Source organism: Balaenoptera acutorostrata, chromosome X, assembly GCF_949987535.1.
Source record: "Balaenoptera acutorostrata chromosome X, mBalAcu1.1, whole genome shotgun sequence".
NCBI classification, from domain to species: domain Eukaryota; kingdom Metazoa; phylum Chordata; class Mammalia; order Artiodactyla; family Balaenopteridae; genus Balaenoptera; species Balaenoptera acutorostrata.
In genome coordinates this window covers 49,179,851-49,322,852 of record NC_080085.1, presented here as the reverse complement: position 1 = coordinate 49,322,852, position 143,002 = coordinate 49,179,851, and the positions used below count along the sequence as shown (strand labels likewise).

At 48.0% G+C, this 143,002-nt stretch overlaps 2 protein-coding genes and 1 pseudogene across 16 annotated transcripts in view; 1 reads left to right on the top strand and 2 right to left on the bottom strand.

Annotated features, from left to right (window-relative positions):
- Nucleotides 1–31,336, bottom strand: part of KDM5C (lysine demethylase 5C) — a 31,721-nt gene extending 385 nt beyond the window's left edge. The window contains exons 1-26 of one of the 11 annotated variants that reach the window (XM_057537990.1): nt 30,735–31,336; nt 26,349–26,426; nt 23,971–24,093; nt 23,507–23,677; nt 22,994–23,125; nt 22,116–22,239; nt 21,825–22,006; nt 20,622–20,780; nt 18,729–18,848; nt 18,444–18,602; nt 17,628–17,809; nt 17,369–17,531; nt 10,930–11,049; nt 10,626–10,820; nt 6,401–6,582; nt 6,186–6,310; nt 5,910–6,057; nt 5,181–5,286; nt 4,108–4,466; nt 3,357–3,495; nt 2,689–2,868; nt 2,389–2,526; nt 1,607–2,205; nt 1,248–1,330; nt 920–1,119; nt 1–811 (exon numbers count right to left, since the gene is read on the bottom strand). The exon at nt 1–811 is cut by the window's left edge and continues 385 nt beyond it. In XM_057537990.1, the coding sequence (XP_057393973.1) occupies nt 452–811; nt 920–1,119; nt 1,248–1,330; nt 1,607–2,205; nt 2,389–2,526; nt 2,689–2,868; nt 3,357–3,495; nt 4,108–4,466; nt 5,181–5,286; nt 5,910–6,057; nt 6,186–6,310; nt 6,401–6,582; nt 10,626–10,820; nt 10,930–11,049; nt 17,369–17,531; nt 17,628–17,809; nt 18,444–18,602; nt 18,729–18,848; nt 20,622–20,780; nt 21,825–22,006; nt 22,116–22,239; nt 22,994–23,125; nt 23,507–23,677; nt 23,971–24,093; nt 26,349–26,426; nt 30,735–30,884 (4,677 nt within the window). In that variant the 5' untranslated portion in view covers nt 30,885–31,336 and the 3' untranslated portion in view covers nt 1–451. Of the gene's footprint in view, nt 812–919; nt 1,120–1,247; nt 1,331–1,605; nt 2,206–2,388; nt 2,527–2,688; nt 2,869–3,356; nt 3,496–4,107; nt 4,467–5,180; nt 5,287–5,909; nt 6,058–6,185; nt 6,311–6,400; nt 6,583–10,625; nt 10,821–10,929; nt 11,050–17,368; nt 17,532–17,627; nt 17,810–18,443; nt 18,603–18,728; nt 18,849–20,621; nt 20,781–21,824; nt 22,007–22,115; nt 22,240–22,993; nt 23,129–23,506; nt 23,678–23,970; nt 24,094–26,348; nt 26,427–30,734 lie in introns of all 11 variants that reach the window. The other 10 variants (XM_057537993.1, XM_057537988.1, XM_057537991.1 and 7 more) reach the window with 10 other exon arrangements.
- Nucleotides 31,337–38,368: 7,032 nt separating this feature from the next.
- On the bottom strand, nt 38,369–114,051 carry IQSEC2 (IQ motif and Sec7 domain ArfGEF 2). Of its 5 annotated transcripts, XM_057538643.1 has the most exons (16): nt 113,096–114,051; nt 90,107–90,136; nt 77,607–77,702; nt 57,548–57,809; nt 56,188–56,589; nt 52,844–53,739; nt 51,325–51,486; nt 50,746–50,868; nt 49,591–49,757; nt 47,162–47,301; nt 46,258–46,383; nt 44,299–44,398; nt 43,585–43,746; nt 41,787–41,960; nt 41,250–41,299; nt 38,369–40,642 (listed from the first exon to the last, which is right to left on the bottom strand). In XM_057538643.1, exons 1-16 carry the CDS (start codon nt 113,800–113,802, stop codon nt 39,677–39,679), a joined length of 4,563 nt encoding a protein of 1,520 aa, XP_057394626.1. In that variant the 5' UTR covers nt 113,803–114,051; the 3' UTR covers nt 38,369–39,676. The 5 variants fall into 5 exon arrangements, with proteins under 5 accessions (XP_057394626.1, XP_057394625.1, XP_057394627.1 ...); XM_057538642.1 differs by lacking the exon at nt 77,607–77,702 and having other exon boundaries at nt 113,096–113,937; XM_057538644.1 differs by lacking the exons at nt 90,107–90,136; nt 113,096–114,051 and adding an exon at nt 79,502–79,605 and having other exon boundaries at nt 38,370–40,642.
- Nucleotides 114,052–115,276: 1,225 nt separating this feature from the next.
- Nucleotides 115,277–116,125, top strand: LOC103012239 (40S ribosomal protein SA-like; annotated as a pseudogene).
- The last annotated feature ends 26,877 nt before the right edge of the window (nt 116,126–143,002 follow it).

Sequence of the window (143,002 nt, the reverse complement as noted above, 5' to 3'; positions counted from 1 at the left end):
GAGGCAGGAGAAGGGGGGAAGGAGGAGAAAGAGTGAGAGGGGGAGGTGAGGTTAGTGTAGCATGGCCTGGCGAGGGCCACAACTGGGGAGAGAAGGGAGAGGAGATTCCCCCAGTTTGCATATGCACTGGCCGTGTCTCTGGAATGGTGCCGGCCCAGCCCCAGCCACCCCCCTGCCCACCTGCCCATCTGTCTATCTGCCTCAGGTGTCTGGGAATGCTGGTTAGAGGCTACCAGGGAGGGGGACTCCAGGGGCCGGCCCCCAGGAGCTGAGGTCTGAACAATACCTTGGAGTCAGAATATAAAAGTCAAGGGACTCGGGGATGGGCTGGGGTGGGGGGGTGGCCATCCCCCCTACTCGCCCACCTCCCAAGAAGCAGGCCTGATGGTCAGAAAGAGGATCCTTGAGGCCAAGGGGTCTCTGTTGGGGTCTGTGCTAGGCTCAGCCACTGTCACAATTGTTGCTGAGGCGGCTGCTGCGGACAGGGCACGTGCAGCCGGGGAGTCAAAGTGGAGAAAGGGGCCGAGGAGCCTGAACTGGCCCCTAGCGCCGGCTCCAAGCCATTCTGGTTCTCCTGGGTGCCGGGGCTGTCAGTGGTGGGCAGGGGTGGGCCCTCACCCCCAGTCTCCTCCTCCAGCTCCTCCTCCTCCTGGGCCTCCTCGGCCTCTGGCCCTGAGCTCCGTACCCTCTTTGGCTCTAGCTCCTCTCGGGCTGGGTCATCGCCCTCCCCACCCCGATCCACCTTCCGCCGCCGCCGCCTCTCCAGCGCCCGGCCCCGTGCTCGGCTCCCATGGCGCTCTGCCTTCTCCAGCTGTGATCACCAACGGGCAAAAAGAGGTGCGAGACAGTGGTCAGGCCTGGGCTCCCTGCCTGCTTGGCCTGACCTCCCACCCCTGCCCATGATCCCTCCTCTCCTCACCTCCAGAAGTGTGCGGATCCGCTCCAGGTTTGGAGGCTGCCCAGCCTGCAGCAGCTGCCAGATGCTGTGGTTCTCATCCAGGGTCACCTCAAGCAGATCCCCCTCCAACATGAGCTCCTCCAGGGGGGCCCGGGTTGCCTCAGGCAGCTCCAACACAGGGCCAGTCAACTGTGGCAACAGCGAGGACAGCAGCTCCAGGTCTGAGGGGTTGCGGGGACAAGCTGGGTTAGAGGCTGCTCCCGGTCGTACCCCCACCACGACAGAGACGAGGACCACGTGGGTCACTCTGGTGAGATCCAATAAACAGCCTACCCACACCTAAACCTACCTCTCTTACCTGAGCCCTCCCCCGGGGCTACCTTCTCAGGACTGGTCATGCTGTCTCCATTCTCCAGCAACCCCTGCACCTGCCGAAGAGAGCAAGGACAGGTAGCAGTAACTGAAGAACCAGGCCCGATTGCTCCCCCACAACCTCAGACTTGGGACCCTCCACCTCCGGGAGGAGGACAGACACAGGCTGCCGGCATGGAGCATTGCAGGGATCTGGAGAGGAGGCAGAACGGGGCAGGGAGGCCAGGCCAAAGGAGACCAAAAGTCAGAGAGCAGGGACAGGGCTGGAGCCTAAGTAAGGGCAAGGGCTAGGAGACAGGAATTTGAGGGCGAAAGAGCTGGGCTGTGCAGCTCACCTTAGGCATATCCTTGCCACTGCCTTCTCTGAGAGGGTCAGAGGCAGGGGCTGAAGGGTAGGTAGGGGGCTCCTCGGGCCTGGGTTCAGCCTGCAGCCGCTGGCGAAGCTCGGCCAGCCGTCCCAACAGAGCAGTCACATCCTCAGAGGCCAGAGCCTGCCTGGCACGGCCTTGCCAGCTGATGGCCCTCTCTGTGAGGCACTGCAGGGCCTCACCCTCAGGCAGCCGCACAGGCAGTCTCTGCAGCGCTACCAGCAGTGCCAGGATGGTCTCCAGGCGTGGGCGCCGTGAGCGCATGCACAGCGGACACAAGAATTTGGTGTCCCACTCCCACCAGGCCAGCAGTGGGGATGAGGTGGGACTGGGCCTTGGGGAACTGAGGAGGCGGGGTACCGACACACATCGCCCATGGAACCAGTCCTGACACAGGTCACACTGTAGAGCTCCCACCCCGGATGGCACCTGCCCACACACACAGATGGAGAATGCAGAGGAAGCTGTGGTCGATGATGCCAGTGGACTGGGCTTGGCGGAGTTGGTGCGACGCAGCTGCAGAATTCCCTCCTTCTCCTTCTGTTCCCCCTCCTTGAAGGCCACGATCTGCCGTGCCCAGGACAGGGGAGGAGAGGTCAGCACCCCAACCCTCCTTCTCTGGCACCATGAATACCCCACTCCCAAACCAGGAGAACTGAGGCCCAGGGAGCAAGTGGTCTGCTCATGGCCACCTGGCTCAGACACTATCGTCACCGGGCTCTTCTCCCCATCTGGGCCCAAGCTCCTTACCACAGAGCCTGGGTCCCTGAGGTCCTGCGCAGACAGTCCCAGCAACTCTGTGTCAGATTTGTACAACCCCAGCTCCTTCTCCATCCACCGGCTGCGCTTGGTGCTGTCTGAGCCGGCGTCTGCACACGGGCAGAGCACCTGAGGCAAGCAGACAGAGGAGGAATGTCCAGGCTTCCCCCTCAATCCCACCCCCTCCCTCCCCTGCCCAGCACCCCCAAAACCCCACTCATATGAGCTGTCTCACAACAGCTGGGCCAGAGGCAGGAGAGGCTGTGGGTCAGGATCCTAGGCCTCACTCACCTCCAGCAGAGTGTAGCAAGAATTCTTCTTGAGAAAGGTCTTGGAAGCCTTCTCCCTCCAGGAGTGCGCCGTCAGTACCTGCAGCTCTAGCTGTCTCAGCTCCTCCAACCCCACAGGTAGGTCCCGGCCAACAGCCACCAGGCCCTCCAAGTCATCCAGGCAGGGGTAGTGATCACCATTCTGGGACAGGGGCAAGAGAAAGCTCAGTTCAACTTGCCAACATCTAAGATGCTACTCTGTGCCTGGCCCTGAGCTGGGAAGACAGACTGGAATCACAGTCTTGAGGCAGAAAAAACAGGGATCATCCTAAGGCAGGCACACCCACCTGGCTCTCTCTTACAACTCGTACATCCATTGGCTCAGCCTCTGGATATCCAGTCAGTCCCCAGGACCAGCAGACTAGTTATTTTGTTGTGGTTTGCCTCTTCTATCCTCCCTGCCCCCCACCATTCTCATCCTAACCAACATCCTATCTTCCCTCAGGCCAGCCTTGCAACCCTTCTTCACACTGCTCACCAAGCACGTTTTGCCTCCTCACGATGTGCTGTGACCCCTTCCTCTCTCTAGCCAACCCAACTCAACCCAGCACAACGCAATGTATGCCATCTCTCCCAGCTGGACTGAAGGTGTCGGGTGAAGCGGGGGTAGGAGGGCAACAGGGTCCTCACTTGGATCTCGTCCACATCAGCAATCCAGGCCCGGGCCTTAGCAAGAGCCTCCTTGAGAGCCTGGATGTTGGGCAGGTGAACAGGGATGTTTTCTGCCTCATGAATTATGGCCTCAAGCGTGGCTGGTGGATGCTTCTGCCTAAAGGTAGGGAAAAGAGAGGCCTCAGTGTGGGGTGGTCTGCCTGACCAGAAGCCCAGACTGACTTCCAGATACAGCGGTATGAGCCCCTGGGGCTGCCGCTTGGGCCTATTTGCTTGTATTTCGCCTACGCGTGGCTGTCAGTCCCTGCTTGCTCCAGATTGCAAGCACCCAACTTCTCCCATACCTCCATGCCTCTGCTTGTCCACCAGTCTGTCAGCCTGTTGGCAGTGCCTACACACACAACCTGCAGTATTAACCTGGTGCTGCAGTTTGTCAGATTGTCCCATGCATGGTGTCTTTCTACTGACACCTGTCCATCTGCCTTTTGGTACTTGTGCTTGTGAGTGTGTGCACACGTCAGCCTGTGGAGCTAGTCCTCTATATAGCTCTGTATCTGTCCATCTCTGCTTCTCCGTAATACTATCTCTGCCTCTACGTGTAATATGGAGTTTAAAAAAAAAAAAAAGATAGGAAACAAAAAAGGCAAGGATAGTCAATACACCAACACAGGAGTCTGGTGCCGAAGGCCACCCATGGGAATCATCTTCAGCTTCTCTGCTAAACTTTGAAGGTTGCGGTAGAGCAGGGAGGGGAAGAAGCTAGACCCACCTGGCTTCCAGGCAGAGATGGGCCTTCTCCTCCCAGCGTTCAGCAATGGTCAGTAGCTCCTGCAGTTCAGCTCGGGCCTTGTCCACAGCAGGGCTAGGGGCTACACTGGCACCCGCGACCAACAGTCCCCGCATGACAGCCAGGGTGCCTCTTCGGGCTGAGGGGGCCAGTGTGCGTTTCATCTCATCCAGCCATTGCGCCTGTTCCACCTGCCGCTGGAGCTGCTGGGCCTCAGGTACCTCCACCCCCAGCTGCCGCCCTCTCTCCAGCAGGGACTGCAGGAGCCCCGGACTGGAGGGCAATGAGGCCAGGGCCTCACGGGCTTCAACCTGGTAGGCTTCCACCTGTTCCAGAATACCCTACCAGGACACAGATAAAGAACAAACTCCTCAGCAGGGCTCACACAGAAGTCCCACCACCACATACCCCTGCCCTACCTACCTTCTTACCCCCCAGTATTTGCGAGGAGAGCCTAGCACGGGCTGGGCTCTCTTCCTTTGCCAGGCCCTAAGCAGTGGTTCCCAACACTCACTGCCCGATAGAATACCCTGTGGCATCTGTTAAAATGCAGATCTCTGGGTCCACTCCTTGAGATTCTTAATAGGGGTTGGTCAGGAGCCTGTGCTTTATTTAAGTCCCCAGAGGATTTTGATATATAGCATCAGGAGACCCTCTGTCCTAAAAATGCTCTGCTATGCTTGGCCTTCTCACAATCTCTACACTCATACTGGTGTCCACTGCCCTCTCCATCCCACTTCTCTACCTTCCTGAACTTAGCTTTCCAGGCCCACAAACATCCTTCTTACTTCCTTTCTCCTCTTCCACCTCCACCAGGAAACCTTCCCTTGACTATGCATCCTGGACCTGTACCCTTGTCACCTGTCCCTCAAATCCCATTTCTAAGAGGCAATTTGCTAAAAACCTGTTGCCTCCTACCTCCCGTTATTCTCACACGTGCATCCTGTCTTGCCCAAATACTTGCAACTTCTGAAAGAAGCCAAGAATGGCCTGCTGCTCAGGTCCCCCAATCCCCCCCGATCCCTCAGCAGCACTTCAAGTCCACCCTTCCTCACCTTGACATCCCCAATCTGGTGCATGGCACAAGGCAGGTTGTTCATCTGGTCCAGAAAGGCCCGGAGCTCAGCCAGGGTCATCTGTAGACCAGCCACCCTGTAGGGGCTATGGAGTTTCACATGTAGGGTTTCAAGTCCAAACCCAGTCCCCTCCCTCCATCTCTGTGCTAAGGCCCAACACCTTTCCTCATCCCTGCCCACCTTGACCTCTCATACTTCACAGTTCCCCACAAATGCCCAGGTTAGAGGGAGGGTTTTAAGATACATGCAAGTTCATATGATGGGGCGAAAGAATGAGAAGAGAGGAATATAGTATATATTTGGTGGGGGAAGCTTAGAAATTGATGGTAACAGAAGCTGGACAATTTTAATCCATCTTCTACTGTGAACTCTATGATAAGTTTATGCTTCTGTGTCCTTTTCTTGTCCCTAAACCTCCCACAACACCTCCCTGCCCACAAAATCCCTCGGCCTGTCTGAAATCAGTACCTTCAGGTACTGACAAAAAGAAACATTCCTAGTTTTCTTAGCACTGAGGCGCTCCCCTCCACTCTAGTTGCCTGGCCTCCTTGCCCTCCCCAACGCCTCCAACTGCAGTGCTTGTCAGCTTCCTGCTGATGTCATCTGCCTAATGGTACTCAGAGTCCACCCCTCCCCCCGCCATAGTCCTTCTCCTAGGTGCTGGCTCCTCAGCAGGCTACCTGTGCCCAACGCCTCAAGCTGCCATACCCAGCTTCCTGGCCGCTGACCAGCCCCAGAGCCCGGGACACGCAAGCCTCTGCCTCGCTCAGGCAGTTCTTTAGTCGCTGCAGCAGCTCACTGTTAGGAAATCTCCGCTCACGGGCCTCAGACTCTAGTGCCCTCAGCTCTTCAAGGCCTGGAGAGAGAATGAGAGCAGCAAGGAGTAGGCAGTATTGAGTAAAGGCAGAGGAAGGGGGTGGGGGAGTACAGAAGAAAAGGGAATAGAACTTGCCTGTGGAGTCCCTCCGTCCCCCCATCACTCACTGCGCTTCCGCCCATCCTCCACCTCCAGGGCCACTCGCACTTTGTTGGCCCAGGTGTCAAAGGACTCAGCCCGGACCTTCAGCTTATGGAGCATGGCAGGGAGCTCATCCAAGGTGTACCGATATCTGGAGGAAGAGGTCACGGAAGAGCACATCTGGCCCAGTTCTGCATCCCCCTCCTCAGCCCACTTCCTCCAGGTAGGCCCCCCTGCTCACCGCAGGTACTGCCGGCTACTGGAGCACTTGCAGAGGTCATTGATGTGGGAAAGGCAGACAAGGCCGTCTGGGCAGTCATAGCAGGCTAGGGCTGATAGAAAGCACGTGGTCTTGCACTTGATGCACTGGCGCTCATCATCCGGGAGCAGCTCAAAAGCCTCTCGCTCAGCTTCCGTGATGCCCTGGGGGTGTTCATTACATAGAACAAGAAGAGGGCTGCAGAAACCCCTAACTCAGCCACCACTGAGCCCCACAGTAGACTCACTGAGCCCCACATTAGACTCAAATCTGTGCTAAGAGCTGTGGGGGAGACAAAACTCCACAGAGCACACTGCCTTTGTGAAGTCCAAACTCTCAAAGCTGGGGGAATCACATGAAGCAGGCTAAGATCAGTGTGGGTTGAGAGGGAGAAAAATCAGGTAAGATTCAGATCAGCAGAAAGGACCTTCGGGGTGAGAGAAGGTGAGGAAAGTGGTGGACCAAGGCACCAGAGAGATGGCAATACGTGGAAGTGGCCAAGAGAAGTGCCATGTACTGGGGACACGGGCAGAGCACCTGAGGCAAGCAGACATGTAGTGGGCACTCAGTGCCCACTGTGTTCCAGGCACTGTGCTGGCTGCTTTATCAGCACACTGCACACACATCTATAACTTAGAGAAATAAACTCTACGTGCTTGTGTTCAGTGTTTAAAGATACAATTTTTCCCCCCCAAAAAAAACATGGCCTCCAAACCTAAGCCAATGACTTTATCTGTTGATTAGATGAAGAAAAAGCAATCCCTTCCAAAAATGGAGGAAAAGCCAGCTATCTTGGAGTAACTGAAAGACAATATAATGCTATACATTATGGGCAATTTTAGGGATTTTAGAGGGAAATTTTGATTCTAACGTTTTTGTCTTCTATACCAACCTAACTTCTGCATAAGTCCATTGTACATTACAAATCCTGCTCTGCCACAAATGCGCTCTGCACATTACAAATCCTGCTCATAAGATGAGTCCACTGCACATTACAAACCTAGCTGCATTGATATTGAGTAAATTATTTAAACCTCTCTGTGTTTCAGTTTCTCTACTTTGTAAAATGGAGACAACAGTACTATCCTCATTGGGTTGTTATGAGGATTAACAAAGGTAAAGTGACTAAGGACTTAGAAAAGTATCTTAGCACTTAGAATAGTGGAACTACAAAAGGCCCTGAAGAGCCAAAGTAATCTTGAGAAAGAAAAACAAAGTTGGAGGTATGAAGTTTCCTGATTTCAAAGCTATAGTAATCAAAACAGTATGGTAATGGTATAAAAACAGACCAATGGAACAGAATTAAGCCCAAAAATAAACTCTCGTATATACAGTTAACTAATATTTGACAAGGAAGCCAAGAATACTCAATGGAGAAAGGATAGTCTCTTTGATAACTGGTCCTGGGAAAACTGGATAATCATATGTGGAAGAATGAAACTGGACCTTTATCTTATATCACTCACAAAAATTAACTTGAAATGGATTAAAGACTTAAACATAAGACCTGAAACCATAAAACTCCTAGAAGGAAATATAGGGAAAATGCTCCTGGACATTGGTCTTAGCAATGATTTCTTGTACATGATACCTAAAAAGCACAAGCAACAAAAGCAAAAATAAGTAAGTGGGACTACATCAAACTAAAAAGCATCTGCACAGCAAAAGAAACTATCAACAAAATGAAAAGGCAACCCATGGAATGGGAGAAAATATCCGCAAACCATCTATCTGCTAAACAGTTAATATCCAAAATATATAAAGGAATCATACAACTCAACAGCAAAAAACCAAACAACCCGGATAAAAATTGGGCAAAGGACCTGAATAGATGTTTTTCCAAAGAAGACATACAAATGGCCAATAGGTACATGAAAAGATGTGCAACATCATTAATCATCAGGGAATGCAAATCAAAACCATAACTATCACCTCACACCTGTCAGAATGGCTTATTATCAAAAAGACAAGAGATAACAAGTGTTGGAGAGAATGTGGAGACAAAGGAACCTTTGTGCACTGTGGTGAGAATGCGAATTGGTGCAGCCGCTTTGGAAAACAGTATGAACGCTCCTCAAAAAATTAAAAATAGAACTACCATATGATCCAGCAATCCCTCTTCTGGGTATTTATCCAAAGGAGATGAAACTAGGATCTCAAGGAGATATCTGCACTCCCATGTTGACTGCAGCATTATTCACAATAGCCAAAATATGGAAATAACCTAAGAGTCCATTAGTGGATGAATGGATAAAGATGTGGGGGGTGTCTGTGTGTGTATACATACATACACATATAAATGGAATATTATTCAGCCATAAGACATAAATCCTGCCATTGTGACAACATGGATGGACCTTGAGGACATTATACTAAGTCAAACAAATCAGACAAAAAAAGACAAGTATTATAGGATATCACTTATATATGGAATCTAAAAAAGCCAAACTCATAGAAACAGAGTAGTGGGAGTTCCCTGGTGGCCTAGTGGTTAGGATTCCGGGCTTTCACTGCCGAGGCCTGGGTTCAATCCCTGGTCAGGGAACAGATCCTGCAAGCCGGCTTGCAATGCAGCCAGAAAGAAAAAAAAAAAGAAAGAAACAGTAGCATGGTGGTGGCCAAGGGCTAGGGAGGTAGGGAAAATATGGAGACGCTGCTCAAAGGATACAAACTTCCAGTGAGAAGATAAATAAGTTTGGGGGATCCAATGTACAACATGACTATAGGAGGGGAAATAAGAATAGGTGCTCAACAAATATTTACTGATATTGGCTCTAATCTTCAGATAAGGATACCTATTTCACAGGCCTGTCTCATTGTGCTAAGGAGGAAACTAAGTCTCAGAGAGAGTAACTTGCCCAAAGTGAGAATCTGACTGCAGCTTATTTTGATTCTGAAGCCAGAGAATGCTGCTCAAAGGATGAAGCCCCTAGGTATTCTTGGATCATGGACTCCTTTGAGAACTGGATGCAAGCTATGAGCCCTCTCCCCAGAAAAGGACTCAAACACACACACACAATCTTTTACAGAATTTACGGGGTCCAGAACCCTTCTCCTTAGGTAAGGGCCAAGCGTAGAGAATTCTGAGTGTTAGGATGGAAACATCTTTTCCCACCTTGCTTTGACTCCTTCTGTAGTGTAGCACAGCCCCAGAGTGATCATTCAACAACAGCACTGAACAGAGAGAGCAAATGATGCCTAGAAAAGCCCAGGGGCTCACCAACTAATACCACAGACTGACAGGCCCCAGACTTCCAACACTTACCATAGCTGCAATTCTCCTTACAACCCATGCTCATAGGAAAGTTATAAATGAGCTTTAAAATAAGAAAGTATTACCCTAAATTTTCTCATTTTAAGAAAAGGGATCCAGCAAGGGATTCCTCAGGACCAGCATTCCTTTGTAATCCTATGGCGGACTCTCACTAAGTCAACTCCCTAACTGGGCAAGTTTGGAGCTTTAAGAAGGCAGCTGAACTACATGAACAGCGGTCCCACTCATCTACAAACAAAACTGGCATGCTATGAGAAATCTATTAAAGGAAGACCGCCTTCTACCCAGTAATATTAACCTAGTTTGAGCTACTGAACTATATGAGTGTAATAAAATGGCATTTCTTAAGAAATGTTCCATATTTCTATCATTTTCTTCATGTACTAATATTACAATAGCAACTGCTACACTGCAAGTGGAGCAATAGATGCTTTGACATAAATCACCTTACGCAAGCTTTACAACCACCCTGCAAGTTAGGTATTTATTCCCATTTTACAGAGTGGGAAAGTGAGACTATGAGAGGTTAAGTAACTTGAAAAGGTTATCCAGCTTACCAGCAAGTGGGGGTTTCATATGTCAGTTGGTCCTGGGTTATTTAAATAATGATGCAATAACATCATTAGCAATAACAGCACCTGCTATGGGTCACTTACTTAACAAACATCTTAAATCCACTCAACTATCCCAAAAGATAAGCACTATTACCATCCCCATTTTTTTTCAGATGGGGATACTGATGCTCAGTGAAGTAAATTAACTTACTAACAGTTATTAGTAAATGGTAGAGAATGGAATTGTAGTTTCCAATCCAGATGTGTCTAGTTCTTTTCACTACTCCCCAAGAGGAGAGGCTACATCTTCTATTTCTTCCTCCCCCCCACCTCTGCCACAATAGGGTACCCAATCCAGGGCACTCTCCCCAGCACCCACCTTCTCTAGGAGGGCCTTTCGTAGACGCCGCTCCTCCTGCACCATGATGAACATCTCCTTATGCACAGCTGCTGCCAGGTTCAGGTCCAGCTTCTCTGGACAGGCAGCCATCTTGCAGATGAGTTCCTCATGGGAGAAGACACAATATCTTCGGAGCCGGCGGTAGTGCTCAATGCACTGGCGCCCAGCCGGCAGCTGTGGACAGGTTCAAGGTTGAGTATGGCCAAGTCTGGAGGCGATGGTGCCTCAGCCTCCCCACAACCCTCCTGCTTCTCCCTGCCATCCCATCACACTCCAGACTCACCCAGTCAGCAGTGCAAAAGTTGACAGCCTCAGCAAAGTTGTAGCCTTGGTTAAAGCCACTGTGGTAAGCACGAGGGAAGGTAATGACAAATTCTCCTGCACACTGGTTTGTGCGGACAACCTGAGGAAGAAAAGCCAAGGTCATTGAGACAGAGATCTAAGTGCAGGGTCCTTAAGGAGAGGAAGGAAAGTCTCAGGGAACAGAGTCTGACAACAGATTCCCAGACCCTCCAACTCCGAAAGAAAGGACCATTGGTCTGTGCTCTCAAGGTTTTGATTTGTGATGACAGGAAAATCTGAGTCAAAAGCAGGAAATGTACATACCAAAATATTTTAACTTCCCTAATAATTTTTAAGAAATTCAAAACATCACTTTTCATTAAGCTGGACATGTTTTTTCATTAATTTTTGTTACCAGTCATGTAAGCAGTTTCAAGAGCCAAGTGGTTCTACAAGATTTGTTACAAAATCAGCAGACCCTGCCATTCTCCATTCCCCAGAGCCATTCATTTTCACCTCTTCTGATTATTTTGGCATTCACCTTAACAATCCTAAATAACATGCCTCTAGACTATATTAAAAATAGCCTCCTATGTCTCAATTTGCTTAGTTTTCTGTGCATGTATTAGTAATTTAATCCCAACCTTTTGGACAAGTGTCCAACTCTCCTCTCTCCTATCACTTTTCACCTTTCTGTAGCAGTCTCTCATGGAGCCTTATGATCTGTTTCAATTGGGACCAGCTGCCCTCCCTGGATTGTCACTCTCCCATGACAGATCTCCTGTTTCCTAGATCCCATGTCTTCCTCTTTCTTGGTTTGTTCCTTTGCTGTGCTTAAGCACATCATCCAACAGCTTCCTGAGAAACGGTGGGAAGAACTTTAAAAAAAAATGCCTCTATTCTACTTTCAACCTTGATAATCTGACTGCACATAAAATTCTAAGTTGAAAATCATTTTGAAAAAAAAAAAGAAAGAAAAAATAATTTTGAAGGCACGGCTCTAGTCTTCTAGATTCCAGTGTTGCTTTTGAAAAGTCTAAAGCTGTTCTGATTCCTAATGTTTTGAATGAAACCTGTTTTCTCTCTCAGAAAGCTTGTAGTTTTCTGGTCCCACTGTTTGATATGAAAATTCACCAGATATACCTTGGCGTGGATCTATTTGCATTCATGTACTGGGTAGGCCCTCTGATTCTGGAAACTGTCGTTCAGTTCAGGGAAATTTTTTTGAACAATTTCTTAACAATTTGATCCTTTCAGTTTTCATTTATTCTCTTTTCAGAGAGAATTATTTGAATATTGAACCCCCAGAACAAATTCTCTAACTTTCTCTACCTTTTTCCATCTTTATCTTTCTATTCTATTTTCTGGGAGATTTCCTTAACTGTTTATCTTCTAAGCTTTTTATTTTCTTTTTCGTCTTCCACTTTTGCTATCTTAATTTTAATTTTCGTTCTCAGCATGTTCTTTTAAAATAGCATCCTGTTCTTATTTTATGTTTGCAATATATGCTCATCTCTGAAGGTATTAACAAGGTTTCTTTTCTTTTTGAAGTTTACTTCTTCCTGCCTAGGCTCTGTTTGTCCAAGCTGCTTTTTTACCATTTGGCTCTACTTTGTTTATTCTAGAGTTTTCTCAGTTGTCTGTTAATCTGTGGCTATCTAGTTATATTCAAGAAATGAAAAGGCTGAATGGAAGTTCTGAGTACAGAGGTGAAGTTTGTCAACTGTGAGCCACTGTAGAGTGAAGCCACTTAGTTTGGGAAACTCTAGGTCTTTCCTTTTGGGCCAGTCAGATTCCCCAGAGAAAACTCTCCTATTTTTTTGCCTGAAGGAAAAAGGTCTGGCTGCTATTGTTCTAAGAGTCAAGTGGAGGAAGATGGCTGGGAACCTCAGCATTCAGTAAGTATACAATGAATCCTACTAGTTTCACTATACTTCTGCTCTCAACTGTACCTAGAAGACCTCAATCCAGAGATCTATTTCAACCTCTTTGAAAGTAAATCTCACAGTGTTTTGCTAGAGTGAGGGAGGGTCACATTTCCAGATGCCCAGTGTGGGTGGGGATCCCATAGCTGCTGCTTTTTTTTTTTTTTTAATTTATTTATTTATTTTTGGCTGCTTTGGGTCTTCGTTGCTGCACGTGGGCTTTCTCCAGTCGCAGCAAGCGGGGGCTGCTCTTTGTTGCGGTGCTTGGGCTTCTTATTGTGGTGGCTTCTCTTGTTGCGGAGCACAGGCTTTAGGCGCGTGGGCTTCAGTAGTTGTGGCACACGGGCTTAGCTGCTCTGCAGCATGTGGGATCTTCCCGGACCAGGGCTCGAACCCATGTCTCCTGCACTGGCAGGTGGATTCTTAACCACTGTGCCACCAGGGAAGTCCCTCCCATAGCTTCTGATATAAATATGAACCAATCTTTATTTTTACCCCATTCGTCTTTACTCCCAGAATGTCTGCTGCAACCAACTACTGAACCTTTAGGGGGTACTGAAGTATAAATCAGATTGGTTCTCAGATTGGTTCTCAGATGTTCCAGAACTGGCTTAAGATTGTTTTCTTATTTGTTTCCTAGTTTCAAGAATTTTGTTTATCATTGTCTCTTTTCTTGTTTTCCCCATCTCTGTGATTTTTTTTTTACCTTAAAAAAAAAATCACTTTGTGCCATTTTGTGAAGTTTCAGTAAGGAATGGAAGTAGCCATGTGTATGTTTAATTAGCTGTCTTTACCAAGAAGTCTTGCAAAGTTTTTTAAAATGAACATTCCATGCTGATGAAGGCACAGTGAAATAAGTACAGTGCTGGTATGGGGACCAATAACTCCTCTCTGGAAAGCAAAATTGCTGATTCATAACCAAGAACCTAAGATGTTTATAGCTTTCAACCCAACAATTCATCTGCTAGGGTTCTAGACTAATGAGGAGAGAACTAGCATCCTAACAATACTGAATCTCCACATTTATTCAGGTCATGTATCAGTTCCCACCTCCAGTACATTTTCTTCTCAAATCTATCCCTACTTAGAGGCAACATCAGTATTTACTGCTTGTACTACTGCACTGGCCCCCATTACCAACCACTAGAATTGTCTTCCCCAACCAAAATGCAAACCTGATTATGTAATGTCCCTGTTGAGAACCCCTCACTTGAATCCCCGTATCTACATGATAAAGCCACGGCCCCAACAGGCAAACTCTTACTCTTCCTTCAAGTGTCGCCACTTCTACAAATGCTTTCCTGACCTCCCCCCCCCCCCCGCCCCCACTTCCTAATGACCCAGTCTGCTGTTCTTTTGTAGCACCTCTAATATTTTATTCCAGTTGTTTACTCACCTTTGTCCTCTACTCAACTGCACATGACTAAAGGCAGGGATTAGTTTATTTGCTTTAAGGGTGCTGACCAGAGGCCTTGCACACAGAGGGAGTTCTAGCAGTATTTGCTGAATGATCTAGTCCCAGCCTTAATTTTAGAGATGTGAACACTGAGTCCCACAGAAGCCTCAAGTAGCAGAGCCAGAAATAGAACCTAATGCACCCTCATTTTGGCAATGTCACTTTACTGTTTCCTATGCAGTTTTTTTTAGAAAGCTCTCCTCACATTCTGCAGCTATTAAAAAATGACCCAAAAGTCCATCAGCTGGTGAATGGACAAACAAAATGTAGTATATCCATACAACATAATATTATTCCACCACAAAAAGGAATGAAGTTCTGAAGCAAGCTATAACATAGATGAACCTCAAAAATATTATGCTAAGTGAAAAGCCAGACACAAAAGACCACATATTATTCCATTTATATGAACTGTCTAGAAAAAGCAAATTTTTAGTTAGCAGATCAGTGGTTGCCTGGGACTAGGGGCTGGAATGGAGAGTGACTGCAAAAGTGCACAAGGGATCCTTTTGGGGTGATGGAAATGTTCTAAAACTGGATTGTGGTGATGGTAGCACAACTCTGTAAATTCACTGAATGGTGCATTTAAAATGCGTGATTTTTATGGTATGTAAATTATACTGCAATAAAGCCATTTTTCAAAAAAGATGGTTATAAATAGTTCATGGTGAGGAAGTAAAAAATCATTCTAGACCAGCACTGTCCAATAGTAATATAATGCCAGCCACATATGTACTTTTTAAATTCTCTAGTAGCCACCACATTAAAAAAGTAAAAAGAAACAGGTGAAATTAACTTCAATGTATTTTATTTAATATATGCACAATATTATCATTTTAATGTGTAATTGGTATACAAAAGTATTAGTGAGATATTTCACATTCTGTTTTTCATACAATGTCTTGAAATCCAACATATGTTTTATACTTTCAGTACATTTCAGTTGGGACTAGTCTTGTTTCAAGTGCTCAATAGCCACATGTGGCTAGTGGCTACCAAATTGGACAATGCCATTCTAGATGACCAAACTTAACAAAAGAGATTATAAAATCCATACACTGATTATTGTCATGTCAAAACTTACATAAAAAACAGATGGAAACGTAACAAAATGTGGAGGAAATAGAGATGACCTCTCTACTGCCATTTTTTGGAAAGGGGGGATGTTTCTTTTATAATGAAAATACTTATACTATATATCTCTATCTATAAAAAGAAATGGCCTTCTCTCACCAAAGAGGAAGATGGGTGAGGTGGTGGTGGGGGGGGGGGGGCGCGGCCAAAGATAGCTCTGAGGGACCTCCAGCTGGCTAAACTGCAGCCTGCCAACATGTGAATATGAAAATCAGATGTCCTGGATGGAGGGGATACTGCCAAGTCCAAAGAGCCTGGAGATGCTGGGAACTACCTATAGGAAGGGCCTGGCAGACAGAGGGTGGGGTGGTGAAGCAGCAGCTGGCCAGAGAAGCTGGGGAGCCATGAGCAGGAGAAATGCTGTGGAGGTGGTAGCAAAAAAGTCTGTGATGAAAGTTTTTTTAAAAAGAGATTAGAATTGAATGAATATATATATATATATGTATGTATGTATGTATGTATGTATGTACATATGAATCTTAGCTGTCTGAATCCTTAAGGAGAATCCTCTTCTACTCTTACAATTCTCCTTGACACTGTGGGAAAGAACTGATGCTGTGGGTCAGGAAGAAAGGAGTCTGAGGAAAGGTCAGACCCAATGTCTACTTGTGAAGAGCATAACTTCAAGGGCCCTTGGTCATTTCTATATCTTGAGCCCAGTAATTCTTAAACGGGGTGATGCAGAGAGGGAAAAGGAATGTGTTTCCTCTAATTCCCTAGATATCTCAAACCTTGGTTAAGTATCACTAAAATGCATAATAAAAAGTATTACTCATAGGTTATATAGTATAGCAAAACAAGCTGAAGGCAAGAAGAAATTCAGGTGAGAACCACTGACCTACTGTACAGATGACCAGGGATTTCAAGGAGATATTAATTCAATATGTACTGACTGCCTACCATGTCCCACGCACTAGACTAAGCAGCAGGGTAGCCAAGGATGGTTTTGGGGGGACGGGGTTGAAGGGAGTGGGGAGGAGTAGCAGCACAGAATGAATAAGACTCAAAGCAGAGGTGTAAGATGTACTCATTCCTGTTTCTACAGGACTGTTGATCAGGTTATTTTAAGATCCACACCAGAAAACTGGCCGATACTAATCAACGTTAGAAATTCCCAGGAATATAAAGCCCCTTATAGGTAAGCCAGGATGTATACCCAGGGTGGGAGAGAAGTCCACAGAGAAGGAGAATAGGACAAGTCAGGACTCTGGGTTCAGCTTTTTTTTTTTAAATGCTGAAAGATATTGGCACTTCTTTTTTTTTAGGTTACTTCCCCCCACCCCGTCCCAGCTTTATTGAGATATAGTTGACATATAACATGTTGGTGTACAACATGTGGATTTGGTACACTTATATATTGCTAACTAATTACCACCATAGAACTCTGACCTGTTAAATAAGTAAACAGACCTACCCACTGCTCCAAGAAGGGTCACAATATGGAAAGTATAGCAGAGACTGCTAGTTGTCCCCCTATATTCATTCTCACCCTCTTTCTTAATAACATGACCTCCAATTTGTAGCTGGTACATGACCATCCTCAATAAAAATCAGATTTTCCAGTTTTCCTCACAGCTAGATGTGGCCATGTGACTAAGCTGTGACTAACCGGAGGTGAATGGAAATGATGTGTGCCCTTAAGAGTAAGGAGACTTGTCTTGCCCAGTCCTTCCTCTATTTCCCTTTTCCACTGGTGGAAGCCATCCCTAAGGTGTTGCCCTCAAACATCAGGCCCAGAGGGCTCACCATCACACTGTATCTCTAACCACTATTATTTGTCAAACCTATAGCCTGATTAAGATAGAATAGGAATGAGAAAGGGGCAGGGGTAGATTCCAGACAATCACCACCACCACCACCACCACCACCACAAAGGACACCACTAACTCATTCCTACACCTTGCCCCTATTTCCTGGACACTCACCGGCACACCATGGGACATGAGGGTGTTGGGATTCATGAGGGTGACAAGTTGGTGCAGAAGGTCAGGCTGGCTATCAAAGAGCTCAGGTGTCAGCTTCTTCATCACCTCTTCCAAATGTTCTGCTGCAAGTGAGGGTACCCCATACCAGGTCTTCGGCTCACCCCTGGCCAAGCAGAAAGGAGACATGTAGAGTGGACACACCTATGGTACCGAAGGAGCCCACCCTGACCGCTTCCCTGGCTCTCCAGGACCCACTCACCAGTGGAGGTAGTTAATGGAGTAACTCCAGTGATCCTCAATATGCCAGCAAAAGGCTGAGAAGACCATGCCCACATAGAGCCAGGGCACCTTCATGCCGGAGATATCTGCATTGATGTGGCACAGTACGGACTGCTCCAACACCGGCATCACATTCAGGTTCCAACCACTAGTAGCATACTCCTGTCAGGTCAGGTATTTGTGGAAAAGGGATGAGAGTTTTGCTAAGGAGCGGAGATCTTTAGCCCAGGGAACCTTAATTTTGAGGTCACAGACCTTTCTGAAACATCTAAGAAATAATATAGGTGTTCTTCCCCCTGCCTCTGTCAAATGCATACACACAAAATTTCAATTCACTTCACTTTACTTCAATTTTAGGGAGGTTTATAGATGTGCCCACCCACCAAAATATCTGCAAGTTAAAAGCCCCTGCTCTGGACCAAAATGCACCCTTCCCTTGATACAGGCCTAGGGCCTCATTATTTCCTGCACTTACAATCCCAGTCCCTGAACACTTCTTATGAATGAGCCAGGCACCCTGCCAGGTACTTCATATACCTTCTCACTTAATTCTTATAAAATTTGTAAAATGGATACTATCCCCATTCTACAGACAAAAAAACAGCCAATCTCATGACTGGAGATGCCATGCCAGATACTAGGCTGTGTTCTTTACACATATCATCCCATCTACATCTCACAGCAACCATATAAGGTAGGCATACTAGTCCCCATCCTATAGAGATACTGAGTCTTTCAGATACTAAATGACTCGCTTAAGTCACACAGCTGACATAACCATGAATCACCTACTCACCTCCTCCTCAGGGGTTAGGTGCCGCTTACTGTCACTGACGGGGAAACCGCTACCAAATTCTTTGGAATGGATGTCAGCCCCATACTCAACAGTCACATCTTCCTCGATGCTATTCACCAGCCGCCAGAATTCCTTCTCCACGAGTTCTGTGGGCACCATCTAAGGAACAGGGGTAGCAGATGACCGTGGCCCATCATATCCTGGCCCCACTGACCCAGGAGAGCTACAGACCATCAGGCACCTATGACCCTAGCCCTGACACTACCCCAGCCCTCCATCACCTACGTGTACGGGCATGTTGAAGTAATCGGCTTTAAAGGAGTCAGCCATCTCGCCAAAGCTCTGCAGAGTGTATTCCCGGGTAGCCTGCTCAAAGCCAAAGGCTTCGGGGGGGCGCTTACACTCCTGAAACCCAAAGGAGAACATGTCACCAAGGCAGAGGCAAAGAGGTGGAGAATCCTCAAAAGCGGAGCTGGAATATGGGGTAGGAGTCAGGAGGGAGAACAGCCCTAGGTCTGTACTGAAGGCCCCTGAGGCAGGTCTCACATCACAGCTCTACCTTTTCCTCCTAGCACTTGAGCACAGTTAGTCTCTTCATTCCCCACATGCACTTCTACCATGCTCTTGCTCTTCTCTTCCTTTAGGACTTTACTATCTAAACCATGGGCTCTGCCTTAAATATGCTACCCCATGCTCTTCTGCCACTATTTTTTCTCTCAAGATAAAATGTGAGTTTATACAGGATGCTTAGAGAAGTTTTAGGCCCAGACTGGAACTACAGACCTGGGAAAATGACACTGAATATTCTAGTAGCTTGGAGGATGGGAAACGAAGGCACCAACTCCTAGTGTCAAACCCCACACTATTCCTGTTCTTTACACTGTCTCCGAAGACAGGACGTGTGTCTAACTCACTTTGTATCTATGTTCGTGGTTTTAGATGAGAGATGTATGTACCCCAGTCAGACACACCTTCTGCTCATGTCTGAAAACTAAATGTCAATCTGGTCCACTGGCCCACAACCACTTAGAGAAGAGAGCCAAGTAGACCTGACAGTCTTTGTCTATGATACTTTTGGTATCCAAACTCCTCCCTAAAGGAATCCCCACCACTACCAAGGCCATTATGCACTGCCCTGGTCTCTTTCCTCATTTGTGTGTGTCTAGTGTGTGTGCATGTGCACACCTGGTCTCTATGACCACAGTTGACAGGGCAAGAAACTGTCAGTGTCTACTCTCCAGAAACCCAAGGAGAGATGTAGACAAGCACCCAGAATTTGGATCAAGGTAGGAGGCTCATGAAATGGAACTGGAAGACTTCCCAGGCCTCTTAGCCCTCACTGCTGCTTCAGCTGCTCTCCTCACTGCCTCTCTTGCACTAGGTACATTATCCCCATGTATCCTTACTCCTGCACTCCTCCATCCCCCAGTCTAGAAAGCCTGCCCACCTCTTGTAGTTAAAATCTACAACACTGCAAACCAATCTAATTATCACAACAGAAGGAAAATACCTAAATAAATATTATACCCACATGATGGACCCCCTACAAGGAAAAAAAAAATCATACCCATGAATAAATTGAATAATACAGAAAAATGATTATAAAGCAACAAATGAAAATATACAGTAAGATCCCAAACTTGTTAAAGATAGTTATATATACGCAACAACGAAAAGATGAGAAGAAAATATACCAGACTATTAACAATGGTTGTCTCTAGGTGGTGAGATGATAGGTAATTTGTCTATTTTCCAAGCTTTCTAAAAGAAACAAAGAATAAAAAACTTGGAAATCAAAAGAACATTTTTTTTCATATTCCTGTCCTCCAAATCTCATTGCTGACACCTTCCCTGATTACTACCCTTAGTCACTTTCCTGTCCTCTGAACTTCTACATCTGAATTTCTAACACACAATTTAACATTTGATTATATGTCATCACATATGATCTGTCTAATCATGACTCTCACCTCCCCAGGTGGTCTGAGAGCTCCCAGAGAACACAGGTTGAGTGTCCTCCTTTTCTTTCTCCCAAAGTTCTGCCCAACCTAGCCCCACCCCAGGTACCCAAAACACAAGACTGTGGCTGAACTAGGAGGCTGCTTTCAGTAAGACCGGATGAAGGAAGGCAAGAATAGCCTATGAGGCAGACATAGACTGGGGCTGGGAAGTCCTTACCGCCATGACACACTTTGGGCACCGCCAGACACCCTTGGGAATCTCAGGCAAAGGAGGCAGCAAGCAGAAGATGTGGTAGTTGTCATCACAGCCATCACACAGCAGGAGCTTGTCATCCTCATCCCCTCGGGAACACATTCGGCATACATATGACTCAATCTGCCAGGGGAGGGAGGCAACAGTTCATTAACCTAAGCCCTGTCCAGCCTTTCAAACATCAGACTCCTCCAGACAGCACCCTAGTCCACAAAGATCTCCATTAGAAACCCACCTTGCCTGCTGGCTGGATCATTCACGGCCCTGTACAGGTTAGTCATGCTAGGCCTGGAATTTAACTGCATGCACGTACCACCTCCCCAAATAAACTAACTGTAGAGCTGTGACAGCAGAGTCTTTATCATTCAGTCCTGAATCCCCCGTTTTCATTCATTCAATAAATACTTACTGAACACTTATGTGTTCAACATTATGCTGCACTCTTCAGTACAGCGATAAATAAGACATGGCATCTGCCTTCTAAAGGCATACAGTACTCCAGAGGCACAAGTTCATAAAAATTAAAGGGCAGTGTAGAAACTGCCAATAGCAGCCCGTAAAAGGGTACTATGGAAACCTAAAGGAGGAAGCACTCGAATCAGCTGGAGATAAGGAGGGACAGCCTTGAGAAGAACTTCACTGAAACGGTGACACTTGAAAGTGACTGAGACCTGAAGGCAAACTGGAATTTGGCAATGGGGCAGAGCACAGGGGAAAACTCTTCCAGGCAGAAGAAACAGCATGTACAAAGGACGGGGAAAGAAAGCATGGCACATCTCGGGAAAAAAGCAAACATACCTACAAGTAGTTCAGTGTGGCTATAGCAGAAGGAGTAAGGTGGGCAGTGCTGGGGAATGAGGCTAGAGGTCTGCAGGGACTGGATCATGCATGATAATGAGGAGCTTAGCCTTTATCCTGAAGCAATGGAGAGGGAGTCTCCTCCTCTGCACCCTTCCAGCACTTCATGTTGACAGCACTTGATCACCCTTTCTTGTTCTTTGTTCCATGTGAGTTGGCCTTGTTTCCCCAATTAAGTGAGCTACCTGAGGGCAGGGCCCACCAGGCCCACTTTTCTGCTTAATGCCACCTGGTCCAGTGCCATGCTGGGGAAATGCTCGTTGAAGGGATGAGAAGCAGAGCATTAGGAAGTCAGGGCTAGGTCCTTACAAACTGGGCATTGCTGTGGTTCCTCCGCAGCCTCATGGTCATCTTGGTGCAGGGCTCTGGGCTGTGACTCAGCTCCTCCTTGCCCTCCAGGAAGGTCTTGGGTGAGGGTGACTCCACCTTCACGTCCCCACCTGACTCCTCCTTCACCACTATGGTCGGGGGGCACTCGGGCCCTTCCTTATCTGGGAGAGAGAAGAACGGCTCTAAGGTACAAGTCTGAACAGTCGCAGCCCAGGCTCCTCTCCCCTGGTGAGGCCATTCTTCACACTGCCCCAGCCTGTCAGGCCTCACCTTTTTTCCGCAGAGTCTTATCCTTGGCCATGAGGCCCAGGCCCATCATCTTGGGGCCTGCCCCATAGATCTGAAGCTTCTTCAGCTCAGGATTCTTTTCAATGTCTTCCTCTGTGGGTTCCGGCTGGGAGGAAAGAAGGAAATGAATCAAGACTGCTATCTTGGGCAGACTGCCCCATCCTAAAAGAACGACAGCTTGGACTCTATCACGTGAGTTCATGCCAGGGTGGAGGCATAGGTGGGCCCAGGCAAGAATTCAGATTGCTTTTTGGAGACTGAGGGTAAGTGAACTCCCTCCTCATTCCTCTCTTGGAATGGAATTAAGATGGGATCTCAGTTTTTCCAACTGTAAAATGAGAATATTAACTCCTACCTCACAGTTACAAGGGGGTTTGAGGAAAACATATATAAAGAAATCTAAGTATTTGCATCTACCAATAAATGGCAGTGACTAATATGATCTGGTAAATTACATGCTTTGGTGAGCCCAGGGACAGTGTCTATCTTGTTCTCTGCTGTATCCCCCATGCCCAGAAGAATGCCGGCACATAAGCTTCTTCCTGAGGCTAAGATATAGTTATAAGGAGAAAAAGAAGAGTTCTTCCCCTATGAGCAGAGTGAGTCAGGAAAGGAACAAGGCAGGCAAGAACACCAGACATAGGAAAGATATTATACAAACAGATCAAAACCCAGCTCAGAAGCTCAGCTGAGAGTAGAGGAAGAGCAAGAGTGAAGCCAGAAAGAGGCACACTACTGCTCAGAACTCAAGAGAACCAAGAGAAGGGAGAGTGGAACAGGGAAGAGAACCTTGGTCAGAGGGAAGGGAGAGGACTCTCTTCACCACCAAAGCTCCAAGTTAGAAGAAGGGAAGTACTCACATCAGGCTGCAGTCTCTTGGCTCGCCGGCCATAGCTGTTGAACTTGGAGGGCTGCACAGACTGTCGAAGGGGGATACTGTGGGGTTTGTATTCCTTGTCCTTCTCCTCATTATCAAATGGACGTGTGTTGCACTGCTGGGGACAGGTGAGGGGTAAGGGTCAGGGCATGGGGCCCCAGCTCCCAACAGCAAGGACTTCCCTTTACCCTCACCCAATGGCAACCAAAGCCGTGGTTTCATGTACCACGCCCCCCGCCACCCACCCAATAGGCCCTGCTCAACTGGCCACTGACACCAGCACACACTTTGGGAATTCTTCTCATGCCTCTGCTTATGCCATCCCTCCTTCCAACCACCTCCCCGCAACCATCTCCCCAACTAAACCAAACTCCATCTCTTCCCAGACCTCTCCAGGTCTCCAGTCCACTCCACTGAACCAGTTCCATTAAGAGCAAGTGTGGAAATCTGCATCTGGCAAGGGAAAGCCTACTCCACCCCGGCTCGGCATCCTTACCACCAGGTTGGCTCCAGACTGGTACATCTCATAGGGGTAAACGATGCGTTCATAGTGGGAGCGTAGCAAGGAGCCAATGTTTTTGCCTGGTGGGTAGTTGAGGCGCTGGGCCACCCGAGCCCATCGACGGTCCTTGCAGATGGCTTCATAGCCACCTTCCTCCACCACGATCTGTAAGGACAAGCAGGAAGGGACGTGGATGTGCTGTGTGTATGTACAGAAAGGACAACGAGGACAACTCCAGCCCCTCACTTCACTGGAGGCTACCCCCTCCTACCTCCACCACTCAGACTCAAATTGCAGCCAAGAGATGCTGAGAAGTTCTGATGACAGCTTGTGTGCTACCAGGCTGTGCCCCTTCCACTGTAGCCTAGAGATCCAATATCCAAACCAAGGTGGCCCCCAGAGTACCAAGGATATTAAGGTGTGGGGTGGGGAGGGGTTTGAGAAAAACCTGTTCTTACTTTGCTGAGGCTGTAGAGGTCCAAGATCCGCCGTTCTACATTGGGAATCTTTAAGGAGGAGCCCTGGATTTCCCAGAATTTGGCAATCTGATCCAAGTAGTTCAGTTTCACTCTCGTCTGGGCCTGGAGAAAAAATGGCTCAGAGAGGCTGGCCTCCCCCTCTACCTGACCCCTATCTTCTGGCCTAATCTTAGGGGAGGAGAAGGGATGCAGAGCAGCCCACTACCCAGGGCCTCTCCCAGTGAACTGGATCCCCAACTCTAGGTAGCACCTCGCCCACCTCTCTTATCTTTGCCACCTTCCAGGCAACAGGAGAAGCCCAAGGTCCCAAAACAGAGCAGGTCGAGTCATAACAGCCAAAGCTTTACATATACTCTTTCTCAATCGCCCTGACAGGGCTGCAGAAGTATTGTCATCTCTTTTACAGAGAGTCCCTGCTTCCTCAAGTCACACAGCAGGTACCAAGAGATTTGAGTGTCAAATAACGTAAGTTTTTGCTTTTCCTCTGCTAATAATTTGCTGTATAGTCTTGAGTAAATCAGTTCTATTCTCTGGACCCGTTTTCTGATTATGAGGGAAATAAAAAACTGCCCAGTCCACTCACCCCAGAAGGGTAGACTTATGAGAGGAACAGTGAATGCCCTCTGGAACTTTGGAATTAAATCTAAGCTCTAGGCATGTTTCAGAGAATGAAGGCTCCAAAAGAAAACATTCACCTCTTCACATGCACCATGAAATTTGTTCCATGGTGGCTGAAGGGTGAGAGTGCATGCTAAAGATAGAACGGCCTAAAGAACTGAGATGGTGTACCAAAGCAGCACTGGCACCTGGCCCACCCAGGAACCAATGTGGGCCAAAGATTCTAGGAACAAGGCATGTACCATGCTTTCCTGAAATCTCAGTGACCCAAGAAGGGCTCCCCAAGGCCCCAAGTCTATAACCACCTCACCCTAATCAGAAGGCCTAGTTCTAGGGAGAACTGGGTAAGTCATTATCATTCATTACCTTGCTCTGATCCCATTAGGGGGAAACAGGGACAGTTCTTTCACAGATGAGGAAAAGTAAGGTCTATTTGTGGGAAGGAACATCCTATGGCTCCTTTGCTATGAGAATCCCTAAGGGGCCAGGAACCCTACTCCCTCCACCTCAACGCCTTAGCTTTCCAACCTTGGCCCATCCCTGCCCCTCCCCCTCATTAGCCAGCACTCTCTCTCTAGAAAACCTGTCCCTGTCCCATGGTAGGCTACACCTTGTCCTAGCTATACCCCAGCAGACCTGGTCAGATCCATTTCTCTAAGGACCTTGTACCCCATACAAGAGATGATTTTTGCCCTGACCAGAACAGCACCTAGACCGACTCTAGAACAGTGATTCTCAATGAGGGGCAATTTTGCCCTCCAGGGGACATTTAAGTAATGCCTAGAGACATTTTTGGTTGCCATAACCGGGAGAGGGTACTATGTGGGTAGAGGCCAGGGATGCTGACAGACATCCTACAATGCACAGGACAGCCCTCCACGACAAAAAATTACCTGGCCCAAAATGTCAACAGTGCCAAGGTTGAGGAACTGTGGTCTAGAAGACAAGTACGCTTTTAGGTTATGGGTATTCGGTTGGGCCTAATAGTCACCCCCACACCCCCAGACATCTAGTAAGGCTTGAGGATACCTAATAATGAGGGAGAGGAGTGGTAGCATACCTCTACCCTACACCTTCCATGGGAAACTCCAGAACTTTACCTGGAACTGGCTTGAGGGCATCTACTCTCATTGCCCTGGGGCATTCTCAAGTCCTTAGTGGAGAACCTCACCTTACCCATGCAAAGGGCCTAGATTTCCTGTATGGAATATAAAGGAGAGGGAAAAGCCTACCTGCCTGACCCTCTGTCCAAGTCTGTAACCATTCCAGCTTCCTCACAGACCAGTTCTTGCATTGTTCCTGCCCATCCACCTCACCTCCCACCTTACCAAGCACCATGGAAGAAAGGTAGGAAGCACAGGGCTGTAGATGAATTGGATAGATGAGGACACATTCAGCTGGCCAAGCAAGAAAGGGTCTCAACCAGCCCCATATTTCTCTTTTGTTGACCCAAGCAGGGTGGGTTAGTTGACAGGGGAGCTTCAGAAGTAGCAAACCTTTGTGGAAAAGGGCCATCCCCAGCCTTGGGGCTATCAGATTTGGGATGCTAAATGCTCCTGCTCTTGGTTATATTATTCAGAGCTCAAAAGCTTCCTCCATGCCCTCCAGGCGATTTCACAGAAGACAGAATAAAGGCCTAGTTAGGTAAAGTACCTTAGACAGAGAAGGTAGGAGGGAAGTGGGATCAGAGCTCAGGTATCCATTCTCCCAACCCCACCACCAGTTGCTAGTCATCTTACCTCTAGTTCATTCAGCCTCTGGATTCGGGGAGTAAACCTGAAGTTGTCCACTTCTACAGCAAAGGGTGGCTGCCAGTCCTGAGTGGGTACAGAGGAGAAAAGGGAGTTGGGTTATTCCAGCATAGTGCAAGACCAGAGGTGCACCAAAAGCAGCTCAGCACCCCATTCATGCCTTCCCAGACCTCTAGCCACGTCAGACCTTTTAACCTGGCAAACACCCAACCCATACACACACAACTCACTACAGGGCTTTAGAAGCCCCTCAAGTCCACACCCAACACCCCATGCACATACCCTGGGAAATGTCTTCAGAGTCCCTGCAACAGTACAGTGTTAGGATTTTAAGAAATAGAGAGATGGGGCCCAAAACAGCTGACTGCACTCTCCCTATGCCCATATTAACTCCTCATCCCCTAGGCATAGGACACACAGTCTGGAAGTACTGGAAAGCACACAGGATCTGGAGTCAGAAAACCTGGGTTCATGTTTTAGCTCCACTACTTACTAGCTAAGGGATTTTACCTTTCTGAACCTGTTTTCTCAACTGTAAGGTGGGAATATGAACTTCTGCCCTGGCTTCCTCATAAGACTGATATGAAAATTAAACTGGTTTTCAAATGAAAATGTTATTCAAAGGAATCATCATTAAGATTTGAAATCTAAGGCTGACCTCACTACCCAATACATATGCAGAGTAGCTCATCTCCAATTTGGGCAGGATTTAAAGGTTTGGGCCTTTAGTGTCTGTTCTCTCAGTTTAAAAGGCCTGAGATAGACACTGCAGGGAAGAGCAAGGAACAAGGAGCAAGAATTTGCAATACTCACCTGGTCAGAAAGGCTTCCTGTGGGTCCTCTCTCAAACACCTGCCCAGTACAGGAAGAGGCAGGGGAGGAAGTGGGGAGGGGTGTCCTAAGTGCTGGGATGCACCACTGACTGTGGTAGCAAAGATTGGGAGGATTTGGGGAGAAGGAGGGAAGTCAGGGAAAGATAATGAAAGTGGGGGAGACTCTGTCCTGCCAAGTCGGAGCTTGTTGTGTCCTGCCCAAAGGGCAGCTGTGAAGAGCCTCCTCCCCAATGCCCGCCTGCCCCCCCCCCGCCCCCCATGCAGTCCTTTCCTCCTCAGAACCCTGGCTCCTGCTTGAGTGGTGAGAAGAACCTCGAGTAACCTAGACCAGTGCCCTCATTTAATGATGGAGAAAGTGAGGCCCAGAGAAGAAATATGATTTCTCCAGAATCACATGCTGAGTTAGTGGTAGAGCCAAGACTAGAACCCCTGTCTTCTGACCTCCGGTCCAAGGCTCTTTGCACTACACCAGACTACGACTGTTCACGCACACGTGCATACATGTGGAAGCAGGGGAGGAGAACAGTAAAAGAGAAGAAAAAGCTGTTGGCCTCTTCTGTACACACACTTTGAGAAAAGGGGCCAGGGACTTCCCTGATGGCGCAGTGGTTAAGAATCCACCTGTCAATGCAGGGGAATGGTTCGAGCCCTGGTCCGGGAAAATCCCACATGCCGTGGCGCAACTAAGCCTGTGCACCGCAGCTACTGAGCCTGTGCTCTACAGCCCACGAGCCACAACTACTGAGCCTGCGTGCCACAACTACTGAGCCCGCGTGCCACAACTACTGAAGCCCGCGTGCCCTAGAGCCCATGCTCCGCAACAAGAGAAGCCACTGCAATGAGAAGCCCGTGCACTGGAATGAAGAGTAGCCCCTGCTGCCACAACTAGAGAAAGCCCGTGAGTAGCAACGAAGAGCCAATGCAGCCAAAAATAAAATAATTTTTTTAAAAAAAGAAAAATACAGACAGGAGCCAGAGGACTCATACTTGCATGCACACATATTCCCCCCGCCAAAGCAGGTAGCAAACACATGGGACTCAGTGAAGCAGGGGCAAAAACAAACAAACAAACCCAACAACGACAAAAAAAAACCTCAAACTAAAATGATATGGCTCAAGCCCAGACAAGCTCCCCATGCCCTCTTGCTTCCCATCAGTAGGGCACTCCCCTCAGCGCAGGTAACCCAGGCAGAAAGGTGCTCAAACCCCAAACTCCAGGCACCTTTCTTTCCTGCTGAATCAAGTTCTAGATAAGAATAAGTGCAACATCAAGCAACCTGACAGGAAATGGCAGAACTGAAATCCTAGAGCAGGAGCTGTGCATGCAACAGATAGCTGGGAAAGGTTCAGCAAATCTGCCTGCCTGGCTCTCCCTGGGACCTACAAGCTCCCTCATCCTGCCTTCAGTCCCATACTCCCATGTGCCAAATACTCACTACGTCATGATGGTGATAAAAAGGTGGGCTACCTGATGCAGGAAGCAAGGCCTTTCCAAGCTCCCCTGCGTCTACTCCAGTATACCAACACTCTCCTCACACCCATCTTCCCCAAGAGTAGCAGTCATCTGCCTAGCAATTCAGAATCCAAATGGCCCTTCAGGCAAACCTTCAACTTCCAAGCACCCACCCATACAAAGGTTCCCACTCTGGGTCCAAGCACCACTTGGGTGAGTGCTTTAAATTCCAGCCAGAAGTCCAGGCTGCCTAAAGGAGGCCTAGGAGCAGCCCTACCGGAAGGGAAAACACAACAAAAACCAGAGAGAGCCAGGTCTCCTGGATTACAGGGAAGTACAGTGTTGGGGTAGAGAAGAGAAGCATAACAAAGGACGGCCCCCTGCAGGACAGACACACACACACACACCCCAGGGTCATGTCACCTATCCCACCCCTGGTCCCCCAAAGAAGGGTAACAATACCTGCACAAGGCCAGGCTGCCCCAAGAAGTCCAAGATAGAAATATGGGATAGAAAATTCAAGCCTCAACTACCCCTTTTGTCAGATATGCCTCTTTCCCACAGGCCTGCCGGGCCACTTCAGGGAGTGCCTCCTTGATGCTACCCAGGACTCCAGCCTCTCCTTTCTGCTGGCCTTCCCGACCTCTCACTACCCACTGCCACTTCCTCACCATGGACAAGGATACCTCAGAGATCTGTGGCCAAGCTCCAACAAGGAAGAAATTAGCTTACCCAACACCTCCCAGAGGATCCATCTGAAACCAGCCTAGATGTATGGCTGAACACCAGAAAGCACCAAGTTGAATAAGGAGGCCTATGGTGCCCTCCTCAGGTGGCAGCAGGGTTTCCCATTTGGTTTCAGCCAGGAGACACCTACTCAAAAATACCCTGTTCCAGACAAACTCAATTCCTGCCCTTGGAATCCCAAGTGGTGACTGAACAACACATATCATCATTTCCCCTCCATGCTAGCAAGGTGGCAGCCTATCCTAGCCCTTGGGGGACTTCTCCTGGCCTGAAGCCAGGCCTAGGAGCAAAGATATGCCCTTTGTTGCTGACATCTGGGAATCAAGGGTTCCAAAGGAGGCAGACTTCCATCCGTCCATTCTGTTTCTGGGAGTCCAAGAATATCCTATCCTCTGGGACCTCTGACATCCTGGGACAGGTCAGAGTAGAAATCTTCTGGGAAGGACTCATATACCCCACCCCAAACTGACTGGTCCAAGACTCTCCACAGAAGTCAAGCCTGGGCGGTGATGTGCAGGAAAGGCCCAGATATTGCCTTCGACTAGGAAAAGAAGGGAACAATTCCCTGAACCCATCTCAGGGGAGCCAGATAGAGCCTGTGAGACTGATTTCCTGACTGGTTTACCAGCCCAGAATATTATCATAAATGGACTGGCCTGGCAGGGTGTGAGTAAATATGAGTCAACCCACATAGGAGCAAACCAATGACCACATCAAACACCTTTGCAGTCACAATAATTACCACTTATCTAGTGCCTACTACACACAGACGCTACCTAGTTTAATCCAATTCTCGAAATAACCATTCAAGGGACCCATTTCACAGGCTCAGAGAGATTACGTTACTTGTCCAAGGTCACACAGCTGGTAAGCTGCAGAGTGGAGTTTTGAACTAAGGTCTATCTCCCTTCAGAGCTGTGATCTTTCCATTACACCACACTGCCTGCCTGAAGAGAAGTGATGCCAGTAAATGGGAAAAAAGCCTTATTTAGGGCAGCCTTGACCTAGGTGGTTTGGGGTAACCAAGAGATGTGCGGGGTGCCTCTCCGTGAACTCTCCCCGGGGCCACTAGGCATCCCTGTCTTGAACCTTACTAGGAGTAGTTCTGAAGGGCGGGGTGGGAGTTGGGGGGTGGGGGTGGGTCTCCGACTTAGGGCCCTCACACCACGAAAGGACCCCTGGCCCCAGCACCCTTTCTCCGACCCACGTCGCATCCACAACAGTCCCAGCCACTCCATCTCCCCACACCTCGAGCTGCCCTCCGCTCCAGACTTCTCCGCCCGCTACCCTAGTCCATCATCCCCGGCCTGGTCGCCGGCGACCACCAGCCCAGGGCCTTACCGCGGGTGGGCGGATCTTGCAAATGCCCGACTTCTCGGCGATGGGCCTGATTTTCGCAATGTAGCCGAGAGGGTCTCGGAACTCCGCCCAGCTAGGCTCGAACACCGGGCACTCCGGCGGCGGTAGGAAGTCGTCAGACCCCGGCTCCATGGTGGGCCCTAGGACTGGAGGGCTCGGACGGCCCTTAAGGACTCATGGCGGACGCCGCTGTATGAAGCCGAGGCACTGCTCGGGGACTAGGCCGTAAGCAGGGCGGCCGCCGCCCGCCGAGGGCCCAGGGGGCGTGTAGCTGCCGCGCTCTGAGAGGCTCAGGCTGACGTTACTGCTACCACCTCTTCGTCCTGCTCCGTTCCTTCCAAACTCTGCCGCTGCCTCCCAACTACCGCAGCCTTCAACACCACAGTTACCTCCCAACCACCGCGGCCTTCATCGCCGCCGCCGCCATCTTGGTTTGTCAGCGTCTCCCCCCTCCCTTCACCACAACAAACCAGATCCCTCCGCAGGGTGTCCCTCCGAGCCTCGTGTAACGTGCGTGAGGCCAAGCCCTAGGGAGCCTTCATCCCGTGGAGACTGAGCTGAATCGGCAGGCGTGGGTTTCCTATCAGGAAGCAGGAACTCAAAAGTGCTTCCCAGACTGAGAGCAAATAGTCCGCCTCAGCGGCGGAGGAACAAAGTTGTAATTAACTGCCGGATCCTCTTTCCGGATGGACCGGCGGTGCACGTTTAAAGGCCAGTGCTGCGCATGCGCATTATGGAGACAGACCGGAAGAGGAGTTGGCGTTGGTGGGTGGTGGGTCCGAACTGGCACCCCCCTCGATGACCTCAGTCCTGGCGCGAGCCCCGCCCCAACACGCTCTCTTTCTCCCGGGTCTTTCCGGTGTGGGCTACAGAAGGCGGCTTCGGGTGCCTGATTGCAAGGGACCCTTATGCAGGCCCGCAGATTAAGAGAGGCGTACACAGCTCCCAGCTCTAGGCGCCGATACCTCTGGGGCTTTGAACGAAGGAAGTCGGGATGCTGCTCCCTCCCCGGGGATTGCGGATTTTTTGAATCCTGGGTCCCGAGGAGAGGAAGAAAATATTTATTTTGTCCAAGTTTGCGTGTAGAGGCCTCTCAGAGATGGGGCTTCCATTCTTAACCCCAAAGAGTCACTGTCAGTCAGCATTTTAATGAACACTTTCAACTGTTATGTTTGCACTTTTATCGTGTCCACATTTGTGGCATGTACACCTACAAAATAAGGCTGAGTGTATCCTACCAGTGCCCACCGTTTGAAGCACCTACTGTTTGCCCATTTGTGAGCCTACAGTGTACTTATCAAATATTTGTGTTCATGAATTGTATGTATTGTGTATAGCCTCTGTCTTGCATTTGAGTACCTACTATGTGTACATCTGCTCCTATTGTGTGCATGTTTGTGAGCAGTTTCTGAATAGGTTTATTGCATCTACTTTGAGTATCAAACCAGTACTTTGCCCATATGTCAGACATCTACTGCATTTGAGGAGCTCTAAGTTATTCATCAGTTGTGGGCCTACCACATGTAGTTCGAACACCTACTGTACACATATTAGTTACGTATGTGCTGATTAAGTGCTTATTTTATGTTCCCCCATCAGATTGTGAATTCTTTAAGGGCAGGGACCTTGTGACCTTATACATCCTTAGCACTTGGCATGGTAAGCGGTACATTAATGTTGAGTAAACAAAAGAAAGATGAATATTTTTGAGCAGCCTTAGTATATATTGACTAAAAATAATATATACTCTTTGCAAACATTTCCTGGATATATTAAGCATCTGCTGTAAGCTTGAATATGTTTGAAGGTGATGGAGAGTGTCATTCCTTCATTCAGTTAACTGTTTCTAATCACATACCATGTCCCAGTTAGGTATATCATTCTGCCTACTTCAGGACTGAGCTAAGGGCATCCGCTCTGAGGGAGTGGGGAACACTGGTAGGAGCTCACACCCTGGAGTCAGAGAGGCCTGATTTCTAGTCCCACCAGCTCTGCTGTTTTCTAGTTATGTACCCTTGGGTAAGTCCCAACTTATGAAACTGAATGATGTTGTGCGGAGATGATAATCCCTACCTTGCAGGATTGTTGTACAGTACCTGGCATATAGAAGGCCCTCAGTATCTGTTAACTGTTATTTTTACTTCTGAGAGTCAACAACAATGTGTCAAAACTCATTAAGAATCTCCTTTGTGTCAGGCATTGTGCCTAGTGATTTCAGATTTTTTTTTATCACCTGAACCCTTAGATTGCCTTGAATGTTTGGAATCTTTATCCCTACTTGTCTTGTGAGGAAACTTGTCCCAAGTAATACATATAGTAAGTGACAACTCCTTTCTAGTTTTCTAGGTGTCAGGGGAAACCTCAACCCTTCTCCACCTGAAACACAGGTGAATGACCCAACTGAACAACTGTCTGGACAGGAAACAGAAAGCTAGATGAGGTGATGCTAATAACAGTAAAAAAAAAAAAAAAAAAAAAATCACTAGCCTCTCACATGTGTAAGCATTTAACAGCCCACATAGCTCTTTCATACCAATTATTTCCCTTAATCTTTGCAACAGTCTTGGGAAAGATGTAGGTCAATTTACCCATTCTGTAGATGAGGAACCAAGTTCCAGACAGATTAAACAACTTGCCCACTGTTACACGGGAAGTTGCTGACTCGGGGTCAAATGCTCTTCCTGTCATTTGCTCCTACCAGTGATAGAACTAGGCAGGAGAAGGGTGAGGAGAACAAAGAAGATAAAAGAATATGCCAAATCCTAGGTTGAAGGAAGTTTGACCTTTCCATCTTGAGGCAGCTGAGTGAAGGGCAAAGAGCATGAATTAGGAGTCAGGAGACCAGGTTTGGGGTCTCAGCTCAGCCTAGCCTTCCCAAAGCCTTCTCTGAGGTCCTTAGCTGGGACACCACCCCCACCATCCTGGAAGGACAAATGGAAATTGCATAGAGTCTTTGAAGCCAGTCAGATCCAATTCATTCATTCATAAACATTTATCAAATTCCTACTATGCACCAGGCACTCTTCTGGGCCCTGGGAATATAATGGTGACCAAGACAGACATGGTCCCTGCTTTCTTGCAGCTGACATTCACCCACTGAGATCTACCAAGTACCTCACCTGCATGAACCTTGATTTTCTCATTTATCCAATGAGACTATGTAAACCCTTCCTCACAGGGTAGTTATGAAGATTAAAGATCATGATAACTACCATTCATCAAAGGCCAGGTGCTATGAAATAGGTATTGTTATCCCTGTTTTACAGATGAGGAGACTGAAGTTCAGAGAAGTATAAACTTAACCAAGTCACATGGCTAGTAAGTGGCAGAGTTCAAACCCAGGTCTGTCTGACTGCTGTACAATTCTGCCTGTAAAAATCTCAGATGGTGCCCCCTCCCCGCTCCAAACCACAGGTGCTCAGGAAATGGAATCCTTTCTCAATCCTTGGATCTTGCTGGAGACCTGCCTGAGTCTGGGCACTGCAGGGTTAAAAACTGGGAAGCAGCAGGGAGCTCACCCTGGACTGGGGGTTCAGTTGGCCTCACCCACCCACCTGGAAGAGAGGGTCTGGCATGGAACTGGTACGGAGCAGTGATTGGAACCCTCAGCTGTGCTCTCGACCACACTCACTCCATCCATGTTTTCTGGATGAACTGTATAGTGACTTTGTGCCTCACTTCTTGATTTATAAAATAGGGTCCCTTCCAATTCTGAAGTAGGTATGAGCTGTGAGTTCTAACTCCTAAATAGCTCTGAAATTTACCCCCTCCTCCCCATGCCTTTTTCTAATCTTCTGCTCCCCATGAGAGCCATTTACTATCTCTAGCCTAGATTATTAAAAGAGCCTCCTCAAGATATCAAGGGCTCTATGTGAATTTATGGAGAGAGATATATATATATATATATATAGAGAGAGAGAGAGAGAGAGAGGGAGAAAGAGAAATATAGATGCATATTATGTGCTTAATACATATGCATAACAATAAAATGATATATTCAAAATAATGATAATTCCAAATGAATTATGATAGTAGTGGATTATAACTCATTGAGTAAAATAAAAATCCATGACTCCACACTGATAGAAATAAATAAAATGAGGGAAAAGGGAAAGCTCTTCCTTCAAAGAATGATGGAGTTAGAAAACCATCAATAGATGCTCAAACTTTTTCCAAATAAAAAAGCAAACCCCGAAAACGTAGCTATAACACTTGGTGCCCAAATCTTGGTTCCTAGATGCCATCGTCAACCAGGCATTTCCAGGTCTCCTTGGAAAAAATGGTTGACTCCAGGGCTGGGGCAGGGAAAGTACAAGATGAGCCTGGAGCATCTTGTGGTGCCAGAAAACAAGGAAGTGCTCAAGGAAAGATGGAGACCTGCCAAAAGGACACAGGAGCCAGCTTGGAGGGCCTCTTGCTGGCCAAATCTGGGACATTTTGAACATCGAAATAAAGAATGACATTAATGTGTTATAACTCACTGAAAATGATAGACAAGCATGGTCCATGAGAATATAAATACATAAACATAGGAGAAGGGAAAGCTCTCCTTTACACTGGAGAGCCAACTAATCCATGTCAAAAGAATGATGGCATTGGACAGTCACCATTTGGCAACCTCAAGAATCATCAGCAAATGCTAAAACTGGTGAGTGAAAGTTTGAGGAGTAACAAGACAGTTACATAATGTCAATGCATCTCCCCTCAAGATACTCATTAATTACAGAGGGAAAAATAATAGCTTTACAACAGAGACACTACGTAGCCCAATGTGTCACCTGGTCTTTCTTTAGCTTCTACGGAGACCCCGGAGGCCTGAGGCCTGGGTGAGAAAACCTGTTGGCAACAGAGGAATGAGCCTATGGGGACTGCTCACCTCTGCCTTGGGATGTGCCATGCCCACCACCTGGGCTGCCCCCTCGCATTCCTTTCTCGTAATTCCGCTAACATTGCATACTCGCACACCTCCAGGCTTTTGCACATGCTGCTCCCTCTGACAAATGCCCTCCTTTACTGGGCTAATTCCTACTCACCGTTCAAGACTCAGCTAAAGGAGCGGTTCCAGAAACGCTTACCTGACCCCTGCCCCAAGTTGGGTTTTCCCTTTCTTTGTGCTCCCACACATGCTGTGCTTCCTTCTGGGCCTGCACTTATTACTATATTGTATTGACATCATCCCCCCAGGCTGTCTACTTCTGAAAGTCTTGTTCTGCATTGTCCAATATGGTAGCCAGTACCCACATGTGGCTATTTAAATTTAAAGTTTAAAATTCAGTTCCTCAGTTGCAACCAGCCACATTTCAAGTGCTCAATAGCCACATATGGCTAGGGGTTACCATATTGGACAGCACAGGTATAGGACATTTCCATCATCACAGAAAGACTTATAATAGGACAGCACTGGTCTAGATAAAGATAAGAACTCCGTGAGATTCTAGGACCTTTGTCGTTTGTTGTGTGTCATCCCTCCTCATCCACGTTGCCAAAGAGATTGGCAGTAGAACCAATCTACTTGAGGACAGCCAGCGAACTCCTTGTCTTCAGGTCCTCAGGGAAATGGGGAGGTGAGGAGCCGAACACCCCTCCACAGTCTGGATGGTGAGCCTCCAGGGAGAGGGGGAGGGTGGAGCAGGGATGGCCCAGTGCTGGGACTGCAGTGAGGAAGGGAGGAGGAGGAGAAGGTAGGAGAGAGCTGAGAGAAGCATGAGGAGGTTCCAGAGGGGCCTGAAAGCTTGCAGTTTGCATCAATCAATAAATCAACCAATGCCAAGATACTTTAAGATTTAGCTTAGAAAGAACTATTCATTCATTCAAATCAACAAACATTTTAGTGTCATCTGTGCTGTGCCAAGCACTGTGCTGGGCAATACTCTGGACAGAGGTGATTCAGACCAGTGTCATGCCTGTGCCAGCTATGGCCTAGTGGGGAAGATAGATAATGATGTGAGGGATCTCAGACCATGTGATCAAGGGCACTTTGTGAGGGATGGGTCCTTTAAGGCCAGCTCATAAGAGTGAGAAAACCTTCATCAGGGATGTTAGGGGAGTACATCTGGCAGCGGGGAAGGCACAGGTAAAATACTGAGTTTGGAAATTACACACAGATCTTTTCAGGGAGTGGTGAGTGGATGGCCAAAGTGTAGGCGAGAAATGAGAGGATTACAGAGGTCGGCCGGGGCCACGTGGTGGAGGACTTCCAACGTCAAGGCAAAGGAGTTTGTACTTGTTTCTGTAGGTGGCCGAGAACAGCTGACTGTGTGTCTGGCAGGAGGTAGGCATTTTACATGCATCTATTAACAACTGCCCTGCAAGACTATTATCCCTATGTTACAGGTGAAAGACCAGGCTCTGAGGGACAAGGTGACTTGCCAAAGGCAACAGTCAAGTCTGACTGAGTACTAAAAGCTGAGCTTTGGGAAGACAAAATGAGCATCAAGCTGAAGGTGGGAGAAGTGGGAACAACCAAAGGCAGTCCAGCTTGGTCCACCAGGGAAGAAACAAAAAAACTGCTGACTGGACTTGATTCTGGACCAAATGCTTAGATGGCCCCAACTGCTGCTTTTGCTTAAATGTGCGTAAGAGGAAGAAAACAAAGACATTGATCCCAGCTGCTTAAGAGTGGGGCCATCCAAACTGCTCCCTCTTAGAGGCCATTCCACACTCTAAGAAGGCCCTCCAAATATTTACTGACTGCTGCTTCTGGGGACCCTGCTGACCCTAACCAAGAACCAGTGTCCCCCATTCCTCCTAGGCTCTGCCGAGACCCAGGACATGATTAGTGGTGCTGGAAACATGTCCATTTTATAGGGAGGCAGTTTTGGGCACTGGAAAAGGGCCTGGACTAGAAGTCAGGAACGCCCCATCCTGACTTGCTGTGTGACCTTGGGAAAGACCCTTCCATTCTCTGGGCCTGACCCCTCCTCTGTAAACTAAAGGGAGCTCAGCTATTTGTTATCTAACATCCCAAGTACATACACAGAGCTCTTAAAACGGATGTATCTAGCCCCCACTTCCTGGCCCAGGTCACCATCCCCCCCCCCACACACACACCCTTAAGGACACAAATGTGGCCAGCTGTGGGGAAGGAGAGAGGGCTCCAGGGCAAAGCCTGGCCAGTCACAGGAAGGGTGAGAATAGATGCCACAAGAGTAGAGGAAGTATCCAAACTGTGAAAGGAAGAGAAGGGAACTAACTTGCTGAGCACCTACTCCACGCTGGCTGCTGGACATTCGTTACCTCATGCCTTCATCACAATCCACGTGGCAATGGCTTATCACCCCAAGTTTTCAACTGAGGAAACAGAGACTCAGTTTCCCGAGGGCACTAGGAAGGGAAAACCCCAGGATTTGAACTGGATCAACTCCAAAGCCCAGACCCTTGCCGCTCTGCTCTGTCATGCAGATCATTAATGAAACGAGACAGGAAAACCTCCCTCACCCCCACCTCCCACCCAACCAAAGCATCTCACCCACCCAGTTGCCTGAGCTTCTACCATCAGCGCCTCACCTCCCTGGGCTAAGGCCTCTCTCCCGGGGCTCCACTGTGGGAGAGGGGGCACAAGTAGGAGGCAGAGGCGGGAGGTGAGCACAAGGTCTTTTATGAGGCATCAAATATACATTCTTATATACAAGGAGGAAAAAAGACAATGCCTAAACCCCAGCTCCTCTCCATACAGCCCCTCCCACTGCTGCCCTTCCCCACCCCCAAGCCCTGGGGTCCCTGGCCCTTCATACAGCCAGGGTCTATCTGTCTGTCTGTACTGCAGCCCATGGTGGAGAGGGGAGAGGGAGGCAGGAGCTGAGAAAGGAGCTGGATATGCGGGGCAAGAAGAGGAGCTGGGGCTTGTAAAAAATATATTTATAATAAATAAACAGGGCTGTAAAAGGGCTGGAGAGGCAGCGGAGAGTTTGACGGACAGAAGGACTCAGGCATCCTGGCTCCCAGCCCCCACTTTGATGGCTCCAATCTCTGCCTCAGGAAGGACATCTCAGGCTCACGGTGGCTCTCTGGGAGCCCCTCTCCCCAGGGCTGATGCTGGGTGCCCTGCCCCAGCAAGGTGTGTGTGGGCAATATCTATAAAGTGCATTGTCTTCAGCTGTAGGTGGGGTAGGTGTGAGGGAATGGGGGGCATGCAATATGGGTGAGGGAGGGCAGCGCCCTTCTCATCCCAGACCTGAGCCCCCCCGCCCCAAACCTGTCTGGACTTTGATCAGGATAAGAACGTTGCAAGGAGAGGCAAGGTCCTGAAGCTGAAGAGGTCTGGGCTGGGGCCCACTGGAGAGAGGGCAGAGATTGGCTCCAAAGAGGAAGCACTGCCCCACCTGGGGACCAGCATAAGTGGGGGCCCACCCACCGCGTGCACTGACACTCCATGTCCTCCAGCAGGTAGATAGACACATGGAGGTGCGTGGCCAGGCCCTGAGGTCAGAGAGAGGGCCGAGCCAGCTGAGGTTTGGCCACAACTCTACAGAGCTCCCTCCTGGCCCTACGTGGCCAGAGGTGCCCTGGGGAAGCCTTCACCCTCATTGTTCCCGACACCTGCCCTTCCCTACCAGCCAGAGCTGACAGGGAGCTCACACTGGCCCGGAGGTCTGAGGCCACCCAACTAGACCTCCAGGGAAAGGGAGGGGGGAGGGTGAAGAGAAGAAAGAGGACGAGGATCTCTGAAAGGTCTTCACCACTCCCCAGAGCTTGAGAGCCTTGCGTATAGGCTTCAAGTGGCAAGGAGTCTCGAATCTGGAAGGAAATCCCATGGAGACTGTTGGGGGTTAGAGGAGGGGTCCCAAGGCAGGGAGGCAGTGGGGAGGAGGACATGTCTATGTGTATATATGTTTTGGAAAAACTGAGGAAGCAGAGAGGGTGTGAGGCCCCTCTCCTGCAGATTCCCCAGACCTCCCTAGTCCCCAGCTCACACTCTCCGTTCATCAGACCACGGTGCTGATCCGGCTTGGCTTGGCCTTGGGGTTTGCAGTGGGTGGGTTGGCCGTGCCAGGGGGCCCAGAGGCGTGCAGTGGGCCGTGGGGGGAGGTGGGCGGCAGGGGCGAGTGTGGGGTGTGGGGTGAGGGTGGGGGCAGGGGTGGGTAGGAGGGGTGGGGTGGGATGGGTGAGTGCGGTGACAATGGTGACTGGGGGTGGTGGGGGTGGGAGTAGGAACCCCCTGGTGGCCGGGATCCAGGGCCCCCAGCGGCCCCCGCTGCTGGCATCATCTGTGGGTGGTGGCTGAAGATGAAGTGCTTGGGGCCCTGTTTGTGGGCTGGAGGGTGCTGGGGGGCAGGACTGTACAGGGGCAAGGGGGAGGTGGGCTGGTGCAGGGGGTGGCGGCCATGTGGAGCAAACTGAGGGTGTCCTCCGGCCCCCCGTCTGGGAGCTCTGCCTGGCCGGCCCAAGGTATAGTGCTGGGGGCCTGGGACTGGGCCATGGGCATGGAAGTGGCGATGCGGCCCCACAGGAGGAGCTGAGGCAGGAGGCGGTGGAATGGAGCCCAGCTGCGGCAGGGGCGGGGGCTGCTGAGGAGGTGGGGGGAGAGGGGGCTGCTGGGGTGGGAGGTAGGGGGGCGGGGCCGGGCCCGGTCCTTGGCAATACTGGGCATGCAGGGCCTGGAGCTTGGACTGCCCATCAGGCAGCACCCCCAGGCCGCCGTGGCTGTGACCGTGGTGGTGGTGGTGGTGGTGGTGGTGGGTGGAAGAAGCAGATGAAGAGGAGGCAGAGGCCTGGCCTGTTGGCGGTGGTGGCATCTGGAAGGGCCCCTTGCCCCGCTTGCTTCCAAATAGGGAGCCCAGGAAGGATGAGGAGTTGGAGACGGGCCTCTGGCTCTTGTACTCCTCTGGCGGCGGGGGTGGGGGCGGAGGTGGCATCCTCTGGTGAGGGCGTGGACTGCTAATAACAGACCCCTGGAAGGGGGGAGGGGTGGAAGTCAGGCCGGTCTAGATGTCTTAAACCCCCAACCCTAAACTCCACCCGGTCCCTGAGGGCTGGAGCTGGGGAGACAGGACCCCCCCCCAAAGGCATAATGAAAACCAAGTCACAGTCCTGTACTTGTACATGGAGCGCCCCCAGCTTGCAGAGCTCTGCTGTCACATCCACTATCTCATCTGAGCCTCAGCTGGGAGAGGAAGAGTTAGCAGTACCTCCTCCTCATCCCCATTTTGCAGACAGGGAGCATGTTAGGCCCAGAGAGACAGAGTGACTTGCTCAGGGTCAGAGAGCAGGACTTGGAGGTAAGAGCTTCTCTGGGCCCAACTCCAAGGGCATCACTACTTGGAGTCGGCCCTGGGGTTGAGAGGGGGCTTGGGAGAGTGGAAGATAGACTGAGAGACAGGCAGAGTGAGGACAGACAGAGTTGAGGACAGATTGAGAGAGTGGTTGGCTGGGAGAGGTAGCCGCAGGGTTCCCGGCAGGGAAGAGGGGGAAGCAACAGGTCCCCTCCTCTTCTGGGGCTCCACGGGCGGCGGGGCAGGGCTCATGCAGAGGACAAGTGGGGCAGGAGCTGGCACTTACTTCGATGGTGCTGTCCAGCGATCCCACGCTGTTACGCCGCCCCCGCTTCCCTGCACCCACAAGCAAGGAGCCCAGCGTCAGAGCAGCAACCCCCCCTCCCCACCCTGCTGGGCTCCAGAGCTGGGCACCAGGTCTGGGCCCCTCCCGGGGACAGACACCCCTATTCCCTTTCCCCCGCTGAAGAGGGGGAGGTGGGGAGGAGGAGAGGTGGAGAAGGAGGAGCGAGAGGAGGAAAAGATGGAGGAGGAGGAGAGGTGGTGCTGGACAGACAGAAGAGGAAAGAGAGGAGAGGTGGAGCGGCGAGAGAGAGGGGCTAAGACTGTGGCCCCATTCGCGCTCCCTGGCCCAAACCCTGGGATCCGCCTGTTCTGACCCGGCTCCCAGGCCCCCTGCGGCGCGGCACCCAGGGCTCTGGATGAAGGCAGGGTGCGTGCACGTGTGGCGGGTGCAAGGAAGGCTGGCAGTCAGTGATAGGAGGCGAAGAGGACACCCGGTCCCACGGCTCCCCAGCCTGGGCAGGGGCCCTGGGAGACTTGCCTGCATCAGAGAGGTCTCGCAGGGAACTGCTGAGCGCTCCCCGTTTGAGCCCATCGCCTGCCCCATACGTGTCCTCCAGGCTGCTTCGGGCCAGCGTGCCGTTCACCGAGTCCTTGGCCCCTCCGGGCTGTGAGGCGTTAGGCCGCATCATACCTTTCTGCTTCTCCAGCTCCGCTGGGTGGCAGGTGGGGAGACAGGGAGCGAAGGTCAGGGACAGGAGTGAGAGGCCACCTGACTGACCCCAGCCCTCCGTGGGCCTTCCCCCTCCTCACCTTCTCTGTCCTCAGGCCTCCTGCTTCGCCCCCTGGACAGCCAAACCTCAGCTACATCTCCTAAGCACTGCGGCGCCCAGCCCGTCTCGCGCCATCTCCTCTGGCTCAGTCTTCCCTTGTCCCTCTCAGTGTCTGCTCCTCCGGCTCCTCTCCCCTTCCCTGCCTGGTCTCCCAGACCACCCCTACCTTTCAAAACTGAGCTTTACATTGGCTGCTTTGTTCCCAGGAGGGGCAGGAAGGCCCTTCGAGCCTATGGCGAAGGGCACTCATTCCAGAGCCCTCTCCATTCTCAGATACCTTGCTCCAGAGCAGAGGGCTCCTGGAAGGACAGGAGCAGGAAACCAAAGGGAATCAAATCATCTATTATGTGCCAGCAGTATGCTGGGTGCTATGTGTACTCGATCTCTCTCAATCCTTACACCAGTTCAGAGGTAAGTATTAGTAGCCAGTTTTCAGAGGAAGAAACTGAGAATCCGAGAAGTCACAGAGCTTGCCCAGGGTCATACAGCTGGAAGTGGGGGAGCCGACATTCTGGAAGCAGGTCTGCCTGAGTCCAGAGCCCGTACTCTCAGCCTTACACTCCTGCCTCCTTGCGGAGGTCATGGAGACTTCTGTCTATCACCCTCCCCTCATCCTGGCATGCTCACCCTCTCTCTGAATGTCCCCAGGGTCTCAAGGATCTGGTGAGCTGAATGAGTGACCCTGCCTTGCTGAGGAGCACAGCAGACCCTGGAACTGTGAAGGCCTCACCGAGGAGCTGTCCGCCGCCTCTGTCTCTGTCTCTGTCTCTGTCTCTGTCTCTCTCTTTCTCTGCCTGCCTCTTTCTCCTTAACACCATGTTACTTTACTGTGACTGCTTAGCCTGGAGAAGAGAAAACTTAGAGGGCATTGGGAGGAATGAGATGTAATCACTATTTTCCATCATATATGATCAAAATGACTTGATATGTCCCCTGGAGGCTGGGAGGATGGGTCACCAGGACTCAGCTCGGGAACTAGAATGTGGGGAGAGGAAAGGAGAGGCTGGGAAGGGGGGTAACATTTGTCGGACACCCAGGATGTTCAACACTCATGTCCTACGAACATGTAGGACACACATTCCACCTTATCTCATTGAATCTCCACAACTCTGCGAAGGAGATTTCACCATCCCAGTTTCATGTATGAAGAAATTGGGGCTCAGAGAGTCAGGCACCTTGCCCCAGTTTACCCAGATAATAAGTAGCATACCTGGCATCTGAAACTAGAGTCCTACCTCCAATACCCTGATTCTTTTCCTTGCTGCCTTTCAATAGAAGGAAGAGTTGGCTCATAATTAGGGCTTGGAATAATAATTTGAGGCTGAGAGGTTAATGAGCCCCTTGTCACTGAAGCTATTCAAGCAGAGGCTGAAGGGTTCCTGGAATGAGGGTAGGAAGGTTGGACAAGCTAACCCTCAACTCTGAGCTTCTCAGAGGACAGGATTCTTAGTGTTCGCAAGGCACTGTATCAGGAGACGGGGAAGGAGACATGGCTGGGCTACTCACACTCCACGCGGTATTTCTCCATCTCCTGCACCTCAGCGATGGATTCTCGCAGGTCGGATGTGAAGCGCAGCCGGTCCTGGAGGCTGGGGGCGTTGAAGATGATGAGGACTTTGCGCTCCCCACCAGGTACTGCAGACAGCAACTTGATCCCAAACTGGTAATCTGTGGGGAGGGAGGAGGTCAGGCACCTCTGTCAGGACTGAAGCAAGGTGGCTCATATGTGAAATAAGTTTCTCTAATGTCCAACTCTGACCCAGCCTCTTCTCTGCGTGAGCAGCAGCAGCAGCTCCCCTTTGTTCCAAAGCCCCCAAACTCCTGGTAGTCACGGCCCTGGTTGTAAAGGCAGACTGAACTCTGGCTGCTCTCTAGAACCCCTTTTCTCATGCCTCTACCTCTACTCACATTGCTTCTGCTGCCCAGAAGGCCACCCATCAAAGCTCCTCTGGCTTAGTCCTTCAATGCATACCATGAGCACCATCTCTCTGGCCCACCAAAAAACATACATGCTGCAGTTCTCTGCCAGACCATGAGCTCCCCAGGGCACAAGTCATACTCCACCCCGGCCTGTCTTACATCCTGGGACCAAGTAGGTGCTTTGGAGACCTTAGCCCGGTTGTAAAGGAGTCCAAAAACTGGAGGTTGGTGTGGAGGAAGGATGAGCATGAGGGCCATGGCAAAGACTCTTGGGATGCTGGGATCCAAGAAGGGACTCACATGAATTCTGGAAGAGCTGCATGTGCATTTCCACGAGGGGAAAGGACTGACGGAAGCTGTACGTCACCAAGATCTTCTTCTTCTGGAAAATTTTGGTGACCTTCGGCAGGGGTGGGGAAAAAGACAAGAGGCAGGGTTTGGGGTGGGGAATTTCCACATGGCACCTATTGCTTGCAGCTGCCCTCCCCTCTCCCCCACCGCCACTAACAGACATATACACACAAACACACATACCCACAAGCTGGGGAGAACTGAAGCTTGTGGAGCGGAACAGGAAAGACGGGAGAAAAATGCAAGTTCCTGATGTAATGATGACGCACAACAGGCACTTTCGATTTTTACAGGAACTAACTGAATGCTGCTCCCTCCAGGAAGCCTGTTCTAACACCTCACATAGATTTCCCGCCATTTTCTCAGCTTCCAGAGTGCTGGTTCAGTGCCTTTCACTGCTAGGCTTTAGGAGAGTGCTCTGAGTGTGTGATTGCTGGACTGGGAGCGCCAAGAGGAGTCTGGTTTTCATGTATCTTGTCCACCTGGACCAGACCCGGGGCACATTAGCAATCTTCAGTAAAGCAATGTATAGAGTTAACGAGTCTCCTCCTCAACAACCCAAGGTCTTTATCAAGTACTTGGGCACTCTGGGCTGAGCTAACATAGGTTGTAAACACCTCAGACCACCTGCAAATGGCGCTTAAAAGCACATGATTTGATTTCAGGATGGTTACAGTGCACAGTTACGCGAAGCATCTTTTTAGCCCTTCAGACTGTGAGTTCCCCGAGAACGAGGACCGAGTCTCCCTCATCTCTGGGAACCCAGTGCCTAGCATGGGGCTGGGCACCCACAGGTGTCAGCACATGATGGATGGTGAAACATTTACTCAATACCTGTGTGGGCCAGGCCCTCCTCTGGGTTAGGCTAGTCCGCATCTAACCTCTTATTTCATCCCCATGACAACCCTGAGATAGGGATTAGCTCCACTTCACAGAGGAGGAAATAAAGGCTCAGAGAGGGCACTGGAGGAGCTTCATCTAAAGCAGCAATTCTCAACTAGAGGTGAATTTGCCCTCCAGAGGACATTTATCAATGTCTGGAGACATTGTTAGTTGAGGAGTACTACTGCTATCTAGTAGGTAGAGACCAGGGATGCCGTTAAACATGCTACAATGCACAGGACAGCTCTCACAACAAAGTATCCCACATCTGCCCCAAATGTCAATAGTGCCGAGGTTGTGAGACCTGCTCTAAAGGAGAGAAGACCAAGGGAGGACAGGTCACTGTCCTCAAACCCCTGAGGAGCTGTCTCAGAGCAGAGGGAGAACACTTGTTCTCTGTGATCCCAAGGGTTGAGTGAAGATTATTGAAGGAAACCCACTGGGAGACAGAGTCTAGCAGTCAGAGCTGTCTGAACGGGAAACTGGCTGCCTTGGGGGAAGGCAGCCTTCTGTGCCTGCACTCATGCAAGCAGAAAGCCATGCAGGAAGCTGGCTCTTCCGTGGGGTAAGAGGTTGGACAGGAGACCCTGAACTTCCCTTCCCACCTGCAGAGTCCTAAGAGCCCTAGTTCTAAAAGACACACGTCTACACTGGTGATGAGCTCGGTTTTAAGAATCACTTCAAGCAGCCCGACCACCGGAAGGTTTCAGACTGACCCCAGGGTCACAGGTTCACTTCCTCCAGCCAACCCACTGGGCTATTGAGGTAGGCAGGGACTTTTTCTACCACTTCCCAGATTGTACGCCTGTCATCTGCCCTGGTCCTCACATTTTCTGCCCCCATGTGGCTGTCACTACCTCCAAATGGATCCTCCAAATGGTGAAGTAAAGGAGGGGCAGAGCCACTCAGATCACATGGCAGAGCTCCTTACCTGCCACGCCTCCACCCACCAATGTTAATATGGTTCACACCAGACCCGGGGTCCAAGCTCACCACCTTCCCTCCTTCTCCCCTCAGTGCTCATACCACAAGGAGATCGTTGAAGAGGAAGACCTCTCGCTGATGCAACCCTAGCCTCTGTGGGCGGTTTGGATCTGGCACCTCATAGAGCTGGCAGCAGCAAACCAGTCGACGGTGAGGAAGAGACAGGACCTAGATAGGCATGAAGAAATAGGTGTCCACAAGACCAGCCCACCAGCTTCAGGCATCTTAACATTAACTGCAAGAGGAAGTTCACCTCTGGTACATATCACTGTCACTCTGACACAAGGAGTCTAAGCAACTAAGCCTCGGCTTATCTTTGTCCCTGCAGCTCCCTGTGTCTGGAATGCCTTTCTTGCCCAGCTCCCTACGGCCACATTCCACCCCTCCTCCAAACCCCAGTTCCAGGGTTCTCTTTTCCAAGAAGCCATTCCTGATCTCCCTGGGCTGAAAATGACCTCTCCCTCCCGCGTACTCCCCTAAATTAACCTAACTATAAGGTGAAGGTATTGTGCCTTTGTCTGACACCTCCCCACCCAGTCTGTGAGTGCTTCCAAGGACAGAGACCACATCTTATTCATATCTGTGTCCCCAGTGCCAATCGAAATGCTGGGCTCAGTGGAAAGGCATCTGTAAATGTTTGTTGACTAAAAGACTAGAGTGTGTTCTTGGCTTTGGTCATCAGCTAATTATTATCTTGGCTGCTCACTTGGGATGGACAGGCAAAACCAGAGGTGTGAAGGATGCTAATGTTTATACACACCCATGATGTGCCTTGCCATGTGCCAGATGCATTCCCATAGAGCATCTCACTCAACCCGCCCCACCACCCCTGAGGAATGCATCACCACCCACTCCATTCGGCAGTTGAGGGGAGCCTGGGGCTCAGAGAGGGGCATGGACTCACCTCCCAAACCCTGTCCCTTCTGCAGTCTCCCAAGGTGCTTACCGGTTTCTTGCCCACAATCATGCGCTCCACAGCCTGCACCTGGGACACGTGGTCATCGTTGGTCCGCAGCTCGCGCCCCTGGATGCGCTGGTAAATACCCACCAGGAGGTCTCGGGGGATGTCTTCACCGTTGTCAACCCCTGGGTGAAGGGAATACACAGGAATATGTAGTATACATGTGGGGAGTGGGTGGCAGGGATTCTCCACAACACCCCACACCCAAGCGTGGGCCATAACAATGGCCAAGACTGAAGGGAGTGGGCACCCTCGGTCCCTTGGTCAGGATCGGGCCAAGAAAGGCGCCCTTCAAGATAGTCAGTTGCTTTCTTAACCAGGGTGGGGATTTTGTCTAAACAACTCAGAGTACAGTGTGACTAAAACAATCAGACACTTTTTTTGGCCTTTCTAACTAGCAAAAATAATGTTAAATGATAATATCCAGTGTTAGTAAGAGTTCAGGGAAGCAGGCAGATATACTAACGTAACTATTTTGGAAGGCAATTTGGCAAGCCTAAGTATTCAGTGATTCCTCTCTTCTAGGAACCTACTCTAAGGAATTACTCAGAAATATGTGCAAAGATATATGTATAAGTACAACTTATGGGAAAAATTTGAAACAACCTAAGTTCTAACAGCAGAAGAATACTTAAGTAAAGTTGAGTATACCTGTTTCATAAAATAACTTACAGCTATTAAAAATTTGATGTCTATCAAAAAAGCATGAGAAAATTCCTGTAGCAAGTGAAAAGAGCAAGATAATAAATTGCATGTACAGCCTGATCTTAACTGTATAAAAAGGTACATATGCACAGGAAAAAAAGACTAGAATACACCAAAATATCAACCATGGTTGCCTCTAGGGGGCAGAATTTTGGATGGTTAAAATTTTTAATAACTTGCTATATTTCTAAAATTTCCAGAATGAGCAGGTATTTATTTCATTTGTTTGTTTGCTTATTTATTTAATAATTGGAGGGGGAAATATATACACATATACATACATATATAAAATATGTATATGTGTGTATATGTATATATGTATACACACATACATATACACACACACACACACACAAAGAGAAAGAGAGAAAGAGAGAGAGATAGAGAGAGAGACAGGGAGGGGGGAAGGGAGAATGGATGAAATGAATGAAGGAACGAACGAATGACGAATGGCAGGATTCTGGGAGACAGCTCCAGATGGCCTCTGATCTGTCTAATTCCCTCCTCTCAAGTCTACCATCCTTCTGATTGTCTGCTGAGCGAAACACACTCACTCTTCTCTCTAAACCTTCTGCTAAAGAAAATGTTTTCTCCTTTGGAAATGCCACACCTCCTCCTTGGACACCAGGTGCTAAAGGAACAGCCTTCATCACACCGCCTTTTTACCTCAGCTGCCAGAGAGCTTAGAGCCCAATCGTGCAAACCGCGACAGTCAGCAAATTTGTCTTGCCTGTTTGTTTTCCCTCAATTATACTTCCCTCTTTCATTTCTGTTTAAATAATCCTAACATCTGTGCCATTTTTAGTAGGCTGCTCTTTGGTGAGAGGCAGGGGTTGACATCGATACAATAAACCGAGAAAAAAGGTCAAGGTGACACCTTTCATCTGGCACTCGAGGCTGCTGTATACTGGTTCCAACTGACCTTACCAACTGGATTGTCCACCCCCTCTTGATTGTTCTCCAAACAACTTTACGTTTTCCTACCTCTGTGCCTTTGTTATTCTTACTGCTAGGTAAGCCTCCTCTATCACTGTTCCATCACATTATCTGTGCCTTCAAGAACCACCTGAAAATGAAAATACTGCTTCCTCCAGGAAGCATGTTGGAGGTAGGCTCTCTCTCCCCTGAGCTCTGACTGTACTTTTGGCCTGTCTGACATCACAGTTCACTTCCTGTCTTGTGCTGGGTATCTCTCCCACAAACCGGGAGCCCTCTTAGGGCAGGGACTGTGGCAGATGCCCCTCCCCGGTCCTTAGCGCCCACCACAGGGACTGGTACACATGAGGCACCCAGTGTCAACTGCCTGGCTGGTTGGTGGAGTGAATAAATGAATGCATAAGTGGAGGAAAGGGTACCTAAAATAAACGAGTCTTTATGGGCATAAATAAACAAGGGAGGGAAAGAGGGAGTGATGAGTAAACAGACGTGTGAGTGAATCAGTGTAAGTTCCGTAAGAGCCAGGGCTTGCACCTCCTGTTCAGGACCTCCTGTTCAGTCAGTATTCAGTGTGGGAATGAATGGATGGACAAATGACTATTTGAGTGAATTAACAAGTAAATGCTGTGGGCACATCCAGCCTTGGCAGAAATTCAGATTAATTTCCAGGGAGCAGATGTGATCTCCCTCTTCCTTTCCCACCCCTGCCACCCAGCCCACTTTCCCTTCCCAGGTAAAAGACAGGGAAAGCTGATGGGGAGGTCTGGGGTCACCTCTCAGGTTCTTGATGAAGTCATCTAGTTTCATCTTGCGTTCAGCCTTGACGCTGGGACTGTACATATCGGTATTGAGAAGGATGATGGCAAAAGCAAGGATGAAAATGGTGTCTGGATTCCGGAACTGGCGCACGAGAGCTGGGTTACACACACAGTACCGCTGGCTGCAGGACAGGAGGGGTCAGGGCCAGGGTCAGGCACCAGTAATCTCCACCTACCCACTATCCTCCCATCTGGCACCACCAACTCCTTCCTCCAAGACATACTCCCAAACCCTTTGGGTCTCTTGTCTTTCTTCAGGGTTTCCTCAAGACTACATGTAAAAATCACAACCGCTACCTTTCATGGAGCTTTGCCAGGGGATTTATGTACATCATCTCATGTAATCCTATCACAGTCCTGCAAGGTAGCTAGTAGCAGCCCCATTTTACAGATGAAGTGACTGAGGTCCAAAGTGGTAAGGTAACTTGCCCAAGGCAGCAGAGCTGATAAATGGTGAAACCAGGATGAAAATGCAGATCTTTCTGACTACAAAGCAAATCCTTCTCCCATGTTGGGAAACAAGCTCTCAGTAACTCTTCTGTTTCTCCTCTAAATACCTCAAAGTAGTGGAGCCAGGATTTATACCCAGGTCTGATGCCTGATCCCCGAAGCATTCACAGAGGAAGATAATAGTTAAGGGCATGGGTCATGGAGTCAGACACATGAGTTCAAATCCTGGTTCCACTGCTTATTCACCACATGACTCTGGGCTAGTTACTTACCTTCTCTAAACTTCCTATTTCTCATCTGCAAAATGGGAATAATAAGAGAAGCACCTACCTCACCAGGTTGTTGTGAGTATTCACTGAAATAATCATGTAAAGTGTCCAGCTCAGTACCCAATATCTGGTGAGTACAGTATCAGCTCAATGAATACGAGCTGTTGTTGCTGATGCTGTTGTCATTTGTTGGATGCCCATGTCCCAGATGCTGAGCTGGATACTTTAGGCACATTACCTCTGATCCTCACAACTGCCTTGCAAGATAGGATTTATAACTTCCATTTTCTGGTTAAGAAAGTATAAGGCTCAGAGAGGTGACTTGTAGACACATCCTACACTGCCCCCCAAAGTAGGGAAGGGCAGCTTCAGGAGTGGGAAGTGGGCACACCTGAAGGCTTCGATGAGTCGTTCCACCTTCTGGGCCTCACCCTGAACCCGGATATGGGATTGGAACTTCCGGAGTGCGTCATCCAAATCCATGGAGGAGAAGTCCATCTCATCCACCACACAGCTGAGGAGCAGAGAAGGGTGTGTGGCACTCTCAATTTCCCTGCAGAAAACCTCTGACCCACCTTGACCTGCTCCAATGAACCAACACCCCCCACTGATAGACTTCCAAAATCTGGACCTGTGGCCTAAGCAAGTACTTATGAGGATAGAACGTCTGAAATGGAATCCATCCCAAAAAGTCCAGGCCAGACACATGGTTACTAACGGTCTGTTCCGTCAACCCACTCATATCAGGGATGGGAAAACTGAGGCTCAAAGCAGGCCAAAGGACAAGCATGCCTTGCCTGGGGCCACCCAGAAGACTCTAGGACTAGTTCCAAGAGAGATCAGATCTCTTTGCGGCAGAGAGGTATGGGAGCAGGAAGGTCTATTCATCCTGTTTTGCAAAGTTTATCTCCCTCCTGCCCTCCTTTTCCAGGAACCCCTGGCCCAGTCTGCCCCAGCCTGGGGTCCTCACTCCAACACGTCTCTGTTGAACTGCTTCTGCCGGTTCCCTAGGAATTCCCCTATCATCTGCCGGCTCAGGCCTTTCCGTTCCAGGATGAAGTGAGCCACTCCCACCGGCGTGTCTGACAGGAAGCCCCGCTCGATCAGATACTGGATACCCTTCTCTGGCTTCCTGCAGAAAGAGGGGAGGTAGATGAGATTGTCCTCCTGGAACTCTGCCCCCGTCCCATTTCTTGAACTAATTTTGGGCCCAACCGTGTCCTCAGAGAACTAAGGAAGTCGAATATATAACTTGGTCCACTCCCTTCATGGTACAGGTGAGAAAACTGAGGACCAAGGAGAAGAAGACAGTTTCCCATGTCACAGTGCTTCAAAATTCCAAGGTCTCCTCAACCCAACTTCCTCCTGCACTGGAGCCACACTACAATTGAAAGAAAATTAAGATCTAATGAGAGCCTGCTGTGTGCCAGGACCTTTGATATTCCTCACAGGCACTGAGGAGTCCTGGGAGAAAGCCTGAGTTCCAGGCTAAGTCCTTCTCCCTGAGTCACAGACCCTCAGAGTAGGAGAGAAGTGAAAAGATTACTTTGTCCGCATCCCACACCCCACTCAGACAGGTATCACCCAGCCTCTGTGAGTGTTTCTATAGACAAGCTGCTCCCTATTTTCCACTAGGCCATATCTGGGTCTGAGCTATCCCATATTCAGAACCCCAGAGCCTTAGGGTCCTACGAGGCTAGAATTTGGAAGACTTTGGTGCCACAGGAGTCTCAGATCCATCACTTACTACGCATGACTTGGGACAATTCCCTTTACTTCTCCAAGCCTCAGTTCCTTCTCTATAAAATAGGGACACGACTACCAACCTTCCTGAGTTATCCTGAGAACTAAATATAGACGGCCATGTCTCATAGGCTATGAAGATGTAAGGCATTTGTTTTCTAATTATTTTCTAATCAAACGTCACACTCCCATTCCACTGCTAAGCACCTGGCACAAGACCAAGTACCTAGAAAGAGCTCGGTCCTGGTCACTGACTAGTCCAACACAGCACCCTGCCCCCAACACCTCAAATATCCACACCCTGCTAGTTAATAGATAGAAACACTGAAGCCCAAGGAAGGGACACACCTTGCCCAGGGCTACCCAGTGAGTCTGGCCCAAGTCTCCCGTTTCTGAGAACAGGGTTCTTCATACACCACATCGCCTCCCTACCAAAAAGGGAAGGTGGGCGACCCAAAGTTCAGAATCCATCCTATAGACAGAGAACTAGGGCCCAGGGAGGGAAGCATCTCACCCAAGATGACACAGCCAGTCAGAAGCGGAACTAGGACCAGAACTGCCTCTCATGGGGGTGAGGGCAGCTTTCTACTGTTGTCACCCTGTTGCCAATTCTTTTCCCTGAACAGCTGAAGAGAAACACCATCCACAAAATGAGAGGATGGTGGCAGCAGGATCACTGCCTCCAGGGGTCAAAGTGTCCGCAGCAGGGTAGGAAGGGGCAAGGGAGTGGGAACGAGAGCACGTACTTATTGAAGAGGTTGAGGCCAATTCGGTAGTGCCGCCTCTGCACCACGTCGTTGTTGAAGGCTGGCGAGTCCCAGCTGTGCCTGGTCTCCCGCTGGTAAGTCTGCTTGCACAGGCCGGTGGTTGGAGGCTCCCTCAGGCTGTCCCGCGAAGAGGAGCCAGAGCTGCAGTTGATGGTCTCGTTGGAATTGCTGGAGCTCTCAAGGCTCTCGTTATCTCCACCATCAGAGTTTTCGCCTGCTGCCTCGCACTTCCCCAACCTCCGACCCCCAGCCACACCACTGGGCCCAGTGCCACTGTTGGGGGCTGGTGGCAGGGGCCCTGGCGGGGCTGGGGCTGGGCCCTCCGGGGCTGGGTAGTGGCGGTGTGGGATCGGGGCCCTGCCTGGTGGCCCCTTGTGCTTCAGGGTCCCATGGGGGCTGCAGCCATCAGCCTCATACACGAGCTGACGGTGGACAGAGCCGCGATCTGAGCGGTCACTCAGGTCCACGGAGCTGTCACTAGGAGGCTCAATAGTAAGCAGGGGAAGGTGGGCAGCTCGCAGCCGGAAATCCCGACATTCCAAGCACCCAGGACCCCTGCGAGTGCCTTCCTCACGGCTACCATCTTCCCGGGTCCCTGGTGGCACTGGTGGAGGAACTGGTGGGAGAGGGGCGGGTGCCCAGAACTCAGGCCGGCCCTGGGGTGGGGGCTCTGTGCTGGGCAGTCGCTCAGGGGATGGTGGGGGAACTGGGTCATCCAAGTAGAGGGGAAGGTCACTGAAGGATGTGGCCGAGCTGTCCTCTTGCTGTTCCTTCGACTCTCGCTTCTCCAGCTGGGCTGACCCTGGCTCCTCAGACATGGGCCCCGATGGGTGGCAGTTCAAGGCCTCGTCAATGGATTCAGCCAGAGACTTTACCTGTATAGGAGAAAAGGGGAGGAGGGAAAGGGAGGAAAGATGAAGGATGGTGGGATGGTGGGATGGTGGAAGGGTGGGAATGAGGGAGGGAGGGAAAGAAAAAGGGGGGAATCTTCCTGGTGGGGCAGCCAAAAAGAGGGCTTCCCCTCCCTGACCTCCACAGATTCTCTGCAGCATATAAAATAACTCCCAGGGAGCCACTGTGAGCTCACAGGAGCTGGAACTAATGCCCACAACTTCCCTTCTCAGATATCCCAATACCTCCTTCATGTCCATGTAGACCCAAGCCAAATGCCACCTCTTCCCTGATCCAAGCCACATTCCTGCCTCTGCCTTCCCTTAGGGTAAACCAAAATCCCAGCTGCCTCTGGGCTCCCAGAGCCCTCTGTCTGGTTCTCTCTTAGGAAATACATAATATTTAGCCTCGAGAATCTGGACCATTGCTAGTAACTCTGCCTCACTATGGTTTTCAGTCTCCAAACTGGCCCCTAATGATCCCTGCCTCCTGGTATTCACACCCTCGTGTACCATAGTGTCCCAGGGTTGGTCTATGGGACTGACAGCATCCGGCAGAAGTGATGGGATGTCACTTCTGAGATTAGGTTATGAAAGACTGCAGCTTCCATCCTGAGCACTTTCGCTCACCTGTGCTCCCTCTGTTAGACCCCTCACTCTGGGGAAAGCCACACCGTGAGCAGTCCTGTAGAGACAGGGCCCACGTGGTAAGGCCCTGAATCCTCCTGCCAACAGCCAAGAAAGTGAGCTTGGAAGCAGACCCATCAGCCCCAGTCAAGTCTTCAGAGACTACAGTCCTGCCCTACAGCTTGATCACAGCTTCATGAGAGACCCTGAACCAGAACCACCAGTCAAGCCACTCTGAGATTCCTGGCCCTCAAAAACTATTTGTTGTTTAAGCTCAGTCTTTACATTCAGTTTTAAGCTACTAAATTTTGGGGTCATTTGTTACGCAGCAATAGATAATGAATACACTTCCCCATCAGACTTGAATAGCACTGAGAGTTGGGCCCAGGCCAGACTGTGAGCCCAATGCTCCATTACCCCCTTGAGGGATGGGTCCAGGCCAGGTTTCTCTCTCTTTAGCTCAGCTCGACACATTGCTTGACACAGAAGAGATGTTCAATTAAATGTGCTGTATGAATGAATAAATGACTGATTTAGATCTTCCCTTTAATATTTCTTTCCTTCCCTCTACCCGCCCCTGCCCCCCCCCCCCCGCCCCCAACACACCTCCAGGGAAGCATGCCCAGGTTTATGGCAGGGCCAGATCACAGAGGTTAGAGCAGAATGATTTCTTCTCTTATAAACTTTCTTTCATTCATTCATTCAACAATTTCTGCCAAATACCTCTTTGGTTTTAGGAAGGAAACTAACGTACTTAGCAGCTACCATGTACTACGTGCTTTCAGATATACTACCTAGCTGAACTGAACCTTCCAAACAGCTCTAAAAAGGTCTTATCTCCATTTTATTGATCATGTTTCAGTGGGGTTAAACAGTTTGCCCAAGGTCACATAGCTCGGAAATAGCAAAACTGGGATTTGCAGCTGATCAGCTATGCTGACACACCACAAGCCTAGAGTGATCTCCTACCACTATCACTGCCGGTTACATTCCCACCCTTCCCTGCTTTTGCTGATGCAATGCCTATGCAAGCAACACCCTCCTGACTATCTCTAACTTGCTAACTCTTAACTGTCTGCTAAGGCCCAGGTCCAGTGCTGTTTCCTCAAAGAAGCCTGCCTGGTCCTCCCAGAAGAAAGTTTCCTCTCCCTCCTCTGGGTTCCCATGGTACTATATGTGATCCCTTCTCATGGCTCTGAGCACATTCTTTCAGGAGACAGTCCTGTGCACATGTGTCTGCTATTTCCTACTGGCTTGGGGAGATCCTTGAGAAAAAGAACCCTGGCCGGTTCATCTGTCTCCCACATGGCGCCCAGCACAGAGCCTGGTCCATGGTCGTATGGTATAAGGGAAACCTTTGGAACCAGTCAGAGCTGAGTTCCAATCCAGTTTGGAAGTCACTTCACCTCTCAGGGCCTCAGAGCCTCAGTCTCCTCCCCTGTAAAACCAGGAAAACAACACCGGTCTGGAAGGTCATTATGAGGCATATACAGCACCTGGTACAGAGTAGGAGCTCATCACCTGTTAGGCCTTTATCTGATAGTGGCTCACGTTCCAAAGAGTGAGAACTTTAATTTTCTTATGTGTTCTAGACACCCAGATTTTTAACTTGCTTGTTTAAACGATATAATTTTTCTCTTGCCAATCCTTTCTCGTTATTCTCACAGTCCCTACTCAGATGGTAGCTATTTGTTGTTATCAAAAGCTTGTTGGGCAACTTCTTTCAGTTTGAAGTATAGGTAAAAAGTCGTAGGAGTAGCCAGAGCACAGGGATGGGGAGGAAAGGCCCTTTTCAGGGATGCTGACCTGTTTGGAGAAGGAGTCCTCAAGCTCTGTGATGTCATTAGAAAACTCTCCAGATGTGGTGACGGAGCTTCCCCCACCATCGATGCCCCCTCCACAGGAGCCTCCATATGGGAGCCCCCGTTCAAGCCGGTGGCTCCGGGCACCAGCCATGGCACCCTCGTCCAGCGAGGCAGGCTTGCCCTCGAAGTACGCGGGGTTCTGTGCCTTCTCATATTCCTCAAAGGAGAACTGCATCCGCATGTTGGAAAGGATGATGCGGCGGGACATGCGGCTCTCTGAAGCTGAGCTGCGGAGCCGCTCAAAGTTCTTGTTCATGCGGTACTGGCGGAAGGCCGTCTGGATGGTCCTGGCAGCCCTGCGGCTCAGGAAGGAGCCCCCATACTTCCTCTCCAGCATTTCCACCTGGCAGGGGAGGGTGGAGGGGAACAAGGTCAGAAACTCACTACAGCCTCCTCATCTCCCTGGGCCTCAACCACACCACCGCCCGAGTCACAGCTAACTGCTTACAGCTGCCTGGATGCGCCAGGCTGGGCTCTCAGTGTCGTGTTCTCACTTTAATCTCAGATAGCACATGTCACACGGGACTGAATTGTGGTTTTCTTTTTTTATTTACAAGAAGTAGATGTTCAGTATTTTAAAATAAGAAAAGAAAAAAAAAACACAGAGAAGCCAAAAAAGGAAAGAAAGGAAGACATAAATTGAAAGCAAGAAGGAGAAGGAGAGAGAAAGAGAGGGAGGGAAGAAAGGAAGGAAAAAAGGAAAGAAAATTGAAAGAGAGAGGAAGAAAGGGGGGAGGACAGCGGGAGAGGAAGGGAGGGACGGGAGGGAGGGAGGGAGGGAGGGAGGAAGGAAGGAAGGAAGGGAGGAAGTTTGGTTCACCTAAAGTCCCAACACCTGGGCATAACCACAATTACATTTTGGGATATGTCCTTCCAGTTTTTTTTCTTTTGTACATAGTATTTTGTGTCCCCTTTTTAGCCAAACAATACCTTGTGTGATACATGTGATATTTTGTAACACACTGTTCTGAACTTGTCAGCTTATGTGTGTGCTTCTCCCCTTACACTGAGATTTTTGAGGACTAGGTCCAGGTCTTTCATTTTTACATCTCCGGTGCCCAGCATGGAGCTCACGCAATGTTTGCTGAGTGAATACAAGACGCAGTGGATGGATGGTGAATGGGTCAGTGAGGCCCTAGTAGGGTGAAGGGTTCTGGAGAAAGTCTTCTCCTGTTCTAGTCTCACTATCCCTCCCTGGACACCACCTTCGAGTGCCACATTCCAATCCCTCCCTTGGTCCTCTCACACCCCCACCCCCACTCCCACTCCCACTCCCGGCCACACAGCCATCTCGTCGGCACCTTCTTGTCCTGCAGGTCCGTGGAGAGTTCATAGCTGTCCGACAGGGCCTTGGAGCGCTTTATCTCCTCTTCTTCCTGCTTCCTCAGGGCAACACTGGCTGGCTGGAGGCGAGCCCGCTGAGCCCAGGGAAGGCCCACCCCAGCAGGGGGGCCCCCCATGTGGCTGCTGGTGGGGGGCAGCTGGCTCAGCCGGTAGGGGGGTTGGCTCCCGGGACTATCAACCGCTGTGCTCAGGTCACTGCCTGGGGCATCACCCTCCACACTGTGGGGATGAGATAAGATGAGCCAGGATGTGGGAACAGGAGAGAGGCCTGCTGGGCCAGACTGAGAGTGGGTGGACCAGATCCCTTCCCACAACCCCATCCTCCCCAGCCTCCTCACAGATACGGGGACCCCAATACTTAAAGGCCAGAGGGGAGTCCTACCCCCCAAGTTGTCTCCTCACTGCCCTCACAGTCCTGTCCTCGCCCCTTCAGCCCTGTCCCCTCACAGCTCCATCCTTTTAGACTCCTTTCCCTCCATCCAGGTCTTCTCACAGTCTTGTCCCCAGTCCTACTCTACTCTCACAGCCTGGTCCCCTCATGGCCATGTCCCCTCACAGCCTTATCCTCAGACCAGTTTCCTCCCACTCCTGTCCCCTCAAGTTCCTTTTTCTAATCATCTCAGCCCCTAACAGCTCCATCCCCAAACCCTTCCTCCCCTGAGGGACCAATTCCCTTGTATCTCTACCCCCCACCCCAGATCTCTTCCCCTCACAGCTCTGTCCCCAAGACTAGACGAGACGAGACATGCATCCCTCCCAGCCCTATCCCCAGCACCATCCCAGATCAGCCCTGTCCCCAGGCCTGAGGCCCACTCCCACATCCTGCACATCTAGGCTCTCCCCTGCTCGCCCAGCCCTGCCCCCTACAGCCCTGCCTCTGCCCTCAGAGGTCTGGACTCCGGGGTTGGCCAGTTCCCAGGGTTCCCTGGCCGCCAGGACACGGGCTCAGTGACAGTGGGAGGCACCTCCCATCCAGCATCCTCACAGGTAAAGAGCTGCCCTGCGGGGCAACTTCCTTTTTCTCCTCATGGCCTCCTCTGTTCAGCTGGGGGAGGGGGACAAGGGTCTCAAGGCTGAAGAGTGGTAGGAGCTGGGCACTGGGTCTTGCCCGCCCTGGTTACCCGGAGCTGTTGTTCTGCCAGACCTGCTCCCACGGTGCCATGGCAACCAGGCTGCCAGGGAACTCAGGTGGCGACAGAGCCCAGACGCCCTGAGCCGGGCAGGCACGGTGAGGAGCCACAGAGACAGGAACACTGGAGGGGGGTTGGGAGGGGGCGACAGGCGGGGGGAGGCGTGGAGGGGGTTGTGGGGAGAATGGGTGTGGCTGAGGCCCAGAGAATGGTCTGGTTCGGGCAGGCACGGGGGTGAGGGGGCTCTTGGCTGGCGAAAGGGTTAAGGGGCCATTCCCCAGCCCCTACTTGCAGAGGCCCGGGGCGCAGAACCAGAACGGGGGCAAGCTGGGGTGGATGGAGGGGGGCTCCCTAGCATTTCGGGAGCTTGAGCTACAACGGGCCTGCCAGCCTGGCAGAGAAGAGCACTTCGGTCTGGGGGCTGCGTGTGGTGGGTTACAGCACTGGCGCTGGCTCTGTCCTGGTGGGGGCTCCCGCCCACTGCTCACCCTCTACCCTCCCAAGTGTTAATCTGCTACACAGTCAGGAGCAGGGCGGAAACAGACTGAGGGGCTGCCCTGCCCAAATGCTCTCTCCTTCTGGTCCTCTGGGGCCTGTGATGTCCCCCTTCAGGGGTCAGACCGAGCCCAGCGCCCCCCAGGCATCTAAGATGCTCCTCTTCTCCCCTTCAGGACTGCAGGATCCTGCCCACCAACCTCTCAAACCTCTCCCCTCCCAGCACATGGCTCCCAGTTTTGATCAACTGTCTCCTTTGTTCACGAACCATCCATGGTTCCCACTGCCCACAAGAGATAGCCCAAGTTCCTTATTTTGGCATTTGAGGCTTCTCCAAGATACAGTAGCTAATGTTTAGTAAGGCACTGTTCTTACCACTTCACATTTAATAACTTGTTTACTCTTCAAAACAACCCTATGAGGTAGGTATTGTTATTCATCTTCATTTTACACATAAAGAAACTGAGGCCCAGAGAGGTTTGTAACGTATCTATGGTCACACAGCTATTAATGATAGAGCCAGGATTCAAATCCAGGCAGTCTGACTCCAGAGCTCACAGTCTTAAACATTAAGCCATACTGCAGGGTTGGCTGCCAGCCCCCCACCCCACGCACCCTTCTCTCCAGCCAGCCCAAATCCTGTTTCTCCCCAATACTCCTGTCCTTTCCACCTCCCAAACTGTTCATACAGTACCTTCTACCTGGAATGCCATCTCTATCATCTTCTGCCATCTGCAATCTGAGAATCCCCCCACACCCTAGTGCCATCAAGATTCAGGTCATATGCCACCACTAAGAAGCCCTCCCGAAGCCCGCCTCTAGCCAGAAATGATTGCTGATCCTGTTCAGGGCTCCCACACACAGCACATGTCTGTCCTTCTTTTTATGGAGCAGGTTAGCTTTGGCAAAGCGTGACAGCTATTTGTGTTCCTGACTCCCAGAATCCCAGCACAGGAAGAGAATTTGGTAATCTCTCCGCTAGCACAGAGCACAAGGCCTGGAACAGAGTAGGTGCTCAATGAAAGCTTCTGGAGGGAGGAAGTCAGTGAATGAGTTCTGGTGGCTGCGCTAATAAATCCTCCCACCGGAACTTTGACCTCAGCCTCCAGTCTCCTCTTCCCAATCCGTTCTCCATCCTGTGGCCAGAGAGAGCTTTCCAAAGTAGAAATCTGACCGTTTTGCTCCCCCACTAAAACCCTTCCATGGCTTCTCATAACTCATTCAACAAACAACAACTGAGCCCTTTCTATATGCCAGGCACAGTGCTAGGTGCTGGAAATATAATCGTGAGCAAGACGTGTAAGATTTGTTCCCTCACGGAAGTGACATTCTAGTGGGAGAAGAAGACTATAAATATATACTATCATTTCAGGTAGAGAGAAGTGCTAGGAAGGAAAATACAGCAGGGTGATTAAAGGTGCTGTTTTAGATGCGGTGGTCAGGGAAGGGCTTTTTGAATAAATGGCATATAATCAGAGTCCTGATGGAAGTGAGGGAGTGAGCTGTGTGGTTATCTGACACAAGAGCAGTCCAGACAGAGGGTAGAGCCAGTGCAAAGGCCCTGAGATAGAACTGTGCCTGGCATGTTTGAGGAACAGCCAGGAGGCCAGTGAAACTGGAGCAGAGTAAACGAGGGGAGAGTGATAGAAGATAAGATCAGAAAGGTAATTGGGGCCAAATTGTGAAGGGCATTGAGCACACGATAAAGACTTTGGCTTTTGCTCTGATTGAGATGAGCAGAGGAGGGGCGTGATCTACTTAGGTTTTACAGGAATCATCATCCATAGGATAACCTCCAGCTTCCTTACCATAGCTGTGGATGGTTCTCCTGACCGGACCTCTGCCTCATATACCCTCTGCCCCTTTACCCCAACCTGGCTACCTCCTGCTCACCCTTCAACATTTAGCTCGGGTGTTCCCTTCCATGCCTGCCTGAGTCCTTCACACAGGATGGCTTACAGGCCCCTCCTCTGTGCTGCCATAGGGCCCTAGAGTCACCTCTATCCCTAGGGCAAGGGCATTAATTGGCTCATTGAAGCCTTACAATTTACTGAGGCAGGCACCATTAGCCCCATTTTATAGATGAGGAAGGACACTGAGGCAAGAGGTGATGTAGACTTGCTCAAGGTCACACAGCTATTAAGTGAGAAAGTCAGGATGCAAACCCAGGGCCTAGGCTGTCTTCTCATGACATCTTGTTGCCTATCCCCACTTCTAGCCCCATGCTGCCCCTGGCTCTCTACCCTTTGGCAGTTCTCCTCTCCCGTCTGTTTTGGTTGCAAAGGTAATAGTGGCAGGGAGGTCAGGCTGTCAACACAGCCCCCCACAAAGGATAGAGCTTGAGGGCATCGTACACACTGCTAAAGAAATGGGACCTGGGGACATGGGATCCCTTAACTCAGAACTCCCAAACACTCAGCGCACTTACAGCGCACCTTCCCTGCGTCAGGCATTTTCTGCACATTATTTTAACTGCGTGGCAAATGCTGATCACATGGAAAAATCTCTCTTCTCTTTCTTACATCTTACATAGACTCATATTCATTCTCTCTCTCTCTCTCTCTCTCTCTCTCTCTCACACACACACACACACACACACACACACACACACACACACAGAACATGTCGTGCAGTAAGAAGCTGGGCAGACCTAGGTTCAGGTCCTGACAGCCATTTATCCACTGTGTGAGCCTGGGTGTGTCCCTTTACCGCTATGCACCTCTGTTTCTCATCCGCGTGGAGCTCAAAATGCAATTCCCTCTTTGGATTCCTGCACTTCAGAAAGGGCCTGGGAGACCTACCTCTCCTGGACTCCTCCCAGCCGGGAGCAGGAGCAAAGAAAACACACACGCGCGCACACGTGCACCCATGTGTGCTGTCTGCTGGGCTATTCTGTGAGGGAAACTGGGGAGCATCCTCTGCAGCGGGGGGAATAAATCACGTTACACAACTAACCACAGTATAAAGCTGAAAGTTCTCAGGGCTGGGGAACGGAGGAAGTGCTAGGAGAGCTCAGGAGAGATTTCTCCTGCTGGGGGGGGGGCAGGGGTGCTGAGCGGAATAAAAATAAACTCGCACTTACAGCGCACCTTCCCTGTGTCAGGCATTTTCTGCACATTATTTTAACTGCATGGCAAATGTGAAGGAAGAATTAGGATTCCGATTTTGCAGGTGAGGAGAAGGCTCTGAGGGGGAAAGTGATGCCAAAGGTCTCAGGACTAGCAAGTGGCAGAACAGGAATTCAAAGCCCAGAGCCTGTGCTAGTTCCCCTGCTGCCTCGAAGGCTTCATGGGGCAGTGGGGGGGTGGGGGAGCTATTGAATAGGGCCTTGCCTAGGAGGAGTTGGTAGAGAGAAGGAGTGAGGGACCTTGTGAGCCAAGGCATTACGATGGGGAGAAGCGGGGCAGAACGGGCAGTAGGGATTTGGGGTGGCCTGCCCATGGCGGGGGCACTGACCCACTCCGGCTGCTGCTATTAATGGGAGGTCTCTCTCTCTCCTTCCCTTTATTGGCACTGACCAGAGCCAGGCAGCCAGCAGGGGATGGGATCAGGATGCAGTTGCCATGGAAATGAATGGGGGCTGTTGCTATGGATACCATAAGATGAGGGCAAGAGGAAGCTAGGGATGCTGAGGACTATCCCCATGACAACTTGGGCTGAAAGCGGTGGGGGGGGGACCGGAAGTGAGAGACAAGAAAACAAGACAAGGAGGTCAGCACACGTAGATGAGGCCAGGGGCATTGGGCTCTGGAGGAAGGCTGGGCAAGGAGACCAGACCCAGCGGGGGGTGGGGGCAGAGGGGCAGAGGGACTCCAGTCACCTCCCTCTCCCCCGACAGCTTTTCAACAAGCTGTTTCTGCTGCCCAATCCCAGCGCCATAGAGACTCCAATCCTGAGGCCAGCCCGGCTTGGCACAGGGACTGGCAGGGGAAGAGGAAGCCATCGGAGGGGCTGATTGGGTACCCAGCGGGCAAACATAGGCTTGGGAGCACACAGATCAGGGTTTGAATCCTGGCTCTGCTTCCTTTGCAGCCCTAAATATAATAGTTGTCATTTACTGAGGACCTACTTTTAGCTAGGCCCAGCAACTCTGCAAGGTCTGGGTTGTTTCCCTTGAAGGGGACAACACAGATGAAGAAACTGATGTACAGAGAGATGAAGTAATTTGCCCAAAGTCTCAATGCTCAGCAGTGGTGGAGCCAGGAGTCGAATCATCGCTCATGCCTGTACCCACCAGCCCAGCACTGAGCAGCCCCTCTGAGCCCGAGTCCTTGCATTCTCCAGCTCCCTGTGCCTTCCCACAGTGGCACACAGAGGGCCAGATGCTGAGTAAATATTTGTGGAGTGTGTGAGTGAGGAAGCGATCCAGGAGGAAGCAGGAAAGACTGAGGTTAGATGGAAGAAGTGACTGACTTTGAGAGCAATGACTCATTGGTTTGGCTGGCCAAGAGTAGAAGATCCACAGAACCGGGATGGACTTTTCGAACCATCTAATTCCACATATTCAAATTAAGACTCAAAAAGTCTAAGTGACTTGCTTGCTCAGGGTCACACAGGACGAGAACCCCAATCCCCTATCTTCCAGGCCAGCGTAACTTTTTAGCTGAATCCGTCCAGTCCCCACCCCCACCCCCCGGCACCTTTAAGCTCCTAGATGTTGGTGGCAGCAGGCTCCTTGTACTTTCTAGGCAAGGCGAGCTGATCCACAGCACCACGCCTGTGCCCAGGCTCTTACTTTCTTCTGCCCAGGATGTCCTCCCTCTCCCCTCTACCTGCAGCCTTTGTCGGTCTGGCTGAGCTTTTCTGAATCTTGGGGCACCCTGAGCCAGCCAGGCCTCCTGGGAGGTTGGTTCTGACTCACTCTCACCCCCCACAGAACCTGACAGGGTCAGTTATCCCCCCTCTATGTTTTGTGCACACTCATGTCACAGGCCGTCCTTATCACCAGCTAACTTGAGATTCTCTCTTGAAGTGTCCATTCCCTACACTACTTCCGTTTCCCATGGGCAGTGGCCTGGTATAATTCACCTCTGTGGACCATCCTTATGCCCAGGCCAGGGCCCAGCAGCCACCTTGGTCCCCTAAGACCACAGGTGGCAGTCATGTGTGTCTGTGTGACCATCCTGTCTGACAACTGTCACCCTAAAAGCCACAGCCCCACATGCTCAAAAGCCACTGACACACATTCTTGTGATTATCTCCACCGAGGCACATGCAGAGAGATTGCTAGGCACAGAAAGTTGCCGCCTCACACAATCAACCTCACACACTCAGAATCCCTCACGCCCAGCCTCACACAATCACATTCCCTCAGATACACAACAGTGCACAGCCTCTCACTCTTCTCTCACCTGCCAGCCTCACGCACACGTGTGCACAGGCACACACGTTTCCCTCACAACAGATAGAAACCTTCCCCTTTCCCATAGCACAGGTCCTCAGCCAATTCAGTTGCCTACACAGGAGTCTACACCCCCATGGCTCCCACAATGGCCATCTGACCTTTAGTTGAGCCCCTGTGCCCCCTAACTTCCTTCTATCTCCAATAAAATGAAGGGTAGAATGGTCTCCCCCTCCACAGCCACAGGTCACCTAGACTCACACGCCCAGCTTGAACAGAGCAATCTATGTATCATTCCCCAACACAACCCCTGGGGCTCTCCACCAGGTTTTGGTCCATGCTGTCTCTGACTCCTTAATGCCTCACCTCTCAAACCATCTATTCAAACCCTTCCCAGCCGTCTACTCTTGTCCCTCTTCCTCCAGCAATCCTTGGACACCACCACCCCCAGCCCATCTTGACATCTCCCTACTCTTTGGGCCAGGAACATATTTTGCTCATTACGAAAGCCATATGAAGCCATATCTGCTCAATCACTTCTGCCCTTCACACCCTGCCTACTTTCCCAAAGGAATTCTCATCTCCCCTAGGAGATGGAGAACTTATGGAGAACACAGCCACTGTCTTACTTTCGGTCCCTCATGGTATTTAGCTTGAAACCTTGTACACAGTAGGTGTTTGAGCAATGCCTTCTGGAAGAGTAAATAAAGAAGAGAGGAAGAGAGAGGGAGGGAAGAAGGGAGGGGAGAAATAAATGAGAATTTAAATGAGTGAGTGAGTAGCTGAGTTGAGTGCCTAAGTGAGTCAAGCAATGAGTGAAGAGTGAGGCGAGCCTCTGGAAAACTACCAGGGCATGTGATGGGGATGCTGAAGGGAGGGGGGAAACAAAGGAGAGGAGGGACTCTCACCTGGGCCTTAATCAAAACAAGAGCCGCCAATCAGTGCACACTTGGCAACTGTGCACTAGACCCTATGCTGAGCTCCTTGTGCTTTTTCTTGCTAATCTTCATGACAACGCAGAGAGGTAGATCTATTCTCACTGTACTCGGGAAGAAAATGAAGCTCAAGGAGAAGATAATACTTGTTCAAGGTTATACAGAGAGTAAGTGGCAGAACCATAAGGTAAATTCAGATTTGTCTAATGCAAAAAAAAAAAAAAGGCTCAGAAAGGGAAAGCAGGGGTATGAGCCCACCTGGGAGTCTCCTGGCTTTGCTCCTAACACAGACTCATCATGGAAGGTGTGGGTTCTACAGCGCATAGAAGACACCTTCTGCCTTCTGCCTTCCTGCCAACAGCCTCTGGGGATTCTTAGAACTAGCTTTTGGCAGGTGAAGGAAATATTTAGGGTTATTGCATCTGGGGGCAGTGGCTTTCCCTCAGACTCAGAGATTCCTAAAGCTGTAGAATCAGAACCTTGAAAGTATAGAATCAAGGACTATTAACATCACAGAATGTTAAAATCACACCATCAGAATTTTTTCTAAATGGTAGAATCATGAAATCTTAAAACTACAGTATTGTAGAATCCCCAAATCACAGCATCATAGAAATAGAAACCACAGAATTGGATGGAATGTGTCACTGAATTATCCTCTCTTAAAGTCATGTAATCATAGTTTCTTAAAATTGTACCATCTCAGATTCACAGAATGTCAGAGCTGGAGGAGCCCTTGGAGATCCTCTGGTCCAACCTCCCTCCTCCTTTTACATACGGGGAAACTGGGTAGCAGGGAGGCCAAGCAACGTGTCCAAGTTGGCCAGCTCGCACGACCTCAGGCTGAAGAAGGCGCTAGGCTTGCCCATGGTGAGAGCGCCACATCGTTCATTCATTTATTGAGTGCCTTCTGGGTGTTGACAATAAAATCAAACCCTACTCTCTCTCCCAGCCCCTGTTCCCAGCCCTGGATAGGAAAGAAGGTAAGACCCTGGTGGGGATGGGGAGACGGAAGTGGGGCGGGGTGGAACATACATCAGACAGAGAGAAGAGATCAGCTTTTATTGATGGAAATTCTTTTGTACACAGCGACACGCACTCTGAAAGGCCTTTTCCTCCTGATCATATTTACAGAGCACTATGGGAGTGGCAGGGGGGCACGGGACAAGGCCTCCAAGCAGTAGAAGAGATGGCAGCAATGGCCACAGCGAGGGAATGAGCAGGCTGGGTCCCGACCCCGTCTGGTCCTCTAAGCCCTAGGCACCCTGCATCTCTGTTTGTGCTCACAGAGGACAGAGGTAGGTCCTTGGGATGTCATTTGGAGACCTCTCCAGGAGTGGCAGGCTCCAGGGTGCCTGGGAAGTGGGGTGCGGGTATGGGAGGGTCCAGGTTTCAAGCTTCAAGCTCCAAGCTCTGCTGCTCCCACATTTTAGTCAGACCTAGGGCTCCAGCCTTTATAATTTGGGGGCTGGAGTCCAGGGGAGACAGCAGTGAGGGTGGGAATTCCAAGAAGGGGGTGGGTGAGGACGGGGCACGATGCCTGCCCATCTGGTTCCTGAAGCAGGGATGGGGTCCCATGGGGGATCGAGGGGGCAGGGGGCAGGGGGCTGGTTAAGGCTTTTGCTTCTGCATAGAAAATGACCCTTGTCCTCTCAGTTACCGAGAGGAGGGACTACTGCACTCGGAGGCCGGACAGCAGAACTGATGAGCGTCTTCCTCTTCCTCTTCCTCAGTCTCCTCCTCCTCCTCCTCTTCCCTGGGGCCAGGAAGGGCAGGGTAGAGGCCACAGGCGGCGGGTGACAGAGAGAGGCAGAGGCATTAGTTTGCAGAGCAGGGGAGACACAAGAAGGGCTGGAACCAGGGAGGTGGGGCTAGGATGGGGGTTGGAATGGGGAGGCCAGTGTGACCAATGGGGCCACATCCATCTCAGTCTCCAAGGAGCCTGTTGCTGGTCCCCCTCCTGAAACGGCCCTCCCCCACACTCAGGCTGGGCTCAGGCTTAAGGTTACACCCAGAGTATGTAAACTCCCTTTCTGACCTGACAGGTGCCCAACCTTAATTTTAACATAAATAGTAGCAACCAGCTCTCTGCTGGCACTTTGCATGGGTCATCTCATTTAACCCCTGCAACAACTGTGCAACATTTTAAAGATGAGGGAATTGAAGCTCAGAGAGGTTAGATGGCTGCCCAAGGTCACACAGCTGGGTGAGCGGTAGTCAGGATTTAAACCTGGAAGTTCTTGGAGCTCCAAGTCTCAGACTCTTCCCAGCAGGTCCTTTGGGTGAACTTGGTACTATCTCTAGAAATCCACCGTGCCCTTGAAGGACAAAGATTTGTATTTCCTGAAGGCTTCAGGGTTGGGAATGTAGGAGATGCTTAGAAATGGAGCGTGGAAAGTCCACAGCTTTGGAAGCAAACAGACCTGGGTTCCAAGGCCAGCTCTACAAGTGCTTCTAGGCTGCGGCCCCAGGCATGTTAATGCCCCTCTTGGAGCTTCAGTTTCCTCATCTGTAAAAATGAGGCTTATGATGCCAACCCCACAGGATTGTTGAAAGGACTGAAATACATGTCAAGTGCCTGGCAAACAAGAGTGATGGGAACATGGTGGTGGTTATTGTTAACTGCTCATGAACTGAACCTAATTACCAAGGTGGCCATTTGCACCCACACAGAAGCGCCACAGCGGCGGGGAGGAAACATTGCAAGAACAAGCACCTGTTCCTCGGGTCCTGCGGAGCAGTACCAGGGGCCAGTCTGCATGTGGCAGTCACTGGAGCTGGACTACATTTTCATGGGGTGGATGGACAGGCAGGAGGGCTGGGGCGGGACCAGGTGTCTTGGGAGTGAAAAGGCTGATCTTCTAGGGATATCCAAAGAAACAGTCTCACCCCGCTCCCAGACCCCCTTGGCTCAGGAGATGTAGGAAATATGGAATCCAGGATACTGGAGGATTGGGAAGACATGGGAAGGAAAGAGAAGGCAAGGGAAGGCACTGCTGTCCATCTGACAGAGAAGCGCGTGCGGGGGTGCGCACGCGGGGACACACACACACACACACACACACACACCCTCCTCATACTCAGAGCTCCCTCTGACACATTGTTCCACAGAGTCACTGAGTCAGCAAAACCACATGAACCAGTGCTCAAGTCCTGGGCAAGTAGCTCCTCCTTTCAGAGTCTCCCATTCCTCATCTATAAAAGGAGAAGGAAACTCCACACCTCTCAAGGCTGTCATGAGGAACAAATGATCTTCCAGTCCCCCTGCTCACTCCCCTCCTATCCAGGCCAGGCCCCTGTTACCCTTCACCCTGACACTGCAGTCACCTCCCGATTTCTTCTCCCTACTCTCTTGGACCACATTAGCCTTCCTAAAGCCCACCTTTGAGTGTGAATCTCTTCTGCTCAGACACCCACCTTGGGCCCCCTTAGCTTCCTGGATAAAGTGCAGATTCCTCTACTTGGCATTCAAGGCTCCCCCACCATATGGCCTCACCTGGCCTTTCCTGTCAGGTGGAAAAAGCCCAGGCTTTAGAGTCAGACAGACCTGGGTTTAAATATCAGCCCCATCGCCTACTAGCTGGGTGACCTTGAGTCCATTTCTTCACCTCTCTAGGACTTATTTTCCTTATCTGCAAAATGAGGAAATACCTATTCTGCAGGATGTGGTGGGATTAAATGAATTCAAGTATGTAAGGCACCTGCCACAGGGTAGGTTTGGTGCCTCATACATTGTAACTATTACTGTCACTGTCAGCATCAGTGGCATCAGTGTTATCCCGCCCAGCCTTCATCAAACTAGCTTGTTCGTTATTACATCAGCACGTCCAGCCTTTTCACGCCTCTATGCCTTTGCTGACTCTGTTTCTTCCTTCTGCACAGAGCTTTGCCTGTTGAAATCTTGTCTGAACTTCAAAACCCAGCTCAAATGCTGCTTCCTGCAGGAAGTCCTCCCTGACTTCCAACCAGAAGTATTCTTTGCTTCCTCCTAGCTCCAGCATCCATGCTCTTTGTCAGGGATCTCCATGTGTTGCTTTGAACTTTTCTGAAGCATTTCTTTCACTAATCCCCTCAACGCCCTTGTATTCCCCCGACCACCACTATCTCTGCTTTCCCTCCCTGTGAGAAAAAGAGGGTCCCTATACTATTTAAGGCCAGTCCCTCCACCCAGGCTCTGGAGCCCACCCCTGCTACCACCTCCATAACAATCATCCCCTCTCCCTCCAGTATTTCAACCTCTCCCTCTCTGTTGCCTCCTTCCTACCAACATTTATAGAAGCTCAAGTCTCTCCCATCTGGGAATAAAAACCCTCGATCTGCCCCCACATCTCCCTCTAGCAATCAGTGTCCCTCTCTCCTCTTCACAGCTAAGCTTCTTGAGAAATTCGTCTACACTGGCCATCTCCACTTCAGTACCTCCCACGGGCTCTTCAACCCACTGCAATCTGCCTCATGCGCCCACCAAGCCACAGAAACTCTTCTTAGTAAGGTCGCCCAGGACCTCCCACTGGTTAAAGCCAATAGACTCTCTCCCACCCTCATCTTACTTCCCCCAGCTGTAACATTTGCCACTCTTAACAAGCCCCCCCCCGTGCGCAGACGGCTCTTTCCTTCCTCTGCTTCCGTGAGCCCACTCCCTGCTGGTTTTCCTCCTACTTCTCAGACCACCCCCAGCTCCTCTTCCTCTCTCCATTCCTTATGTGTTAGTACCTCTTCCCCAGTTCTGCTCTGGTCCTCTTCTCTTTCATTCCACACTCTCTGTCAGTGATCTCATTCCATTCCATAACTTCAGGTATGGCTGAGGACCCCACATCTCTCTCTCTAGCATGGATCTCTCTCCTGGGTCCCAGACCCATCAAGCCTAATGCTTGCTGGAAGCTCCACCAAGATGGCCCTTAGGGCCTTCAGAGTTCACAGGGACCTCTAACGCAGCAGCTTACCGCTGCAAACCTGTCCTCCTGCATTTCCCACCTTTGTGAAAGGCACCACCACCCAGTGGCCCAAGCCCAAAACACACCTGGAAGTCACCCTAGGTTCTTCCTGCTCCCTTAGCAAGTCAGCCACCGAATCCTGCTGATTCTACCCCCTAAATAGCTCTAAAAGACTACACGTGATCTGGCCTCCGCTAACTCATCATCTACTCCCCTTGCCCCTCGCTCACTCTTTCTCCAATCGTACTGGTCTCCCTGCCGTCCCTCAAACATAACAAGCACACTCTTGCCTCAGGGCCTTTGCACTTGCTGGAACATCATCCCCCAGATAGGTGTGGCACCAGACACATTCTATATATTTAGTTGCTTATTTATTTAGTATCTGTCTCACCCACCGTAAGATCCATCAGGACAGGCATCTGTTTTGCTCAGTGCTATATCCCTAATGCCCAGCACAGTGTCTAGCACTCGATAAATATGTGTTGAATGAATGAATCCATTGCCAGACCTGAACACGGGCAACTCACCGTGACCACCCTCAGTCATCTCCACCCCCCCTCTTCCACCCCCATTATCTATTCAGTCTCTGACTCCAGTTCTCTCTTCTACCCCATCACCTCTCAAATCCACCTCCTCTGCTCCATCCCCACAGCCACTACCTCAGCTTACCTCTCTTGGATTACTGCAAAAGCCTCCTCCCTAGTCTCCCTTCCTTCTAAAATGCTAATTTGATCAAGTTACTTTCCCTCCTCAAGAACTGCTCATGGCTCTCCAGCTGCCTACCACGAGAAAGGACCCTGGGCTCCCCAGACAGCGGTTTGAGGTGTGTCTAACCTCCGCATCAGTGTTCAGCCTTACCATTTCTCACCTCCAGGCCTCTGTGTTCACTCTCAGAGCATCCTCTCCCATCTCTACCACTCAAAATCTTTACAGACCTTGGATGACTGGCTCAAACACGACTTTCTTCAGGAAAATACCTGACTCACAAACCAGAAGTAATTCCTCCCCAAAATACATAGAGAAATAAGTGTCTCCAGTGTCACTCAGAATCTCCGAGAACCAGGAGTAGGATGGAAGTTAGTAATTATATCTGAGACCACGGACTTTGGGGGCTGGGCGAGCATTAATAGAGGTTCCCTTCTCCTCCTGCACTATTACCCTGGACTCATGTCCCTCTGGCCCTCTGCTAACACTGACTCATCCTTGCCTCCTCCCTTTCTCTCACCTGCTGTTGGGTCTATCTCATCAATAACTCTCAAAGAATTTAGATCCCATAATTTGAAATTAAAATGGTTCTTTGCGAATGGTGCCCACGGGAGTAGTGCAACATAGTAGCCCTGCTCCAAGCCACTTCTTCTATGCCAATATCCCAGTGTAGGCCTTCCATCTGGCCTCCATGCATACGATCCATTTTTCATACCAACTGCTAATGTGATATGTCTAAGACACAAATTTTACCAAATTTCTCTCCTATTTAGAATCCATTCACATGATACTTCATCACCAGCAACATTGGTTCTTAACCTTTTTTGGAGGAACCCAAAACCCTTTAGGCATTTAATGAAAGCCACAAACCATCTCCCCAACAGAAAATGCACACAACTAGACACACACAACATTTTGCATTCAATTTCAGGAGGTTCGTGGGCCACCTGAAGCCATTTGGGACCCATGAAACCCAGGTTCTTAAAAAACCTTTGGCTCTTCCCAACAACATCCAGGTTCTTTTGCATATGCTGTTCCTTCTGCCTGGAACATTCTGCCACACTTCACCCTTCTGCCCCTGACTGCCTCTGACTCATCCTCTAAGACTCAGCTCTTAGGCTGAGTTGACCTGCACTAGCCCTAGGTGGGGCCAGATCTCTTCCACTGGGCTTCCACAGCAGCCCCCCACCCTGTGCTCTCCTCTGTCATAGCCCTCCTCAATCTCCACAACTGACTGGGAATTTGTGGAAGGCAAGAACCATTACCTAGCATAGGCCCTGCCATAGCAGAACTCCCTAAGTGTCTACTGAAACGAACACTAATAACAGCTACCCTTTTTTGAGTACTCATTATGTGCCAGGCACTCAACAACGTGAATACTATTTATGATCTCTTCTACTCCTCAATAAATAAACCCCATGGTGTTGGTGTTCTTTTTAACAGATAAGGAACTAGGCTCAGAGATGTGAAGTGAGTTGTTTAAGGTCACCCAGTTAGTGAGTGACAGAGGTGGGATTGAATTGAGATATGTTGGCACCAATGCAAGTATTGGTCCACCATGCTTCCCTGCCCTGGACTGTGAGACTAGGAGATGGTATCAGTAGCAGAACAGGACCAAGAACCAGGGCCAGAATGCCCTGCCTGGGCTCCATTTCCCAGGGCCGCCTACTCTTATTTTCCCTCCTGTGTCACCTTCATGTCAAGACCAGGGACCTGGTTCTCTTTCTCTCTCTCTCTCTCTTTTTTTTTCTTTTGGCCATGCTGCGAGGCTTGCGGGATCCTAGTTCCCTGACCAGGGACTGAACCCGGGCCCCAGCAGTGAAAGCACCGAGTCCTAACCACTGGACTGCCAGTGAACTCCCTGGCTCTCTCTTCTTATGGTGTGATCCCCTCCATCCCATGTACTATTCTCAGCCTCCTCATCCCAAAGCCCCACTATGGTCAGGCCCATCCTTTGCTCCAGAACCATCCCTAGACATGTACAGCTTTTAGATCCAATCCAATCCAAGGCTACACATTAGCTATGAGGAAAACAAGACATGGGTAGTCCCTGCCCTTCAAGAGTTGATAGTCATCCAGGAGTTTTACATGTACCTTCTCCAATCCTAAAATCAGCCCTGAGAGGTAAATAGGCATTATCCTCATTGCACAGATGAGGAAATAGAAGCTCAGAGGCTTGCCGAAAGTCGAGCTTGTAAGTAGCCGAATTTGGACTTGAATAAAGATACTGACCCAACTATTTTCCCCCATTAGGTCATCCTGCTTGGAAGAGCCAAAAAGTAGGCAACCATTTCCGGCAGGATTGGGGGATAAAGGAAAGCTATTACTCTTTCAAGACTTAGTACACATGTCCCCTCCTGTAGGGGACAGGTGGGGTTAGGTACCCCTCCTCTGGCAGCCCTCTGGGCCTACTTATGTTCTATCCCAAACCACACTATGCAGTCATTGTCTATGTGTCTCTCTCTCCCTTCTAGACTTGAGCTCCCTGACTGTAGGACCAGATACAGCTCATTCCCATATATTGAACCAAGGTTCAACATAAGGCCTAACTGAGAGCAGGCAGAACAAATGCTTGCTGAATGAATCAGGTGGTATTTGAGCAAGTTATTAAAAGGAAAAACAACAGGTGGATACAGGAAAAAGGTATAGAGGAGGAAGGAAACAACTTAGTAAAGGCAAGGAAATGGGACCAAGAAAAAAGGCCAGTAATTTTAAAATTATGACAGGGTAGGTATAACATTTTTTTCATTGTTGTTATGGGGGTTTTCTTTTCCTTACAAAAATGGGATCATACTATAAGCCCTGTTCTGCAATTTGCTTTTTTCATATAACAATAAGTCTTAGAGGTCTTTCCAGGTGAGTATCTAGAGATATATCTTTTACTTTTGATCTGCTACAGAGTATGGATGGATCATGAAGGAAAAGCTGTTTCCTACTGATGGACATGTAGGTTGTTTTAATTGTTTGCTATTATAAACAATGCTGCAATGAACATCTTTGCATATGTCTGGAAGTAGTTTTGAAGGATTCTTAAAAGTTGAATTGCTGGGCAAAGGAATGAACATTTTGTTTAAAATGTAGATAAAAGCTATTTCCGTGGCTTTAACATTTTTATAAACTGGCTAAAAATAAAGATTATTCCTACTCATATAATCCTGTCTTTATTTAAGAAGCATATATCATGCAACCTTTTCATTAAGAGTTGGTTGAGAATGCTATCCTACAAAAGGGCGTGTGATAAAGAGTTGCACTGCAGTTGGGGTTGGGGTATTTTAGAAAAGGCCTCTGGCTGGCCAAATTGGGGTCTACCTAGTAGTAAAACTCTAGAGAAACCTAACTCTAAGACATAGTTCTCAGCTTGGAAGTATATGCACACTTAAGTTTCTGGGGGCAGCTAACAAACTGGTCCCATAAGAAAATGAAACCAATTTGTACTCTTATCAAGGAATATGAGAGATTCTGTTTCCTCACAACCCTTTCAATCTTTTAAATTTTGGTACTTTAAAATTAGTACTTCGTCGTTGTTTTAGTTACATTTCTTTAGCTATTTGTAAGGTTGAACATCCTTTCTCATTCATTAGCTGTATATTTCTCTGAATTGTCAAATCACGTTATTTCTCCACTTTAAATGGGTTGTGCACCTTTTTCTTATTGATTTCCAGGAGACGATATAGACAGAGATATTAACCTTTGCCTGATGTCTATGTAGCAAATACTTTCTTCTAGCCTGTTGTTTCTGTTTTAACTTTGTGTATAGTATCTTTCTCCACACAGAAGTTCTTAACTTCAACGTAGTTGAAATTATTGCTCTTTACTTTATGGCTCCTGAGTTCTTAAACCCTGATCAGAAAGGCTTCTCCACCTTGTTATAAAAATATTCTGGATTTTCCTCTGGTACTTTTACAGTTTTATTTTTTGCATTTGTTTTTGTACAAGGTAGGGATTTAACTTAAATTTTTTCCAAATGGTAGCTAATAGTCCCATCCTATTTACTGACTTCCCACTGATTTGAAATGCATTCTTTGTCACAAACTAAATTCCCATATGAATATATGGGTTTGTTTCTAAATTCTCTATTTTGTTCCATTTATGTATTCCTCTATTTCTGTGATGATATAATATTTGTAATTTCTGTAGATTTATGGTAAGTTTTTATATCTAACGGGGCAAGTCCCCCCTCATTGTTCTTCTTTTTCAAAATTTTCTTAGTAATTCATGGGCATTTACTCTTCCAAATGAACTTTAAAATCCAATTGCACAATTCCCAAAGAAAACACCACTGAAATTTTAATGGGAAATACATTGAACCTTTTGATCAAATTGGGGGGAAAATGTCATTTTAAACCATACTGAATTCTTTCCATCCAAGAATAGGATATGACTCTTGATTTATTCAAGTCTTATAGCCTTTGATGAAATTTTAGTTTTCTACAGAGAAGTATTTTAAATTTCTTATAAATTCGTAGCAATTTTATCTTTTTTTTTTTTGCTATTGTGAATGGGAATCTTTTTCTATTATGTCTTCTAATTAGTTATTGATGGTATTCAGAGAAGCTGATGGTTTGGGTGTATATTTATCTTGTATCTACCCATCTCACTGAATTGTCTTATTAGTTCTAATAATTTTTCCTTTTATTCTCTCTGATTATCCAAGTAGACAACCATATCATCTTCAAATAATGCTAATTCTGACTCTTTATTTCTGATATTTATACCACTTATTTCTTTTTTTAATCCCAATGATTAAAACTTCCAGAAAAACACTGGTTAGTGACAGTGATAGTAGTCATCCTTATTTTGTTCCCAAATTGAATGGAAATTTATCTAGCACTTCACTGTTACACTTGATGATTTTGTTTTTGGTTTCTGATAAAAATTCTTTCCGAGTTAAGGAGGTTTTCATTCATTCCTAACTTACTGTACTAGTTATCTATTGCTGTTTAACAAATTACCCCAATGCAGCAAGAGATAACTAAGGCAGTAAGGGTTTTTAAATCAAGAATGGATGTGTGATTTTGTCAGATTATTTTTTCAGCATTTATGGAGATAGAGTAAAAAGATTGTACAACTATTAGTATAATCAATTACAATAACAGCTTTCCTAATTTTGAACAATCCCTGCACTCCTGGGACAAACTTTCACTTGTCACGATACAGTCTTCTTTTAATACGTTGATGGATTCAGTTGGAGAATCTGTAATTTAAAACGTGTTGCTCTATTAATATGTGAGGTAAGGCTATAGTTTTCCTTTTTTTGTCTAAACCTGTCCAGTGATACCAGCCTTCTAGAATGAACTAGGAAGCTGTCCATCTTTTCCTATTAGCTGACCTTTCAAGATTGGATAGAACTTCCATGATACCTGAACTTCCATAATACCAGCTGGGCCTGGTACCATTTCTGAGAAGAAAACTTTGACCATCTTTTAAACTTCTTCTATACTGTTCTATTCTATTCAGGTTTTCTTCCACTCCTTAAGTGATTTTGGTAATTTATATTTTCCTAGAAAACCACCCATCTCATCTAGATTTTCGCATTTATTGTTATAAAATTACACAAAGCATTTTCTTATGACTTTCATATCCTCTGAATCTGTGGTTAAATCCCCTTCATCATACCTTATTTTATTTATGTTTTCTTGCCATTTTCTCAATCATAACTGCCAGAGGAGGGTCTGTCTAGTTTGTTGGTCTTTTCAAAAAACACCTCTTAGCTTATCAAACCTTTTGTTTTCTATTTCATTAATTTCTGGTTTTATATATAGTAATTACTTGATTCTGCTTTCTTTTGGTTGTTCTTTTTCTAGAATTTTCTAGACTCTTGATCAGAATAATTAGTTCATTTAAACTGTCTTGTTCTCTAATAAAAGCATTTAAGACTACAAACTTTCTTCTGGGAACCCCCATGGTCATATCCCATAGGTTTTGATCTATGATATTCTCAATTGACATTTATTCTAAATAGTCCATAAATTCCATTCTTATTTCCTCTTTAACACAAGTATTTTTAAACTTTCAAATGGACCTAGCCTTTTTGCCATTGCTATTAATATTTTATTTCATTGCATTATAATCAGAAAATGTAAAATGTGTTTTCAAATAAACTTGGAAATAATCTCCTTCCCCAAAAGTATAATCAGATTGTTCTCTCTGTCTAAACACCCTTCCCCATCCTATCCAACTGACAAACTCTTACTCATCCTACAAAACAGCTCAAATGTTACATATTCTGGGACCAACCACTCCCACTTTGGGGGGAAGGTATCTAGAGAAGGATTTTTAAGGAAGGACAAGCTACAAACAGGCTGTGAACGTCCTCTTTGGTCTCCTGGCCTGGTCCCCCAGTCACTCTCCTCACACGCTCAGACACCCATTCCACAGTCACTCCAGAGGCTAGAGGGAGATGGGGGAGGGGCTGGCAATGATATTGATATTTGTCTGGAGGGGTGAGGGATTGGGGGAGGGGTGGGTCTAGCTCTTACCTGCTCTCTGCCAGCCTGCCTGAGGGGGTAAGCTTCATGGAGTCAAGGACCTGAGTAGGACAGCAATACTGGTGTAGAGTATGAGACGCTGTGGACCTGAGAGACAGCAAGAGACAGAGAGAGAAAGAGAGACAGAGAGAGAGACAGGGAGGGAGGGGAGAGGCAGGGTGGGGAATGGGGACAAGGAGGTGAAAGTGAGTGGGATAGGGGAAAGGGGAAGACTGGGTGGAATGGGTGGTGGAGGATAGGGAATGGAAGAGGAGGGGTGGGAGGGAGGGAGGGAGAGAGGGAAGGTAGGAAGAAAGGAAGGAAGGAAGGAAGGAAGGAAGGAAGGAAGGAAGGAAGGAAGGAAGAAAAAAAGAAAAAACCACAAAGTCAAGAAAGAGAGGACGGCACTCGAACCACAAACAGAACACAACGACAACAGGGGGCAGCAGAGACGAAAGAGCTGGGCTGGGCCTCCTGTGTTCCAGGTGACTCCGTGGGGACCTCGGCCTCAGAGACACTGGGACACCACAGTAGGGAAGGGGGAAGGGAGCCCTCCTCACACCAGACGCCACACGGGTAGGGAAGAGGGGAGAGGGAAGGGTGGATGAAAGAGAAAGGGAAAAGGTGTATGGGGGGTTCCCCCTTAGAGAAGACCCCTCACAAGAAAAGAGGGAGGGATGGGGAGAAAAGAGGCTCTGGGTCCAAAGAGGGGGAAGAACCCAGGCCAGGGCGGGGTGGGGGTGGGGTTGGTGCAGGAGACACTGGAGGAGGAGAGGGAAAGAGACAGAGAGAAACCGAAAGAGACAAGACAGAAAAGGAGAAAGACAGAGAAGGAGGAAGACAGTGAAAGGGCGAGACAAAAGACACAGAGAGAAGACGGGGAGAGGCAGAGAGTGCCAGAGCAAAGGACAGGAGAGGCGAGGGCGGAGGAGAGCTGGCAAGGTCTCAGTGGTCTTGGTGACAGGATGGGACTCGGGCTGAGTGTGCGAGTGGGGCCCAGCGAGCCAGAGGACAGGGTGGTTCTTTGCTTCCAAGGCCAGTGCTGCGCCCCCAGCCTGGGGCAGGGCCCAAGCTCCGCCCCCCAGCGCTGTGCTCCCACCCTTAGCGTGGGGTCCAAAGGCTCCTCTGCCTCCTGCTTCCCACGATTAAAGTCCAGAGAAGGGGAAGAGGGAGGAGAGACAGCAGCGTAGTGAGGCCGAGGGCCCTGTCCCTGCCCTACCCAGCACAGGGCAGATGCTGGGAGTGAGTGCCAGGTCAGCCAGCCCCTGCCCCCCACGAGCCCCTGAAGGCAGGTTGTAGTCAGGGCCTGGCCATTCAAGAGCCGAAGTAAAGGCCGGGAGATGTGGCTGCACGCCAGGCCAGCTGCCCACTATCTCGCTTGCTGCGAATTAGAGAGGATGCCTAAATCTTAGAACCTTAACAGAGAATCCTGGAATCTGATACTCTTCTTATCAGAGACTCTGGAATAATTGTCATCAGCAGAACGACTGTTTCTCAAGTGCCATCTAAGTGCCAGTCACTGGCCCAAGTCCTTGACTCATTAAACCTGAGACTCAGGGATCCTTAGGCTGCTGGAATGTTGGTATCAGAGAGTCTCAGCTGTTGTGGACAGCCCCGCAGCGCCAGGCTAGGTGCCAGGGCAGCCACCAATCACACCCCTCACAGGCCACCAACTGCGCTGCTCAGGGCTCCAGGGTCCTTACAGAGCTGGGCACCCAGATGCCCCTGGGCTCACCCACTTGAGCTGGCTCCCTCCCCCAAGCCAAAGGCCTCCAAGAGTCCAAGAGGGGAGCCAGGAACCAGGAAGCCAGGAGGCTGCTGAATCAGCAGCCCAGGGACCAGGTCCAGGCCTGGGCAGGAAGGGAGGGGTCGGGCTGCAGGGTTGGGGGTGGGGGCCAGGTTCCTACCTGCTACTCCTCCCGGGGGGCTCCATGGGTCTGGACCTGTCCCGAGGGCAGGCCCCCTGGCCAGGGCGGTGCCTCCACCGACTCGCCACCCCCTCCTCCCCAGCCCTTCCCTAGAAGGAGGAACCAAGGAGGCGGGGCCAGGCCTGCTGGGCTATAGGCCAGACTGCAACTGGAAACTTTGCTCCTTCCCCTGCTCCCCCAGGAGGGCTGGGAACTCCTAGTACGAGGAAGCAGCTTTGAGAGCTTGAAGTGACTCCTCTGGGCCAAACCTCAGGCTGGGCTCACTATATGCACCTCTGTTGGAATCTCCCCAAGCACCCTGTCAAGTACCTGTCACTAGCCCTATTCTCCCGAAGAGAAAATTGAGATGTAGAAACATTACGTAACTCGGCACAGGTAACAGAGCTAGTAAGTAGCAGAACCCCAAGATCAGGACCTGGTTTGGCCATTCCCAAATCAGGACTCTGTCCCCTTGGCCATATTGCTGCCCTGTGAATACAGAAACCTTTCCATAGAAGCTTTTCACAAACATTCTCATCTTCCACAGAGTTAAAGAGACTCTGTGTGGTGGTTATGCTGGGATGCTCCAGTTCAAGTAAAATTCAAATCACCCATTTGGGGAAATCAAGATGAGGGCCCAGCCGATATTCTTGACCATTGCAATAAGCTCTCACTTTCTTCTGCGTTGTTTTCTGAACTGGCTAAGAGAAATGCTCCCTGAAGAGAAAAGCAAAAATCAGAAGACACGCCATTCACAATCTAGAGGCTGTTCTTCCAAGGAAATTGCCCCACCTGATTTTACAGAGGGGGAGATTGAGGCCTGGAGAGGGGAGGAGTCTTACTAAAGTTCATACAGCCAGTCAAACTAGAATCTCCACCGACCTACCACAGTAATCTCTCTCTCCTCCTTATGTGGGGGGCTGGAGAAAGGAGACAATTTGGAGGATTCGAAGGGTGTGGGGTTCCTGAAGAGTACCCCAGATCCAGCTCAGAGGGCTCCTGTCCTTTCACAGCCCCAGAGCCCAGGCCCCTGGCTGTTCTGAGCAGAAGGCAGCCCTGGGAGGGGCCAGGGGGCCAGTGATCTAGAAGGAATAGGAGCTGACAGGCAACAGGCCAGCCTTCCTGCCTTCCTGCCTTCCTGCCTCCCTGCCGGGGCAGCTGGTTCCTCTCAAGAAAGCCAAAGCTGCTGAGAGAGATAGGCCCTCCGGACCACCACAAAGTTGGCATCTATGGGCCCTTCATGGCCTCTTCTCCCTCTTCCCACCCCCTAAAGCCCCGTGGTCTTCAAGGCTCTGGTCTCAGCCCCTGCTTTTCTTTCTCTCTCCCTCAGCAACTCTCTTGGCTCTTGTGGCAGCCGCACCTTGTGCCCATTTGCACTTATTTTCCTAAGGGTGGCACCTGTGGCCCAAACCTTCACCTTGGCCTGGCAGAAGTTGAGAGACAGAAATTCTAGTCCTGGCCCTAAGGCTGATGCTGTGTGACCTTGGGCAAGCCCCTTCCCCTCTCTGGTGAGGCAAAGAGCTTACATTTTGGTGCCTGGCAGAGCTGGGTACAAGTCCCAGCTCTACAACTTTTCAGCTGGGTAACCCCTCTGAGGCCCGGTTTGTTCATCTGTAAAAGGTGAGTGGCAACTCCTATCTCACAGGTTCTTGTGAGGTTTCAGTGAGACAAATATGCACATGCTGAAAAGTCTCAGTTTGAGCCTGAGAGAGTATGATCCTTCTCCCAGGGAGGTAGGGGAGACTCTTGGGAAACCTGTTTGTTTCGGGCAGGGGAAGATTTCTAGGAAGATACCTCTTCATCTGGGCCACTCTTGGAATTCAGGCATATCTGAGCCTGTTGGGGCGACTCATGTGATAACCCTCTAGGGGCTGAAGGGAAGAAAGAGCTAAGGGTGAGGAGCCTGACCCAGCCGCAGGGCACTGGCAGGGGCTTCGTTCACTTATGCTACAGATCCTGTGAGCCAGGCACTGAGCTGGGGGACAGATACGGCAGTGACTAAGGGCAGTCAATGTCCTGATCTCATGGAGCTCATATCCAAGTGAGAGGAGACAGACATTATTCAACCACTAATGGAATTAAGCAGGGCAAAAAGTGGAGGTAGTGGGGGAGAGTGTTCCAGGCAGAGGAAACAACTTGGGCAAAGGACCTGAGGTGGTATTTCCAGGAACTACAAGGAGGCCAACGTGGCTGAGTGGAAAAAGCAAAGGGGAGATGAGCGAGACTGGAGATGTAGGCGGGGGCCCAATCATGCAGAGCCTGGAGGTCCTGATAAGGTTTCAGTATTTATACTAAGAGGAATTTGGAAGCCTGTGGTTCATGGATAGGCCAGGGGCGGGGAGTGTCTCTGAAGCCCCTAAAGTTGTATGAAAAATATGAGTGAGTATGAGTGCATTTCTGGGGAGAACATTGCTTTCATTAGATCCTCAGATGGGTTTGTGATCCCAAAAGGGCAGGAAAACTCCTTATATGATTCCATTCCCTAAGTGCCCACTATGAGCTAGTGTCAGGCATCCCAGGACCTTCTGTGAGCTGCCCCTCCCCCCCACTTCCAGGTGGTCTCAGCCTCCCCCCCATCTTCAACCTGTGCCCCACCCAAACAGAAGTGCCTACAATTCTCTGCCACACTCTGCTGTCTGCCCTCACCTTTGCCTCTGCTCAAAAGACCCTTCCCCACCACCCTTCCCCCACTGCCACCTCCCCACCTCGTTAGCTCCGCCTTGTTCCTCACAAGTCTGCTCAGAGGTGGTGCCCTCTGGGAACCTGACTCTGGGATCCCTCCCCTGTGTCCTTCCCACCCTGCGTTTCTCCAGCGCTGTCTATTCACATGCTGTTGCCCCTTCTGGTCCAGGAGCTCGGTGGGGACAGGGACCATGTCTTATTCATTCCAGTGTCCCCAGCATCCGGCACAGGGCACCTAGTCAAACAGGTCAGCAGGTATTGGGAGACAGACAATCCACACTGAGGTGGACGCTGCAAGATGGGCTGCTGGACACTAGAGGGCACTGTGGCCACTGGAATCCTGGCCTGCCGCTGCCACTAGCCAGGCTGACCCAGGCTGGCCCTGGGACCAGGCAGGCGGAGAAGCATGGAAGCTCTGCTCCTGGGTCCTGCAGCTCCTTGGCTCTGGGTCTAACTGACCAGGGTCCCAGTCCCAGCTTCCCAATTTACCTTCTGCCCCCTTTCCAGATTATCTCTCATGACAGCCCCATCCCACTGCAGATACAGTTACAGTTCTTCACGAGTGCAAGTACCAAACACTGCTCCACAGCCCTGGCACACTTTTTTGCTCTGTCTGCAACACTCTCCACTTCACCTCACCCCACCCCCACCCCTCACCAGGCTAACTTCTACTCATCCACCAAGTCTCAGTTTAGATGTCAGCTTGGAGAAGCCTCCCTGACCCTCAGGCTGGGTTGGGTACACTTCTGAGGTTCTCCCACAGCACCCTACACTTCCCCTGTAATTGTCTGTTTCCTTATCTGTTTTCCTACCAGACGGTGAGTTTCCTCAGAGCAGGATTCTATTATTCATCACTGTATCAACCGCATTTAGTTTAGCAGAGTGCCTGGCACGATGTAGGTACTCAAGAAATTGTCCCATGACTAAGTGGATGGATGGATGGACAGATGGATGGATGATCTCGGGCAAGTCACTCTACCTCTCAAGGCTTCAGTTTCCCCCTCTGTAAAGTGGATCCAATCACCCTTACTTGGCAGAGCTGCCAGGAGGATTAAAGATAAGGTGTGTGGAATGCTCCCTAACAGTACCTGATACATAGTACACATTTTCTGAATCAAAGCATTTATTAAGTTGAAGGAGGCTTTGCCCTGAGCCTGGGATGATCTCTCCCACTCAGGCTTACCACCTATATGTGGAAGATGGCCTTAACAATAATAAGAAAACTATCATTTTTATTAAAAAATAACAACAGCACCTGCTATGTGCCAGGCCAGAAGTAGGAGCTCCCTAAGGAGGTGGGCAGTCTCCAGTCTCAGCCAGAGGATGCAAGGCCCTGGCCGAGGTCAGAGCCATGGGCATTGCCCCTGCATCTGGAGAACAGTCATTACGTGCACAGCTGGTTCCAAACTCTTTACTCATAGGTGAAAACCTGTCTAAGGGGTCATTAATTCCCTCTGTAATTAATGTAAAAACTGCAGGGTTTGTATTAATGGAAAAGTAAGCTCAAGCATCAAGTTGATAATATTGATAATGTGTGCTTATAATTCTATACTGCAGATAACTATAAATTCAGTCACTGCACTAATAAAATGTGAAAATTCCTGAAACAACCAAGAACTTGGTAGCAGCTGTACCATGAGTAGCATTATGCCAGTTGTTCTGAGGCTATGAAAATCACCGCACACTGGTGGCGATGGTAATATTCACTGTGCACTTAAAAGCTGTTTGGGCACAAAATAAGGGGAAATTTTTAGATAAAAAAGGACATTTTGATGCAAGAGCATGGAACTTGAAAGCATAGTGAGCAAAGGTCAACTTGCATTAGAGTAGGAACCAAAACCTTGATGGACGAGCAAGCTTACAATCGTGGGCCTCTGAGCAGACTACTCCCCAGGCTGTGACCTCGCTTGTGAACACATAAAAGCTGTGGGCACTGTAGAAGAAACACCAAGTCCCGAGTATTTGATCTCTACCCTCACCCACTTCTAGGAGAATCCACTCCCACCTACAGCCCCTTGCCCCCTCATTTACCACAGGATGGACAGAAACGGTGCTGTCCCATGGGGGTGGGCCCTGAAGCTGGAAGGTCACATAGCTTCTAGGTTGGCGGCCACATCAGGCCACCTGAGAGCAGAGGAAGCCAGTCCAGAGAGAGGAGTCAGTGACAAAGAGATGACAGGGACCAGGCAAGTCATGAAAGATGGAGAGAGACAAGGCATGAGCCAGGGAGATGCAGAGATGCAGAGAGAGAGAGAGAGAGAGAGAAAGAGAGAGAGAGCAATCTTGCTCCTTGACTTCTTGGTCCCACTTCCAGTTGGCGTGAGGCCTGGCTATACATCATTTACTGCTCTTAGATTCTGTGAGATGTAGCCTCACAATAGTTTCCCCCCCACCCACCCTTTATTCTTGAGCGCATTTGAGTGGGTTTCAGTTCCCTGCAACAAAGTGTACCCAGACTAAGACAAGGGAAAATTGCGGATATAAGTGCAGGGCTTGCATAAGCAAAAACGCATAAAGAACACTTAGGTAGGGAGGGGTGAATGCAATTATAAAGCGTATGTGTTTGTTCGCCCAAATGCTCCCTCATTTCCTGACAGTTGCGACCACAGATACACGCTACAGTCGCACACTCACATACGCTGACATTCAGTGGACACCGAGACAAATGCAGCCACAACCAGATCTGCTTCTATGCAGACACCCTGCCGTGCATGGACACCCACCAGCACGCAGCGCTGCCCCTGCGCTCCTCACACCCGCACAGATGCGGGGCCACACCACGAACACAGTGGCGCTGCCCGGGAGGTTCGGGCCAGGAACTGAGGCTCGACTGGGCTCTGAGCAGCCTCCCTCCCCAGCTGCCAAGTGACTCATCCCCAGGGCTGCTAATTAAAGCCAGGACAGAGGGGACACAGAGGAGGGGAGGGAAAGAGAGAGAAGGCAAGTTTATTTTGGTGCCAACCAGGCATGCAGCCAGCTTAGGGGTCACCCACTTCCTGGGGCTGGGCCAGGCGGGGGCAAGGGAACACTAACAGGAAGGGGAAGGAGGACCCCCTTACCTCTTCTTGCCCCTCGTGAGCTTCCTGGAAAAAGGTACCTCCTTTAGGAAAATTACCCATCTCCCTCCCCCCCCCCACCTCCCTCCTCCTCCATCCCACTGTCAGATTCAAGTTCTACCCCTTCCAGCCTCTTGTCCTTACAACTGGCTTCTCCTCATCAACACACTCCCATTTGGGCTTGCCAGAGCTGGCTCATCTGTGTCTGTAGCCCGCTTCCATCTCCCCCATGGATCACCCAACACAGGCCTGGTACATAGGGAATGCTCTGTTCGTGCTTCTGGAATACAAATGGGTTAACCCCGGTATAGCATGGTGACCGCAACTCTGATGGTCTGGATTCCGATCTGAGTTCTATGGGGGGGAGAGGGTAAATTATTTTAACTCTGAAAGCCTCAGTTTCCTCACCTGTAAAGTGACTAGAATATATACTCTATAGGATTATTGTGAAGATGAAGTGAGAAAACACAGGTAAAGTGCCCAGCATGGTGGCCAGCATATATGGGCTTTAGCTATCACCCAGTAAGTGCTGCTGCCGCTGATAAATTATGCCCTGCCTCAGGCCTGGGGTAGCAGCAATTATACAGAGCTGAGTTCCAAGCCTGGCTCCACCACATAGGACACGGGGGAGCTCAGACAAGCCACATAAGCTCTCAGAGCATTGGCTCATATGTAAAATGGGGATTCACAATATGACACCATAAATTTACTGTAATGATTTGGGCCTGTCAAGGGGAGCCCAGCTCTCAGAAGCGGCTCCATGCATTGCAGCAGCAATTACTAAGGATAGCAGGAGGAGCGCAGACCTGTGGGGCCAAAGAAGCCCAGGAGGGAGGAAGCAGTCAGGGTGGACTAGGGCAGCCAGGGAAGGCACCCCAGAGTGCACAGGGCTGGAGTTGGACCCACCAGAGCCAGAGAGCATTCAGCAGGCGGTAAGTGACAAGGTTCCAGCAAAAGGAAGTGGTGGGAACAGAGAGCTGGGCAGGGCAGGCAACCAGGCTGCGCTGAACAGGAGGCAGCACGGGAGGGAAGATTTGGAAGCAGCTGGGGCAGCTCTGGGGACTGGCGGTATCTCGGACATGTGGATGGGGGAGCCACGGAAGGTCTGTGAGGTCTCAGCTACCCCAGATTGCCAGGAGGTCAAAACAAGAAAGAATCTTAGAGATTACCTAATCCAAACTCCCGTTGGACAGATGGGGGCACTGAGGCCCAGAGTGGGAGGCCTCCTCTGGGAACAGAGCCAGCGTTGGCTCCTCCTCCCACTTCTCCTCCCGACAGCAGCGGCTCCTGTTGCCATGGGGACGTCCCTGGCTCTGCGGGTGTCAGCAGCTCCCCCACCTCCTCCCTCCTTCCCTAGCAACAGGCCACCTCCTCTGGCTCTCATCCTTGCGTGCCTGTCAACCCCAGCCTGGTCCCCAGGGCCCCCGAGTTCCAGCCAGACCCTCACTGCAGCGGCAGCACCTCTAGGCCTGGGCTCCCTCCTCTTCTGGTGGCAGAGGTATCAGCCCCTCCTGCCCCTCTGTTTTCAAGTTCTGCACCTCTCCACATATCTCAAGCTTGACTGCCCCATAAATGACAATGTATTGGGTTAGGGGATGGCGGAGGGCACTACAATATGTTGAGCCACCATTTTATGCTGAGCATTGCTTTAAGTTCTCTCATCAACCCAAAGAAGTCAGAATTATTGACCTCATTTTACAGATGAGGAAAGTAAGGATCAGAGAAGCCAAGTGACTTTGCAAACAACACACAGCTAGGAAGCAGGTTCTGCTGAGAGCTAGTTTGTGACCTTGAGCCATCGCCAGTCCCTTTCTGGACCTGGATTTAAGGCGCCTGTAGGTCTGACAACTTCTCATGGATCTACAGGAAGTCCAGGCACCTTCCTCTGCCCACAGCCCTTTCGCAACACCAGCTGTTCAGCTCTAATTAGACTCCACACTTCCTCTGGCACCCCATACCTGGAAGCCCTCATGCCTGGGCCCTGCCACGGGGGGGGTGTTCAATCCACCGACCCTGCTCATTCCTTCCCATTCCACTTCCACAACAGCCGAAGTCTAGCTCCTTTCCTTCGTGTTTCTTCTACCCTCCTAAACTTTCTCCTCCACACACACAATGTTTATTAGATGACAACCCTGGGGCTCCAGGGCGGAAATAGATCTGTTCAAAGTCACATAACTAGAAAGCGACCTGGCCATAAATGGAACCCTTTGCCCAGATCCAGTTGCTGCCCTTTCTGTGCTGCAGAGCCCCGCCTCTCTCCTCCAGCCTCCCCCGGCTCCCACAGATGACAGAAGGTGTCTGTGACCCAGTCCCAACCAGACCAGTTCTGAACTTTAACACTTGCTCCTTTCCTGACCAGATCTGTTTTAGCCCGACTGACTGCCCCCACCTAGCCCCCCTCACCTCCGATGCCTGCTGGTTTCATTTTCAGGGATGCCCTCCTTACACAAAGTCTGCGTGTCAGTCCTCCATGACCCAGCTCAGACACCATCTTCTCCAGGAAGCTCTCCCTGACCCCTAACTGAAGTGAGCTCAAGAATTCACATGCGGGTCCTCAGAGCATCCTCAGATGACCCCACCCAGCTCTGGTTCCAAGTTAAAGGATCTTCCCACCATATTTGCAAGATTTTGCCCCACAAGTGCTATTTTAGGCCCCTTCCACAGTCCAAGTTTGACCCTTGCTTCCACAGTTGCTGAGTCTTCAAGGTCCCTGTAGCCTCCTTGACTGTAGGTCCAGGGTGGATGTCGGGAAGTACATCTCAGTAAAACAAATAACAGCTTTGGAAGCAGACAGCCCAGGGTATGAGTCAGAGTGATGCCACCCTGCCCCATTGCTCTTATTTCCTTGGGCAAGGCACTGACCCTCTGGGGAACCTCATTTTCCTCATGTGTAAATCAGGGATCCCAATCCATGCCTAATAGGGCTGTTGTGAGCATTAAATAAGATCACATTCGGAGTTCTTAGTATGTGAGGAGCAAATGATAACTGCTATGATTACTAATATTAGGATGAGGATGAGGATGATTATTATTATCTGCAAGGCTGTCAAGAGCTCCTGTAGGGATGGCGTGGGCAGGGCTCTGGGCTTGGTGCCAGGCAGACCTGGGTTTGAATCCTGGCTCAGCCATAAATAAGTTTCATGGCTGTGGGCAAAACCCATAACCAGCGTGAGCCTCAGTTTCCTCAACTGTAAAATAATGATGATAAGGGCAGCCCAGGTTCCACCTACAGTGTCATTGGGAGGATCAAACGAAAGAAAGTCCCTGACAACTTCTGTAAGTTGTAAAGGCCCAACGTACATCATCATGTGATTTATGATTATGATAACTATTAAACACCCTGAGCTATAGGTCCTAGGAACTCCCCTGCCGGGAAGAGCTAGAGACGCCTTCAGTCGCATTCCTTGACAAGTCGCAGGCATATCAACAGGGATGCCTGGGGGCCTGTGCTCGGAGTCAGCCCAAGCTGTCTTTCTCCAAACCCACAGTGGGGCACTGCGATCAGTGTCCTTTGCTAGACCAGTGCCTTCCTAAATGCTAGGACAGGCTGTGCCCAGGCCATACTCCTTGGCTGCATGCCGGACTAATTGCATCTCGTCATATACCCCTTGCCTGGACACTAGGCCTGACTGTATCTATCACACTTCCCCTGCTTTCCTGCTGGCCGAAGTGTGCTCCCATCCCACAGCCCCTACCTTGGCCCAGGGCACCAGTGTGCTCATCCCATCCCCCCTGCCTGGGATGCTAGGACACAGCGTGTCTCATTACGCACCTCCGTCTGGATGCTGGGATCCTCTGCCCCCCTCCCATATCCACTGCCTGGATGCCAGGACCTGGACTGCTGCATATGGTTGGACAAGCAGTGCCCTGCACAAGGGTTCACAGCCAAGAGGGTATGAGCCGTGGCTGAAATTCAACCTGTGCTCTACTCACTGAGCCGGGAACCCTGGTGAGGGGCTGCAGGAGCCCTGTGGAAAGGGAACATTCCTCCAACTGATCCACGCAGTGGATTCTACTCTTCACGTAGGTGCTATATATGTTAGTTGCAGCCCTGGCTGGAACTGAGTGAGCCCATCTCATGCCTCTGCTGCCTGGACCCATCTCATTTCAGAGGCCCACTGCATCACCCCTGGCCTGGATGCTCTCTGACTGGGCCCTACCCTGAGCCCCCCATCATTCCCACATAGTCCCTATCCTTGACACTTGTGTTTTCACGAAGCTTCTGATGGGTTAAGGCCTGGGAAATGCACTAATAGTCCTTGCCCCTACCCCAGTTTTACCCCCAAATGGCAGATTGATCACATCCTGAAAACTTACTGATTGATGCTTGTAAACCTTTTTCACCAAGCAAAAAAAAAAAAAAAGTGCGCTTGTTACACTTAAATATAAGGTATATTTAAGTGTAACATTACCTTAAATATAAGGTATATTTCTAATGACTGGAATGTGTCACATCAAAAGTCCATCCAAACCACACTACTCAGGGCTAGTGCAGGTCAGGGTGGAGCACAAACGCCAGACCAGGGAAGCCCCGTTTCTATCGTGTCCCCTTCTCCCGGGAGGAGAGGGGGAGAAGGTCCCGGGTCCAGAGCTGACCTCTCTGCAGGTCAGCTTTCCCATCTGGGTAGCTCCCATGAGCCCCTCCAGTGTTCAGCCGAGCCCCCAAATCAGCTAGGGTCAGAAAGACTAAGGAAGAGTTTTCAACCCCCTCCGTACGCTTGCCCCCTTCCCACCCCTAATACCAATGGGACAAAACCCCTGGAGTTGGCCCCCGCCCCTCCCATGGATCCCGAAGTGACAAGCCAGAGGCCCCCACCCCAGTCCCTGCCCCAACTCCCAAGTACTACTAAAGAAAGGAGGTACTGACCTGACTGTTCTGGAATTCTCACCATCAGATCTGAAAGAAACAGAGAAAAAACCCGACAGTCAGCATATGCCCTCTACTCCTCTCCTCCCTCTGCCCTACGCAGCGGCCCCGACACGTAGCACGCATCATGAAAATGAAGGGTAGGGCATTTCGTGCAGAGAGAATGGCCAGTGCAGAGGCCATGAGGTGGCGGAGGGCCTGGCCAGTTGTTGGGACAGGGAGGAGGACAGCGTGGCCGGGGTGGAATGAGTGAGGGGAAGAGTGGTTGGAGGTGAGGTCAAGGAGGTGCCAGGAGCCAGCCATGTTCTAGCCTAGTGGGTCATGGTGAGAAGCCTTCCTCGGAGTGGCTGAGAGGCAGCCTGCAGCTGTGGCCAGGGGCAGAGCCCAAGGTTTAAACAGCGAGAGACCAAGCTTCAGATACTGGCTCTGCCACTTACCAGCCCTGTGACCTGGGCAAATCACCTCCCTGCTTGGAATCTGAGCCTCAGTCTCCTGACTTGTAACACAAGGCCAATCCTTGCAGGGCTGTTGGGATGATTAAGCCCTTTGCAGCCCAGCAGACAAATGCCAGGTATTATTAACAACATAGAAAAGGCTTTGCCAATTGCCTGGTCCAACCTGCTTATTTTCCGGATGACAAGAATGAGGCTGAGAGGGTGAGTGAGTCAGCTGCTGGGCTCCTTTCTACTACATTGGTCTGCCTTCTTCATTGTGAGGCCCCCTCAGAGGCAAAGGAAGGGCAAGAGAAGAGAGTGGCACTGGGGACTGCTTTGAGGGGACTGAGAGAATGAGTGAAACCGGACCCACACCCCCTCCGGCTGTTCCTCCCTAAAAGAGTGTGTGTGTGTGTGTGTGTGTGTGTGTGTGTGTGTGTGTGTAGGGGAGGAACAGTGGAACTGTCCTTGGGGGTGGGGAAAGGGAGGAAGAAGAACCAGGGCACTTGGAAGAAGCGGGGAGAGTGTGTGAAGTGGCTTCCCTGTCCCCTCTGTCCTCTTCTTCCTCCTTTTCTGCCCTCCCTCCCCCACCCCCACTCCCACTGCAGACTTCGGAGGAGACAGAGATGAACACATCACAGGCTCTGTCCCCAGGTGAGAGAACCAAGAAGCGACCTTAGTGAGGGGACCTGAGTCGGGGGAGAGTCATCTATGCTGAGTGCAAAGTGAGAGGGACACGCGGGGAGGGGAGGCGGAGCTGAGAGTGAGTATTTGTTGGAAGAGTGAATGGAGCGCCCACCCGGCCAGGTGGGGCAGGCAAGCATCTGGGTGCAGGAGCGCAGGCAGTGGGTGAGGCCATTGCTTCCAGTTCTGCTACTTACTAGCCATATACTCCTAGGGAAGGCACTCCCCGATGTCCAGCCTCAGCTTTCTCACTTGTAAAATGACATGACAGGGGAGGGGAGGGGGGCAGGAGGGTGGGGTGGCTGTGAGGTTCAGCCTGGCACAGTGGACAACAGTGGGTCCAATCGTTAGCCTCTGCAGCCCCCTAAAGGGACAGAGGACCAGGGCCACAGAGCACCTTTTCACATTTATTAAAACTTTCCATCTCACTCTGCAGCAGCAAGATTTCTTCTGAGGCCTGGCTCAATTATTCGCAGGTACCAGATCAGATGGGCCTAATTCAATGACTCCCCAGCTGTCAACAGGATGGAGGCTAAGCCCCTCAGCCTTTCTCCCTAACACGAACCCTCTGCTCCAGGCAGGCTGGTCTCCTCGCCACCCCACCCCAAAACCCCCAGCACACACGTATTCAATCTACTATATACCAGGCCCCGACTCAGGAATATAAACCCTCAAGTTGCTCACAGACTGGCCCCTTGCCTCAATCTATTATACTTCAGAGCATAAGCCACATACATAATCATCTCCATTGGCACGTGAACAATCACCGGGCACCTACTATGTACCAGGCAGGGTGGCAGGCTCTTTTGGTACATGACCTCCTTTGATCCTGCAAAGTGGGAATTACTCATCCAATTTTAAGATGATGAAACTGAGACTCAGAGAAGTTGAAATGATTTGCCCCATGGCACACAAGTAGGGGAGCTTGGCCTGGACCCCACAGCTCGTGCTCTTACCACCACGCTCCACTGCACCAGCAGCTCAGTGCTGGGCACTTATGCATCGTTAAGGTGAGTTCCCTTATCCTCGTCCCCCAAAGTCAGGACAGGCACTTCCTGACAGGCTCTTTCTTAGGAGAGATTACCAGATATGTACCTCTGCTCCAAAAGCACTTCTGTATGATGTTACAGTCCTCAAGATGGCAGCTACGGGGAGCAAAAGAGCTCCACGCCATGAGGCAGAGTGAATTAGCCAGCTCTCCTCACTGTGGACTGATTCTTACTAGTTCGAGGGTATACGGCATCTTATGACCCTCAATGCGGGGGTGCATGCCACCTCAGGGGTTTACAGGCTCTTATGTGTTTAGTATACAAATTATTAGTTACATCTAGAGAACCATCATCATTAACACTGTGCTATCCTACACCTCTTCAGGACTAATGCCCAGCCCAATGGTCAATCCACCCCTTACTCCATGAAGCTGGACCGCCATTCTTTTGTGAGGTAGCACAGATGTAGAAAGAATGCTGGGCTCTATTATGGCTCATTCCCTAACTAGCAGCATAGAATTGGAGAAATCACTACTCTCTGGACCTTGGTTCGTCACCTATAAAACAAGGGGGCTGTGTTAGTTGAGTTCCAATCTTCAGGCCCTAAGATACTTAGTTTCTTCAGAATCCCAAAGTTTCTCTCTTTTATCAATTGGGTTCAGCTACCTATGGGTAGAAACAAAGACCCAGGGTACCAGATACCAGGGTACCAGGGTACCCTGGGTACCAGGGTACCAGGGTACCTCCCTTTATCAATCCATGTCAGGAAAGGAGATGGATTTCTCCTGCTACTCCTATGGCTTTCTCCCAATGGAAGGCCACTTCAGACCCCAGGGTTCTCAAAAGGCTTGTCTATGCCAATTCCCATCCTCAAGAGTAATGCTCAATAAACAGTAACTGATTGAAGCCTATGAGTATAGTGACCATATTTGCTGAACCAAAAACTCAGGCATGTAATGAGACCAAGGATTTTGACGTTGCTGCTTCCAGGTACAAGGGGCAATCTGGCAGATGGGAGAATAAATGGCAAAATATCGACAGTTCTTGAACGTTTGGGGGACTTATGGGGACAACAGGGCAGAATAACTCAAAAGAATATAAGCCTTTGAGTTGCCATACTGGGGTTGCTGCTCTCACCTCCTGACTGGATTCCCTGCCTCTCATTTTGACCCTCCAAGCTATCTATAAACAGTACCTCAGAACACAATAAGGTGCCTCTCTCCCAAGAACCTGGAATTAGATAAATAAGGTTGTCCTCTGAGACCTAAACTAATAAACAAAAAACGCATCAGAAACGAGATATGCAAAGTTACCTGAGAAAGAGAGACTGTTCCTCAAGCCAGCATTTGAGCAACACGTCTACAAAATCAGGTGTCCAACAGAAAGGAGCTTGGACACGAACACAAGTACATTTTTTAAAGGAGACTTGAAGAGCTACTGTGTACAGGGCTCCTCCTAGAAGTGTCCTGAGGAGAAAGAGGTGGGGTACCCTGGCCCAGGGATCATAAAAGTCTCTTTAAATGCTGAGAACCAGCCCTGGGGCAGCCAGGCAACTGATCTCCCAAACATCAACTTGTCTAACTGCAAGTCTCTTCAATGGGCAACCACCTTGTCTCACTGGCTGCTAAAGGAACATCTCTCAAGCACAAATCAGTTGATGTGGTTCTGCTGCTTCAAACATTCAATAATTTTCTCACCGATAATTTTCCCACAGACGATTTTCCCACAGACTTCCGTGCCAGTCAAGCCCAAACTCTCCAAAGCTCTAAATCTTACTCCGCCCTCCCATCTACTTTCTTAGAACATCTGGTATTTGTTCCCTGGAACACTCTTGCTCCTCTTTATGTTTTTAAAAATTATTTTAAATTTTATTAAAGTGATATGTAAACTAGTTTAAAAAGTCAAATTCTGAAAGGATCTTCAAAATAAAAGTTTCCTTTTCAACTCTCTTAGTTACCTTTTTCTGAGTTTACTTTCATATTTCTAAAGTATACGCTTATATTGCTAATCCATTTTTGGCGTTTTTGTGTGTGCGTACCCTTTAAACTTTTTTGTTAACCAAAGTAATACATGCATATAGATTTTCAAGTCACATAGTACTGCAAGGATTAAAACAAAACAAAACACACAAATTCCCCACTCTACCCCTCCTCACCCCCAACTCCCACTCTCAGAGACAAACTGTTTTCAAGTCTTTTAACTACTTTTTCGGGTATTTACCTCCTCATTTCTAAGGACCACATGCATACTTCTATTTCTTGATTTATTTTTTTCAGTTTTGTATATCATGTACTGAATTCCTACCGTGCAGGGAGAGGGTAGGGCTCCCTAACACACATTTTCCTTCCCATACAACTTTTTCTTTTCCCTGGTGTTGATGATTATTTATTTATTTATTTATTTTGCTTGCTTAGTTTTCTTCATGTATATGATCAATTCTCCCCAAACTTTGTGAGTAGTGCATTTCTCTTCTCAATGTGTTCTGACACATCAGGTAATCCATCAGATTTTTTTTTCCTTTGAGACATCATTCTCGCTGCAATCCAGACTGGTTGCTCTCCAGGCCTGCACAAGGTTGCCCATAGATCTGCTCCCTTCTCCATCACTCTGGGATTCCCTTCACCTCTCTTCTGTGTTAATTTTCTGTTTCCTGGATTCCTTGGCCTTTTTTCTGAGTTTATGCCTGCATTTTGCTGGAACACATTCTCCAGTGCTTCCTCAGAAAGGAGGCCTAGGACATAAAATCTTTAGCTCTCCTTTGTCTGAAGATGTCTCTATTGCGCCCTCACCCTTGACTGATAATTCAACTGAGTATAGGCTTCTAGGTTGGAAATTATGGTCTGTCAGAATTTTGAGAACACTTTGCTCCATTGCCTCCCAGCTTCCAGTGCTGCTGTTGAGCAGTCCAATGCCATTCTTTTTCTTGATCCTTTGTACATGATATGTTTTTCTTCTGGAAGCTTTTAGGATCCTCTCGTTATCCCTGGTATTCTGAAATTGAGCCGTGGCATACCTTGGTGGGTTTTTTTTTTTAATCAATCATTTATGTTGCTGGTTACTCGGTGGGATTTTCATTCCTTTAGTTCTGGGACTTGTTCTTGTATCATGTCTTTGATCCTTTCCTTTCTGCTGTTTCCTCCATTCTCTATTTCTGGAACTCCTATTGTTGGATGTTGCAGTTCCTCAACTGATCCTCCCGTGTTCTCATCTTTTCTCTTCTGTTGTCCATCTCTTTGCCTTGTTATTCTGCTTCCTAGGATATTTCCTCAACTTTTATTTTCTAATCCTTCTCCTGAAATCTTTATGTTGGCTCTCACTATCTTAAATTTCCCAGGTTTCTTCCCCACTCTTCATTACCTCTGTTCCTTCCAAGTTTTTTGGTTTGTTTGTTTGTTTGCTTTTTGGGTCATTCTTGCAGGTTGATGGGCTTCCTCAAATAGCCTTGTACTATCTGATCATCTCTGGCTACCTAAGGCTTGTTTTTTTTTTTAATGCCAGTTACATTGAGGTTTAACTTACATAAAATGAAATATACCTACCTTAAGGGTCCTTGGCTGGTGAGCCCTGGCGATCAGTTCCCATGACGGGAAGCTCTGTGTGTAGATGGAGCTGGCCCGGTGATGGGCTTCACTACAGAGTTTATGAGCTGAGAGCCTGTTCTTTTGTTGGAGGACTCCCACATGTCATCTTTTGGAGGCCTCTGTCAGGGGCCTTTCAGTTTCCCCAGAGAAGAAACTTTTTCTGTCTCATGTGCTCCTGACTTTGGTGTCCTGGAAGTAGGCAAGTGGAAGGAGGCTGAGGTTCCACTGCTTTAGGGTACAGATCCCTTTGCTTGCAGCCTTGTTTCACCCCCATCCTCCACTGTGCCTGGTGTCCCCAAGCCTGGAGGCTCCTAACTTAAATTTTTCCAAAGAATCACCCTCCATCTGTAGAGATGGAGCTGGGGAGGGGTGTCCCGACTGAATGGGGTCAGGGAGGGGCCAAGAGGGTCTGTTCACAGACTTTCAATATTCTCCTTGTTTTCAGTTCCATGCCTCATCCTGCCTTCTGTGCTTCACGGTACCTCTGATTCCCGAGCATTTCTGGGGCTTGCTGGGTAGAATAGTTTACTTCTGGTCAGCATCCCAGACCTTGTGTTTCTACCTTTTTTATTCCTTTACTCATATTTCAGTGGGATTTGGGGAAGCAGCAGAGATAAATAAGTTTACTCAATTAGTTGTGTTTAACAGGAAGTTCCCCTTCGTATTCCAGCCAACTCTTATTCATCCTCCGTGACTCATTTAGGCAAGACCTCCTCCAGGAAGCTTATCTTAATGTCCCTAAGTTGGATGAGGAGCCCCTCCTCTGTTCTCCCACAGGATCCTTTTCTTGCCTCCATCACAGCTCTGATCAAACTGTTTTGAAAGTGTCCGTTTCCATGCCTGATTCTCCCTGTAGACTGGGGCCTCCTGGCAGTCTGGGGCCATGTCTTAGTCACGCCTGTGCCCCCAGTTCCCAGGGTCTGGTCCACAGGGGTACAGAGTAAATATGTGATGATGGACTGAATGAATAAATGAATGACTATACGTATGAATCAGACCCAGCCAGAGGGACCATCTAGAAAGGGAAATAAGCTGAATACAATTGTTCTTATACAAGGCCAGTTCCCTAAAAGCTCTAAGTTCCCTAAAAGCTGTATGTGCAAAGATGCCTACTGCAGCATGATTTAAACCTGTGAAGGACTTCCCTGGTGGCACAGTGGTTAAGAATCCGCCTGCCAATGCAGGGGACACAGGTTTGAGCCCTGGCCCGGGAAGATCCCACATGCTGTGGAGCAACTAAGCCCATGCGCCACAACTACTGAGCCTGTGCTCTACAGGCCGCGAGCCACAACTACTGAAGCCCGTGCGCCTAGAGCCCATGCTCAGCAACAGGAGAAGCCACTGCAATGAAAAGCCTGTGCACCGCAACGAAGAGTGGCCCCGCTTGCTGCAACTAGAGAAAGCCGGCACACAGCAGCAAAGACCCAGCACAGCCATAAATAAACAAACAAAAAAAAACAAATAAATAAAAACCAGTGAAAAAAATAGGCCCAGCATGTTGAGAGGATGGTTAAGTACATTACGGTATATCAGTTGTCATTAAAAATGATGCTTCTGAAGAATATGCAATTACACGGGGAAATGTTCAAACGAACAAAGCAAGAAAAAATTGTATGTGCTGTATTATTTCAATCAGATGAAAAGAACGCAGAGAACAAGGGAAATACATCAAATGTTCAGAGTAGCTGCCTCTGTGTGTTGTAATTATGGGTAATGTTTTTCTCCTCTACTTTTCTAAGTTTTTCTAAATTTTCGAATGGAAGAATGCATTAAGTGTATACTTTTAAAAAATTTCCTAAGAAATGAAGTATCCTGAGATACTTACGAACAAAATATTGTGAAGGGGACCCAAGGGTCTGTGTACACTTCTAGCGGCACTTGCTGGGAAGGCTCCGTTCTTCACTGGCCAGAGACCCGGAAGGCCCAGGCCCATGGAGCACCAGCCCCACCGCAGCCCCCACCCCCACTGCAAAGCAGGACCTAGTTCAGGAAGCCAAAGGAGGAGGATCACGGAGCCCAGCTTTTTACAAACTGCAATATCATAGGCTGTACTGGGAAACAGAAGGTCCTACACTGGACATCACACTTCAGAGACCTCTCTCTGTGAGGTAAAGGGTCTGTGGGGCCAAGAGAATATGCCCATCAGGATCTCTGGCCCTCTCCCTTCTAGACTGCACTCAGGTACCTGGAACCCAGAATTCCCTATCCATATTTCTTGAGCTTACTTGCAGGAATTGTGTGGTCTTATTATCCAGGTCCATCTGCTAGGCCCGGTGGGTGGTCAATGGGAAGGGAAAATAGACAGGGTTTGGATGTGGGCTGGGGTATCCATACACATCTCAAGGCTCCATATGAACTACAGGTGGGAAGAGAAGGGGGAAGGGCCAGTGGCCTCAACTGGTACCTTGCATGGGCTGCACAAACATAGAGGCAGGCAGGTCCATAGGTCCCTAGGCCTCAAGGTTGGTAGAAGGGCCTACCTTGAGTGTTAGACAGATCTAGGTTCAAATCCATTTATTTGCTGTGCAACCATGGATGAGTCCATTCCCCTCTCTGAACCTCAGCTTCCCCAACTATAAAATAGGTATAATAATTCCAATCTCAGAGAGTTGTTGTGAGGCTTGCTGGGGGCACAATGGCTTAGAGGTTATGAGCGCAGGCTTTGGGTCAGACAGGCCGAGGTTTGAATCCCAGCTGTGCCCCTCGTAACTATGTGATTTACATCTCTAAGGCACAGTTTGCTCACCGATAAAGAAAATAATAGCACTAACCTGATAAAGTTGTTGGAAGGATTATGGTTGTAATGAGTATGTAATAACATTAGAAAATGCTTAAATAAGAAAAGGCTGCTTTTATTAATGGGCGTGCAAATATTGGCTATGGTAGGGTTGACTGGCCTTCTGCACTCCCATCCTCCTGCCCAGCTTTATTTTTCTCCATAGTACTTATTACTATTTGACATATTTTTGTATCTTCTTGTTTATTTGTTTCTTTTCTTTCCCCACCCCCTACATTCACACACTAGAATGTCGTCAGCTCAGCAGGACAGAGGTCTGTTTTGTTCACTCTTTCCAAGTGCCTGGATCAGTGAGAGACTGAAGATGTTCCTCAACAGTTGAGTAGACATCTGCCATGTAGACAGGGGTAAAAGGTATTCTTGGCCAAGAGAACAGCCAGAATATAGGCATGGACCCATAAAGAAGTCCACTTTACCGAGGGTATCCTAGATACTTCAGTACAACTTGAATGCAGGTCAGGAAGGGAACAGAGTGGCTAGAAAGATGAGTGGGGAAAGTGGGGGCGGGGGGGCAGGGGGATGAACTGGGAGATTGGGATTGACATATATACACTAATATGTATAAAATACATAACTAATAAGAACCTGCTATATAGCACAGGGAACTCCACTTCGTTGTACAGTAGAAATTAACACAACATTGTAAAACAACTATACCCCAATAAAAAATAAATAAATAAATAAAAACTAAATTTAATTGAAAGGTGAGTGGGGCTGTGGCCTGACCCAAAGGAGCATGCGAGAGCTTTCCTAGACCACAAGTGGTGTGAAAACCAACTTGTGACAGCCAGGAAGTGGTAAAGCACTAGGGGAGAGGCAAAGATGCCTCCCAAGTTCAACTGCCACCTAAATCATGATGATGTGAAAGGCCAAAGTTAAAACTTTTTGAAAGATAATTCAGGTGGAGGGAAGACTCCTTTCTAAGGGGCCATCTGAGCCAAGAATCAGACCTAGAAATGACAAATAGGCAAGTACAGAAGTCATATGGATGAGGTAATAGTGACATGCAAGAAAATCTTATAAGGTTAATTAAAGAGAAGAAAAACTAGATGAACCACAGGACAAATCAGAAACCTTGTTGGATAATGTAACCATTTTCAGCATTTTTCACATGACATTGAATGGATCCACATGATCCACAGGCCCATGGTGGTTTCAGTTGCTAGTTATCTTTCTGTTGATGATTACTCTTCCTCTAGTCCTTTGTTACCACTGCTCATTGAAAAGTCCTGGGATGACAATGACGATGATGATGATGATAAAGATTGCTGCATCAAAGGAAATATCTGTCTATCACTTTTCAAATTTCTTTTTCAGAAAATAAAGAGGCAAGTATCACTTCACATTTTTATTTTAAAGAAAAGAAAGACAGGCAGAGACTACAACAAAAACAGCATTGAACACCAGGCAAGAGTGTGAACCTCATTGTATAATTGCCAGGAAGCCCCTGGGGGTCTCGAACCAAGGAGTGACAAGGTCAAACGCTGCCTTCCTAACCTCCTGCTCCTTTCAATCACTAAAGCGGCATTTATTTGGTCCTTAGCATTTCTGCCTTCTAATAATCCAAAAAGAATAAAGTGATTATTAAGCACCTACAATGGTCCAGGACTTGTGTTATCTTCATAACAGCTGTGCAAGGTCATTATTATTCTTCTCATTGTATAGATGTGAGAACTGGGGCTCAGAGTAGCAACGTGATTTACCTAGAGTCACACGGCTAATAAGTAGTGGAGCTGAGACTCAAGTCTAGGTTTGTACGATTCCAAAGCCAATGCTTTTCACTGCTACAGCTGTGGCTTCCTTCTGTCATGCCAGAGCTAGGCAGCACTTCATCTCCCACAGCTTGGCCTCTCTCCCTCATCTGGCCCCGATCTCCCCTCCACACCATGAGCATTCAGGGGGTGCTTCTGGAAGAGACAATCATTCAAGGATGGGAGGCGGGGCACTAAAAAGGGAAGGTGGGGTTAGGCACAGGTACTGCACTATTACAAAAAGAGAGAGAGAGAGAGAAGGAAAATGGAACTGGCTCTCCAGCCCTCCCTTCTTGCTTCCCTCTGCTGGCGGCAGAAGGATGGAGGTTCAGCCATGATGGCAGAGAGAGTGGGCGGAAGGGGGCGCAGCAAGAGCAGCCTGCTATTGCAGAAGCCTCAGCTCAGCCTCAAAGCCCCCTCCTGTGTGCTTGGGGCCCAGCTCTGGCCCACCTGCTCCCACTGCCTAAGCAAAGGAGGCCAGGCTGTTCTCCAAGCACCCACCCAATCCTGCCAAAGCACAGCTCACAGCAGACCCAGACCCTCTCAAGTCACAGTGAGGGCACCCTGAGAGGTGGAGGGACTAGCCCGGGGTTCAGACAGAGGAAGGCAGTGGCAGGGTGGGGGTCAGAACCCAGGTCTCCAGTCCCTCAGCTGAGGGTTCTCTTGATGGCATGGTCTAGATGGCAGAGGTTGAGGAAAAGGGGTGCTCAGGAGGCTGCCACAGGAATGCTCATGACAGGGCTGGAGCCAGAGGCAACACATGCCAAAATGAGGCCATACAGGGTTGGGTATTTGGGGGCTGACTAATAATTTCCATTCTCAATCTGGATTGAGAAAGCAAAACAACCATTTTTTAAAAGTAGCTTTAGCCTTAGTTTGGACCTCAAGAGCATAAATCTTTACCTCTCTCTTCTGTCAGGACCCTGCTGAAAAGAATGTGAAGGAATAAAATAAGGTAAGAAATCATAACAGTGAAGAGGATGGGAGAGGGTGATATCAATGGGTGAGAGATTTCAACAAATTTCTGGGAGCAAAAAACAAAGAGAAGAGTGTTCACAGTTGAAGGAGAGCCAGTCAGGCCAGCAGAGGCCCAGAGAGAGTCCAGACTTGAAGATGGTAGGTACAGGGGAGGGTAGGAGCAATCAGGGGCTGAAAACGGGGGGATACACTGAAGGTAAGTACATGAAATCCTTCCCTGTGCCCCCACTGACAACTCCCAGATCCAAAACACAAGCTGCCTGGCTTTCATCCCTAGGCAAAATATCAAAGGAATTAAACTATCTGGGATTACTCAGGGCACCTAGTGGCATGTTGGTGCTCCCAGAATAAAGTGCTTTTCATTCTGGCGTTTGGGGGGCACCCATTACAACTGCCAGTTCCCCGGCGGCTCACCTAAAATAAAGCCAGCGAGTGGACAAGTCAGCTGGATATACAGACATCTCACTTTGTATCAACTCATTCACAAACTATAAAATAGAAAATATGAGAGAAAAGGTGAGCAGCCTAGAGGATCAATCCAGGAAGTTCAACATCCAACTAACAGACATTCCAGAAAGAGAAAACAGAGAAAATGAAGGGCAGGAAACTACCAAAGAAATTATGTAAGAAAAGACAAGGTGCAGCAAGTTGAAAGGGCTCACTGAGTACCAGGTAGGGTGAATGAAAAACAGACCTTGAGGGGAGTGTTGGTTTTATAGGTGTGTTTGGCTTGTAGAAACTTGACCATGTGATGTGAGCACTTTTCTGTATACATATTTCAGTATGAAGTTTTAAAAAAAATCCCCCTCCTAAAAAATCTTCAAATAAAATGTCCCCAGAAGATGTGCTATGATTATCCTGTGGTTTCAAGGAACACCACACAACAGTAAGTTTAAGTAAGTACATAAATAAATAAATAGATTGATAAGGTGGAAAGTCTAAATAGATCGATAAGGTGGAAAGTCCTGATCCAAATATGTAACAAAGTAAAAAGCGGCATGACTTTGAGCAATTCGTAGAGCATAAGAGACGAAAATTCATTTGATCTTGATGCTAGGAAAATTTTCCTGGGAGTACAGAGGTTGGGACAGTGGACCTGTGGGAAGTGATGTGTAATTATAGTACACTATTTGGCCCTGCAATGAATAATATGACATAGTCATAATCACATAAACACCGTGTATTGGTGGTCAACTTTTAAAGTCAATCTGTCCAGAAAAGCACTGAAGACCTAATTATTGTTACATAACAGAATGCAAATGTAGTCAACCTTGCTGGATGCAAAAGTACAGAACACAGAAAGTGGGAGGTGGAAAGGTGGAGGAGAGATGGAGGGAAGGATGGGGCACTAATAACTATATCTTACAAACTGAGTGGTCAAGAGATACTGTGGAAAATTGATGGAATAAGAAATTACAGTCTAAGTAGTATCTAGCAAAGTTACAAAGGTAACTAATAGAGGAACCAAAATAGTAATATAATTATTAAAGTTTGGAAGGGGGAAAAAAAGAGTCAAGTGTTGTAAATAAGCTAAATTCTCACTTGTCATAGTAGAAAGAAGTCAATAGATGATGTTTAAAGTTGATAAATGAAGAAAAAACCAACAAAGGATGTTTATTTGGAGATATGAAGTCACCACCAGAAAGCCTCAATGGTAAAAGTGGTCACCTCTGGGGGCTGGGAAGTGGGGGTCAGGGAGACATTGGCTTATTACTATGCATGTCCTTGTGTACTATTTGCCCCTTTAAAATTATGTATATGGGGACTTCCCTGGTGGTCCGGTGGGTAAGACTCTGTGCGCTCCCAATGCAGGGGGCCCAGGTTTGATCCCTGGTTGGGGAACTAGATCCCACATGCATGCCACAACTAAGAGTTCGCATGCCGCAACTAAGAAGTCCACATGCCACAACTAAGATCCCGAGTGGTGCAACTAAGACCTGGCGCAGCCTATATAAATAAGTATTTAAAAAAATAAAATAAAATTATGTATATGTACTGCTTTGATTTAATTTTTCAAAACAAGTCCCTCCTCTTTCTTTGGACCTCAGTCTCCCACACGGTCCATATAAAATGGGGAGGTTGATGACTCTAGGTGATGCGAAGTCTTGTTCTCCAAAATCCATGCTTCTTTCTAGAGCAGAAGCAAGACCAGTGAAGGACCAGTGAAGGACCAACTCTTTCCTAACTAACCCCTCGACTCCTCACAGTATCATAATCATCCGTTACGGATGCCTTCTCAGGTGCCCCAGCCTGCACCACCCTCTGGTCCTCTTCAAACCCCACCATCACCAGTCCAGCCTCACCAGCCTTCCATTCATTCAACTATTTACACCCATTAGTTATTTATACCTGTCTGAGTCACAAAGGATTTGAGGTGGATTACTCTAATAACACAGATAAGGAAAGAATAAAAATTGAACGAGAAAATAAGAGCTCAGAAAAAGAGATCAACAAAGATGCTAGAGCTGTAATTCAAATTAACTGGTAGCTGAGGCAGAAAGCAAGATACAATGAGCCATGACAGCCTCATATTAGGAAGGAGGAAATATACCAGTTTTCAGGGGAAGCAAACCTTTGCCGAGCACTGAATTCTTCAAGTCATTGTCCATTGTCCATGGGAGATTTCATGAAGGAGAAGGAAATGACTGTTCTTGATTTGTTCTGTTTTTGTTTTGTTAAACTTCAAGTTGTCCTATTGTAATGATGTGCTATCCAGATATCTGGATGACTTATCTCCTATAAAAACTGAAGAATCCTAGGTAATATCATGATTATGAAATGAGGTATGAGAGCATATGTTTTGGCACAATCATGAATTATGTCATTGCTTTTCTTCCCCCGGAAATGACTATTTATTGAGCACCTACAAATATCAGGGAATGCCATTCAAATGATCTTGGTCAATCCTGAGAGATGGGCATTGTCATCCCATTTTACAGATGAGGAAACTAAAGCTCAGAGAAGGTAAAATGACCTAGCTGAGGTCATCCAGTTGGTTGGGGCAGAGCCGAGATTCAAACTTAGGTCTGTCTGTCTCCAAAGCTCATTCTTTACGTATCATTCCCGGGGGCCTCAAAACAAAGCCACCCAGGCTAGAGACACCCTGCCTAAGGCAATGGGGACACAGTGATGACACAGGCCCGCCCTCTTCCATGAAAACAGAAAAAGGGGGACGACAGGCCTTGCTGTCAAGCCAGAAACTGCCTCTGAGCTGCCTCAGTTACATTAAATGAGGACCTGCAAGGCAGAAAGCAGCAGAAAGAAGGCTGGGCCTGGGTGGAGAAAAGGAAACCACAGACCCCAGCTATGAATCTAACCGATCTGATTTCTGAGGGGCTGAACCAGAGCAGAGGGTCTGTCTGCCACTGAAGCGAGAGATCCTTTACTTAGGTGATGCCTACTCTTTATCGCTTCCTCCCCAGCAAATCACCCAGCCTCCTGGAGGCCTGGTTTTCTCATCTGTAGGACAAAGACAATGATCCCTACAACCTTCACAGGATTTCAAGGCATAAAATAGCACATTTAAGGAATGATGCTTTAAACACTGGCATTAACACTAGAGTGACTTTTCTAATCAGAGCTCTTCTGCTCACACGTTGAGTGGCCTCCTACAAGTCCTTTCTCTAGGCTCCAGTCTTCTCATCTGTAAAATGAACAGCCTGATTTTTAAGGGTCCCTCCAGCTGGAAGGTTCTTCACGTTTATGCTGATATTATTAAAACCCTACTGGTCATGAGTGGCTGCACTCCCTTCTGTCACAGCACTTATCAGTGTGTTGTCACTGTCTTTCTCCCCCAGTAGATTATCTCTACTCCCACCACCCAAGTTCAGGCCTTATCACCTCTCATCTAGACTGTCCCACAGCCTCATCACTGAATGCCCTCCAGTCTATCTTCCAAACTGCCCTGTAGCAGGATCTCTCCAATACACTGCTCTCAACACGTCACCCCATACTCTACAATACACACCTCTTCCCTCAGCTTAGAACTCTATGTTGGTTCCCAGTTCGCAACAGAATAAAGCTCCTTATCCCGCTACTCAAGTGTCCTCATGATCTGCACCAGCCAAGTCGTCAGACTCTTCTCTGGATCCTCCCCGCCTCCCTGTTTGTGCTCTAGTTTGTACTGACCTGGTAAAAGTGTTCCCCTCCCCACCTCCACATACCCTGCTGGTCTCATACCTCTGTACGTTTGCTCGTGCTGTCCCCTCCGTCTTAACCTCCCTTTGGTTCCCAATTCCCACCGACCCACATGCCGTCCTTCTTCACCTAGCTAGCCCCTACTCATCCTCCAAGCCTCAGATCAGGCATCACCTCAGTCTGGGTAGATGTCCCTCCTTTGGGCACTCGTGGCCTCCCGTGCTCCCCTCTGGCATAGCACACAAGACACCATGTTACATTTGTCTTCTCCACCCAACTGTGAGCTCCCTGAAGCCAAGAAGCGTATACTATTAATCGTGGAACTCCCTGCCTGCAATAGCACAAGCTGTGACACATCCCAGGTGCACAATATTCACTGGACGGCCCTCTCTCTCTCAGAAGTGTGATGAGCTCCCACATGACCTCTCGCTCCTGCCCTTCCATGGCACGGAATTTTGCAAAATTATTATTATTAATAATAAAAATGCCTACCACCGAGTAAACACACACTCTCTGCTGAACACTTCTCTGTCATCTCACTGAATTCTCACAACAATCATGACAAGATGGGTCATTTATGAATTGTCTAGCATATCAGATGTACAGTTGTGAGGGATGCCTCCCAGTTTTGTAAGGAAATTTGGGGAAAGGAAGAAATTAGGTACTTTTTAATCACAGATATAATGACAATAATTCTAAAGTGGTTCTATAGAGGAAAATATTGGTTTTATTCAGGTGAATGCAGTATACTGCATCTGGAATCCAGTAGGAAATCACAAGGCCCAGCCAGATATGCAATCTTATTATCCTTAAAAAAAAAAAAATATATATATATATATATATATATATATGTATATATATGTATGTATGTATCACATAGCTACAAAGAAATGCATTTGATATTAGTGAAATGGTACATATCAGGTGATAATTGTGATAAATTTCCTTCTAAAATGTTAGCGGAATCATCGTGATCTGTCGTGTAGCCCTGGCTTGTCATGTTTGTTTTAAAAAGGATGTGATGCGACGATCTTGGCTGGGTTGTTTTGTCTGCTACATTCCACCTCTAGAGGGCAGGGCAGCCTCACATATTGTTTTCCATCCTTATCCCTCGGTTTTTTCATCCTGATCAGGACCTTGCTGGGTGTGCTAGGCAGCCAGGAAACTTTCTGATACATTTTTGTGGGGCTGGGGGGAGGGGGGAAACAGGAATCGCACCCATCAGAAAATAGTTTTATCCCCATTGACTTCTGGAGAAAACGGAGGTTCTGAAAGTTAAGTGACTTGCCTAGAGTCACAGAAATTCCTCCTTCCCACGGCACCACATTTTTCTCCAAATGCGAAGGTCCCAGAGAGCTTCAGCTCCTAAGTGCTTAAGAACAGGCGTCCCAGGACTTCCCCAGCGGTCCAGTGTTTAAGACTCTACACTCCCAATGCAGGGGGGCACGGGTTCAATCCCTGGTCGGGGAACTAACATCCCGCATGCCACACTGTGCAGCCAAAACAAAAAACAGGCATCCTTGCGTGAGTGCTTTTCAACATGGATGCCTGGAGAGAGACCTGACACCACAAGGAAGTGAGGGTAACTAGCAAATGATCTTGCCCTAAATGACTTACCACAACAGAGGAATAAGTCATTTACTCATCATTCTTCCCCATGACAAGTGTTGATTCTTCTGCCAGGGAACATAGCAGAGAATGAGCTAGAGGGGCTGTGTCTTTTTCTGACTCCAAGACACCGTGCCTAGCCCAGGGTCAGAGCCCAATAAAGATTTGATGGGTAAATAAGTAATTTCCCACTGGATGAGGCAGAGGGCACACAGGTCCTGTGCAGGCCTCTTTGCTCCTTTCAGGACAGAAGATCCCGCATTAAGGGAGAAGAACATGGTATGACATGGCCATGGCATGGGAGGGACAAGTAATGATGAGCAGATTGGCCTAAATGTCTCTGAAGTCTCATCTGACTCTGCTACCCTGACATCCTATGAACTGGGAGACTGGTGAGTGGGAGGAACACAGAGGGCAGAGGCCAAACAGCTCCAGGGAGCATGAGGAAAAAGCCACAGAGAAGCCAAGAGAACCCTGAAGTTGAGTCATCTCTCTCTACAGGAGTCCTGAAAGGAAGAACACCTTAGGCACCCCTGGCCATTAGTGCACCGGGACTTAATCTGACAATCATTTGTCTACTCTACATTTACTGAGCAGCTACTATGTGCTGTGCTATGTTTTTCCAAGCTTCTAGCTCCTTCAGTTACGCCCACAGCACCTAGCAGAGGGACTGACACAACGTGCACATGATATATGTGTATGAAATCTTAAGCTGACGGAGCCCTCAAACTAGTAGAGATGACACAACATGTAAACAAATAAAGGTATAAAAAGGGGCAAAGTGCTCATTTCAAGGGTCAGGGACAGACCTGTGCGCAAACACGGGAGAGGCAACAACAGTGGAATGCAGCCTGGGCACTGGATGGAACAGCCCGGGAGAAGGGAACAACATGAGCAAAGACCCAGAGGCTCTCAGGAGGCTGAGTGGGCTGACAATGGGGCACACAGGCCAGTCTGGCTGGAACTCGGTCTGTGTGAGGGGGACTGTAAAAAGATGAGAGGAGAAAGGTGAGATCCTAAAGGGCCCATGCATGGCAGGCAAAGCAGTCTGAACCTTCTCCTGCAGGCAGAGACAGCGGGAAACTGCTGGAGCCCCACACAAAGCTTGGTCTGGCTGTACCTCATCAGGGGCCCGAGGGAACAAGAGCAGGAGGGCATCGATTAGGAGACTGTGGTCAAAATCCAAGAGGCTGTCAGGAGAGGGAGCTTGACTCAAGCAGTGGTCCCAGGAGCTCTGCTGGGGGAAGCCCAGAGCCACACCCAGAGCATCTTTACCGTCTTCACACCTGCCTGCAGGAGGCATTGGTGGACCAAAGGCTCAGAAGCCAGATAGTTCTGGGCCTCATGCAGTTGTGTAACCTTGGGCAGGTCATCGCACCTCTCTGACCTCTCGTTTCCCTGTCTGAAAAAAGAGGATAATACCAATACCCACCTGGCATGGACTCTGTGCAAATGAGATAAGAAGTAGCATGGAATGGTGGGTGAGAACGTTGTGGATGGACTCTGGAGCCTGGCCACCTGGGCTCCTTCTAACTCCTTCTCAGTTCTGCTACTTATTCACTGAGTGACCTTGGGGAAGTTATCCAACCTTTCTGGGCCTCGGTTTCCTCATCTGTGAAATGGACTTAATAACAGTATCTACATCAAAGGATTCATATGGCGATTGAATGAATTAATACACAGAAGGCACTTAGAACAAATAGTGCTTGGCACACAGTAAATGCAGGTTAAAAAAAGACGTTAGCTATTGTTACATAAAGCCACATAGGGTGGTGCCTGGCACATAGAAGGCTGAGGCTCACTCAGCACATGTGCGGCCCCTTCTCCATGCCCCAGGCCTCCCCTGTGCTCCCAGCAAATTCAGAGGCCACAGGAGGCAGAGGTGAGACAGATGAAAGAGTAGCAGAGGGCAAGCCTGGGTCCGGTCTTCCTCCCACCTCCCCCTCCATCCGACGCCCACTCTCTCCAAAGCTCCCTGCCCAGGTCTTTGACCAGTGGCCTGGCCTCCACTCTTCACTGCCCTTCCTACTCATTTTGTCCTAAGCACCGGCACTACAGTGGGTCAGGCTTGGTCCCCTGTGTGTTTGGCCAGGGAAGGGGGTGGGAGGGCTCTCAAGCCTCAAGCGCAGAGAGTCTGGTGTTTGCTCAGCCTGGGGGCCCCTCCTGCTCTGTGCACACAGCCAAGAAATGTTTGTGGATGACAACAGCCCCATTCTCGCCCCAGATCTGACTGAGAAGCAAGATTCCTCTAATTCTCATTCAATTCGACATTATCATTGCCTCCCACATGAGTATAATGCTCCCAACACAGTGGGGGGAGGGAGAGAAATGGTATTCCCTCCTGGGAAGAAGGAAAGACCCCCACCCCCCGCCCAGGAAAAGTGCCCAATACCCCAAAGGAGACAGACTTCCCCAAGGCCCCTCCCTGGGCTCCCTCCCTCCCTCCCAGTGCCCTCAGCCCCCGTGGGGAGCACACTGACACTCCAGCGCACACACAAGACAACCCGGCAACTGTGCCTGGAGCCTAGACCACGCATTGCCCTGGCTGTTGAGAACACCAGGCCGGTCCTGCTGGTTGCTGTTCCCCAATGCAAGCCAGCCTGCTCGGGGTGGGGGGTGTTGCAGAGGATGAAGAGTTACCACCAAACCAGCTTCAGCCCACCACCGCCTACGGCAGAGCCGGAGCTGGGCCCAGGCAAAAATCGTACGAAATGCAGCTCTCTTCAGCGTGGAGGACTCAGCAGTGGCCCCCAGCACGCCTGTAAATCATTCCAGGCGCCAGAACTGCAAGGGGGGCCAGGCCAAGATCAACAACGAAAACAGAGCTCTTCTCTAACCATGGGGAGTGGGGGTAACAATTCCAGGGAAAAAGACCTGAGCATTGCAGAGACCAGCAGCTGCTAAAAAAACAAACAAGCAAGCAAAGACCTCATGTACAGAGGCCCAGTGGCCAGAAGGAGGTCGGGCCTCATCGTGCGCTATGCTGCACTAGAAAGGCCACACCCAGAGCACAGCAGAAGGCAGACTGGCATCCGGGAACCTGTCCAGAAGAGACAGTGCGGGAGGATGTGGGAATCCTGGGGGGATGACATAGGTGGGGGTGGACATGACAGCTGCTATCAACTGCGGTAGAGGGCAAGTTCACAGGCTCGGGAGTCTGTCTCACAGATAGTGTGACCTCTGGTGTGTTACTTCACTTCTCTGAGCCCTCGGTTTCTTCAGCTGTAAAACGTGGGTTGTGGTGACAGACGGACAGGGTCCCTGGGCAGAGAGGCCCTTCAACAAGCAGCAGCTGGGCCCAGGCCCCTCTCTCCCCTCTTCCTCCACCAGAGGGAGCCTGGGGACCAGGAGCGCCCAGCATGTACCAGCTCTACCTAGCCTCCCCCAATGCTGCAGCCTCTGCTGCTCAACACCCACCCTGCCTGCCCTGGCTTCCAGCGGCAGTCTCTCACCCACTCCTTACAAACCCAGAACAGGCCTGGCAGGGGAGTAGCTTGCAGCAGCTGTGGCGACAACAATGGTTAGTGCATCAATAGGCCCTCCTGACGCCTGGTCGAGAGAGAAGGAGGGAGAGCGGAAAGAAGGGAGACAAGGCCTTCTGCCCTCCCCCATCGACTCCCCCTCTCATCACTCATCCCAGAGCCATCTCCCCCTGCTCAAATCCTCCAGATACCTCAGGCTCTCCTGGCCTCTCCCAGTTGGTGACCTGGCCAGGTCCTGAGGCCAAGAGACTCCTTCAGGCTGGAAAGCTCCAGTGGAAAAATAACAGGCCTCGGAGACAGGTGGACTTGGGTTCTAGCCCCAGCTCTATTAGGAACTGGCAGTGTAATCTTGAGCACGTTCCCTTCATTTTTTTTGGAGCCTCAGTTTCCCCATCTCTAAAATGGAGTTGCTAGTGCTCACTGCACAGGCCCTGTTGTGAGGACCAAAAGAGGTAATAATGGGTGTGCAAATATTTAATATATGGTTAGGAGAAATTCAAAGTACCCTCTAAATCCCCGTATTAATCCAGTAGGAAATGTGAAGCAAGGGAATCCAACAAACAGCCTGGAGGGTGCACAAAAAGAGGGAAAGACCGAGAGGCAGGCCTGTCCAGATGGCAGAAGCACAGAGCTCAAGAGCAAACAGGCTTGCAGCCAGCCAAGAGATTCAGACCCACGTCTGCAGGATGGAGAATCTGAGAGGAATGGAATCCTAGAATTGGGGAAGACCCAGGTCATTTCATTGGGCTTTCCACCAGTTCAGGAATTATGCTTTCTCCAGCCCTCCCCGACCCCCTTGAGGCAGTCCACTGCATCACCAGACAGCCAGGTTGGAAAGTTCTTCCTGATTTATCCCAGAATTTCCCATTGCTCCTGGTTCTGCTCCCTGGAGCCACACATAATGAGGCTGCTTCCTCTGTCACAGGTTTGACCACTCTGGAAAAGTCTTCCGCAGCTAGGCTAAAGGACCACAATGCCCATACAGTCTCCCTCTGTCCCCACCCCATCATGGCCCTCTCCTGAAAAGGCCTTGCTTGGTCAGTCGACCTGGCCCCTCCCTCCAGTGTGGGGCCCCAAGCTGCACACAGTCAGTCCTCCTGGAATGGGCTCCCAGCAGCCCTGCCTGGGCAGAAGAGTCCATCTCCCTCTGGGGCAGCCCACACCAAACCTCAGCTGAGGGTGCACTGCAGTGAAGCCCAGCCGAGCCCTTGAGCTGCAGCTGCTGCTCCTGGGGCCCAGCCATCTCAACCCAGCACCCCAGCCTGCTGCCTCACCACGGGGGAGTTGCAGAGAGCTGTCTCCCGGCAGATTTCCTGAGGCAGAAGGCTTCCCCACCCCCAGCCCAGCCTCCAAGAGACACTCCACTGGTTGTGGCACATGGTAGGACCAGCTGAGCAGTGAGAGGAGGGGGAAAGCTGTCCATTCGCTAGAGGACTTCAGACTTGCTCTGTAGTGGTGGCTGGATTAGTCACAGAACCATCAAATCTAAGCTGGAGGGGCCCTTTAAAGAGCATTCAAGGCAGACCTTGCCTTTTAAAAAGATATGGGGGAACTGATGGCCTGAGAGAGGAAGGGACTCAGTCAAGGTCACAAAGCCAATCTGCAGCAGAGCTGGAAGGGGAACCTGGGTTTCCTAACTCCCAGGTCAGTATTCTTTCCAATCCAGCAAAGAGAAATCAGGGAGCCTTTAGGGCAGCCCTGTGAGCCTGCACGCCCTTGACTCTCTTGGCCTGACATTTATCCCGACCAGCTCACTGGGGTATCTGCATGGAAGAAGTGGACCCAGCCCATGCCCCACCAACCCAATAGATGTTGCCAAGGTGTCCCAAATAGGCAGAAACACAGACCCCAGCACAGAAACTGGCACTGATCCAACAAGAGGGAAGATCTGTAGACTTCCCTTGCTGGTACGCTCTTTAATTGGGTGGTTTTTCCTTGAGGGTGGAGAGGGGGTGGTCTTTGAGGAACTAGCCAAGGGCCAGGCCTCCATCTTTGCTCCCCCGACCAGGATGTGCTGCAGTTCCCCTCAGAGGGATATCAACCTCCAGCAGCCATTCTGGTCCCCACCTGCCTCTCTGCGAAAGGATGGAGCTGAGGCCGCCAGAGGAGATCAGATCAGGCCTGTGCTCAGGACCCGCAGAGGAGACCGGAGGGGGGGGGCTTTCTTTCCCTTGGGGCTCTGATCTGACACCGTCGGAGACAATAAAAATCCCAACCGGCACATCCAAATAAAATAAATAAATGAAAAGCCATCCTCTGGCAAGGATATAGCGAGGGGGTGAAGAAGTGGAGGGGATGATGACTGCTCCAGGCCCTCACTGGCCACGGTTTTGAGAAAGAAGAGACGCCTGCACTCATCGGGCCAACCCACTCTGGGGTAGCTAGAGAAGGGGTGTCGGCTGCACGAGGGGGACCCGGCTTCTCCCGGCAGGTTGGGACTGGAGAGAAGGACATGGAATCAGGCACCGGCTTCTTACTTTACCAGCCATACAAGTTGGAGAGGGAACTAGCGGGGAAGAGCCAGGGAAGACAAACACGCGTTCCTTACTTTCTCTGGAGGGTTGTGGCCGGGCTGGTGCTGGTACTGGTACTGTGGCCGCCGCCGGCCCCGGGGCTGGAGCTCCTGGATGCGCCACGGCTCAGCTGGCCCCGCTCTCGCGGTGGACGGGGCCCCACGCCCACCGCCGCCGAATAGCCGGATTCCTTCTCGCGGCCCGGGTGCGCTGGCCCGGCCTCCCGCCCGCCACGCTCGCGACCCAGGGCTGGGTTCTCGTGGTGCAGGTGGCACTGGGCCACGTCGCGCTCGCGGGCAGAGTAACCAGCAGTGTCCTGGAGTGGGTAGGAGGCGTCCCGCTCCTTGTCCCGATACACAGCCTCCCGGTTCTGATAGGCGCCGTCCCGGTTCGGGTAGCCCACGTCCCGGGCCGCCTGGTGGAACTGACTCTCCCGCAGCTCGCGGTGGTGGAACTGGGTCTCGCGCAGGTTCTGGTACTGGCTCTCGCGGCTCGGGCTATCCCGCGCACCGTGGGGGTCCCGGTGCAGCTCCCCGCGGTGCAGCTGGCTCTCTTCTCTCAGGTCGCGGTTCTCCTGGGTGAGCTGGTCCAGCTGGCCCTCCAGCTCTTCGATGCGCCGCCGCTGGGTCTCCAGCAGCTGCTGCTGGCTCTCTATGATGTTGTTCAGCTCCAGCAGGTACTCCACCGCCCGGTTGGGGCTCTCGGATCCCGGGCCGCCCGGGGGACCCGACCCCGCCTCCATCCTGGCGGCCCAGGGGCAGGGGAAGGGGCAGGAGAGCCCGGTCCCCGCTCGCTCACGGCGCCACCCTCCCCCGGGCCCAGCCGGGGGAGGGGGCCGGCGGGACGCGAGGGCGCGCACCGGGCTCGAGGGCCCGGGGGCCCGGGGGGGCCCGGGAGACAGCGCTGGGGCAGGCGGCACGGGGAGCAGGAGCTGAGGCTGCCGCTGCCGCTGCCGCCGCCGCCGCCACCGCCACCGCCACGGCTCTCGAGGACGCGGCCCACGGCGCTCCGCCCGCTGCGGAGTCACTGCGCAGCGCGGCCGCGCGGGACCGCCCCGGCCGCCGGCCCGCCCCCCGCCCCTGCCCCCACCCCGCGCGCCCGGCCCGCCCCCGAGCGTCCCACCTGCCACCGCCGCCAGCACCCGAAGCCGGACCCGCCCCAAGGCACCCGGGCCAGCCCCATCACATTCCACCGGTCCCAGAGTCTGCACTTAATGCAGCCTAAAGAAGCCCTCCATTCCAGTCCGTTCCAATGTCCCTTGGGTCCACCAGGCCCAAGATCCTCGTCTAAGACCTCCCAGAAAACTCCATCCCAGGCAGCTCCCAGGTCTGGGCATCACACAGACTCCCCATCCCCTGGGTCTGCCAATCCCACGTGTCAGATTCCCCATCCCATCCAACCCCTGGACCTCCTACCTCCGGTGACCTCTCTCTAGCCCACAGCATGGCCAGTCCCAGGATCTCCCACTCCAACAAGCCCTTGGACACCCCATCACAGCCAGTCTTAGGATCAAAGCCCCATTCATTCATTCAACCCCCATTTTCTGCTCTCTTTTGGAAATGCTCACCTCCATTTACTCCATCACCTCCATCCAATGAAACTGTACCCATCTTTCAAGACTTATATGCCACCTTACTGAAGCCAGCCCTGATCTCCCCAGCCAGAATCGCTCGCTTCCTCCACACGTCTTTTGTGGCACTTGTGGGACAAGTGGAACTCTGCTTTATAGCGCATTCATTTTTGTTCTTGTGTCATGTCCTCTGCCAGACCAAGCTCCTTAAAGCCAGAAACATGTCTTCATTCATCTTTGTGAGCAGGTTGGGGTAGAAGAGAAAGCTTGAGTTTTACAGTCAGACAGAACTGGATTTAAATTTCATCTTCTCTCTGAACTTCCATTTCCCTATCAATAACACCTACCTCACAGGAGTGGTCTTGGGAAACAGCATGCAAAAACATTTGTCACAGAAAAGACAACACAGAAAATGGAAGAAAATATTTGCAAATGATATATCTGAATATGTAAAGAACTCTTACAGCTCAACATCAAAAAAACAACCCATTTTTTAATGGCCAAAGGACTTGAATAGATACTTCTCCAAAGATATACAAATGACCATTAACCACATGAAAAGATGCTCAACATCATTAGCCATCAGGGGAATGCAGATCAAAACCACAATGAGCTTTCTATTGTAACTTAAAGGGAAACTTTCACAATGTCCAGAGCCCTTGATATCCTGAGATGAAGGAGGAGGATGTCCTTAAATTCCTTGCAGCAGGAACCCACTTAGGTGGCACCAACCTTGACTTCAAATGGAACAGTATGTCTACAAAAGGCAAAGTGATGGTATCTACATCATAAATCTAAAGAGGAGCTTCTGCTGGTGACTCGTGCCACTGAAAACCCAGCTGATGTCAGTGTCATATCTTCCAGGAATACTGGCCAGCAAGCTGTGCTGAAGTTCGCTGCTGCCACCAGGGCCACTCCTACTGCTGGCCACTTCGCTCCTGGAATCTTCGTTAACAAGATCCAGGCAGCCTTCCGTGAGCCACAACTTCCAGTGGTCACTGATCCCACCGCTGACCACCAGCCTCTCACAGAGGTGTCTTATGTTAACCTGCCCACCATTGCTCTGTGTGACACAGATTCTCCTCTGTGCCACGTGGACACTGCTACCCCATGCAACAACAAAGGAGCCCACTCAGTGGGTCTGATGTGGATGCTGGCCTGGGAAGTACCATGCATATGTGACACCATCTCCCATGAGCACCCACTGGAGGTCATGCTTGATCTCTGCTTCTACAGAGACCCTAAAGAGATCGAAAAGGATAAACAGGCCACTGCTGGAAAGGTGTGACCGTGGAAGAATTTCAGAGTGAATGGACCGCTCCAGCTCCTGAGTTTACTGCTACTCAACCTGAGGTCACAGGCTGGTCTGATAGTATGTTGGTGCCCTCTGTGACTATCCAGCAATTCTCTGCTGAAGATTGGAGCACTCAGCCCACCACTGAAGACTACTCCCAATGCTCAGGCCACTGAATGGGTAGGAACGACCACTGGGTAGTTTGAAGCTGTTCTTCCATAGGCTCTTAAACAGAAAATGGAAATAAAGTTGTGGAAAAATAAACATCAGTTTCTTAAAACACACACATACAGATACCACTTCACACCCACTATGATAGCTAAAACAAAAAGGACAGACAAGGAGAAGTACTGGTGAGCATGTGGAGCGATTGCTGGTGGGAATGTAAAATGGTTCAGTTGCTTTGGAAAACAGTTTGGAAGTTTCTCAAAATGTTAAACATAGGGTTACCATATGACCCAGGAATCCAATCCTAGGAATATACCCAAGGGCAATGAAAAATGTTTACACGAAAACTTATACATGAATGTTCATAGCAGCATTATTCATAATAGCCAAAAAGTGGAAACAATTAAATGTTCATCTGTTGATGAATGGGTAAACAAAATGTGGTATATCTACACAGTGGAATATTGTTCAGCCATAAAAAGGAATGAAGTTCCAAAACATATAAACAGCCCATCCAACTCAATGTCAAAAAAGCAAAAAAATTTTTTAAATGGGCAGAAGACCTGAATAGACATTTTCCCAAAGAAGATGTACAGATGTCCAACAGGCACATTAACAGATGCTCAACATCCCTAATCATCAGAGAAATGCAAATCAAAACCACAATGAGATGTCACCTCACACCTGTCAGAATGGCTATCATCAAAAAGACCACAAATAACAAGTGTTGATGAGGATGTGAAGAAAAGGGAACCCTAGTACAATGTTGGTGGGAATGTAAATTGGTGCAGCCACTGTGGAAAACAGTATGGAGGTTCCTCAAAAAACTAAAAATAGAACTGCCATATGATCCAGCAATTCAACTCCTGGGTATATATCCAAAGAAAAGGAAAGCATTACTTCGAAAAGATATATGCACCCCAATGTTCGTAGCAGTATTACTTACAGTAGCTAAGATATGGAAGCAACCTAAGTGTCCTTCAACAGATGAATGGATAAAGAAGATGTGGTATATGTACAAGATGGAATACTACTCAGCCATAAAAAAGAGTGACATTTTGCCATTTGCAACAATATGGATGGACTTGGAGGGTATCATGCTTAGTGAAATAAGTCAGACAGTGAAAGGCAAATACTGATGATATCATTTATATGTGGAATCTAAAAAATAAAACAAAGTAATGAATACAACAAAACCAAAACAGACTTACAGTTATAGAGAACAAATTAGTGGTTACCAGTGAGGAGAGGGAAGCGGGGAGGGGCAAGAGAGGGGTAGAGGATTAAGAGGTACAAACTACTATCTATAAAATAAATAAGCTACAGGGTATATTGTACAGCACAGGGAATATAGCCAATTTTTATAGTAACTATAAATGGAATATAACCTTTAAAAATTGTGAATCACTGTATTGTACACCTGAAACTTATATAATATTGTAAATCAACTATACCTCAATTCTTAAGAAAGGAGTGAAGTACTGATACATGCTAAAACATGGATGAACCTTGAAAACATTATGCTAAATTATGCTAAAGGAGACACAAAAGTCCACATATCGCATGATTCCATTTATATAAAATTCCAGAATAGGCAAATCCATAGAGACAAAAAGTAGCGTAGTGGTTGTCAGGGGCGAGGGCATGGGTTGGGGAAAGAAGAGTGACTGCTATGGGGTTTTGGGGAGGGAGAATGAAAATTTTCTAAAATTAGATGGTGGTGATGGTTGCACAACCCTGTTAATTAAAAACCACTGAATTGTACATTTTAAAAGGGAGAATTTTACGGTATGTGAATTGTAACTCCGATAAAGCTGCTTTTTAAAAACACTTTGCACAGAGTCTAGCATGTAACAGCAACTACAGTTGCTAATAACACATCTATGGTGCTTACCATGTGTCAGGCACTGTGCTAAGTACTTTACATGCACGAACTCAATTTGCATGACAATCCTATGAGGTAGATAATGTTATTACCTCCACCTTATGGATGAGGAAAGTGAAACCCAGAGGCTGAATGACTTGCCCAGGGTCACACAGAGGCATAGCCAGGATGCTCAGATGTTTCCTCCTCACTTCTCTGTATCTTTCCTTATACTCTGTACAAAATAGGTGCTCCATAAGTGTTAAATTAATATATCCATCAAATACTTCTATTCATCCAGCAAACATTTACAGAGCATTTATTATGTTCTAGGCAAACCTGCATTTCCATCCCTGTCCCTGCTTCTCTCATTCAGATTCTCTGCGAGGTAGGAGGCAGATGGGTACAAAGTTTCAGTCACAAAATATTTATTGAGTGTTTACTATGTGTCAAGCAGTATTCTAGACACTGAGGATATACCAATGAACAAAATAGACAACAGTTCCTAACCTCATAGAGCTGACATTCTACTGGGGGAGAGAGACAATAAAGAAATAGAATAGATAGAACATGTTGGATGGAGTACTGGGTTGAATAGTATCCCCTCAGACTTGATGTCCACCCTGTGAATGTGATCTTTTTTGGAAATTAGGGTCTTTGCAGATGTACTCAAGTTAAGGTGAAGTCATATTCTATTGACATGGGTCCCAATCTAATGACTGGTGTCCTTAAAAGAAGAGGGAAATTTGGACATAGACACACACACACACACACAGGGAGAGAGAGAGAGGGAGAATACAATGTGAAATGGAGGCAGAGTTTGGAGTCTCCAAGCTAGGGAACACAAAGGATTGCTGGCAACCGCCAGAAGCTAGGAAGAGGCAAGGAAGGATTCTTCCCTCTAGCCTTCATAGAGAGCATGGCCCAATTTCGGATTTCTAGCCCCCAGAACTGTGAGAGAATAAATGTCTGCTGTTTCAAGCCACCCGGTTTGTGGTACTTTGTTACGGCAGCCCTAGGAAACGAACCCAGATGGTGCTAGATGCTCTGGAGAAAAACAAAGCAGCAAAAGATGATGGAGAGCTCTGGGTGAATCAAACATAGCCTGTGCCCTAAGGGAGCTCCCAGTCTAGTCAGACTACAATCCTAAGTCACAAACAGGACTAACAAAATGGAATGTGCAAAGAACAAGAGTGGAGGCACCAGGACTAGGGTGCTGGGAGGTCTTTATGGATGTGAAGGTATTTGAGCTGAGCTGAGGATTTCAACAGGTGGAAGTGGTAGGGCTGAGAAACACCTGTTGAAGGGAGCCACATGCCATGGCAGGAAAGGAACAGAGTTGGGAAAACTGTGTGTTTAGGGAACCACACGTAGTTTGAAGAGAGAAGGAGAAGTGCACGCGTGCGTGCGTGCAGTTGTAAGAGATAGAAGGAGATGGGAAGACATGGCTTGATTCCCCTTGGAGAAGACTCCAAAGCCAAACTAGAGCATCTGGACCTTCTGTTATAGGCAATGAAAAGTCATGGAAGGCTTTTGAGCAGGAGAGTAACATGCTAGGAGGGGAGGGGTTCCTGGACATGGACATTAAGTGTACCGAATATTACACACTACAAAGTGGGTTTTTATTGGTTCATTGTTGTCGTTCACCAGAGACTGTGGCACTACCTTCTTTTCCTGCCTGCTGCCTCCCAGAGTCGTTTCCCAGAAGCCTCGATCCCTGGTGTGATTGTTGCAATTCCCCTTACCCCAGGGCCAGCTTTGCCAAGGAATGCAGAGCTAAAGCAGGAAAGAACCCTGAAAACCACATCTCACTGCTGCCAGTATCCAGTCAACAAGAACTCATCATGATGATGAGAGCCATGAAATATTTTCCTCAGATTTGAAGGCGGCATCTGTTCAAATTGGTTTTTCCTATTGGATTCTCACAGCTCTACCACAAGCAGATCGTCTCCTATACTGTTAGCTGCCAGACACAAGATGGGAAAATAAAATTTTTTTTTAAAATCATCAGTCTTTTCCCTCAAAGAGTTTACAGTCCAGAATATCCAACCTGAAGCTTAGAGTGCTTAGAGATGAACTCATTTTTCAGATGAGAACACTGAGGACCAGAGAGAAATGATTTGCACATAATTGCTGTGTGACCACTAGGCTATAACTCCTTACTTGGGCTATTTCCTGAGGTCTGGTATTCCCAAGAGTCTTAAGATTGAAGACTGTAAAGAGAAGAACGGTAAGAAAGTGACCATCTGTGAGGCACATAGAAGGAAAAAGGAACGGAAAAGGAAGGCTCATCCCTGTGGGGATCCCTAAAGAGATAGCGGTGCTTAAAACTGAGACAGCATTTTGCTAATTAATTAATTATCCTTCCAGCCCCTTTCCCCCTAGTGGGGGAAGGGGCAAGATGTATGTAAAGTACCTGTCAGCCTTTGAACAGTCTCACAGAAAGCAATCCTAATAGGCCAGTCTGGGTTTCGTTTAAGGAAAAATTTTCTCTCTGAAGATGATTTGTAAGCTCGAGTCTGTCAGAACATAAAACCACATAACCCAATGCATTTCCAATTTTGTCCTAGCTGCCATAAAACTTCGAGCCAAATTCAGAGTCCAATTATAATCCAGTTCATTTTAGGTACCTGGCAACATCTATTTGTGCTTCCTTTACATGGTCTCTGGTCTGTTTTCTTCCACATTTTTATCCCTAATTGTCTTTCTTTCATGTTGTAACTGATGAGTTGCCTAATATCCTCTTTAAAGTAGGTGGGATATAAATCTTACATAAACTAAACTATATTACAGATGCTAAGGGGATTTGAACCAGTGAAGAACATTTGAAGGAACAGATGATATTAGGCCTAGAGGAGAGCACGCTTATGAAGACATGATTCCTGGCTTCGAATATCCAATAGGCTGGCAGTGGGGGCAATGTAGTGGAATTATTCTGCTTAGCTCCAAAGGGCATAGCCAGAAGCAATGGGTGAAAATTACAGGGAGACTCCCAGAGGGAAGAAACATCTCATAGGCGAAGCCTAGTGAAGAGGGTGAGTTCACCATCAATGGAGGTCTTCAAATAGCGGCCAGACGGCCTCACTTGGAGGGTCTATTGCCTAGGGAATGTAAACACTGGATGGAGGGGTTAGATAAGATGATGTTAAAGGCCCTTTGCAGCCCTGATATATGAACACAGTTCTAGATGTAGACAAGAAGACTGGGGGGCGGGGGGGGGCAGGCGCGGAGAGGAGAGAGGAAAGAAAGAAACAAAGGTTCATGGAATTCTGAAACATTCTTCCCAAAAGCAGTGAACCCTAACTGCTCCTGAGACCCTTGTAAAAGGGAGAATGGTCCATAAACAGAACTCAAGTCTGCATTCCCCCAGTCCTATTCTATGTGACACCTATAAGGCAGGAGAAATGGAAGCATCCGCTCCACTGTTCCCACTGCCATCTAACCAGCTGGTATTCAAGGAAGAGCGGGGCAAGACAGTTAGAGCTAGAAGGGGCCTTAGGGATTTTGTAACCCCAATCTTTCATTTTAGAACCAAAGGGAAAGAGGGCCAGAGAGTGGAAGGAGCCTGTCTATCTGTCAGCCACTTCACCCGACCCTGTGCTGCTGAAGGGCAGAGACCGCTTTGTTTACCTTTCAATCCCCCAGCCCAGCCTGGCCCCAGGTCCTTGCACATGATGTGTGCACAGTAAGCAGTTGGAAAATCGAATTACCCAGAAGGGCTGGAACCAGGAATTAGGTCTTTTGACCTCCAACCTATGATGATTTCCATGACCAAATTTCATCCAATTCAATTCCCCGGGCATTTATTTGGCATCTCTGTATGCCAGGCCTGGAGCTATAGCAAAAGATGAACAAGAGGCAGGTTGTGCCCTCAAGAAGCAAACAGCTCCTCCTGGGAGCTGGGCTCTTCCCCTCTCAGGCCCTGCACACCTGCTGTTCTTTTGGCATAGAAAGCTCTTTTCTGCTGCCTTTGCCTACTTACCGCTTATTCATTCTTCAGATCTCAGTTCAAATGTCAGTTCATCAGCAGCACCTTCTCTCACTCCCAGATGAGGCAGATCCCTCTGATATATGCTTTTGGTGAGTCCTCCTTCCTTGAACTTAGCAAGTGTGTAATTACACATTGATTTGTGTGGTTCTTTGTTTGCTTCCCTCCTACCTCCCTCACTAGACTATTAGCTCTACAAGGGCAGATATTCCATCTGTTTTGCCCACCACTGTACCACGAGTCTGGCAAAAAGCCTGGGACATGGTAGGTAAGCAGTAAGCAATCCATGTTTGTTGAGCGCATGAATCAACAATCTAATGGGGTATATAGATAGATAAATTACAACTACAATTTGATGTGATGACAGCTATAAGGTAATACAGTAATCAATTCTTTATTTATTTATTTTTAAAATATTTATTATTTGGCTGCACCGGGTCTTATTTGCAGCATGCGGGATCTAGTTCCTTGACCAGAGATCAAACCTGGGCCCCCTGCATTGGGAACACGGAGTCTTAACCACTGGACCACCAGGGAAGTCCCACAAATCAATTCTTTAGGAAGGAGAAAGCCAGGTCCTGTATCAATGGAGCTGGCCTTGTGGAATGTATATACTGCCAGGAAGTCAAAGCATGCAAGCATAGCACAGGGAGATCAGCTCAGTGCTTTGTGAAGACCTAGAGGGGTGGGATAGGGAGGGTGGGAGGGAGGCTCAAGAGGGAGGGGATATGGCGATATATGTACACGTATAGCTGATTCACTTTGTTGTACAGCAGAAACTAACACAATGTAAAGCAATTATACTCCAATAAAGATATATTTTTTAAAAAAAGCATGCAAGCAGCAAAGCCTTGTGAATGTTCCTGTTGTGTTCAGACAAGCCAACACTATGTGCCAGCATCTCCTATATCCCCAGTCCCCAGAGAAGCAGGGTAGTTCTGCCACAGTGAGACAGACTAGGCAACTGACTGTCGGTTGGGGTTTGGGCACAATTGGCAAAGTCAGACCATGTGGGACTGGCAAGGCCAAAAGGAAGCTCCTGGAATTCAAGGTCCACAGATCTTTCTGTTCCTCAGTGTTCTCTACAAGAGAAAGACTGAAAGGATTGGTTGGTCCTGGAATGAGGGGACACTTCCGTACCTTTTTTTTTTGGAGGGGGGGTGGTTAGACCTACTCCCAGGCATAAGAGAGTGTTGCCCTCTAGTGGTAATAATAATGGTAATGATAACAATAATGATAGTGATAATAACAAGTAGGGGATGTGGGCCTTGCTAGGGTGACCAACTATCCCAGTTTGCCCAGGATTGTTTCAGCGCTGAAGTTCTGCTTCCCAGGGAACCTCTGAGTCCCAGGCAAAATGGTACAGTTGGTCATCTAATCCCTTGATGGTGTTCAACACACTCTGGATACACATGATCTCATTAGATGGCTCATAACACCCCCCACCAAGGCCAGGAATCAGGATTCAGGCTCCACAAATCTGTAGAGCTTTAGAGATTCTGCTTATTTTCCAGATGAGGAAAGACAGCCCAAGAGAAAGGAAGTAACTTCCTTTTTCAACATCACATTACAAAATGGCAGAACCAAGATCAAGATCAGCATCTAGGTGTCCAGACCCACAACTCCGTGCTTTTGGCCTCTGCCTGGCATGCCCTCACCTACTTTATCAGTTTGCCTCTGTCCCACATCCTCCAGGAAGACTTCTGTAAATTACCCCTTAATTCTTTCAGAAAGCTTCCCCCTCTGAAAGCCTGAAACACTCATTTGGCACTTAGCATGTGCTATAAGTACTGGGTTTTTTTTTTTTAATCCTTTAAATGTATAACTAGAAAAAAGGAAAGCTCCTCAGCTCCCCACCCCCAACCCCCGGCCATACTGGAGAGGAGAGCAGCCTCTGGGTAGAAGAGTCTCACGGGTGCCCATAGTTTGTCCAGGGCCCTGAGGAAAGGGCATTTGGCGTTGCAGAGCAAGGAAAGAAGCAGAGAAAGCCTTTTGCAATCACCAGGTGGGATGGATTTGAGAGCCAAGAGTTGAACAGAGGTGAGAAGGCGTCCCTGCAGCCTCAAAAGGAAAGAAGAGAGTGAGAGCCTTCCTCGCCCTAGTGATACTATCAGGGAATGGGCCCTAGTTTTCTTGTTACCAGAATTGCAGTGTCCTTCTCTGCTCCCCTGGTCCCTGACAAGGACCCCCCAAATCGGCTCTTGCCTCTCCTCTCCACTGAGACAAATTTGCAAACTCCCACATCTCTGTGGAAACGGCAGAGAGCAGGAGAGAAGAAAAAAGGAGAAAATCCACCCACATGCCAACAAATTGGAAAAAAAATAACCCAGGCCTTGTCTCACTCAGCTGTTGGCTTGCTGCTCCCTCCCACTGTGGCGGCTGCTCCTGCCTCCTGGACAGGGACCTGGCTCTGTGCAGTCTCCCTTCCCACCCTGAGCTGGCTTTTGTCAATCCCCCTCCCTCCGCCCCAGCTATGGGGAGAGAGGGTCTTGGAGCCCAGGGTAGAAGAGCTGGAAGGGAGGACTGACAGAGCCACCAAATGCTTGTGGCCAACTACAAACTCAGTTCCCATCACTGTTCTTCCAAACCATACAGGGGACCCTCTTCTCATCCCAGGGAAAGAAGTCAAGGAGCTCTCCCTCACCAGGCAACTTTTTCCACAGATGCTGTCCCCTGCCCCCCGCCAACCCGTTCCTTCTGCTGCCTCTCTCTACCATTTCATTTCTACACTCTGTTTGCAGTCTAACTCCCTCTACTCCAATCTTTTCATGTCCTACCCTTTCTTCACCTCTGCCCCAGTTCTGGGAACCATATATTTTTAAAAAATGGAATGTGCTGATAGGAAAGGAGAGCTCTGGAAATCATCACTATTAGGAACTATTGAGGAAAACAGAGATGTTTAGCCTGCAGGAGAGATGATATGGGCTCAGAGAATTATGGAAAGATGGAACCACAAGGAGCTTTTTGGATAACCTTGTCCAACCCTTCATTTTCTAGGTGAGGTGACTGAGGCCCAGAGATGGAAGAAGACCTGGACTGTCATGAAGAAGAAAGGACAACTTTGGTCTGTGGGCCTCCAGGAAACCGAAGGAGAACCAGTGGGTGAAAGATATGAGAAAGTAGATTTAAATGACAGTTTTGTTTCTTCCTTCCAAATCCCTATTCCTGTTATTTCATTTCCTTCCCTTACTGTGCAGGATCTCCAATTCAATGCTGAACAAAAGGGGTGACAATGGGCATCCCTGTCTTGTTACTTATCTTAAAGGGAAAAGTTTCAATGTTTAACCATTATATATGTTTGCTGTAGGAGTTTGGAGGATGCTTTTTTTCGGTTTAAGGAAGTTCCCTCTTATACCTAATATGCTTAGAACTTTTTTTGTCACTAACAGGTGTTAAATTTTATCAAAACCTTCTCAGCATCTTTCGTAATGATCATAAGTTTTTTTTTCTCTTCTAATCTGTTTATATGGTCAAGAATGAAGTGCTTAGCTCAAGAGAAAGATGAAATTTCTAACACAGAAAACCATCCAAAGAGCCATCGGCTGCCTTATGGATCAAAGTAGTCAGCTCCAAGTCACTGGAAATGTTCAAACAGAAGTGCAGCCATTCAATAAATATTTAGGTGCCAGACTCTGCTCTAGATGCTGACAGTTTGGCGATGAAGAGGGTCCCAGCTCTCCTGGTGGTCACATTTTAGAGAAAGGATGACAGATACAAACAACCAACAAATACAGGAACAGGACCATTTTGGAAAGTAAAATGCTTTGAAAACAAATGAAAATAATGTGCAAATGTAGTGTGACTGGGTGGGGCTGGGGAACAAGATTAAATAGAATAGTCAGGAAAGGTCTCTGGGCAGATTTGGGATATATTTTTACCTGAACAGCACTATCAATCAACTTGATCACATTGTCACTTACAGACTACAAGATTAAATAGAGTAGTCAGGGAAGGTCTCTCCGAGGAGGTGACAGTTGAATGACAAGAAGGCAATCATTTCAGGAAGATTCAGAGGCATGGCATCCCAGGCAGGGTGAAACACAAGGGCAAAAGCCCTAGAGTGGGAATGAGCTTGGTGTATTCAAGGGATTTCAGGAAGAAGTCTGACTAAAGAGAGCAAAAGGGGAGACTGGTACTAAATGAGGCAGGAGAGAAATTCTGGAGCAAGCCTGTGTAGGACCATGTCAGCCATGGGAAGGTGTTTATTCCAAGTACCATGACAAGCCATTAGACGGTTTTGAGCTGGGATTGACATGTCTATGATCATTCTGTCTGATGTGTGGAGAATGGATTATAGTGGGGGCAAAACTGGAAACAGGTAGACCAGTTAGGAGGCTAACGATGAGACCAGTTAGGAGGTCTAAGCAAGAGACCACGATAGCTTGGGCTAGGATAGTGATGATGGAGAAAGATAAGTGGAAAGATTTTGGATCTGTTTTTACCTATTTTTAACAGCACTATCAATCAACTTGATCTCACTGGCACTTATAGACTACTCTTTCCAACAACAGCAGAATGTACATTCTTCTCAAGCTTGCAATGAATGCTCACCAGGATAGTCCATATTCTGGGCCATAAAACACATCTTAACAAATTTAAAAGAATAGAAATCATACAAAGTATGCTCTCAGACCACAGTGGAATTAAACTAGAAATCAGTAACAGGAAAATTTCCAGGAAATCCCCAAATGTTTAGAAATTAAACAATATATTTCTAAATAACATATAGGTCAAAGAAGAAGCCTCAAGAGAAATTTTTAAATATTTTGAGTTAAATGAAAATGAAAAATACAATTTATGAAAATTTTGGGGATTGTGGAAAATCCCAAACAATCTACCCCCCCCCCCCAAAAAAACCCTTCTGGAACTAATGAGGGTGTATATAGATAGCAAGGGTACAGAATACAAGGTCAATACACAAACATTAATTCCTTTCCTATATGTCAGTAGTAAAAATTAGAATTTGAAATTTTAAGAAAACGGTACTACTTACAATAGCTGCAAAACAATGAAATAGGTATAAATATAATAAAATATATATAGTATCTGAATGTGGAAAACTACAAAACACTAATGAAAGGAATCAAAGAAGATCTAAATAAATGGAGAGATATTCCATGTTCATGGATAGGAAGTCTCAATATTTTTAAAATATCAGTTCTTCCCAACTTGATCTATAGATTCAACATAATTTTGGTCAAAACCCTGCTAAACTATTTCATAGATATAGACAAAGTGATTCTAAAGTTCGTATGGAAAAGCAAAAGACCTAGTGCAACCAAAACAATACTGAAGAAGAACAAAGTTGGAGGATTGACACTACCCAATTTCAAGATAGCTACAGTACCAGAAGCTACAGTACACAAGACTGTGGAATGGAATAAATTTTAAGGTAGAGCTAAAAAATTTGTTGATGGAGATATGGGGTGAAGAAAAGAAAGGAATCAAGAAGGGCAAGATGGGAGGAAGATTGGGTTAGATATCTTTAAAAGTTTCTTCCAAACTTTGTTTTAATAAAAAGCTGTAAGGTCTATGATTCCTTGACCTGACCCACATATTTCTCCTAACCCACTACAGTTATACTTGGGGCTGGGGTCTCCCTAGTTATTGACCCCATACCTCCAAGCTCAGCTTGCCCCCCACACACACTCCCCTTTCCTCTTCCGTGGAGGGTATGCTGGGGACTCTGCAAGTAAGAGCCAATGAGCAAGGTGAATGCTGCAACTAGTCTTTTTATTTATTTATTTATTTTTGGCTGCGTTGGGTCTTGTTGCTACGTGTGGGCTTTCTCTAGTTGCGGTGAGGGGGGGCTACTCTTTGTTGCGGTGGCGGGGTTTTCATTGCGGTGGCTTCTCTTGTTGCAGAGCACGGGTTCTAGGCACGCAGGCTTCAGTAGTTGTGGCTCACGGGCTCTAGAGCGCAGGCTCAGTAGTTGTGGCGCACGGGCTTAGTTGCTCCGTGGCATGTGGGAATTTCCCGGACCAGGGCTCGAACCCTTGTCTCCTGCATTGGCAGGCAGATTCTTAACCACTGCGCCACCAGAGAAGTCCTGCATCTAGTCTTGATTCTAAGAGGCTTCAAGCTCTGTGGTCAAAGTCCGATTACCCTATAATTAATGTGTTAATGAAGCATGAGGGAGAAGGTGGGGAAGAGAAAGAGGAAGAAAAGGAGAATGAGGGAAAGAGAAAAGGGGAAGTTGAAGAAGAGATGGGAGGGGAAGGAAAAGAGAAAGAATAAATGGTCTGTTGGCAGAAAGGGGAGAGAGGAGCAGGCCATTATGGCACACAGGAGGCCCCTGAGGCAGAATGCACCCAGCCCTGCTAGCCTCAGTCCATGTCCTCCGCAATAGCCCCTTCTTATTTGTGGCGCTAAGAGAGCAGAGAGACTGTTATATGGAGAAGTAGGTTTTTGTAGTGACTGCATGTGGTCAGAGTGGGCGGGGTGGGGGGGATGAAAATAAATGGATGGATTTAAAGCAGTGGTGTTTAACTTTTTTGTTGAGTCGCAGGCCTGTGTAAGAATATAATGAAAGCTATGGCTTGTACACTCTCCCTAGAAAAATGCTAATATACACAATCATACCAAATTTTGCCTGCAATTCAGCATGTTCGTGGATCCTTTGAAACCTTCCAGGGTCCATGAACCCTTGATAGAATTCTGAACAATAGAATATTTAGGAGGTAAAAATCAGCATGATTAGTGAATGGATTTCATGTGGTAGTTAACAGAGTGAGTCAGAGAGGAAGTCTGGATTTATGACTGAGGTGGCTGGATGGATGATGGAGCAATTCACTGACACAGAGTAAAGAGTAGAACCAGGAGAGTGTGGTGTCACAGAAACCAAGGGCAAATCATCTTCCAAAATGGAAGGAATGGTTAACATGCCAAATAGTACAGAAAACAAAGTCTGAAAACCAACCACTAATTTAGCAACAAGATCACTGGGAGTCTTGTAGAGAACATGGAGTGGTGGGGGTGGATGGCAAATTACAACGGGCTAAGAAGGAAGGAGTGGAAGGCAAAAGCAATGGGTTAAGAGGTGATCAGAGGAAAAAAAGATAAAAATGAAAACAGTGAACAGGAAGTATGGACAGGAGTGCAAATACTGTTCTCAAGCTGTTCGCCCATGACAGTGATAGAGATACACTGCAGAAGCTAGAGAATGATGAGGCGCGCTGAGGCAGTGTTGTTGTTATCTTTTTGTGTGTGTGTGGTGAGAACATTTAAGTTCTATTCTCTTAGCCAATTTCAATTATACAATACAGTGTTATCAACTCTAGTCATCATGTTATACATTAGATCCTCAGACCCTCATCATATAGCTGAAAGTTTCTACCCTTTTACCAACCTCTCCCCATTCACCCCCCACCCCCCAACCTTTGGTAACCACTTTTCTACTGTCTGTTTCTATGAGTTTAACTTTTTTTTTAAAGATTCCACATGTAAGTGATACCATGCAATATTTGTCTTTCTCTGTATGGCTTATTTCACTTAACATAATGCCCTCAAGGTCCATCCATGTTGTCGCAAATGGCAGGATTTCCTTCTTTCTCATGGCTGAATAATATTCCTGTGTGTGTGTGTGTGTGTGTGTGTGTGTGTATCACATTTTTTTCATTCATTGATGGACCCTTAGGTTGTCTCCATATCCTGGCTATTATGAATAATGCTGCAGTGAACATGGGAGTGCAGATATCTCTTTGAGATCCTGTTCTCATTTCCTTTAGATATATACCCAGATGTGGAATTGCTGGATCATAGAGTAGTTAATTTTTTGAGGAAGCTACACACTGTTTTCCATAGTGGCTGCCCAATTTACAGTCCCACCAACAGTGCAAAAGGGTTCCCTTTTCTCCATATCTTCGCTGACATTTGTTATCACTTGTCTTTTTGATGATAGCCATTCTAACAGGTGTGAAGTTATATCTCACTGTGGTTTTGATGTGCTTTTCCTGATGATTAGTGATGCTGAGCACCTTTCATGTACCTGTTGACCATTTGTATGTCTTCTTTGGGAAAATGTCTATTCAGCTCCTCTGCCCATTTTGTTTGGGTTTTTTGCTATTGAGTTGCATGAGTTCTTTATGTATTTTAAATATTAACCCTTATCAGATATATGATTTGCAAATATTTTCTCCCATTCTGTAGGCTGCCTTTTCACTCTGTTGATAGTTTCCTTTGCTGTGCAGAAGTTTTTAGTTCCACTTGCTTATTTTTGCTTTTGTTGCCTTTGCTTTTGGTATCAGATCCAAAAAAATCATTGCCAAGACCAACATCAAGGAGCTTACCCCCTGTGTTTTCTTCTAGGAGTTTTATGGTTTCAGGTCTAATATTCAAGCTGTTAATCCATTTTTAGTTGATTCTTGTGTATGTTGTAAGATAGGGGTCCAGTTTCATTCTTTTGCATGTGTCTATCCTGTTTTGTCAGCACCATATACTGAAGAGACTACCCTTTCCCCCTTGTGTATTCTTGGCTCCTTTGTCACAAATTAATTGACCAATATATGCATGGGTTTATTTCTGTGCTCTCTGTTCTCTTCCATTGATCAATGTGTCTGTTTTCATGCCAATAACATACTGTTTTTCTTCCAGTTTAATTGAGATATAACTGACATACAGCACTGTATAAGTTAAAGGTGTACAACATAATGACTGAACTTTTAGGGTCTAATAGCATGCTGTTTTGATTACTATAACTTTGTAATATAGTTTGCAATTAGAAAGTGTGATGCTTCTAGCTTTGTCCTTCTTTCTCAAGATTGCTTTGGCTATTTGGGGTCTTTTGTGGTTCCAACAAATTTTAGGATTGTTTGTTTTGTCTCTGTGAAAAAAAGATTTATTGGAATTTTGATGAGGATTGCATTGAATCTGTACATTGCTTTGGGTAGTATGACCTTTTTAAAAATATTAATTCTTCCAATCTATGAGCATGGAGGATCTTTCCATTTTTTATGTGTCTTCTATTTCTTTCATCAATGTCTTATAGTTTTCAAGGTACAGATCTTTCATTTCCTTGGTTAAATTTATTCCTAGGTATTTTATTCTTTTTGATGCAACTGTAAATGGAATTGTTTTCTTAATTTCTCTTTCTGATACTTCATTGTTGGTGTATAGAAATGCAGCCGACTTTTGTACATTGATTTTGTATCCTGAGACTTTACTGAATTTGTTGATTAGTTCTAACAGTTTGTTTGTTTGTTTGTTTGTTTGTTTCTTTTTGTGGAGTCTTCAGGGTTTTCTATACATGATATCATGTCATCTGCAAATAGAGGCAGTTTTACTTCTTCCTTTCCAATATGGATGCCTTTTATTTCTTTTTCCTGCCTAATTTCTCTGGCTACAACTTCTAGTACTATGTTGAATAAAAGTGGTGAAAGTGGGCATCCTTGTCTTGTTCCTGATCCCAGAGGAAAAGCTTTCAGCTTTTCATCATTGAGTATAATGTTATCTGTGAGCTTGCCATATATGACCTTTATTATGTTGAGTACATTCTCGCTACACCCAGTTTGTTGAAAGTTTTTATTTATGAATGGATGTTGAATTTTGTCAAATGCTTTTTCTGCATCTATTAGGATGATCACATGATTTATATCCTTCATTTTGTTAATGTGGTGTATCACATTGATTGGTTTCTAGATGTTTAACCATCCTTGCATCCCTGGAATAAATCCCACTCAATCATGTTGTATTATCCTTTTAATGTGGTGTTGAATTCAGGATATTGACCTATAATTTTCTTTTCTTCTAGTGCCCTTATCTGGTTTTGGTATCAGGGTAATGCTGGCCTCATAAAATGAGATTGGAAGTGTTTCCTCCTATTTTTTGGAAGAGTTTGAGAAGGATTGGCATTTATTCGTCTTTAAATGTTTGGTAGAATTCACCAGTGAAACCATCTGGCCTGGGGCTTTTCTATGTTGGAAGGTTTTTGATTACTGATTCAGTCCCCTTATTGGTAATTTTTTCTATTTCTTCATGATTCAGTCTTGGTAAGTTGTATGTTTCTAGGAACTTATCCATTTCTTCTAGGTTGCCCAATTTGTTGGAATGTAATTGTTCATGGTAGTCTATTATGATCCTATGCGTGTCTGTGGTATTAGTAGTAATAACTCCTCTTTCATTTCTAATTTTATTTATTTGGGTCTTCTCTCTCTTTTTCTTGGTAAAAGTCTAGCTAAAGTTTTGTCTATTTTGTTTATCTTTAAAAAAATGGCTCTTAGTTTCATTGATCTTTTCTATTTTCTTTTTTGTTTCTATTTCATTTATTTCCACTCTGATCTTTATTTCCTTCCTTCTACTAACTTCGGACTTAGTTTGTTCTTCTTTTTCTAGTTCCTTGAGGTGTAAAGTTAGATTTTTTAATTTAAGATCTTCTTTCTTAATGTAAATGTTTATCATTATGAACTTCCTTCTTAGAACTGCTGCATCCCTTAAGTTATAGTATGCTGTATTTCCATTTTATTTGTCTCAAGATATTTATTTCTCTTTTAATTCCTTCTTTGAGTCATCGGTTGTTCAGTAGCATGTTGTTTAATCTCCATATATTTGTGAATTTTCCAGTTTTCTTCTTGTAATTGATTTCTAGTTTCATACTATTGTGATTGGAAAAGATGCTTGATATGATTTCAGTCATCTTAAATTTATTAAGACTTTTCTGTGGCCTAACATATGACCTATCCTGGAAAATGTTCTATGTGCACTTGAGAAGAATGTGTACTCCAATTCTGTTGGATAGAATGTTCTTGTGTTGTTGTTGTTGTTGTTGTTAAAAAAAAACAGCTTTATTGGGATATAATTACATAGCATAAAATTCACCTGCTTTAATTATACAATTCAATTAATTTTAGCATATTTAAAGAATTGTACTACTATCATCACAGTCCACTTTTCAAACATTTCTATCTCCCCAGAAAGATCCCTTGTGCTCATTTATAGTGACTCCCCATCTCCACCCCCAGCGCCAGGCAACCACTAATCTACTTTCTGTTTCTATAGATTTGCAACTTTTGGAAATTTCATATAAATTGACTCATAATATGTGAGGTTTTAGGTGTGTCTGGCTTCTTTCATTAAGCAAAATGTTTTTAAGATTCATACCTGGAGTAGCATGTATCAGTACTCTATTGCTTTTTATTGCCAAATGGTATGGATGTATCACATTTTATTCATGCATGCACCAGTTGGTAAACATTTGGGTTGTTTACACCTTTTGGTTATTATAAATAATGCTATGAACATCCAAGTACAATTTTTAATGCAGATATATGTTTTCATTTCTCTTAGGTAGATACCTAGGAGTAGAGTTTCTGGGTCACATGGTAAATTTATGTTTAATTTTTTTAAGAAATGGAGGCAAGTATTTTTAAAATAGAGGTAAAGGACTTCCCTGGTGGTTCAGTGGTTGGGAATCTGCCTGCCAATGCAGGGGACACGTGTTCGAGCCCTGGTCCAGGAAGATTCCACATGCAGCGGAGCAACTGAGCCCATGCACCGCAACTACTGAGCCTGCACTCTAGAGCCCACGAGTCACAACTACTGAAGCCCGCGCACCTAGAGCCTGTGCTCTGCAACAGGAGAGGCCACCGCAATGAGAGGCCCATGCACCGCAACGAAGAGTAGCCCCCGCTCACCACAACTAGAGAGCCCACACACAGCAACGAAGACCCAACATAGCCAAATAAATAAATAAATTTATTTTAAAAATAATAATAAAATAAATGAATAAAGGTAAAATGCACCAAACAGAAAAGTAACCATTTTAAAGTGTACAGTTCAGTGAAAATACATAGGTAGTGTTGTGCAACTATCACTTTTATCTAGTTACACAATATTTTCATCACCCCCAAATGGAAACCCTGTACCCATTAGCCAGTCACTCCCCATTCCCTCTTTGTGCCCAGCCCCTGGAAACAAACAATCCACTGTCTATAAGAATTTACCTTTTCTGGACATTTCATGTAAGTGGAATCATACAATATGTGGTCTATTGTGTTTGGCTTCTTTCATTTGGCATAATTTTTCAAGGTTCATCCACATTGTAGCATGTATCAGTACTTCATTCCTTTTTATGGCTAAATAATATTCCATCATATGGGTATATCACCATTTTGTTTATCCATTCATCAGTTGATGAACATCTGGGTTGTTTCCACCTTTCAGCTATTGTGAATAGTACTGTTATGAACATTCATGTACAAATATTTGTTTGAATGCCTTTTTTCAATTTTTCTGGGTATATACCTAAGAGTGGAATTGCTGGGTCATGTGGAAATTCTATGTTTATCTTTTAGAAAAAGTGCCAAACTGATTTCCACAGTGGCTACACCATTTTACAGTACCATCAGCAATGTACAAAAGTTCCAATTTCTCTAAATCCTTGCCAGCACTTATTTTCCTTTATTTTATTAGAGCCATCCTAGTGGGTGTGAAGTGGTATCTCATTGTGGTTTTGATTTGCATTTCCCTGATGATTGATATTGTGCATTTTTTCCCATGAGCTTCATGGTCATTTGTATATCTTCTTTGGAGAAATTTCTACTCAAGTCCTTTGCCCATTTTTCAATTGTGTTGTTTATCTTTTTGTTGTTGAGTTGTAGAAATTCTTTATATATTCTAGATACAAGTCCCTTATCAGATGTATGATTTGCAAATATTTTCTCCTGTTCTGTAGGTTATCTTTTCACTTTTTAAAAAAGATTTTAAAAAATATTTATTTTATTTAGTATCGTTTATTTTTGGCCACATTCTGTCTTTGTTGCTGTGTACGGGCTTTCTCTAGTTGTGGCGAGAGGGGGCTACTCTTCATTGGGGTGTGCAGGCTTCTCATTGCGGTGGCTTCTCTTGTTGCAGGGCACGGGCTCTAGGCGCACGGGCGTCAGTAGTTGTGGCATGTGAGCTCAGTAGCTGTGGCCCGTGGGCTCTAGAATGCAGGCTCAGTAGTTGTGGCGCATGGGCTTAGTTGCTCCGCAGCATGTGGGATCCTCCTGGACAAGGGCTCGAACCTGTGCCCCCTGCGTTGGCAGGCAGATTCTTAACCACTGTGCTACCAGGGAAGCCCTCTTTTCACTTTCTTGATGGTGTTCTTTGATGCACAAAAGTGTTTTTTTTATAAAGTCCAATTTATCTTTTTTCTTTTTTTGCTTGTGCTTTTGAAGTCATATATAAGAATCCATGGCCAAATCCAAGGTCACAAAGATATACACTTATGTTTTCATCTAAAAGTTTTATTGTCTTTGTGCTTACATTTAGGTATTTGATCTGATTTGAGTTAATTTTTGTGTATGGTGTAAGGTAAAGGGTTCAACTTCATTTATTTTGCACGTGGCTAGCCAGTTACCCAGAACCATTGTGGTGAGGCTGTTTTTTCCCCCATTGAATGGTGTTGGCATTCATGTTGAAAATCAATTGACTATAGATGTTTGGGTTTATTTTGGACTCCAAGTTCTATTCAATTGATCTATATGTCTATCCTTATGCCAGCACCACACTGTTTTGATTACTGTATCTTTGTAATAAGTTTTGAAACTGGGAAGTGTGAGTCCTCCAACTTTGCTTTCCTCTTTCAAGACTGTTTTGGCTATGTGAGGTCCCTTGCAATTCCATATGAATATTAGGTTCAACTTTTCCTTTTCTGAAAAAAATGTCAATGGGATTTTGTTAAGAATTGCATTCAATCTGTATATGGCTCTGGGTAGTATTGCCATCTTAACAATGTTAAATCTTTCAATCCATGAACATGGGATATCTTTCCATTTATTTAAGTCTTCTTTAATTTCCTTCTGTAATGTTTTGTAGTTTTCAGCATGCAAGTCTTGCATCTCCTTGGTTAAATTTATTCCTCTGTCTTGTATTCTTTTTTGATGCTATTATAAATAGGTCAATGGCTTTTTTATGATACAAGAGACTTGAACATGTTTAAAGGCTGAGTCAATAGAGAGGGAGATACTGAAGATACAGGAGGGAGAGGGGAAACTGATATATCAAGGTTTTCCTGAGTGGGGAATGGGGCACAGAGCACCAATGTAAGGATTAGTCTGCATGAAAAAGGGTACCTCTTCCACTGTGACAGGGGAGAAAGAGCAAGGATAGGTCAGTTGGGGATGCTCATGATTTTGCAGGTAGTTTGTGGCAAGAAGTTGAGAACATTGCTGTTTGGGGGTTTCTATTTTAAGTGCAGTAGGAGGTGAAGTGAGGGGGAAGGGAGCGGAACATGTAGGAGGGCTGAGGAAATGAAGATTTAGCAAAGCTGCCGTGGAAGCTTGGAGAGCAGATCAGGGAAACAAGATTTCCAGGGCCCAGTAGAAGTTGGGGACCATGACTTTTAAGTGGCTCCCATCTGAGCAATTGTATGAGCCTAGGATTGACAGAGAGAAGGTGGAAAGTTGTATTGATCTGGGGTTGAGGATGTGCTGGAAAAACAACAAGGCATGTAATTGAGGGCATTATTGGCTAGAGAATGGCAGTTTGGGTAGATTTCCACTTTTCAGAGGAGAGAGGTAAGTTTCAGTTAGGTCAGGAGGTGAAAGTTGGTCAGTGAAGGATCTGAAGACTGGAGTGAACATTTGTATTTTGGCTGCTCAGCATTCGAACACTCTTCCTATTGGGGAGGAAACCCAAGATAGGTTTGGAAGCAGGGCCCTACCATGCACTACTGAAACGAGGGAAGGTGGCACATATTTCTTCTCCCCATCCCCTGGTGGCTAGTGAATGGGCACATGACCTCAGCATGGCAAATTACATGATCCTGCCTGGAACTTTCAGTGTTGAAGGAGCCATACAAAGGTATGCTGGGTCAATTAATGATATTTTCAACCAGCTGCTGGAGAGTTAAAAATCTGATAGTATAGCAATAGTATCAGGGGATAGCAAGGTCCAGCTGTAGTGAAAAGTGTTAGTTGGCAACGGGGGCAACAGCGTCATCCTATCAAACCATTCCTGCAGCAAAATCTTTGCTGTGTCATGTCATGCCACTCTTGGTTCCTGACCCTGCCTGGTTCTCCAGGCCTCTCATGGAACCTGTGGATTACCTGATGCCCTTTTCTGTTAGTCATGATAGGGTGGCTTATGCTTTGATAATAAATAAACCCCAAATCTCAATGACTTAATACATATGAGTTTATTTCTTGCTCATGCAAAATCTATTGCAAGTCTAGTGGCTTTTCAAGACAGGTCCTTTCCAAGAGGTAACTCAGGGATACAGGCTGACATCTTGTGGCTGTCTCATCTAGCACCTGAGGCCCCCTGGTTGCCATAGCAGAAGAAGAGGGAGCAGGAGAACTGAGCACCAGTCCTTAAATGCACAGCCCATTGGCCAGAACTAGTCACATGGCCCCATCCAACTCTAAAAGGACTGGAAATATGGGGGAGCTTGTGGATATTCAGCAAACAGTAAATGACTCTGCCACATCTTCCAGTAGTTTCATATTCTGTTACAGTTAACCAAAGTCATTACTAATACTGTTTGCAATCAATACCCGTGCCTAGTAAAGGATATAGGTGGTTAGAGCATTTAAAAATATATATCTTCATTTTTCCTGATTATAAAAGTGATACATACATGTTTTTAAAATTTGAACATTACATAAACATTTAATGTAAAAAGTAAGAAGTCCCTCATAACCTCACACCCCCAAGATGACTGTTATTAATAGTTTGTTATATAGTCTTTCTCTATATATTTTTCTATGCTAAGAGTAATGTTATATCAAAACTAGGATCATACTATAGTTACTATTTGCAAGGGCCTTCTTCACTTTCTATATATCTGACCTTGTTCCAAGGCATACAGATCTAAACTTTTCTTGTTCTTCCCCCCCCCCGTTTTAATTTAACAAAATTTTAAATTATACAAGTATTGATAATATAGGAGTAGGTTATCCTTTTAAATTTTTTAAAGCTTTAAGGTGAAGCTAAAGTTCTTTTTGACCACCACCCAATTCTAATTTCTTCCCTGCCTTTACAAGTGTTTGAATGACTGCATAGTATTCCATTATATGAGTGCAACATAATTCTGCAATTCCCTTTCAGTGGACAATCAGCTTTTCCTTTTTACTGTGGGTTACATGCAAATATTTTTCCAAGTTTATCCTTCAACTTTACTTATAATGTCATTCACTAAAGTTTACATTTTTCTATGGTTAAATTTATCTATCCTTACATTGTTATCTGGGAAAAAAGTGAGAGGCAGAAAAGTACATATAGTATATTACCATTTGTGTCAGAGAGGAGGGAATAGGAATAAATATTCATATTTGCACATACTGGCATAAAGAAACATTGATTGAATGAATGAACAAGAAGTTAACAAAAATGGTTACCTATAGGGTTCAAGGGGGAAAGGTGAATGGGGACAGGGTGCAAGCAATGCATACCAGTGTACACTTATTTATACAGTTTTTATTTTTTTTAACTATATGCATTAGACTTCCTATTGCTGCTGTAACAAATTACTACAAACTGAGTGGCTTGAAATAACACAAATTTATTATCTTACAGTTCTGAATGTCAGAAGTCTGAAATGAGTCTTTCAAGGCTAAAATCAAAGACTGCAATCCTTCTGGAGACTAGGGGAAAATCATTTACTTGACTTTTCTAGTTTTTAAGGCCACCTGCATTCCTTGGCTCATGGCCCCTTCATCTTCAAACCCCGTATTATAACATCTTCAAATCTCCCTCCTTCTCTCTCTCATCTCTGCATCTGTTGTCGCATGTCCTTCTCTGACTCTGACTCTCCTTCCTCCCTTGTGATTACACTGATCCCATCTAAATAATGCAGGATCATCTCTCCATGTCGAGGACCTTTTTAGTTCATTCTTTTTTAGTACTGAGTAATACTCCATTCTCGGGCTGTACCACGTTTTGTTTATCTATTCACCTGTAGATGGGCGTTGGTCCAGGTTTTTTTGTGATTATGAATAAAGTATGGGTAGTTTTTGAACATTTATATTTTTGATACATCTGGAATTTATTTTAGTATAAGAAATGAGATAGAGGTCCAACTCTGTTTTTGCCAAATCACAAGCCAATTATCCCAACACCATTTATTGCATAATCCAGCTTTTCACGGATGATTTAAAATATCATCTTCCAACATACTAAATTCTCCATAGACTATTTTTTTCTTAACTTCTTATTGTATTCCATTAATCTAGCTGTCAGTTTTGAACCAATACCACTGTATTTTAATTCCTGTGCCCTTATAATGTGTTTCAATAATTCATAAGACTGGTTGGTACTCAATTTTTTTTCAGAATTTCCCTAGTTATTTCTAAACGTTTATTTGTCTAAAGAGATACACTTCAGAACTTTAATGTCAATTAAAATTGTTTGGATTGTGTTAAATTTATAAATTAATTTGGGGAGAATTCACATTGTCTGTCCATCCAGGTACTAAGTATGTCCCTCTGTTCAAATATTTTATATCCTTCAGCGGAGCTTGTTAGCCATATGATGAGATTCCCAGAGGGTACGTAGAAAGGTTTTGGAGGAAGAGAGGCAGTTCAAGATTGGTTCAAGGGAGGGAAAGCACAGAGTTGTATACAGGAGAGAATATATGATTAAAGGAGCATCTAAAAAAGATGGTTACTGGGGCTTCCCTGGTGGCGCAGTGGTTGAGAGTCTGCCTGCCAATGCAAGGGACACAGGTTCAAGGCCTGGTCTGGGAAGATCCCACATGCCGCGGAGCAACTGAGCCCGTGAGCCACAACTACTGAGCCTGCGCGTCTGGAGCGTGTGCTCCGCAACGGGAGAGGCTGCGATAGTGAGAGGCCCACGCACCGTGATGAAGAGTGGCCCCCGCTTGCCGCAACTGGAGAAAGCCCTCGCACAGAAACGAAGACCCAACACAGCCATAAATAAATAAATAAATAAATTTATTAAAAAAAAAAAAAAGATGGTTACTGTATTAGCTATCTATTGTTGAGTAACAAGGAATCACAGCAGCCTTTATTCATCTCATAGTTTCTGTGGGCTTAGCTGGGTCCAGGCCCTCTGCTGGATCCTCTGTTTCAGGGTCTCTCACAAGACTGCAATCAAGTTGGCCAGGGCTGGGGTCTCTCTCATCTGAAGGCTTGATGGAGAAAGGATCCACCTCCAAGATCACCTGTTTGTTGGCAGATTTTCAGTTCCTCAAGGACTGTCGTACTGAGAGACTCAGTTCCTGGCTGGACGTTGGCCTTCACTTCCTAGGCAGATGAGCCTCCCCAGTATGGCAACTTGCTTCATCAAAGCCAGCAAGGGAGAGGGCCTGCTAGCAAGATGGAAGTCACATTCCTATGTAAGCAATCCCTAAGTGACATCCTATCTCCATTGCCACATTTGATTGTTCAGAAGTAAGTCCTTAGGTCAGCTCACACTGACCTAAGGGGAGGAGATTTTTACACAGGGTGTGAATACAAAGAGTCAAGGATCATTGGGAGGTCATCTCAGAGGCTACCTGCCACAGTTACTAAGAAGTGTAAGGTATGGTAGGTTTGGTAGCATTAGCTAACTCAAAACTTGTGAAAGGAATGTCCTAGAAGCCGCCTGGTACATGGGGATAAAGAGGGACACGGGTCTTCATGGTTCTCCTATAATCTAGATCAATTGCATTTCCAAGAGAATTGCGATCTCTGGTGGAAGAGGAGACTCCACGTGCATTAGGCCAGCTCGATAATAACCATTTCCATTTCTGTAGCACTTCACGGTTTACACATCTGCTTTTGGAGCCATTATTTAATTTGATTCTCATAACAACCCTATGAGGTGGCCAGGTTCAAAGAGGCCACATGGCCACCTCAGATCTCACAATCAACGGGTGGCGGAGCTGAGACTAGCGCCCCAGTCTTCAAATTCCTAGCCTGTTACACCAGAGTGTCTTCTCCAAAAACACAAAAGTATGCTGTTTTTCCTCTTCAAAGGCTTCTCCTATCATCGTCCTCCCTCTCTGGGTTCTTATTGTGGCTCAGTTATTATTAGCCAGTCAGTCAAGCTTGCTGCACCTTCCAGAATTACTGTGGGGATCAGAGGTAATGTTGTAAAGTTCCCAGCCCACGGCCTGGCACACAGTAAGTTCTCACTAAATGGAAGCTATTATCTGCTATTATTTTTTCAACTCTTCCAGGCCAGCCTCACTGCCACTCACCTTCAGTTCTGCTCCTTCCCATGAATCTCTGTAGCACCACATCCCAAGGTAAAACTTGCTTTCAAAAGACATCAATACCCAACAACTTTTTAAAAAATATTTTTTCTGATCTAATATTTCCATAAGGGTGTGTGTGTGTGAGAGAGAGAGACACAGAGACAGAGACAGAATGCACAAGTGCATGCTCTTCGACTAATACTCAACAACTTTTACAGGCAGTCATTGCCCATCTACCAACACTTCCAACAAGGAGTATTTGGTTGTCAGTGGTGTGGCTTCAGCTTTCTTTCCCCCTAAATATAAAACCAAACTCTTAAAATATAGGTATAACACCTAATGCCAAAATCTTTGTTCCTAAATGCCATTCTCAACTGAAAAGGACCAGGTCTCCTAGGGAAAAATGGTTGATTCTGGGGCTGGGGCAGGGAAAGAGCAAGATGAGCCTGGAGCACCTTGTGGTGCCAGAAAACAAGGAAATGCTCAAGGAAGGATGGAGACCTGCCAAAAGGACAAGGATTCATCTTCCTGCTGGCTAAATATGGGACATTTTGAACATCGAAATAAAGAATGATCTTAATGCATTATAACCCACTGAATATGATAGACAACCATAGGTCCATGAGGATATAAATACATAAATGTAGGAGAAGGGAAAGCTCTCCCTTACACTGGAGAGCCAACTAATACAAGTCCAAAGAATGATGGCATTGGACAGTCACCATTTGGCAACCTCAAGAATCATCAGTGAATGCTGAAACTGGTGGGCGAAAGTTTGAGGAGATGAGGAGATATATATATCTATATATATATATCTATATCTATATCTATATAGACTCAATGTATCTCTCCACAAAATATTCACCAATGACAAAGGGGAAAATAGTAGCTTTACAGTGGAAAAACACAAATAGTCATCATGTGCCTCCTGATACGATGCACTGAAAAGGACACAGCATCCCTTCTGTGATATTCCTACCAAAGTAAAATCTAATCGTGAGGGAACATCAGAAAAAACCAAAATGAGGGATAGTCTAAAAATAACTAGCCTGCACTCTTCAAAAATGTCAATGTCAGAAGACACAAAGACTGAAGAACTCTTCCCTACCGAAGGGAACTAAAGAGATATGACAACTGAATGCACATGGTCCAGTTTTCTTTTGCTATAAAGGACACTGTTGAGGAAACTGGTGAGCTCCAAATAAGTTCTGTAGATTATAATTATAATAGTATTGTATCAATGTGAATTTCCTGATTTTGATGATTGCTCTGTGTTTATGTAAGATAATTTCTTGTTTTAGGAAAAACATATTGAAGTATTTAGGAGTAAAGGGGTATCACGTCTGCAACTGACTATGAATTAGTTCACAGGAAAATATATATATATATGAGACAGAGGGAGAAATAGAGTAAGACAAGTGTAGTAAAATGTTAACATTTGAGGAATCTGGTTTTCTTAAAAATAAATTTATTTATTTATTTATTTTTGGCTGCATTGGGTCCTTGTTGCTGTGCACGGGCTTTTTCTAGTTGTGGCAGACGGGGGCTGCTCTTCATTGAGGTGCGTGGGCTTCTCATTGCAGTGGCTTCTCTTGTTGCAGAGCACGGGCTCTAGGCACGAGGGCTTCAGTAGCTGTGGCACGTGGGCTCAGTAGTTGTGGCTCGCGGGCTCTAGAGCGCAGGCTCAGTACTTGTGCACGGGCTTAGGTGCTCTGTGGCATCTGGGATCTTCCCGGACCAGGGTTCGAACCCCTGTCCCGTGCATTGGCAAGCAGATTCTTAACCACTGAGCCACCAAGGAAGTCCCCATTTGAGGAATCTGGATTAAGAGTATACAGCAGTTCTTTGTACTATTCTTGGAACTCTTCTGTAAGTCTGAAATTATCTAAATAAGAATTTAAGAGAAAAAAATCCTAATTTAAAAAACATAGTTAAAAAACATTT

Coding starts and splice junctions, on each gene's coding strand:
- IQSEC2 (XM_057538643.1), bottom strand. CDS start 113,802: ATGGAGGCGGGGTCGGGTCCCCCGGGCGGCCCGGGATCCGAGAGCCCC. Junction 56,590..57,547: donor CGGACCTGCAGGACAAGAAG/GTGCCGACGAGA, acceptor CTCCCCTGCCAG/GTGGAAATGCTGGAGAGGAA. Junction 44,399..46,257: donor TCTTCAACGATCTCCTTGTG/GTATGAGCACTG, acceptor CCCCTGCCGAAG/GTCACCAAAATTTTCCAGAA.